Source organism: Crassostrea angulata, chromosome 7, assembly GCF_025612915.1.
Source record: "Crassostrea angulata isolate pt1a10 chromosome 7, ASM2561291v2, whole genome shotgun sequence".
In the NCBI taxonomy this organism is placed as follows: domain Eukaryota; kingdom Metazoa; phylum Mollusca; class Bivalvia; order Ostreida; family Ostreidae; genus Magallana; species Magallana angulata.
In genome coordinates this window covers 24,388,974-24,533,152 of record NC_069117.1, presented here as the reverse complement: position 1 = coordinate 24,533,152, position 144,179 = coordinate 24,388,974, and the positions used below count along the sequence as shown (strand labels likewise).

At 34.2% G+C, this 144,179-nt stretch overlaps 12 protein-coding genes, 2 long non-coding RNA genes and 2 pseudogenes across 18 annotated transcripts in view; 6 read left to right on the top strand and 10 right to left on the bottom strand.

The window, feature by feature from the left end:
* LOC128155527 (neuronal acetylcholine receptor subunit alpha-6-like) overlaps window positions 1–1,875 on the bottom strand; it is a 2,114-nt gene extending 239 nt beyond the window's left edge. Inside the window, exon 1 of the mRNA XM_052817289.1 lies at window positions 1–1,875. This exon is cut by the window's left edge and continues 239 nt beyond it. Within this exon, the coding sequence (XP_052673249.1) occupies window positions 501–1,766 (1,266 nt within the window). The 5' untranslated portion in view covers window positions 1,767–1,875 and the 3' untranslated portion in view covers window positions 1–500.
* A 4,494-nt stretch (window positions 1,876–6,369) lies between these two features.
* Window positions 6,370–7,801, bottom strand: LOC128156906 (acetylcholine receptor subunit beta-type acr-3-like). Its single transcript, XM_052819236.1, has one exon. The coding sequence runs from the start codon at window positions 7,764–7,766 to the stop codon at window positions 6,522–6,524; it is 1,245 nt and encodes a 414-aa protein (XP_052675196.1). The 5' UTR covers window positions 7,767–7,801; the 3' UTR covers window positions 6,370–6,521.
* Window positions 7,802–10,761: 2,960 nt separating this feature from the next.
* LOC128156034 (uncharacterized) lies at window positions 10,762–14,898 on the bottom strand. Its single transcript, XR_008239670.1, has 2 exons — window positions 14,635–14,898; window positions 10,762–11,414 (listed from the first exon to the last, which is right to left on the bottom strand). It is a non-coding gene; the product is annotated as an uncharacterized LOC128156034 (long non-coding RNA).
* Window positions 14,899–15,796: 898 nt separating this feature from the next.
* Window positions 15,797–17,045, bottom strand: LOC128191748 (uncharacterized; annotated as a pseudogene).
* A 13,446-nt stretch (window positions 17,046–30,491) lies between these two features.
* Window positions 30,492–31,800, top strand: LOC128156930 (uncharacterized). Its single transcript, XM_052819266.1, has 3 exons — window positions 30,492–30,924; window positions 31,096–31,333; window positions 31,500–31,800. Exons 1-3 carry the CDS (start codon window positions 30,637–30,639, stop codon window positions 31,637–31,639), a joined length of 666 nt encoding a protein of 221 aa, XP_052675226.1. The 5' UTR covers window positions 30,492–30,636; the 3' UTR covers window positions 31,640–31,800.
* An 18,369-nt stretch (window positions 31,801–50,169) lies between these two features.
* LOC128191253 (uncharacterized) lies at window positions 50,170–50,817 on the bottom strand. Its single transcript, XM_052863341.1, has one exon. The coding sequence runs from the start codon at window positions 50,779–50,781 to the stop codon at window positions 50,170–50,172; it is 612 nt and encodes a 203-aa protein (XP_052719301.1). The 5' UTR covers window positions 50,782–50,817.
* A 5,205-nt stretch (window positions 50,818–56,022) lies between these two features.
* Window positions 56,023–75,994, bottom strand: LOC128156421 (uncharacterized). 3 transcript variants are annotated; one of them, XR_008239715.1, is made up of 5 exons: window positions 75,612–75,994; window positions 64,640–64,714; window positions 64,172–64,242; window positions 57,293–57,429; window positions 56,023–56,139 (listed from the first exon to the last, which is right to left on the bottom strand). It is a non-coding gene; the product is annotated as an uncharacterized LOC128156421 (long non-coding RNA). The 3 variants fall into 3 exon arrangements; XR_008239714.1 differs by lacking the exon at window positions 75,612–75,994 and adding an exon at window positions 65,304–65,420; XR_008239716.1 differs by lacking the exons at window positions 64,172–64,242; window positions 64,640–64,714 and having other exon boundaries at window positions 75,612–75,831.
* LOC128156419 (uncharacterized) lies at window positions 65,456–69,295 on the top strand (annotated as a pseudogene).
* LOC128156420 (uncharacterized) lies at window positions 73,957–75,594 on the top strand. The gene has a single exon (XM_052818571.1). The coding sequence runs from the start codon at window positions 74,507–74,509 to the stop codon at window positions 75,482–75,484; it is 978 nt and encodes a 325-aa protein (XP_052674531.1). The 5' UTR covers window positions 73,957–74,506; the 3' UTR covers window positions 75,485–75,594.
* A 5,622-nt stretch (window positions 75,995–81,616) lies between the features above and the next one.
* Window positions 81,617–82,672, top strand: LOC128155971 (putative nuclease HARBI1; the record flags this gene model as incomplete). The annotated part of the gene is made up of 1 exon (XM_052817902.1): window positions 81,617–82,672. A coding segment is annotated over one exon (1,056 nt), but the record flags the coding sequence as incomplete, so codon positions are not given.
* A 401-nt stretch (window positions 82,673–83,073) lies between these two features.
* Window positions 83,074–85,032, bottom strand: LOC128155970 (uncharacterized). 2 transcript variants are annotated; one of them, XM_052817901.1, is made up of 3 exons: window positions 84,795–85,032; window positions 83,534–83,998; window positions 83,074–83,237 (listed from the first exon to the last, which is right to left on the bottom strand). In XM_052817901.1, the coding sequence occupies exons 1-3, from the start codon at window positions 84,898–84,900 to the stop codon at window positions 83,074–83,076; spliced, it is 735 nt and encodes a 244-aa protein (XP_052673861.1). In that variant the 5' UTR covers window positions 84,901–85,032. The 2 variants fall into 2 exon arrangements, with proteins under 2 accessions (XP_052673861.1, XP_052673860.1); XM_052817900.1 differs by lacking the exon at window positions 83,074–83,237 and having other exon boundaries at window positions 83,301–83,998.
* Window positions 85,033–106,458: 21,426 nt separating this feature from the next.
* On the bottom strand, window positions 106,459–108,496 carry LOC128192996 (2-aminoethanethiol dioxygenase-like). The gene has a single exon (XM_052866149.1). It carries the CDS (start codon window positions 108,411–108,413, stop codon window positions 107,679–107,681), a length of 735 nt encoding a protein of 244 aa, XP_052722109.1. The 5' UTR covers window positions 108,414–108,496; the 3' UTR covers window positions 106,459–107,678.
* Window positions 108,497–108,715: 219 nt separating this feature from the next.
* LOC128191700 (F-box/LRR-repeat protein 6-like) lies at window positions 108,716–113,680 on the top strand. Its single transcript, XM_052863907.1, has 11 exons — window positions 108,716–108,777; window positions 109,101–109,352; window positions 109,692–109,862; window positions 109,961–110,147; window positions 110,478–110,609; window positions 111,049–111,162; window positions 111,690–111,833; window positions 111,959–112,062; window positions 112,202–112,367; window positions 112,502–112,656; window positions 112,789–113,680. The coding sequence occupies exons 2-11, from the start codon at window positions 109,198–109,200 to the stop codon at window positions 112,919–112,921; spliced, it is 1,461 nt and encodes a 486-aa protein (XP_052719867.1). The 5' UTR covers window positions 108,716–108,777; window positions 109,101–109,197; the 3' UTR covers window positions 112,922–113,680.
* Window positions 113,681–114,232: 552 nt separating this feature from the next.
* On the bottom strand, window positions 114,233–115,279 carry LOC128191699 (N-terminal Xaa-Pro-Lys N-methyltransferase 1-like). Its single transcript, XM_052863906.1, has 2 exons — window positions 115,046–115,279; window positions 114,233–114,754 (listed from the first exon to the last, which is right to left on the bottom strand). The coding sequence occupies exons 1-2, from the start codon at window positions 115,196–115,198 to the stop codon at window positions 114,248–114,250; spliced, it is 660 nt and encodes a 219-aa protein (XP_052719866.1). The 5' UTR covers window positions 115,199–115,279; the 3' UTR covers window positions 114,233–114,247.
* A 157-nt stretch (window positions 115,280–115,436) lies between these two features.
* On the top strand, window positions 115,437–126,310 carry LOC128191698 (exosome complex component RRP4-like). Its single transcript, XM_052863905.1, has 8 exons — window positions 115,437–115,598; window positions 115,697–115,801; window positions 117,032–117,167; window positions 117,887–117,952; window positions 124,403–124,471; window positions 124,603–124,779; window positions 125,617–125,745; window positions 125,858–126,310. The coding sequence occupies exons 1-8, from the start codon at window positions 115,483–115,485 to the stop codon at window positions 125,936–125,938; spliced, it is 879 nt and encodes a 292-aa protein (XP_052719865.1). The 5' UTR covers window positions 115,437–115,482; the 3' UTR covers window positions 125,939–126,310.
* An 842-nt stretch (window positions 126,311–127,152) lies between these two features.
* On the bottom strand, window positions 127,153–142,742 carry LOC128191697 (tyrosine-protein kinase Abl-like). 2 transcript variants are annotated; one of them, XM_052863904.1, is made up of 11 exons: window positions 142,429–142,742; window positions 135,899–136,072; window positions 133,747–134,045; window positions 133,408–133,603; window positions 133,149–133,310; window positions 132,282–132,459; window positions 131,832–132,016; window positions 131,315–131,467; window positions 130,884–130,973; window positions 130,646–130,762; window positions 127,153–130,371 (listed from the first exon to the last, which is right to left on the bottom strand). In XM_052863904.1, the coding sequence occupies exons 1-11, from the start codon at window positions 142,541–142,543 to the stop codon at window positions 128,243–128,245; spliced, it is 3,798 nt and encodes a 1,265-aa protein (XP_052719864.1). In that variant the 5' UTR covers window positions 142,544–142,742; the 3' UTR covers window positions 127,153–128,242. The 2 variants fall into 2 exon arrangements, with proteins under 2 accessions (XP_052719864.1, XP_052719863.1); XM_052863903.1 differs by having other exon boundaries at window positions 133,747–134,049; window positions 135,900–136,072.
* Window positions 142,743–144,179: the final 1,437 nt, after the last annotated feature.

The window sequence follows — 144,179 nt, the reverse complement described above, 5'->3', positions numbered from 1 at the left end:
ACGGTAATAAAATTTTTCAATGATTTTAGAAGCAGTCAATGTAATGATGAATAATCTGAATAGCAAACAAAATCCGTTTCACACAATACAAAAACCCTCTTTTAAAGTCTTAAACTTTTTTAACTAATGGCACGACTTTCTGCAATACACTTTTATAGGCAAATGACTCTTCAAATTTTGAGTGTTCTGTATTATAGCAACTTAACTGCAATCTAATTCTCCTTTGTAATTTAAAACGAAGCCATTTTGTTCCAAATAAAATACGTCCGTTTTTGATAGCAAAAAATATATGGTGATTATTCTTTTTTCATCAAGGCCTTCATTTGATTTAAAACCTTACAGCTGCTTAAAAAATGAGCTTTAAAATGTGTATTGATCTTAAATTCCTGATAATTGACGAAATCGTATGGTTTCCCGAAATTCTTATATAATTCAATTGTCTGAATCTCCATGTAGTCCAGGGATTATATATTCTAAATTAGAATATATAGTTTCGATTTCTAATGAATTACAGATATGACAATTATATACACAAGATTGCAATTGATCAGCATAAATCCAAACATAACCACACAGAAGCGGTCAGTAGCTTGGCCAATATCTTTCCAGGTCAAGGACGGACTCGATTCGTTGTCTTTATCATCGTCATAAGTATCTTTATCCTCCACTTTATTATTCATGGCAACATTGCTGTCGGTCCATGCCACTTTCCGCTTCTCTCTTTTCAAGCAAAATTTCCCACCGAGAATCATTTTGTGAAACCTCTGCAAGTAATTTGGAATTTCCACGTTGTCTTCCCTGCTATAGAATCTCAGTCCTATTATAACTCCCACAGTCATAACAACTCCCACCATGAAGTCTCCCAGAAGTTTGTAACTGAGATAGGCCACGCTGGGTTCCGATCCCTCGGGGAGCTTTTCTTGAATGAGTGTCAGATAGACAGCGACGGCAAGAAGGACTGTCGTCACAAACCCGACACGCTCACCACAACACGGTGGCATCAAAAAGGCAAACAGTTGAAGGAAGGAAAGTAATGCAACAGGCAATACCAAACTAGAAATATAATAAACAGATCGCCGTTTCATTTTCACGGACATCACAATCTCCTGTAGGTTCATGGTATTTGTTTCGGAGTATATTTGAGTCTCAACTACGTCCCAAAGAGCATTTTGAGAGTACTCTGACGTTGCCATTGTCGAACGAATGGGAACTAACAAGACCTCCGTCTGTAGGTATCCAGGTAGATAAAACCGCAAAGAACAAGTCTGGAGATCGAAAGGATAGTACGAGAGGTCGGCGTCACATGTGCTCTCGAATATGTTTGGTGCAACCCAGGAAATGTGGCCATTACTGTCAAGTCTCACATTCATGTCGCTATGTCCAACTTCTACTAAAGGATCATACATAAGCATGTTGACAAGAAATGGCATCCATACTTTTTTCTGGGGTACTAAAGTGGTCTGCAGGTCTCCGCCGTACGAGGCGGGGGTCCAGGTTAGGCGGTGATCTAGCCAGTGGACACCTAGAGCCCCCGTGATAGAAAATTTGCTGATGGATTCGTCAAACTCCTTGATGCTCTTGAAATAAAACGTTATGTTCACTTGAAGTGGTGTAGATCTATCGTCTCCTGGTCGCAGATTACGGTCGTAACTGGTCGGAAACAAAGCCGTATGCAAGTTCTGTTCGTTTGTGAAGGTGTACATCTGGCACGGTATCCAAAGACATAAAAACGACAGGGCAGTTATAACGTCCATGACTAAGAACATAATGAAAAGACACTGTGCAAAAGGAACCGCTGTACACCAAAAATCACGTCATTGACATAGAACTCATAAAACAGGACTAATGCATATTTTTAAACATAATAATCGTTCTAAATGAGCGCCGAATTAAGTGCTCCTATAGTACCCATTCACAGATTGAATCAGGTCAACATCTAATGGCATTGGTTTAAGTTTATTTAAACACTGAAAAGGGGATTAATGGACAAGCCAGAGAAATTTGGCCGAGTTCAGCCTTATATAAAAAGAGTGGACATGAATTAAGAATACACTCGGCTTAATGACATTTACATGTATATGCAGGGTGATATCGATATCGATAATACGGAATCCCATATTTTCACAAGTCATGATAACTTGAGCCGAACGGGTATTGTAAAAGAAGTTAAACAATTGCCGCTTTCCTGTTTAATTAAAAGTTGAATTATTGACATAGTCAGAGTTTTTTAATATCATTCCTAATTGCTTATTTCACTCATCGATGCCAATGGCTTGTTAAATTAACGAAGTGCAAATAATCTTCAGCGAGTTGATTGATCTTGTTTGATCAATGTTAGAGCGTTGCTGATTCACCTCCAGTTAACTATGAAGGTTTTCTAAAGAAGTATCTAGATTCACATAAAAGTTAGGTAGCAGGTAGTCCAGTCTATATGTTGGTCGGTTTAAAACCAAATATTAAAAAAAATTAAGTAACTACCGACTGATTCCATAAGGTCCGAATAGATTGTTTTCACACACACGGATATATTGTGATTAATTGCGTACATTCTCCTTAACACTGGACTTAGCAACAGAATTCATTTTTAACACTATCTTTGTCATCAATTTTATCCGATTCAGTTTTGATTATCCTTGTTGTTATTGAAGCCTGCGAATACACATTCTATTCATCATAGGTTACTTTTTTACCAGATGATTTAAATAAATATTACTCTGTTTTTAACAACATTTAAGAACTTTTAATTTTGTAAATTTATTTTAAATTTATTCGAATGAGTGCTCAGGCTACTTTCACTGAACATATTAGATTCACAGCAGCCGATCGCATAGAGGAGTTGAAAAACATCCAAAACTGTTCTTAGCAAAAAGCTTAACACAAACGATACCGTACTTCTACATTAAATATTTAAAAATATTTATTGAAATTATTTTTGTGCAGTCAATAAACACGCCTGCATTGAAACTAAATATTCAATTAAGCATTTTATTTTCCTAAGGAATATTCTTGCATTAAAGCGCCTTTGTGAAAGAAGAATTAATCTTTAATACGAAAACATCTAATACTGCAGATCATAATAGCTAGATTTAATTTGTACGGATTTTTTGTCACTGCGCAAAATACTTCGTCTTTTTATTTTTCCCTTTCTACGCCAGACATACTTGCTAATAGACATTGTATTAAGTAAAATAAAAAATCCCAAGTAAATTGGTCTTGTCGTTCGCTCCCAGCTCGAAGGTGATCGAAAAAGCTTGTCAGATGAAATACATATTATTCTCAGCTTAATCACAATAAAAACAATCGCCAAGCCACTTCATTGTCAAAAAATTGTATAAAGATAACATTTGCGTAGGACATAGTTACAAAGTGGAAGCCTTTGAATTTTTGACAACATGCGCAACCTCATTTTACAACCACACAAATTAAATTAAAATTAAACATGTCAAAGTTTTCATTCGAAAAACAGTATATTGAATATATACAACTCAAAGGCATAACTACTTTCTTTAAATAACTTGATTATTTTTTGTTTGTAAAAATGACACAGCCGTTTTTAGTCAAGTTGACGACATCTGCCCATAGCTTTACTGTTTAGTCCCCTACCGGTGAAGCCCTACAAGTAAACTAGGAATATTTTTATTAAAATCAGGTTAGATTTAGATTCTTATACTATGAATTTAGGAAAAGAGAAGAAGGGACTTTATCGTGCAAACCTTATCTAACACAGCAATTATCACTCATCGAGTTCAACTGTATTCATGATTGGGTTACAAGTTCTATGCTGTTGCGTCTATTTACCCTAATTGACCTAATTGAACCTAAAGGACAAGAGCGTACAATGCCTGACAAATCTCCCGCACCCAAAATCTTGAAATGGCTTCGGTACATATAAAAAGAATTTCACATTTGAAAGTGTATAACATGTATAATATAAAACACCATTCTCTGATAAATTGCCAAATATACATTTTATAATTTGTACTTATCTCTTTAAAATTTGTTTTATTAGTTTATTTTCTACGCATCAACATCATGATCTCAAATCTGTGCTAGCGCTATTTTTGTGCGACCTTGCTAATACAGAGCCGAACATTACGTATTTTTTTTATCGGTATCTAGAGCGTATTGAATATTCTTTTCGAAAAAATCTAAAATTAAAAAAATGATTTACTTAAAACCACAGTTATTAAAAATAAAACGGTGGCTACGATTCGAACACCCTCCACCAAACTCACTGATCTACGGTTATACAGTACTGGTATGGTGAATAATTTTGAGTGTTTGACAATTATTAATAATTTAATAAGAGTGCAATGTTTTTGGTGAAAACTACGAATTTTGACCCATTAACGGTCTAGACTCCATTTTAATAAATCAATAATAAAATGAATAAAGACTTATTCTTTGAATAAAAGTACTCTTAGGATGGAGTCAAGACCCATTCATACCTAATATTTGCAATTTAGAACAGTAAATGATTAAGATTTTTGCATAAAAAGCTATGCAGTTTAATTTGGAAACCAATATCTCTCGTGTTTACAGAATGAAAGCATATGTATAACTCACACCATGACAATTATTCTATAACAATAGTTACAAGCCAAAAATTAATATTTTAACTGAAACTGGCAATCGTTAGTCTTTATCGCTCCAAGTGGGGGATATACAACGCCTTGTACGCCCCTGTCCTTTACCCATAGTTGATGAAGAAACTACATGTAATTCAAAACGACTCTTTTTTCATTATCGATCTGGCTTGTCCTTAAAAGAAATCTTTAATCGAGTTTTCTTTATTTAGCACATAAAACGATAATTGTTTCAAAAACGGGAGGAGGGGTGCCAGTAGGGTACATTTTTTCTTATGCAATACTCTTAGAATGCTTGTTTTTCTGGTAAATTATTTTTTAAAATGAAAAGCATTGATTAATTAATGGACAATGACAAAAACATTACATATATTTATAATCTTTGGAAAATTATCATTGATAAAAGGATGTAAACAAATGAATATTTACTTTCGCACAATGTTTCAGTAAAGATTCATCAAGGATTTAAAAATAACGTGTTTTTTTTTTAATTACAGACTCAGAATGTATGTATGACAGTCTTAACATTTATATACATACGAATTGCCAGTGTTTCTATATACAGCACAATATAGCAAAAGTAAACAAAAAACTGAACATCATAAATTTGAAAGTAGAAGCTTCCGCTATACCAAGTTACACAGAGAGTAAAACAAAATTGAGTCGCTCGATCTCTGACGCCTTGCTGACATTAAAAGCATGAGAGAGAGAGAGAGAGAGAGAGAGAGAGAGAGAGAGAGAGAGAGAGAGAGAGAGAGAGAGAGAGAGAGAGAGAGAGAGAGAGAGAGAGATTCCCAGTCTTAACTACACAATATGCAAAAGTCAAGGAGAGTTTCTGAGGTATTAATAGGAACGGTTGTCAAAACCATGAGTATGTATTATTTGCAATAAAAACCACTTACAATCAAATCAACCTATTATAAAAGAAGAGATGAAAGTATGCTATTTTATAAGTAATCTCTGATTAATAATGGAATTGGCAGTTTGACATTTTTGTAGATATTAGGTTTGTTGTCTGTCAGACAATTTTGGAATCGACATCTTATCTGGCAAGACTTTCGTTCGGAATTCCGTAAAAACGTTTAGTGGAATATGCAATCCTTCAACTTGCTCTGTGGTCTTCCATAGTTCTATCAGTTCAGCGACACAGAGGTGACGTAGAAAATTTTCAAATTGCATCTTATGAAGTGCAATTTAGCAACATACATTTCTAGCAAAACCCATCTGTTTTTACTTCTTAGCACCTCAATTCTTCTCTTCAGTGGCATATTTCTCTGTATTGGCCATTTTTAAAATTATTTTTTTCTACATATTATATTACAACCTATTGTTAAAGTCATTATTCCCTTTTGAAAACATAATAAAAGTAAACAACTTCGTACTTTTTACGCACATTCATATGTATTTTCATGCACGTGTATTAAACGTGCAACTTTTGATTATTAGGGCATATAATGGGAAAAAACCCACTGTTAATTCTTCTTTTTGCCACAATAAACATTACTGATGTTATTACGACAGTGAAATCTATTTTAGATTTGATGAAATTATAAAATAGGTTACTTTAAATATACTTAAATGCGCTGACATCGCTATTATATGCAGCGAAGATGTTTCAAGAGAGGTACGTTTAAAATTAAGCAAGTTTAAGCTAAACGCCCTACACGCAATATAAAAGCAAACTATTGCATTAGTAAAATAGTTGTTGAGTACAAACATTTGATAATTTCATATTTTTATAACTGTAAACAATTACAGGTAAATACAATATATCACAAGCGTTTCTTGTTTTTTACTTCATATACCGGTAAATCAAATTGAATACAATGTAAGTCAACACTGTACCGGAAAAAATATGTCTTGAAACAAGGTGGACAATGCTACATTTATCAAGTTAAAATATCGTTAAAAAAATTACAATTGACATCCACTTAATTATGTATAGATAGATACTATAACGATTATGTATACAATGTTACAATTGAATAAACAAAATCCAAATCCAAGAAGGCATGCTCTATCAAAAGCCCGACTTATATCCATCCAACAAATTTGTTTCGCCGACGTGTCTTCGGACTTCTCCTCACAACCATCGTCCACTTGTTCAGGCTTTATTTTTGGACTCTTTTTACGAAACATTAAATTATGCAAAAATCGCAGATAATTTGGTATGATTCTATCTTGATTTTGGTGGTAGAGTTGAAGTCCAGCAATTACGGCTATCACCATCATTATTCCGATCATAAAGTCTACCAAAAGTTTGTAACTGAGGCACGAAACGTTCGGTTCCGATGCCTCTGGAAGCTTTTCTTGGACCAGAGTCAAGTAGACGGCGATCGCTAGCAATACGGTTACAGCAAACCCAACTCGCTCACCTGATTCAACGGGGATCAAAAATACAAACAGTTGTAAAAACGACATCATACAAACTGGCATTATCAAACTGGACACGTAAAACTGAAGTCTCCTCCTCATGTTCACCTGTAAATGAAGTTCCTGCCAACCAAGGGAGTTATCCTTTGTATACACTTTGGTGTCTGTTACTTGCCAAATACCATTCTCTTCAAATTCCTGTTGATTCATCGAATTTTTCAATTCAAATAATTTTACCTCGTTTGCCCTGTACGCCGTCAAGTAGAAACGTAGAACACAGGATTGTGAGTCGAAAGGATAGAACGTGACGTCAAGATTACACGTGGTCTGGTACAGATCAGGAGTAATCCAGTGCAAATTCCCGGTGTTGGCTAAACGTAATCTAGAACTTTCCTTGCCAAGTTCCCCAGCCTCGGAAAATGAATTAATGGTGATTAAAGACGGAGTCCATAACTTTTGTTTTGGAATAACAATGCTAGAAAGATCTCCACCGTACATACTGGTATTCCACTTCAGTCGGTCGTCATTCCAGAAAAATTCGAACGCTCCACTGATAGAAAACTTACTCTCTGATTCGTCCAGATCTTTTATGCTGGTAAAGTAAAATGATACATTGAGAATAAGAGGCGAAGATCTATTGCAGCCTGGTCGAATATTTGAATTGTAATTTGCGAAAATGTCTGCAAGAAGGGTTGAAACATCCGTATTCGTGCAGCACACGACAGAAAAACAAAGGAGAAATAGGAGCTGCTGCGACATACCTGAAAATCCGTCTAACGACATCCCAATGAACGATTCATTTACCATAAATCGTGTTTGAAGATAATTAATGTAGGGGTGGTCCTAAGGGATCGTTGCCATGTATGAAATGATGGAGCCATGTGTGTAAATATTCTATCAAGACATTATTTAACGAACCAATAACATTAATAATTGAGGCCTGATTTCCAATAATTTCTCCATTCATCAATTTTGTTTTGTTTAAGATCATCATTTATTTAATTTCCAATTGATAAATTTAAAAAAATCTAAACTAAATTTCCTTTGATCGATAGGAAAAAATTAGTTCTTAAGACTAGCACAAAGCGAAATCAATTCCCTTATTAAACAATATTGGCCATGGTAATTCAATCACTCTTTAAAACCTGCTTAGTCTTTAGCTAGATTCCTTTAGAGGCAATACTTTTTTTTTTACCAATATTATAGAAAAATTTTCTCTATAAAAAGAAAGTTTAAAAAAAACTTCAAACAAAATTTTATTTTATTATATAATTTAAGTGACGTTCATAAAAACAAATTATTTATGTGACCAGGACGCTTAAACCATTAAATTGTTTATTAATCACCCCCATCAACCCATTAATCGTCGCCGCACTGGTCAGAATCCATATCCATTGAACCCACTCTTATTGCGGAAGCATTTTCTCTACGGATACAAGTGAATCTACAAAGAGATTAAACAGTAGATTTCTTAATATTGGATTTCACAATGGATTATTTAATTACAATAATTGTCACCAGACCTAAATTAACGGATTTTTGGGTATTGACGAATTATTCAATGCTATAACTGTATGAAGAATTGAAATCATCAATCGCATACAAGTTACCATAAAAAGTAATAAGCGTATTGATTAGTGCACAGAGATAGAATAAGAAAACGTATTATGACATGAACACTAACATCTCTATCTTAATTACCGTTTCTCTTAAAATTCTGATGTCAATAAATAAGATACTTGCCTTACATACATTTAGTACTAACAAGATATCTGTGAGCCAATGCTCACTAGTAATACACCGCTCTGATGTGAAAAAATAAAGCAAAAGGTCGACATTTAACAGGACTTTGACGTCGGATTTGTACAAAAAAAACCCCACCGTACGGCATGCCTAAACAAAGAGTATGTTAAAATATTAAGCATCTGCAATGAATAGTTGCAGAGAAATCTTTGCCGAAAATTTGTTTAAAAATTTACTCTAAAAATAAACAAAGTCGTCATTTCATTTATCAAAAAGTTGACGTCTGATTGGTACAAAAATAAATCCTAATGTATGTCTAAGGGTGTCTTAAAATTTCAAATGTCTGCGATGAATAGTTGCTGTGTAATCTTTGACGAAAATTTGTTTGAAATTTATATATTTAATTAAAACAAAGGTGTCATTAAACGGGAAGGTAAAGTCCGATTGGTGCAAAAATATATCCCAACGTATGGCATGCTTGAACTAAGAGTGTTTTAAAATTTCAAGCATTTGCGATGAATAGTTGCTGAGAAAAATGCTACAGAAAATGTTGTTTAGGACAGACAGACTGACTGACAGACGGACACACAAACATACGGGGATAAAACAGAATACCCCTTCACGTATAATTACAAAGTTATACCAGAGGCATGTTTACGAATAATGATTTTACCCCTAAGCTTGGTAATCAAAGCATTAAATAAAATTGGACACATGTATGTAAAAAAAAATTCAAATATTCTTTGGCGTGACGTAAGGTGAAAAGACAATGCATGCCATCGAGTCCTTGTTCACTTTAACCTGCCAAGGAAAAATCCCTCACCTGAGATACATTGGCCATAACTCTAATCAAAGCAGATAAGTGTTAAAATCTTGATAAAGCAGCTTTAAATGTTAATTACAAATATCTATGTCAGTGATGTTTAAGTGGTTGCTTTGTCAACCATAAAGAACCAGGATGCTTTGAAACATTAACAATTTTCAAAAAGTAGCGTTGTAGTTTTTGATAAAAGATATTTGTGGCATCATCTCGAAATGATATTTTTAAACATTCTTCCTCAAGATATGTCCATTTACAAATTGTTAAATTCAGAATATTATGAAATGTTGTGAAGCGGTTAAAAGGAGTTGTGCTGAAAAACTTGTTCTGTACTTAATTATTATTATGACTAATATTAAATTATTCTTAGTTTACAAGGATCAACGTTCCCCCCCCAAAAAAAAACCGGAAACGGAATTTCCTGTACAAATGGGAAAAATTTAAAGCCAAAGTGCAAATCTTCAGTATGTCTACAACTTCTTTAAAAAATGTTCTAAATGTGAATAATATACTGTGTAACGTTTTTTCCCCATTTATATCGTTTTTGTATTCGATGTTTCTTTTTTTCTGAGTTATCGAAGAAATTCAGGCTCAGTGTTTATGGTTGCTTTATACACGTAATTTTTTAATATGCTTCAATTAATAATAATTAATAGTAAGTTTGATGAATTAAAAAATAATACAATTTTTACATGTACTGTCAAAAATGATTAACAATTGTTAACATTATTTACTGAGGACTGTAATTTACCTTTTGTTTTATATTACCAGCATCATAGATGTTTTAGATGTTTTTGAGGACGATGTTGGCATTCATTCCTTTGATGTTTGAAGTTTCGGTTATTGATTTCAATCGACGATGTCTTAAGTTATCTGCACTATTAATGAGAAGACATATCAATTCTGAAAATTCCAAATTATCTTATGTTTCAGGATAAACACTTTAAAGTTTTGTAAGTGTATAAATCGCTCTCATCCAAGCGATCTAAAGGCCTGCGTTAACTATATTGTAGCTAAGTACCAGTGGCTACTATCAAACCTCGTTGTCAATTACCAAAATCCAGTTACTAAATACAATACTGGTAAAAGCTATAAAAATTATATGTCTGCTTGCGTTTGGCGTTCAATGCTTCATAAATTAAACACAATTTATTGAAGACAAGATACTTTTTCTAAATGAATACAAAAATATATGGTCAAACTTTAAAAATAGATAAATAAAACAGTTAACTATTGAAATAATTAATGTTAATACAAAAGTTTATTTAACAAGTTGAATAAAGATTCGGCTAAAAATAAGAATGGTGTTAATTAATGACAAATATTAAGAAAGTGATAAACTCCGATAGTAAACAAAATCTTTATATACTTGCGCCCCTATTGGACCTTTTTACTATGCAAAATAAAATATAATCATTGAAAATTTTAAGGAATGACTAGAAACAAGATATGGTAAAAAAGGGAAGAGCTGCATGTACATTATTCAGAGTCAGAACAACGCCACTATATGGGCGAGAGCTATTGCTTCAAGAAGTTCCTTAACAACAATCAATTCCAGTCCTGTTTCATCGGCTTTTTTTTCTCCCCGTGGTCTTCTCAACTTTGATATGCACATCTCACCTCTGTTCCAAGGTTCCATAATATCCTACCCTTCGTCCTCGAGCTCCCCGACCCCCTCCTAGCTTCCAATCATTTTTTCATCACCTAAATCGGTGGTGGCACGAGACTAGTTATCTGGCCTGACGATTCCAGTAACTTATCCCCCGCTCATACTAGTACTCAGACAAAGTGGACGTACATTGTTTTTAAATCTGTAATGTCTTGTTCAGCTGGCCAATATTCTCTTCTTTCAGAAAAGCGAGCGAGTTTGTGCGAATCTTCATGCAGGCAGTCTATGAGATATAAAACAAGAGGCCCATGGGCCACATCGCTCACCTGAGGAACAATAGGTATGATAAAGTCAGCTTAATGGAGTCATAATACAATCTGGACAATGTACATTAATACATGTAGATCCTGTATAAATAAAATCCATTTTTCCCCCTTGGAACTCGGATAGCCCTGATTGCTGAAAATATTTACAAGAGCAGACTTTAATCACCGCTCCTGCACATATATAGGGACTCAACGTTATCCAGGCAGGGATGACCGCACACCTACGCAACTCAACAGGTACCAATATTAATGCAAGCAGAGATAACGCAAGCAGGGATGACCTCACACTTGCGCCAACAGCTCAACCTAACGCAGGGAGTGCCGCACACTTGCACTAGAAAGGCCAGAACACCAGCAGGGATGACCATACAGAAGTGCTCCGCCGCAACCACCACCAATACAAGCAGGTATGACCGCACACTTGTATCAATGCGATACAGGGCAGAAATGACCGCACATTCAGTATCGTTGGTTAGAAAAACACGAAGACTAGAAAGAGAAGGGATGTCAACACCCTCAATCTCTCCGTACCTGTTCAAGCTTAACCCCAAACAGTCACTCATTGCAATGCAATAGACACTGTCCCTATATATGTGCCAGCCTAAAATAATTCATAGTATCTAAAAATTGGAAATCAAAAATAAACAAACTAATCCAGCCTAACCCAAAACTACTTATGCAGAACAACTTATATACATTGAATATTTATTATTGTATAAAAATAATCATCACATTAATTGGTTAACAGTGGATGCATTAATTAAAATAATCAAGAATCAATAAATCAAGGGCAATAACCCAAAACAGTAATACAAAAAGATTCTAATGAAAAAAAAGCTGCCTGCTTCAATTTTATAGTCATATCACATGTTGAGTATTGCAGTTCTCAAAAAGATCCTTTACAATTGTTTATATATGGGATATTTAGCTACATCAAACTCTGAACCTTCTTGTGAGGCCAAAGAATTGTCCTGGAGCCAAAGTCTTAACAATTAAAAAGAATCATCTTGCTGATTAGTTTCTGAGAAGAAGATTTTTAAAGATTTACTCTTTATTCCTATGTAAAACTTTAACACCCCCCCCCCCATGTGGCCTCACCCTACCCCCAGGGGTCATGATTTTCACAACTTTGAATCTACACTACCTGAGGATACTTCCCACAAGTTTCAGCTTTCCTGGCTGATTAGTTTCTGAGAAGAAGATTTTTAAAGATTTACTCTATATATTCCTATGTAAAACTTTAACACCCCCCCCCCATGTGGCCTCACCCTACCCCCAGGGGTCATGATTTTCACAACTTTGAATCTACACTACCTGAGGATACTTCCCACAAGTTTCAGCTTTCCTGGCTGATTAGTTTCTGAGAAGAAGATTTTTAAAGATTTACTCTATATATTCCTATGTAAAATTTTAACACCCCCCCCCCAATGTGGCCTCACCCTACCCCAAGGGATCATGATTTTCACAACTCTGAATCTACACTACCTGAGGATGCTTCCACACAAGTTTCAGCATTCCTGGCTGATTAGTTACTGAGAAGAAGATTTTTAAAGATTTACTCTATATATTCCTATGTAAAACTTTGACCCCCCATTGTGGCCCCAACCTAACCCCAGGGGTTATGATTTTCACAACTTTGAATCTACACTTCCTGAGGATGTTTCCACACAAGTTTCAGCTTTCCTGGCTGATTAGTTTCTGAGAAGAAGATTTTTAAAAATTTATTCTATATATTCCTATGTAAAACTTCGACCCCCCATTGTGGCCCCACCCTACCCCTGGGGGTCATGATTTTCACAACTTTGAATCTACACTACCTGAGGATGCTTCCACACAAGTTTCAGCTTTCCTGGCTGTTTAGTTTCTGAGAAGAAGATTTTTAAAGATTTACTCTATATATTCCTATGTAAAACTTCGATCCCCCATTGTGGCCCCAACCTAACCCCAGGGGTTATGATTTTCACAACTTTGAATCTACACTACCTGAGGATGCTTCCACACAAGTTTCAGCTTTCCTGGCTGATTAGTTTCTGAGAAGAAGATTTTTAAAGATTTATTCTATATATTCCTATGTAAAACTTCGACCCCCCCTTGTGGCCCCACCCTACCCCCGGGGGTCATGATTTTCACAACTTTGAATCTACACTACCTGAGGATGCTTCCACACAAGTTTCAGCTTTCCTGGCTGATTAGTTTCTGAGAAGAAGATTTTTAAAAGATTTACTCTATATATTCCTATGTAAAACTTCGACCCCCCATTGTGGCCCCAACCTAACCCCGGGGGTCATGATTTTCACAACTTTGAATCTACACTACCTGAGGATGCTTCCACACAAGTTTCAGCTTTCCTGGCTGATTAGTTTCTGAGAAGAAGATTTTTAAAAGATTTACTCTATATATTCCTATGTAAAACTTCGACCCCCCATTGTGGCCCCACCCTACCCCCGGGGGTCATGAATTTCACAACTTTGAATCTACACTACCTGAGGATGCTTCCACACAAGTTTCAGCTTTCCTGGCTGTTTAGTTTCTGAGAAGAAGATTTTTAAAGATTTACTCTATATATTCCTATGTAAAACTTCGACCCCCCATTGTGGCCCCACCCTACCCCCGGGGGTCATGAATTTCACAACTTTGAATCTACACTACCTGAGGATGCTTCCACACAAGTTTCAGCTTTCCTGGCTTTCTGGTTCTTGAGAAGAAGATTTTTGAAAATTTCTCAAAATTTTTCATTAATTTCTAATTATCTCCCCTTGAAAACGGGTGTGGCCCTTAATTTTCACAACTTTGAATCCCCTTTGCCTAAGGATGATTTGTGCCAAGTTTGGTTGAAATTGGCCAAGTAGTTCTTGAGAAGATGTTGAAAATGTGAAAAGTTTACGGACAGACGGACAGACGGACGGACAGACGGACAGACGGACGACAGACAAAATGTGATCAGAATAGCTCACTTGAGCTTTCAGCTCAGGTGAGCTAAAAAGTTAAGATTGGTTTTCTGGTAAGCCTACATAGAAATATATACACATTATAATTGTTCGTTAAAAATGCTGCATCTTCCATTTCTAAGAAATGATCGAAAAATTTCAGCAATTATTGTAAAAATGTAATAGAGTAAATCTTAAACTTGAATAAAAATATTACAATCTATCACATTAATACTTTTTGGCAACGTACCTCATTACTACATTTATGTGAAAGAGCGAAGGTCCTCAAATCTAGTGCGAAACAGAAAGGGGTGGGACATATATATTGTAGAAATATATATGGGAACACATTGGAGGAAATGGCAGCGCATCTCGTACATGTTCATATACATGTATAAATATATGGAACCTTGGAACAGAGGAAAGTCTCTGTTGACCCTGAGCTTAACGGTCACTGTGTCGATATATGGTCAGTTCGGCGCCGGTGTCTGGTTTGTAGTAGAAGCCTCCAGGCTGGTTGCTGGTGGGGGGGGGGGGGGGCTAGACCTTGACCGACCATCATGTGAAGTAATGTGTGGAATAATTCAACATAGAATGAATTGTTGAATAAATAGATTTAAAAACTTGCGTTGCTAGAAACCAGACAGGTGGTAAAGTGGTTAAGTTGTTGTTTGAAATAGTTTTCAGCTTTTTATATTAAAATGAACCTTTAATTCCCCCTTTTTTTAAAAAAAAATTCCTTCCCTGATTTTACAATGTTAGAAACAGGATGTATCGTGCGTGAAAGATAAAGTGCTCGATTTCTGGAGTAAATTTAACGAACAAACGATTGATAGAGACAGATGAAATCTGTGAATTGGATGAAAGACTTGGATAAAACAGTTTCATTACGATAGCAAACTCTATAATAATTACAACTTATCTTGCAGTTTCCTCTTTTTTAGACGTAGTACAGCAGCTCCCAACACCCTAACCCCCACCCAAGTGACATTTACATGCTGTAGTCGCTATTATTTCAATAGGAAATTGGCTTTCTGACGGATAAATGCGGTTGTACAAATTTACCATATTTACCCAAATTTATTCCATCTGCTTTTAGGTGGCAAATTGGCGCACTATCAGATGATATAGAAAATCGTTATTGAACAAAAGTAAGAAATAGAATTTAGATATTAAAATTGTGCACAAATTATGATTTAGATTAACCAATATAAATCAAATTTTCTTTCAAAACTCTTCTAAAAAAAAAAGAAAAGAAAGTGTAATTATCTCTGTGACAATCTTCTAAATTATAAAATATAATTTTTCAAATGGAATGTGGTCAAAAAACATTTCTTTACAATACTTTTTGGTTTAATTTATTGAAATTAATTTAAAAAGTTACTGAAATGGGTGGGGCTTCTGTAAAACGACGATCAATAAATCTACAATGGAGTCGATGATGTCGGTGCAAGGCCTGAGCCTCGCCCTCCGTCAACGCAGCTTGACAGTTTGGGGGAGGGGAGAGATTCGCGAGAGGGGCTAGGAGAGACAGACTCCAGGGACACACATCTGTGGAGGGGGTTCCCCTCCTCCTGTCTCCACGTCTCTGTAATGAACCTCTGAAATTAAAGAGATAGAGGAAACTTAGAGTCTCATTTTAAAAGATGTAAATATAGGCGTGCGCAGATCCAGATTTTTTCCACAGGGTGGAAGTGCTGATGGATAATTACATGTTTACTAGCCAGAAATACTGTAAGACCCAGTTTTGGTTACTTTACTTCTTATAACCACCCCATCTAAATCCGTACATGTATATTGCGAATGGATTTTTTAAAACAAATGTATAACACGATTAGGTATGGGTAGATCCCATTCAGGGAAATACTAATATTGAAATAAATGCATGCTTTAAGAAACAATGTCGTGCGTATTTGATTGAAATCAACAATTGTGTTGTCAACCAGGTACAAGTACTATCAATCAACCTTTTCTTCCTTTTTCGGGTTCCATACAAGAGAAGATAAGCATTTTCTAACGGACAAATAAGGTTGCATTGTATAGTTTGAATAAGGTAATTAGGAATACGTTAGATACTACGCCTATACACATAACTTTACCCATATAATTGTTACTTACCATTACTGCTGGCCCCTTCATCAGCAAGGCTAAGGTGCTTGCTGACAGCACAACGATGGGCTGGAAAGAAAGGGAAAAAAATCATTGATTAAAACTGGTGCATGATTAAGGATGCATGTTGTACTTTCAATAATGTAAATATACAAATACAAACAAAATAATTGCGAAGTTCAAGTGCGGATCTAGCGGAGGTTGAGGAGAGGCCTCGGAAACATCCAACTACCTGCTAAAAACAAAATTATCCATTTGACCCCTCCCCCGGATTTTTTTTTTGAATCCGTAAATGTAACTAAATAAACCAAAGAAGACAATTTGACGAAGCACTGGTTGCTTACCAAAAATCCCATGCCACAAGTCTGGCCGAGCTCTTCCAATGTCAGCCATCTTCTCTCTGAAATTCAAAACAATAACTAATATATGCTCTGATATCTGTTATTTTTAATTTTAAATAAGAAATAATCAGAAACGTTATTGTTTGCAAAAATATAATTAAGCATCGACTTACCTGGTAAAGAGAGGGAAAAGTTTATTAAAACCGAACATATCCAAACTTATTCTGTAGCAGCAGCACAAACAAACAAAAATAAAGTTTTTACTATTGTCTGTCCCAAGATATTTTTGCCGCATATTTCTTTAAATTATTCAATATTTATAAATACCTCTTGGTTCAGACGATGTTCTTTCAATAGTATGAAAAAATCCAAAGATGTGCCTTTTGAAACGCTCCCTATAGCTTGTCGGGTATCAATACACGGCTAAGAATAAAAACTTTACAGGGTTTTTCCATTGCCAAGGAGATGTAGACGCCCGGATGATAACGTTGAAAAATTGCGCGAGGCATCCCAAGTATTAGATGTCAACGTTTCCTATTATAAATTTCCGTAGGAAATCTGTTTCAAGGGTGCTAATCTACGTCATCACCGGAATGACGTAAACATACACAGTCGGCCATTTTCTCTCGGTTCGAATTAGAGGTAAGGTTGTTTTGTACTTAGAGACTAAATACTTATTAAATACACCACTCTTACGGAATTACATAAGACCCACTCTATTATGCTAAAACTGTATAACTTTCCAAACTGCAGTCATTTCTGAGAACACCTCGCATTTATCCAAATGTATGCCGAGGTAACGTTAACGCACTTGCACTATCGTACATACAATTCGCACATTATATGCAAGTTACACAAGATACACACTTGTAAAATATTTTTGTCACTTTACATTACTCAAACTGGTGGTTCAAGAATAAGAAAATCATATTTATTGTACTATTTCAAGTGCACTCCACCTTGAAGACAACCACGGTAACGTTCACACAACATTTTTTCTTGGGTAACGTTGACACATTAATATGCCATGAAATATTTTATATAGCTCATTTTAATTTTTTTTATGTAGATAATGGATATCTGTATTTGCAAATATTGTGGTGAAATTCTAAAAGGAAAAAGTTCAATACGGCAGCATGGAATGAGACACGAACAGAGGGGTCGTTATACCTGCCAAAAATGCCCAAAGGTATTTTTTAGTAGGGCCAATTTTGAACGACATTTATCAACCCATCAGAAACGTCCACGAAAGACTTTTTCATGTGAGTGTGGCGCTTCTTTTTTAACAAGTTGTGATCTTTTACGTCACAAGAGAAGAGAGGAAAATCGGCTCAAGTTTACTTGCAGTATATGCAAGAAGACCTTTGAAACAAAAAAGGACAAAGACGATCATGAAGGATGCCATGCGACCTTGGCTTCAAAAACCAACATATGTAAAGTTTGCTTCAAATCTTTCCGATTTAGAAGTGGACTCTCTAGACATATGAAAATTCACAAAAATGAAAAATATTCATGCGAATTTTGCAACAAAGAGTTTAGTTCAGCCGAAAAACTTCATAATCACAAGGAAAGAATGCATGATAATTACCGGTGCAAAATATGCCAAAAACTGTTTAAAAGCAAGGAATATGTCAAAAGGCATTTATCTGGATTTCATTTATTAGTACATCCTCATGCAGTATGAATTGTACGTGTAATATTTTATAAGACTTAAAATTGCAGTCAGAATTGAACGTATTTGCATACTAAGCTTGTCATCAAGTTCAAACCATGTTCAGAATGGTATATATTTAGTTGGAACGAAATATTTTGACAATTTGCAAATAAAAAATTACATGTTAGGTTTTGCATGTGTTGTGATAAACTGTCGCAATAGTTTTATACCACTATTATTTTTATTATGGTTACCATGTTTATTTGAAATGTACAATGCATTTGCATTTGCTAAAAAAAAGCAGTATTAAATTCGTTCATAACATTCAAATTTGCATTTTTGAGTTTGTTCCGTCATCGGATATTCCCATTTTCTTTGTTGGAAGCATTTTGGACAGATTAGGCCTCGCTTTCTCCCATCTAACCCCCAAATTTCCCTTTTCAGTATCGTTCCGCTTCGTTGAAACTGTTCCAACACTTTTTTTCCTCACCACTCGTCTCCTTTTTTTTGCAATCAAAATAATGGTCCTTAATGGAAAATACAACAATGCAAAATTATGCTTTTGTTATAATCACAGAAATTCGTGTTCAAAAAAAAAATACTTGCCTTGGTGTGATTTGACTTATTGAAGTATTTTGATCAAAGTTTGCAACTGAGTTCTCTGCTTCTGTATTTTTTGCTTTTGGAAGCGTATCCGACGCTTCGGCTAAATTGTATACCGTCGATTTAAATGCTCGATAGGTAAATGGTCTAGAAATGAAAAAAAAAAACTTCAAACAAAATGTTTTTAAAATGAAATAAATCAGTTTTCACTTTCTTTTTCTTTTTCAGAAGTATTGTGTTATTTCAAAATTCATTAATATTAGTCAGCCAATTGTAAAATTAGTTCCAACCTCTCTGCATCTAGACGTATTTTCATTTGTTCCGTTGATACGCTCATGTAATGGGCAAATTCCTTGCATGTTAATGTTCCATGTCTTCCTGATTTATCTTGATTTGTCACTTCTGCAAAAAAAGTTTCCCCCATCATCGAGCTGAACGCCCTAACGTTATATGTTTTATTTCTGGCAAGTGAATAAAGCACTGCTTTGGCATCAATACTTGATATTATAGTCTCCCAGAGCTGAATGGGCCATCCGTTTACGTAGGAAGCCGGAGGAGGAAAGTGAGAAAAGTCAACGTACTGCAACAAACGAGAGGGAATATGTTTTTGCATGTTTATTCTGTCAGAGGCCGCTATGCCAGGTTCATCTTCTGACCTCCACCATTCTCTTACATCGTGGCAAATTGATGCACTTTTATAGTAACCAAGTTCTCTCATACATTCCTCTACATCCTTTAGGAAGTGAGTTACTGCCATGGGAACTGACATAGGGTCTACTAGGTCCTCTACCATAATTGGGGTGAGTAAAGTCTTTTGGAAGTGGGCAACATCAACCCACGGTCTCTGTGAGATGTTTTCCAGGCCACCTTTGCAACATTTCCTTCGTATTCTTGTCAGAAGATGAGAAGAATCGATGCATCTCACCTCAAGCTGACCTCGTCGTTCACTTAATTCTGGATGTTAAAACCAAAAATCTGGGTACTCGCTGTCTCCAACTTTAACAGTATCTTGCACCGGTGAAGAATCTTTCCAAATGCTCAACTTACTCGGCCAAATGTACTCAGCCCAAACAATGTTTAGGCAGGCCTTTGAAATCTTTTTTGAAAGAACATCACTGCTGAGCTCCTTTAATGTTTTAGGATTGTGTGTCCGACTTTTTCGATGGGAAACTAGATCTCTACCGGAACTTTCCAGACCCAATAGCTTACATAATTTCGTGACTTTATCGGATTTCGAGGAATAAACCTTAATGTCTGTCATTTGCTTGGTCCTGAAATATCTTACTATTACTTTGAGATCGACATCTCAGAGTTTGGCTAACTGTTCTGCCGTACTTACAGCAAATCTAATGTAATTTGTGTTCCGAGAATCCCATTGGCATTTTTATTTGCGGCAGAATCAGTCTTTAATAGTAGTAGAATTGACTGTAAATCTTCATCAGATAGGACTAGTTCATTTTTCTCTTGCTCATCTCTATTAGGTTCTTCAGAGTCTTGCTTATCTCCAGTAGTTTCTTCAGAAACATTTAACTCGTCAGATTGTAAAGTACTAATTCTTTCTAAAGCGCTAATGCCTATGATCTCATCTTCGTTTTCGACGCTTGGATCTGGAGAAGAATCTTCAGAGAAGTCTGTATATATTTCCACCCATTTGTGTTTCGAGGCATTGCAAGACTGCATCTCAGCTTCTGAGTCTTCATTAATCATTACATACTTCATTACAGCTGTGTTTAACCCCTGCAATACCGATTTCTTCAGAAGATGTTTTCTCTAGTATTTCATCTGGAACATGGTCTATGACGCTGTCATTTTTCTCACACTCTACCTTGTCTTCTGACTTCTGACTTTTGACTTTCTGAAAAGTGGAGGTACGAAGAACAGGAAGATGCTTACCACCGTTTGTTACAAAAATCACATTGTCAACTTTGCTGTGATAATAGTTCCTATTGATGTCTGCTAGCTTTTTCAAAATCCTGGATTATTGCAGCTTCTCCGTGTCATGCCAAACATCTTTTCTGTAGTTGAAGAACTGTTAATGGTCGATGATTCAGTGATCTTACAACAATGTTATGCCACTGTCCATCAAATGATTCACATGGCACATGGCACATGAATACCGAAAGCTTGGCATTCATCGTGTACCTTTTCTACAATATTACTTCTGTTGTAAGGCTATAACCTTTTGGAAACCATGCAACAGGTGCCCATCTCATTTGATCTTTACTCCAATTTCTATCGAGATCACAGCATAAGAAAACCATAGCTTCTGACACTTTTTGGCGCTGTAATTCATACCCATCTTTCATTAAAGAAATGATCTTTTCTAGCACATTCAAAATATATACTTTGGTAAACTCAAAAGTGGAACTCGACGAAGAAGAATCAGATCTTACAGCGGAAGAGAATTCACCCATAAACGACGCACGTACGGACTCTTCCTGTACTCGTTTCTTTAGTCCTTGTACTGATTTTGAAATTTTTACCGGTCTTTTTGGTTTTGTACATCAACTATTTTTAAACATTCTTCCAACGCGTCTTGAAACAGAGACTGATTAAATGAGAGTTCAATAACGCTAGAAACATCTGGTCTCCAACAAAGGTAAAGCAATTTTGAACTTGTAAAGCATACATTTCAGATAAACACTGTAAAATATATCTTTCAGGCACACTGGTATGCAAATTTGACACAGGACATTTCAACTCAATTGCCATTTTTGTGGTTTTGCCCTCAACTTCAGAATTTCCTTCTAAACTTCCATCTGGAGAAACGATCATTGTAAACTTGTCTTCTCGGTATAATGGTATACATCCCTCTTCCCTGTACTCCAAACATGGATAGAGAACTGGCAAAACCTTTGTGACCAATGTTGCAATAGCATTTATTTCATTGTTCGTTCCATATTCCATGTTTTTCTTCACCTGGTTTGATTTTTCTTCTTCAACTTTGCATATGACTTTGTCAAAATATTCTTTTTGCTTTTTCAAACCATCTAGTCCAGTTGCAGCATAAAGGGTACTTCCTGTAACAAGGGCTTGTTTTCTTAAGTCTAGCCATCTTTCAGTCCGTTGCTTTATCCGACGAGGGTCATTTGTTTCTTCATCTTCGTGCAGTTCGTGATAGGCTGGGTGATTAGACAGTATTACGCTTGATCCTCTTCTGTACATTTCAGATCCATTGAAAAAGCTTACGATGCAGCAAATATCATCCAAAATCCCTTTATGACTCTCCAAAAAGTTGTTCGTGTCATATAAAAATGCACTTATGGCACTTATCACATATGTATATTGTCCATGACGCCAGTCTGGTCCGGATCTCGAGATAAACTTTTGCCTGGCATATTCTTTTTTCTCTTTGACTTTCCTAATTTCCTCGGCATAAAGAGCAAGGACAACTAAAGAGTTTTTTAGTACATTCACAATTTCAGATTTAAGGTCAAAGCTTACCTCAGACAAATAATTTGCTTCAACTTGCTCGATTTTTCGCATCAAAGTCTTAACGCCATCTACCTCTTTTGCAAATTTTTCTTTTCTTGCTACTATAGTCAATCCCTTTTCCTCAAAACCTAGGAGATCGATATCACCAAAATCGGAAGAAAGACCTTGTTTAAGTTTTTTAGCATCGTAAGATAGGCATGCTGACGTACCTTTTATGTTATCTGCTACCGTTTGCATGACATCGGAATAAATGCCCGGAAGTCTAGGATGTGTGTCCTCATCACCATATAGCGAATGCTTACGTAGCATCTCAACAGAGGGGACAGCAAAATTAATACCCGATACCTGAGGATCATAATGGCCTCGGCTTGACTCAGTACTCAACACCTGTGTTAAATTCTTGTACCCAGACATAAATCTTACAAACTTTCCCCCAAATAAACGCCATCCTAATTTCCAGGAGGATTTGGATTCATTCATATACCGCATGGTTGTAGTATTTTCATTAGCGTACCATTCAACAACTTCCAACCACAGTCTAAATGCAATGTTGTTGATCGGGAATAAACCCTTCTGTACCAACTCGAAAAAAAGAACAAATCTTCTTTCAAGACCATGTTCTTTGTGTTGTTGTAAAACTTTTAAGATCATTGCATGAATATCAGCAGTGTCCACCGAGTCTGAAATACACGTATTGCCTACAGGTGTTATACCAGTTTCGTCTGAAAAAGAAATGTTTGAATTGTTTTCAAACCGCTCAAGCAGAGCACGCCTACTCTTAGAAGGCCCTGTGCATTTTACTCCAATGCTTTCACTTTCTATTTGGTTGTTTTGACACTTCAAAACTTTATCAGACGACCCGGGGGATTCTTGATCAAAATCATTTTTAATTATTTTAAATGAAACCGACGGACATTTTGATACAGAGGGGGATACGTAAAAAATCGTATTCTTCTTCAGTCTTTTGATAAATGGAGATTTTGATAGTGTCGAACGCTGCTTGAATAGTTTACAAGGAGGTGACTTAGAAGGTGTCCCTTTTATCTTTCGTCGCAAAATCAGAGTATTGTTTTTGTGTGGCGAATCACTTGTACATACCGGTATATTTTCTACTATACATGTATGTTTGTTTTTAGAATTTATTTTTTGCAGCCGTTGATCTTGGGTGATTTAGCCACAATCGACTTTTACGTTTAACCATCTTCACCTATAAATAAAAAGCATATAATCATAAGATTGATAAAATAAGAAAACACGTTATTATAAGTAAAGTGTGAACGTAATCATTGAAAAATGGATGTGTTAACGTTATCAAGATATTAGTAATAGCATCAAATAATGTCAACAATATCAAATTATAGATTGAAATTGACTAGATTAATTCATTTATGGCTACAAACAGCTAATAATAAGTTTTGTTAAAAAATATGTTTTATAATTTGTAAAACATGCATATAATGTGTGAATTGAATGTACGATAGTGCAAGTGCGTTAACGTTACCTCGGCATACATTTGGATAAATGCGAGGTGTTCTCAGAAATGACTGCAGTTTGGAAAGTTATACAGTTTTAGCATAATAGAATGGGTCTAATGTAATTCCGTAAGAGTGGTGTATTTAACAAGTATTTAGTCTCTGGGTACAAAACAACCTTACCTCTAACTCGAACCGAGAGAAAATGGCCGACTGTGTATGTTTACGTCATCCCGGTGATGACGTAGATTAGCACCCTTGTGTTTTCGTTCCTGTGAATTTTTACAAAGAAAAAATGATAATGTGGGAATGAAGTTATCTTGGGAATTTTCCCTTTCATCGATTTTAATTGCACTTCTGTCACAGGTATGTGTATTTTTATTCAAAATCGTTCAAATATGCAGCATAAATATCATGACTATAGCTAAGTAATTGTGACGTCACCTGTTCTCCATTGTGACGTCCTTGCACTGACCTCAGTTTCGTAATATTCTCTTGAATAACTCTCCATTTTTATGTCCCCCTTCGAAGAAGGGAGGGCATATTGCTTTGCTGCTGTCTGTCGGTCGGTCAGTCGGTCCACCAAAAGTTTCCGTTCATTTTCTTCCAAGAGGATGAACGTATTAAAATGAAATTTGGTATACAGGTTAATCATGATAATATCTAGGTCAAGTTCGATATTGGGTACAATCGAGCAATTTTCGACAGAGTTATGGCCCTTAGACATAGAAAAATTCCAGTTATTTGCAGTTTCCGCTCATTTTCTTCGCAGAGGGTGCATATATTGGAATGAAATTTGGTGTACAGGTTCATCACGATAATTTCTAGGTCAAGTTTGATACTGGGTACGATCGAGCAGTTTTCGACAGAGTTATGGCCCTTGGACATAGAAAAATTCCAGTTATTTGCAGTTTCTGCTCATTTTCTTCTTAGAGGGTGTATATATTGGAATGAAATTTGGTATACAGGATTATCATGATAACATCTAGGTCAAAGAACAAAGTACGGTTGTTACCTATATCGGCCTAGTAAATATGAAAAAAACAAACGCCGACATCAGCAGCTCTATAGTGCTCGTTTATTTTTTACACCTTTGGGTCTATCAAAATACGGTATTAAAATGGCGCCAAAACGTCACACATATACTACGTAGATTCCAAAACCTTACCATGTACCAATATTTTCTCTAAATATCGCAGTTTTTCGGAATTTGATCACAGTTTTTACTATGGTCGCATCGAACGCGATTCATGTAACTTATATATGTTATTTATTCAACTATAATGTTTTGATTTATAACCATCCCGTCAATTGCGTTTGCTGCGGCCATCGTTAAAAATCAAGTTTTGATTATTCCGGAATACACTATAACGCGTATGTTGTTCTTATTTCGAGAGTTTTATCGTCCTTATAGCTTTAAAAATGTATAAATATACAAATAATTTGTAAAATTTTAAATTATCAAAATACATTCCATTACAACAAGAACCTCGTTTCTCTTGAAAATTTAATTTCTTTTACGGGTTTTTCAATAACACCAGATTGGTTTGTTTTGCTATATACAAATGCGTCCGTGACAACAGATGATGGACTGTCTGCAAGCTGCACTTTAGGTAACTATTTAATTCATAATTACATAAATACATATAAAGCCTTTAATATAGCTATTCTTTTGTTCATGCTGCTAAGATTTCTTTATAGTAACATTTTTTGTCGCCTGATAAGTCTCACAATTGTACATAATATATATCATATGACGTCATTGGATGTGAGAGTCACGTACGGGGAACAATGATATTCAAAATAAGTTAAACTAAACATTGACCGTAACTTTATTATTTGTTCACAGATATTTTAAGAGAATTTAGGTATATATAGAGTGAAATAAACTTAATTTCATTGGTTATCATAATTGACTGTAAAATTATATTTATACAGTGTGTATAGTAAGTGACTCGATAGCTGAGTGGTTAGCGATGTCATGTCAGTGTAATGTAGTGCTGGAGTCGTATGAATTAAAATTTTAAGAATTTTCTACAGAATGTGCTTAATTTTCTGAGCTAAGCAAGATGCTTTGTTTCTGTCGCATAATATTCTAAGCAACCTACTTCTATGGTAATACTGTAAAGCATACCGTAATCCACTTACACTGCATACCCTTTTTCACTTTGATGTAAACTTTTATTGGCATAATACTATATAATTTTCATGAAATTGAAAAGTGTAATGAACTAACAGAGGAAAATTGGATTAAATTTAATCATCATAAAACTTAAAGTCCAAAATTAAACCAGTGTCATCAAAGTGCCATCTCACATTTGATTATCTATGATAGCATACAATAAAATACATTAAATAATTCACCATTACCTTAATTGACCATTGGAAACAATTCACTTTGCACAGTAACTCCAGTGTTTACAACAGGGATTTGAGTTAGAATTATTTCCCCTTTTGTTTACAAAAGGGACAAGAGAGGTAACTCTAAAATCTTCTCTGTAATGCGCATTTTTATTTATTTATCTACATTGATATCATAAGTGTAATAATGAAGTTTTTGACTATTTAATTAAGACACATACAAAAATTACAAAACAAGTGACCCGATTTTGTAGAGTTTACAAACTAAGAGCAAATTTTATAACTTTAGACTGACCAATCGATAAACGGGGCATGTATATTTCAGTCTGGTTGTTTCTATAGAGCTATGAATTAACTATAAGTTTTCGTAAGATATAATACTTGGTAGATGTAAATATATCTTTGTAATCTAAGAACGCTGTGTTGAATCCCCCCCCCCTTTTAAAGCCATATCTAGATAACTCAAGTGGTATTGCAGTTAGAATAGATTCTATCCGTGTCTGGATTTTTCGATTGGGTTCGAACCCTGAAAAATTTGATTTTTTTAGTACATATATCTTTTAATCGCATGATAATGTACTGCATAAAGATAAATTTAAATTGGCAGATAAAAGTTATTTAAACGCTTGTTAATGTAATAATTTGCATGCGTGCTTAATTCTTTTTCAAAAGTACTTACTGTGTGATCTCTCCGTTATAAACTTGAATCATTAACATTTTCTTTTGAACAAGGGATTTTAAAACAATTTACGCATCAATGTAGAAAATTGATTTTTCCCTCTTTTTATGAAATAAGCGGGTATGCCGGTATGAATCGGTGATGAAGCAATAGGTTAATGAAAATATGTACGGATACATTTATTCCACCTTTGTATCCAGATAAGGCGTTTGTTTAGATACTAAAGAAACATGGGATAATCATAACTAGACTCTTGTTGCTAAAGCAACAAAAAGGTCTTCCGTTCCTCGTGTATTAATCTGCACAAAAAAATCCAGTTATCTTGTAAACAGAAAATGGATATAATATATACATTTTGTTTTTCCTCAAAGGTTGGATGTTCAAGTTTTTGTTATCTATAGTATCTCGTTAAGAAAAGAGTTTTATCTCGGGACCGGAAACGGACAAACGGAAGTGATTGAGGAAATTAAAAGTAGATATTTTTAGTACATTTACCTACGGAACGTTACTGTTCTCCACATTGAGTAAAATGTTTAAAAAATCTAAAGTAAAAAAAAGTCTTCTGCTTTAATGCTTCAAGTGAGAACCGGAAGTGACGTACGACAAAATGAAACCCGTTAAACACATGGACAAACAAATGTTCATCACCCATATAAGTTTGTTGTCTTGATCTTTTACAGTTTCTGAGATCTTGCGAGTACTATATGTTTTTATAAAATAAGGCTATTTGAGATATTTGAGATATCTCACCGGAAGTAGATTTTTTTTTACCATTTGAATATGACCTTTTATATTTCTTTAGCTTAAATGTTACTTCCAGGCTAAGTAAACAAAATAATTTTTAAAAAATCAAAAGTTGGTGTACTTCCTGTGACGACCGGAAGTTACGCCGGATTAAACAAAATAGTGGTAACACATGTACGTACATTGGTCTATCATTCCACAAAGTTTGGTTGTTCAAGTTGTTACCGTTTTTTAGATCTCTTCAAAATAAGAATTTTTGTCTCGGGACAGGAAACGGACAAACAGAAGTGCTCAATAAAAATTAAATTTACAATTTCTTGTTTACTTGCCTATCTTACATTATTATTTATCGAAATAACTAAAACTATCAAAGGAAAAAAGTTAAACTGACGAACAGCTCGATTTGTTTGAACTCTTCCGGTGTGGACGGAAGACAAAATAAAAGCATTTAAACACATCTTCAATCAAATGTCTATCATACGTGAATGTTTCGTGCCTTGATCACTTTTAGTTTCTGAGATATCGCGGGTACAAAATGTGTTTTATAAAAGCTACCTGAGATAATTGAGTTATCTCACCGGAAGTAGAATATTTTCGTTGATATTACATCGCAGAGATATCCTATGTATAGATTTATATCGATATAGCTATTCTACGGCCGAAAAAATTAATGCCTTAAAATAATTATTTTTTAAGTGCTTCCAGTGACGACCGGAAGTTACGACGAACAAAACAAAAGTGTTTAAACACATCTACAGCTATAGGTCTATCACCCCACAAAGTTTGGATGTTCAAGTCTTTACTGTATTTGAGATCTCGAGGTGACAAGCTTTTTGTCGCGGGACAGGAAACGGACGAACGGAAGTAAATTTAGAAAATCTTTTACTAAAAACCGCTAGATGTTTATATTTTCAGTCATTCCTGAAAATTTTATAAAAATTCATCAAGACATCTCTGAGAAATTCACAAGACAAAAAGGGGAAAAAAATAATAATAAAAAGAAACATTACAATCACTATAAGGTCTTCCGTTGGAAACGGAAGACCTTAATTACAACTCAATTGAAGACCCCGGGATCGGATTTTTTCATGTAGCTCCAAAGAATGATATTTCAAACACGCCGGACAGTAGAAATCGTTAACATCAAAATACAGAATATATGGCCATCTTCAGAACTGTTTTTGTTGGTTGCCGTGTTTGATAGAAATTCGCGTAATATGTGTGTGTTTTTTCTACATACGGAACATGCCCACCAAGTAAATATAGTCGCCTACGTAATGTGTCTATATTTAGATATGACTTTTTTTTAAAGCTCCTTTCCTTCAGTTTTTTTTCAATTTTCGTCATTTTTTTTTTTGTTAATTCAAGATCGTAATAATATATCATTAGTATTTATATTAATGTATCTTTAATATTTATATACGACTTTCTTTTACATTTATGTGTCAGTGCTAAAAAAATCAAAGAGACAGCAACAATGTAAAGAGAGAGAGAGAGAGAGAGAATAATTTGATAAAAAGATGAAAAGAAAAGCAGCCGATTAAAATTGTTTACTGGGAAAAGGGGTGGGAGGGGGGAGGGGAGGGGTGGCAAATCATCTCTTATCTTACACATGCACGCACATATTTAAGTTATTGTGGTTACTGCATTATATATAGATAATTTATTTAAAATGTTTTCTTTTGAAATTTAAAGTGTTTTTGTCTGATATATGCAGCATGCCAGGAACAGGACCAAAATCATATCCATGTGTTCTATGTAACAAAAGGACAACACCAAATGACAGATACAAAATCAAAAGTCAGCATGCTACAATAATAGAAAAAAAGTTTTTACAGAAGACAACAAATGAAGATGTTCTTTGCAGGAAATGCAGATATATCTGTGAAACTCAATCATTTGCAACGCAAGAAAGTAAATCTGATACCTCAGGTCCAAGTGAACCATGCAAGAGAATGAAAACATCCGGCTGTGCTAGTCCACCCTCTATTACACTAAGCATTCCTAGTACGTCGAAGAGTCATGCAAACTGTGTTATATGCAAAAAAAACTGGTCCAAAGCTCATTGTTGTGACTCAGTATGCCCGCGTCAGAGCCTTCATACGGAAAGAAATGTTTGTTCCTGCCGGTTCAAGGTGTTGCCCAAAACATATTGCAGACAATGAGTTTACTGTCGATGCTCTACAAAAGATGCAGCAGACTAACCCTGACACAAATATCAACAGAACAGCGACTGTGGAATTGCTTCAACAAACCAGAGACTTTGCTATACGGAATGAAAATACTAGACTTAACTTTGACAACCCAAATAGCATGGATAATGAAGACTATTATAACCTTACTGGGTTGACGAAGGACCAGTTTGAAGAATTACTCTCATACCTGAAAGATGTTGACATCAGAGCATCGAAGACCAGAAGTGCAAGGACTTGTATTGCGATTCTTTTAACAAAACTGCGTTGTGGAATAAGTAATCACTTACTCGGAACTCTCTTTGGCTTGCAGAAATGGCAGGTAAGTTCTTTTACATAAAATATCCATTGTTAACTAAGATATTTTGTTAAAGAACGACCATATATTACTGTATTATCTTTCATAGGTAAGGCGTGCGGTACTGACAGCAAAACATGCTCTAATGTCAGTTCCCCATCATTTGGGATTTCCCCACATTGCTAGGGAAGACGTTAAAGAAAACCACACCCGTCCATTAGCTAAAGAACTACTCTGCAATGTAGCTGAAAATCCAGTAATACTAGTACTTGATGGGACGTATATTTACCTGCAGAAAAGTGGCAATTTTACATTCTCAAGAAGATCATACAGTACTCATAAACATAGACCGTTGGTTAAACCCATGATAGTGGTCACAACTTCGGGGTACATTGTTTCCGTACTGGGTCCATACCTGGCTGACTCTAAGAATTCGGATGCAAAGATTTTGACGCATATGATAGAAACGAACGTAGAAGAAATTAAGGACTGGATACAGGAAGACGACATATTCATAGTCGATAGAGGGTTTAGGGATGCAGAAGCTCTACTGAGTGACATTGGAATCCACATTGAAATGCCTTCCTTCTTAACACGTGGAGCAAAACAACACTCAACAGAAGAGTCTAATGCAACACGTCTAGTTACAAAAGTAAGATGACTGTTGAAAATTAGGATTGAAACATGTATGAACATGCATTTTAAGTGTAAATTTTAAAAACAATATTCAATTGTATTTTGACTAAACTTATGATAAGAATAATTTCCTAGTTAGTAAAAATTATTGTAAATCAATCAAAATCTACACTTTGAATTATTGTAGCTGCGATGGGTTGTGGAAAGTGTGAATGGTAGGCTCAAGACCTGGAACTACTTAGATAGGACAATTCCTAATAGTCAGATTCCACACATTGGAGACTATGTTCGCATCATAAGCGCCATATGTAATAAATTCAGGCCTGATGTTAGTGTAGCAGTTGAGAGCGACCTATCCACTGCTGCAAAGATGCGTTTTCTTTCAAAGGAAGCAAATGTACTTAAAGAATATGTAGAAAGAAACGGTAATTTGCTAAAACTACTCGACATAAAATCATTACATTAGGGTCATTTTGTTTAGATTGTTACAACATCTTAAGAGTATTTTTCTTTTGTCATACTTGATATGAATTTATAAAATGATTACTATTAATTTTGATATATATGTTAACGTGGATTTTTAAACAATAGGTCTGGACAAACGGGAAATACGATGGCAGAAGATCGACGCCAGCGATGCAAGTATTGCATTTCCTCAACTTTCAGAAGAAGAAATACGAGAGTTAACGATGGGGGTATACCAGATAAAGCTAGCTAAGTCTTATGCCTAAGAACACGTTGATAAAGATGGAAACTATGAAATTCTTGTCAACAATGACCATGATGGTATCCTATGCGCCAAACTTCAAAGCAGACATGTCTCGGCAAAGAAATATATGTTGTGGATTGGTTTTGATGAGATGAGCATTAAGTCATGGTTCTGTAAATGCAAAGTAGGATCTACAGTTGTGGGTATGTGCGCCCACATCACAAGTGTTATATGGTTTTTGTCATATGCAAAATACAAAGACATTCAAAACCTTGGTGTACGCAATTGGTGCAGCTACGTTGATGACGCTGCAGCGTTGCCTGTGGATAATTCTGATAGTGAAGAAGACAGTCTTGTCGGAAATGAAGAGGAATAATATGAACAAAATGATTGTGTTTTATATTTGGTTCCATTTGAATTGAGAGAGAGAGAGAGAGAGAGAGTACTATAGTGTTTGAGAAGTTTTACGGAGAGAGTGTGAGGGAAAAAATATATAGCAACGTTCTTAGCAAAGTGTTTCCTTGACAGTATGTTTAAATATATTCGATGAGAAAGAGGGAGAGAGTTATTTTCATGTTGGTACTCTTTTTAATAGTAGGTAGTTACAGAGAAAAATTAAAATTATCATTTTAATTATACAAAAATTATAATTTCTTGATTCATAAATTCAATGACGTCGCCTACAATCTTAGGTATTATGTATGTATATATATATGCTGTACATGTATGTACATAAACATACATGTATATACCTAATATTTAAATATTATGAAGTAAAAGATAAACAGGTATTGTATTACATAATTGAATTGAGTGTCAGGTAAATGGAGAAGAACAATGTTTCCTATACATGTACCGGTAGATGTTTTACCAATTGCGTTTTGGTTGAACCGTTTTTCATTTGTCGGAATTTATCACCATGAAGACCCTATATAATACTAATATCAAATCAAAAGTTGATTATCAATTTATAAAGTAACTGAAAGGTTAAGAGTAGAACACATACATATATAGAAAAAACACAATAGCGGCATAAAAATGATTAATTAATCTACAATTTTTCACGCAGTACAGATGTTATTACATTGAAATCTGATAACGTCAAGTTGACGTCATGACGTCGTGAGCGTTGTTTTCGTCATCAGACATAATAATTTTAGTGAGTTGTATAAGGAGAATAGCTTGAGATATCTAAAAAATATAAACTGATTTAAAACAGGGAAATCCTAGACATTATTCACTAATATCTTCATTTGATTTCGGAACTGGGCCGATTTTGGTGCCAAATGTATCTTGTTCTTAGATATTGGGTACGATCAAGCAGTTTTTGACAGAGTTATGGCCCTTGGACATAGAAAAATTCCAGTTATTTGCAGTTTACGTTAATTTTCTTTGTGGATGTTTCCAAGGGAGGGGGGCATAAGTGATTAAAAAATTTCACCAAGTTTATTTGTATTTGACGGATAGTGGGTAATGGAATTATAGCCAATCGGTTAATTGCAACTCGTTCCGATTTATGAATCTTACCACAAATGTACATTTAGAGTGCAAACAGGGCAAAGAATACTTTACGCGATATTTTACATACATGAAGGTCAAAATTAGAATGTTGTGTATATGAATTTCGAGAATCTAGTGAACGCGAGTTTGCCGTTTGTGATATGTTTTTAAAGACATGATGTACTATGTATTTCATCTGATTTTTGTTGGAATTATCTCCCGTGTGCGAAACTAGAGAGGTCAAGACCCCCCTGAATAATTAAAATTTCCTTAAATTACATTTTAAAATTAACAAAAATATGCCTCGGAAAAACCAAATAACTGCCGGATCCCTCCCTTAAAAAAAAATTCTGGATCCGCGCATGTCTCTATATCAGGGGGTCTGCATTTTCAAAGAAAATTGTGTAAATATATATGTAGTTACACCCCAATACTAGTAGTTAGTAACGGTCATTAGTGGTGTTTTATTCATCATGTGATGTTAGAGGGGCTGAGGATGTGGAGCAATGACGAAATCAATAATTAAATAATTTAACCTCCATGGCCAATTGTTCTGGTTTTCATTCCAAAGGCCTTCACTGTCTAAATGTCTTGTTTATATGAGCGACCTTTAACTAAAGACAAATTTGCATTAAAATACGCAAATATCATCTGAGCAATATTTTTACATGTACCTATAAACAATATATATCCCTCAATTAAACAAAAATTATACGATACCCCTACTTTATACATTCCAGATATTGTAAATTATTATGCCTCCTTTATCTTCAATACTCATCTATTTTCGCATAGTATACAATGGGTTTATATAGCGTAAGCATACTATGCCGAAATAGAGCACGTCAAATGTTTCCAACGCAAATTTTACAAGCACCGACAGCGCATATGGAGAAATCACACTTGCACTTTATTCATGAGCTAGATGCCACGTGACACTGTTCTTATTAATATTCATTCTTCAAATTGTCTCCCTTACGAATGAAAATTACATACATGTACTTTAATGTATGAAATTTGTGTGATTACGTCAAAACTTCTATTTTTTTGGAATGAGAACATGTGTTGGACAATGCATGATTATCTGTGTATGTTTTTGTCACCACAATCAGTGATTCACACTTCAAATTCACTTTGAATGCCTCTCTATCCAACCATTATAGATAATCTAAAAATAGGACTATACCGGCTAAAATGAGTAAATAAATAAATAAACAGCTAAAAATATCAGCTTGAAACAGATTGAAATTTAACCTGAAAAATCTCCTTTAATTTATAACGATAATTCTTAAATAGAAATATGCATGCAATATGCCTAATGATTCAATATATAAAGCCTAAATGCCGAGTTGCAAGTCCGATAGCTTAGTACTGAGAAAGTCTTGAAAAATGCTAAATTAAAAGTAAAAAGGAACCGACAAGACTTTTATAATTTGAGTCAAGATTTCTGACACAACTAGTTTGCAATGTAAACTTTGTAAATATATGAGAAACTACTTTACCTATGAATGACAAGTATTTTAAAAATAATTCCAAAATCCCTTCATGACGCCGTTCATCACTAAAACACACTTTATTCCTACAACGCCTCACTTTGATTTTTCAGCTTCAAAAGGAACCGCCTTCTCAATATCTAATGTAAACAAAACAAGCACATTCCGATCCCGGATGAAGTAAATGACAAAACCAAATGAAGTGAAAATATTTCCGAAATACTTATTGTTTCAAATTTGTGATTTTTCTCATTCCTTTCTATATATTCTATTGTACTGAAAATCGCCATTGTGATAACAATAAAGCCGCTATGCAAATTAGTAAAATGTACACCATTTCTCCATATTGGGTTTCGAACTTTGAGACATCTACCTATTTCAATTCAGATCTAAGAATTTTTATGCATTGTGATCAATATTTTTGAAGATAATACATTTTGTATAGCTTAAGGTAAGGATAATCGCCACACGCTAGCGACGTCATTTCTAGATCTTTGGCGTTCTGGTAGAATTCGTTATTTAGTACTCTATAAAAATTGGCCACGATGCTCTATGTTACAATTTTTTTTTCATTCTTTACATAATGTATCTAGTTACTCTTTTTTTAATCGATGGACTAGTATATTGGAATATTTAAATAAATGTGTGATCAGTTCGACGAGGTCTATTCAAGAAGTCATGAACATAACTTTATAATATAGCTCATGACGTAAGAACCTAGCTTTAACTTTCCTTCAGAGCGTATGTCTTCTGTCTATCTAATTTATTTATCAACATGATATATGCTTTTCTTAGATATTGGAACCACGTCAAGGGTACCCTGTTCACTCGCTCTCAATTTTAGGTTGATATATCAATTCCAGTACATTTTCAGTGAGACCCTATCCATCAGAGCAAAAAGACATCGTATCACTATCGCATGTCCAGCCTTTTTATTCCTTGGTCTATAATCAAAAGGCATTGCGTAGATATCTGGAATGTATGGTAACGTTCCCTATGTTTTAAAATCAGTTAGAAAAAGTCTGTATTATATCTTTTTTAAAATATTGTGCTGTTTGGGGCTTTTTCAAATTTTGCAGCATGTACTTTATTCATAAATGCAAACCTTAAATATATTTCCTTTGTTAAACTGATGTCTATGATTCAGATAAATGTTAGCATTTTTTATTTAGATAGTTCAGCATCTCGTGGTTGTGGTCTCGTGTCCGGTGCATCTAGGACCCGTCATCTTATTAGGTTGTCTAAGGGAATTAAATATGACTTGCAGATGTGGTTAACTTTCTATAAAAAAAAATTAACGGTACTAAAACATTTCCTTCGTTAAACTGATGTATATGACTCAAATGAATGGAAACATTTTTTATTCTGATAAATCAGTATCTCGTGGTTTTACGAATGGCCTGAAAGTTGTCCGAAATCATCCCATTACTGACTCAGAAATTATATTGCACATCGACAATGTGGCATTAACTAGTTTATGTTCTCAAAAATAGAACATCAAAGAACGAAAAAGTGATGTCACTAATAAGATGTCTTGTTAAGATTTACTTGCCGTTTTACATTCAGATTAGAGACAATTATCCTTGTTAAGTTTCTACAAAATTTTACCTACTTATGTCGAAAAGTTAGTGCAATCAAGCTTAGCAACTAATAGTGAAAATGAAATTTAAGTTTGTCAGTTGTTTCGGACACACTTTTAGTTTGCTGCATACTTGGTCACCTACAGTTGTTCAGATCAATTTTTTGGCTCATCTTTTTGCAAAATATATTTTATTGCCAAGTCATATTTGGCAGCCCTTAGTTTTTTCTTGCAGTCACATGGGTATCAATACGTAGTCCCATTAATTACTCAATTGTGGCAAAAATATTGAGTGTATTATCCAATTTGACAAAATCGTTATATGAAAGGCACTTGTTTGGTGCTTTTTCCCTTGCATATTTTGGTATGTTCAGAGTTGATGAAAAACGCTGACTCGATACCGTTCTGTTGAGAAAATGCTGCATATATCAGCTTCATACATTGATTCAGATATGATTAACTTGTTTTTAAGATACCCCTAGACTAATCAGTTTGACATATGGTACAACTGCTTGTATCACCATCACATAATCCCCAGAATCATGCTTTCAGTTTCTTAACTTACATTCAGTGTAGGTCAAGCAAATAAAGCCCACTTTTTGTCATATTAAAGCAAACCCCTTAACATCATTTCAATAGGCTAGCATTTTACAAAAGTGCTTGAAGTATACACAGGTTGTTACAAAAACACTCAAATTCCTTTCCTTTAGAATAGGTGTTGCAACTCATTAGCATTTGGCAGGTATACCTGAAAGCAACTCAGAATAGGAGATAATGGCAGTGTAATGCATACAAGCATTATCATAGAACAGAATTAGTTTAAGGTCAGACGCGACATATCTTCCATTTTTTCAATTATTTCCTATCTCAACAATGTGAAGATTTCCACTTAATAATTTTATGTTGTTATACTTTTATGATAAATACTGAAATACTAATTGTTTAAGACGCAGTTCATAATCCTTTCTATTACCCTCAGCGTTAGCAACGCACTAAGCAACGGGTAACATTAAAAATTGTTACATGCGCGAAAATTATGCGCGTACGGTTCGCTGTAGAATTCACGTTATTCCTATATAAAAGCAGTAACATTTTCTTAAAAATTAAGACATTCAGTATAACAAAATAAATAGTGCCTGTTTGGGAGGATAACATTTGAAACTGACACCCCTCGAAAACCATTGTCAACCTCCGCTTCGCGTCGGTTGACAATGGTTTTCTCAGGGTGTCAATTTCAACTGTTACTCTCCAAAACAGGCACTATTTATATAATGTTATTTTTATGTTACATGTATGTGATTCTTTTTTGTTTAGATATAAAGTGTTATATTAAAAATTTCTAGTATGGCTTTATTTATAAGCATTTAAATGCATTTTGCATGTCATTTTAAAGAAAATTCGAAATATTCTAGCTCCAAAAAAAGCTTGGTATTGTACCACAGGCACTTGTTTCTGAGAAAAAAATTTATCCTATAGTGTAATAATAACACAAGGTATCTAACTCCGAATGAGGTAAACCATCTCCTCCCATGTGTTGCAGTTGTTTTCGCTTTTATACGAAATGCAATGCAAAAGTGTTTAGAACCATTTTCTTTTACAATAAATTATCTAAACAACCATATACAACATGCTTACTTTTGTTGTATTCTAATGTGCATAATCTGCATCAAAACATGATAGACTCCAATTGAACCGTAGGCACTGATATCGCAGAGAATAAAAAATATAAAATAACGTGATTTAAAAAACATTTTCAGTGTCTAAAATTTGCAAAAAACTAATGATGTTTAAATAAAATAAAATATTACAAAATAAACGTTTCGTTAATTAGATATGAATTGGTGATCAGCCACTGCTAGCTGCTATTTTTAGCTACAGGTGAATTCCAAGGTTTTCGGTATACCTCGGGAATTTTCATTGCGTTGAAAGAAAGAAGAAGATAATCACCGGATAGTGGATTTTGAAAACATTTCAGGTGGTAGAATTTGAAAACAGTGTGAATTTTGCAATGGAGCACAAAGAAGGATTTTGTTCATGGTATGAATTAAATACAACAATTAAATATGAATTAAATGAAAAACTATGTAATAGACAGCTTACACATATAAAGAAAAATACAAAAACCTTTTTTTTTGCAGTATAGTTAACGTTACATAGTTTACAATATGGGCTGTGTGTATTTTGCAATTTAAAAATTACAATCACTCGGTTCTGATTTTACTAAAAAAAAAACCGTACAGCATACAATGCTTATAATTCTGTATAATACCAAGGAGGTTTTTTTTTAATCTGAGTGCATGTTTGGCATCCATGTTTTTCCTTCGAGGTTATAAATAATTCGTTCAGTTTTCCTGTGTAATTTTAGAAACAGACTCCTAGCCAATTAGAATCCGAATTACTATTCTCTGCGATATCATCATGTCAGTGCCTACGGTTCAATCGGAGTCTATCATGTTTTGACGCAGATTATGCACATTAGAATACAACAAAAGTAAGCATGCTATATATGGTTGTTTAGATAATTTATTGTTGAAGAAAATGGTACTAAACACTTTTGCATTGCATTTCGTATAAATGCGAAAACGACTGCAACACACGGGAGGGGGTGGTTTACCTCATTCGGAGTTAGATACCTTGTGTTATTATTATACTATCGGATAATATTTTTTCTCAGAAACAAGTGCCTGTGTATTGTACCCTGAATTTTTGGGAATTAACAGGTTTAAATATTAATAAATAAGGAAAAAATATCAAGGAAAATTATATAAAGTTGAGGAACGTCTCGTATGTCCTTAATAAGGACAACAAAAGGTAACACCATTTACAGTGTTCCTCATTTAAAATGACATTCGGATTGTTGGGTCTTCCATCGTAAAGAGGGCCAGAGAACGTATGTCCCAAGACCTCGAATTTAGTACAAACTTAAAATCATACACAAATATTATTTGAAAAGGTGTTCTAGACCTGCGGTGTTGTAACCTCTTGTTGACAATCCAAAAATTGCAAGCTAAGTACCAAGTGACAAAAATTTTAGTCATTCATTTTGGAGGAAATGACATAACGGATATTTCATTGTCAGGTCTGTAAAATGTTATAAAACGTATCTGAAGGATAAGTTAGTAATAGAAAATGTGTTGGCAGTTTCTGTCATAGCTTTATTAATTATTGAACATAAATGAAACAATGATATATATATATATACACTCCGCCCGTCCACAACTTAGAGGAACATAAGTTGTACCGACCCAAAAGCACTTAGGAACCGGCAACGGGCCAATGTGGAGCACTTGAGTCTTACATTGATGCTGTTGAGTCAGACATTGAGAAGCTCCTGACCAACCAAAACGTCTTCGCTGGCAAACTGATGAAAGAAGAAAGATCTGCTTTACAAAGGTTGAAAAACAGGGACGACATAGTCATTAAAAAGTTGACAAAGGATCCACAGTGGTTGTCTTAGACAAACAAGCGTATTTAGCTGAAACCAAATGACAGACAATCGTTTCTACAAGAAACTGGACTCTGGTCCAACCAAAGAGTTTTCAGCTCTCATCACTGACACCCTGGACGAAATGTATGAAAATGATAAAATTGATGTTACTGTTTATGAAACGCTTCGCCCAACCTACTGTAGACCGGGTCTGCTTCTAAAAATCCACACGGAAGGAATGACTGGGCGCCCTTCAGTTAGTGCCATCGGCCATCCCCAGGAAAAAATATCCGAATTTTAAGATTAACATCTCCATTCACATGTAAAAGATTTGCCATCATACCTCAAGGACATTTCAGAATACCTTAATAAAACGCCTTTCTCTGGCCTGCCAGACCATATTCTTCTCGTTACAATGGACGTCACGTCCTTGTACACGAATATTCCTCACGATGAAGGTATCGAGGTATGCAGGGAGGTATGGGACAGTAGAACGATTCAGCAGCTGTCAACCGAATCTCTACTCAACCTCCTTGAACATGTTCTCAAGCTAAACAATTTCATGTTCAATGGCGAACATTACATACAAATAAGTGGTAAAGTCATGGACACCAAAATAGCTCCCTCTTACGCCAATATATTTATAGGAAGATTGGAAAGAAACATGCTTCTTAGAGCTCCTTTCCAACCTTTGAGCTGGTTGCGGTTCATAGACGATATTGAAATGAAATTGGTCGAAAACCTAGAATGCATAAATGAATCCATTATCTTTGCCAACTTCTTCCACTATTCGATTAAATACACAGAGGACAAATCTAGTTCCAGAAATGTTTTTTGATACTACATCAACCCTGGAAGATGGTGAAACAAAATTCAGTCTCCATACGAAACCCACTGATTCTCACCTATATCTCAAGCCATCACGTTGCCCCCCTCCCCCATACTTTTAAAAGAATTCCTAAAGGATTAACAACCCGAATCAGGCGGATCTGTTCTCCAAATTAAATCTTTGAAGAAAAGAGCAGAATATTGAACTTAGTCAGTTTTGGCAAAATACCCATTATAAACTTATTTGAAAATTCGGGTCTAAATCATAAGCACGTACGAGTTAACAAAAAATGTTCAAATTTTCATGTATTAATTCGGACATCAATTTTACTTAGCTAATTAACGCGTGAAAGTTGGCAGTCGATTGATACTCTAAAGCGATCGGCCTCATTGTCAACACCTCTTTTAAAAATGTGAACGAAAACTTTATATAATTGTAGTTCTTTTTAAGCCCCCATTCGAAGAAGGAAGGGCATATTGCTTTGCTGCTGTCGGTCGGTCGGCCCACCAACAGTTTCCGTTCATTTTCTTAGCAGAGAATGAACATATTGGAATAAAATTTGGTATACAGGTTTATCATGATAATATCTAGATCAAGCCCATTGGACATAGAAAAATTCCAGTTATTTGCAGTTTTCGCTCATTTTCTTCGCAGAGGATGAACATATTGAAATGACATTTGGTATAACAGGCATCTAGGTGGGGTGTTGCTAAAACGCGGAACGGAAAACGGAACGGAAAGCGGAACGGAACGGAAAAATCTTATCTAATGTTATTTACTTCATAGTTTTGTTAATCATGCTAAAAGCGATATACTTTATGCAATTTTTGAATTTTGTTGAAAGATAAGCAATATTAAAAAATTTATTCAAGAATAATTATTTCCTCAAAATTAACAGTACATGCATTGATCTCTATATTCTGTCCCAATATATCCACGATTCACATTGTGCAGAATAACTCGATATTCATATATACCTTAGGGTTCAAGCGATTCTCTTTCAGAAGCATTAAAAATTCCCATTATTCTTTCTTTAAAACGTTCTCTCTGGCTCATCAGCTGGGTTTAACATACAGCTGAAAATAAAGTATACGGGGTTTTGCATTTCAACATTTATTTCAATTGCATCTTTTACAGGTATGCATATTTTTTTTTAAATCGTCCAAATGTGCTGAATGAATATTTTGGGATCGACTGACTACATGTGTATAGTCCCAATTTATAATCGGAAAATCAAACCAGTCAACGTCGCGAACTCTATTCGGATCATATTTATAAACCTGCAGGAATGAACAACTGCCAAGTAATGCAAACGTAAACAAAATTGCATTGCTTAAAATAATAGTTTTACTAAGTACCGGGTATTTTAATGTTTAATCAGAGACATAAATAACATATTATTTATGTCTCTGGTTAATTTTAAATGTACGTACAAGGTTTTTTTCCATCTCAATGATACTGTATCGTCTGTATGATTTGAGATCGTATAGAACAGCGAAAATTCAATTTTGATGCAAGTATATACATCATATTTGAAATATAAAAATAAAACACATGAATCGCTTTCACTAACTGCGTACGTTATACTGATATGCCAGCAATACCATATAAGAAAAATAAGTAAAAAGTTATAGCTTATTTTCTTTTTTAATCGTGTTAATGTTTCACAATTCGTATACATTTGATATTTTCGTTTCATACTCAACTACAATACTACAATGCTAAATTTGATGGACAATAATAAGAATATCAATAAGACAGCACATGTTGATAATCATTCATAAGATATGAATAAATGATACAAAGTAAACCGTTTCTGGCCAGTCTTTACCCTTTTACAGCGATAAACTTGATATGATATTTTCCGTTTTCCGTTCCGTTCCGCGTTTTAGCAACACCCCATCTAGGTGAAGTTCGATGGTAGCAAGTCGTTTCGGCCTTTTCTCCGCTCGGCCCTAGCGAGATTCGACCCTAGCGAGATTTGGCCGTAAATACCTAGTCGTTTCGACCTGACATATTAATTACTGTTGTTTTAATAAATTTATTTGTTACTGTAATTTCTGTGTTGTTGTTTTTAGAAATGATGTGTGTCCCCCATCTTCGACATGAAAATTTCCGTCAGTTAAGATAATTAATCGACCATTTACCAAAGGATACACATTTAATGATGAGATTATAATAAGGCAAATCAGAGTCAACATGGTAAATGAAGAGAACTAAATGATGAGACGATAATTGGCGTCAGTGTCATAAAAGGCGAGTTCTCTTTCCCAAATTGTATTTCCTGATCTCCAAGACATCACGATGTCAGGTAAGTTTTTATAAGTTGCATGTCACCTTATATAGTTAATATGTTATAAATTAATTAAAGCAACATGAGCTGTATTTTGTAGTAGTTTATTTCGCTGCAAAAACCTGCTAGTATGCTTAGTCTGTATGTAATTCAAACCTTTATGATAAGTAAGATTTTTTTAAAAATCATTAATTTTTGTTAACAAAAAGATTTATCTTTTAAGGAATATTTAGCGGTTCAATTTTTGTACAGGACGACGATAGTTCAATTTTGCTTCAATTAAGGCTTCTTAACGGAAACCATGATGTTTTTTGTCATTTTAGTAGAAAATAATATTTTTCTATAACATTTTCATAAAAAAAAGTTCAGCAGGAAAATTGCAGCTCATATTACATAGTCGGCAGGCTCTGATTTGGAGGCAAGTTGTTAGATTTTATCTGAATCTGCCAGTCGCTCCTATTTGATAATATAGTTGCTAATTTTTTTAAGGTCACCTGAGTAAACTCTTGACAATTTTGTCACATTATCGCCTTGTCCGCTCAGCACTTGGTCTTCTTCGCTGTTCATGCTTTTGGGCTATCTTGACGATAGGTGGGCTCATTTTTACCCATATGTCCGGAGACACATTATGGCGTTTCACTGTGTCATCCAAGATTAAGTTACCATTTCCAAGGGTGGCTCGGCGAAGGTCATTGAGTTGAATGAGCTGATTTCGTTTATTTTATGAATCGGATCAGGAAGCTTTTGTGGTTTCAAGTTGCTCGATTGCTTTATTCTGTTTACATGCAAGAGACTCGAAGTTGTTATTACTCTAGAGCTTGTTCAGAGTATCGTTTTGCAGAGGAGGTAAAACATGGTCGTATTGTAGTGGTTTCAAACGTTTCTGAAAGTTGTTTCGAAAATTTGACAAGAACACTATCCATATCGGCGAATTTTTATTCAAAAGAAAGCGAATCATCACTATAAGTCCATCGTGGCCGAAAATTGATTTAAACAGTCTCCCTTTTCTTCGCCCCACAACTATCTTTGTAAGATAACGCCTGCCATTGTCCTTTAGATGTTTGGTGTACAGAAGGTTCAAAGGTTTGTGATTGGTTGATGGCATTTTAGATGATTTTTTCCTCGTCACTTCCCACATAAAGGCCTGATGGAAAAGCTAACTTTGAATTCCGATGACACAAAACATTACAATAACTGTCAGTTTTGCCGCCCCAGTGGAGAAATATCGGTCCCATTAAAATTATATTTTGTAATGTCTCGCGTGTCCAGTAAAATTAGATTTTGTAATGTCTCGCGTTGGAGAATTACGAGAATTTTCTACGTGGTTGTTGTCACAAAACATGACCGAAGATTAAAACTTCTGCCTATTCCTATTACACTGCCGTTTGTCCCTATGCAGTTGGATATCATATCCTGTATTTGTTCATCGGAATACACAATAACGCTGGAAGGTTTGTTCGGAAGTAGAGATATTTCCCGTTTTGGCACATTTTTTAACGCAAAGTACTTCATCGGCAATATTGTGAAGTGGAAATTTTTCGTTGTCTATCGTCTTTGTTTATCTGTAACTTTGTCTTTTATTTGTTTGGCATTGGAAGCTTTGTCTGAATCATTAAGCATCATTTGTTGACTGGTTGTCATTGGCATTTGGCGATGTTGATTTGTGATCTGCGCCGATTCTCGGAGAATGGCTTGATCTGTGCGGTGGTAGGGGACCGATGCCTTGGTGCCGTTGCCATGCAGTTCGTTTTGCCGTACGTTTTGCACTTTCTTTTCGACACATAATTGATCATCCCTCACAACCATTGTCTTCAACTTGCCTTCGATTTTTATATGTAACTGTTATATCTACAGTTGTCCCTGCACGCCCCCTCTCTGCAGTCGTCTGGAAATTCATGTTTGTTGTTGCTTGTCTTCTTAACAAAAATGTAAATTTTATCTTTAGGCCCAGTTCATATTCCATTTTGTCTTCAATGTTTATCGGAGATGAAACGTTATTTGGAAGGCGGCATCAATATTCAAGAATTGGTTGTTTGGAAGTGAGTTCAATACTGGAACGTCCATCACATCATTAACCCCGTCAACACAGTTCTCATCAACACAGTCTTCATCATCTTCAAATACAGAAAAGCGATTAGATAAACTCAACGTAGAATTAAAGGTGTAATTATTTTCGAACTCTTTTTGGGTCAGAAGATATAGTTTTGTCAAAGCCACGTTGTCGTTTTTGCACTCTAGTAATGGTGTCCAAGGGGTCTTCCTTGGTGTATATAATGGAGATGAAGTTGGTGAAACTAATTCACATGGCGAAGATAGTTTGGTAGTTTGGTTTTCTTTCATAGTGTTGTAGCCTCGGTCTTTTTGTGGGTTCTGGAGACGGAGTTATGCTGATAACACAAGATCATTTCTTCTAGGTATCTGACGGTACGAATGGCGAACGTGTTGGTGGGGAAAAGCCTGTGAATGTGATGTACACGGAGAAGGTGGTTTGGGATTCATTGTCTTTTCTTGCCGTTTCGGAGGAGCGGGCCTTGACTTTTTCTTCTGGTGAAACATGAAGCAAAGTTGACGTTAGGCAAGGAATTGGTTTTGGTGCAGCTCTGCGACACAAACAGGCGCAAAGTGAATGGGGGACTACCATTTTGGGGGTCTCTACTCAAACGTGCTGGACCAAATAATCCGTATTGGGTCGTCGCTGATGGGATTCTGTTGTCAAATTAACTATTAATTTTTTTGAACGCAAAATCATTTGTGCCATTTACCGCTGGATAAAGAATGCCCATGGGCGCTCTATATCATTGCATAAGTCTCACATGTCAAAAATAAATATATCTATAGATCACTAGGGACGCTAGAAGTATCATGACTATTTCAATCATGACAAGGGCAGCACTTATCGGAGACAGCTACATTAAAAGACAAGGCTGATTTTGTGATCTTTTTTAAAAATTCCCGGGCATTGTAATTTTTATGGAATAGGATGGATGAGGGCTGATAAAGTGAACACAGAAGAATATAATACCATCTCCATATAGTGTGTGTATGTGTGTTTAGGTGGCAATGACATTAATGCTAGCTCTTTCCCTAAGAAGACTTACGAAGACATAGTTGATTTTATGAGTTTGTTATAGAACAATGGTATTAAAACTGTGTACGTTTGTGAAATCATAATAATGGGGACATTTGCGAAATCACCGGGCCTTGACAAGAAGACGTTTGATAAGAAAAGAAACATGTTCGACAATCAACTCGGCCGACAGTTTGTGATATTTCCAGACATTCGCTTTCCCTTACATTACGATATCGATGGTGTACATGTAAATGAGAAGATGGGAGAGTTTTATGCAGAAATTAAGAGACTACATGCGACAAATTTTTCTCCTATTCTTATGAATATTTACAAGATCATATAATATTGTGATGAATAGGTTGGGATTATAAGTCTTTCTATGAAAACAATTTACCATGCAATTTAAAATCACTAACAAAGTAAAAGGTATTCAAATAATAGACTCTCTTTTCAAGAATTACTATTTTCAAATAGCTTCCTGAATAAGAATGACAGCATTTATCTAAATGTATAATTTCAATAACCCCTAAAAACTGCAAAGTGTCTAATGATGAAATCATCAAATTACAGTTATAAATCTTTTTCTGGATATTTAGTTCCCAAATGAATCAATGATAAAAATTTACTAAAAAACAACTTTTAAGTAATGTACTGTTCAGATTTGACTTTACGTCTGCTGCTCTAATCATTTCACTCTCAGCAAAGTTGTTTAAATGCAGTTTTATAGTTTAATATTTTACTTCCCAGAGAAATTCTCCTTTTTGGCAATAGGAAATTGCAATACAACACCTTACCTATAAATCAAAATAGTATACATAATCTTGTTTGTGCTCTTACAGCTTTTAGCAATGAATGGACGCTTTCTATGTCTTGACATTCATACTTTCATTATTGTATAACTTTTTGCGGCTGAATTTAATGCACTAACGTTTCGTTTCCCGATTCTATGTCTAAATCAAAGTACTGAAATACTGACGGGAGTTGATTTTATCGATTGTTTTTTATTTTTAAATCAACGATATGTTATTTTGCATGGCAAGTAAATTTCTATGAGTTTTGGAATATGAATCCTACAGGAATTTCGTGAAAATCCAATATCAATCATGTTGTGTAAACAATTAAACACAAGAAACATTCACTATAACAAATAAAGAACACAATTTATATTTTCGAAATGAATCATATATATTCATGTATATACCTACATATTTCCGTCAGCGATATCAAACTCTATTTAAACTGAATAAACTCGAGAAAATGCAGAGCATCGCAAATAAAACCTATTGCATTAATCTACCATTACGCAAAAGATAATGCCGATCGAATTACCGATAGAATGAATTGTATTTCAGTACTTTTTTAATACATTAGATTTTACTTGATTTGCACAGGTAAACAGTTAACTGTTTGATTTACCGAAGTCTCTGTTTGAATTGATACGTAAAAATCACAAAATACAGACGATAGTTCCCAGGTTACAAAGCAGAAATAATGAAAACGAAACGAAAATCAGAACAAGCTAACACCAACGTCATGTGTGAAAACTGTCAACGCATTGAAATATTTAGCCTCAATTTACTTCACAAAATCGGCAACAATATATTTTGCATGTTTCAAAAATTTCCCTTCATACGCGAACTGTTGCACAACAGCAAATTCATCATAGTCAGATCGACCCTTTTTCGTATAATATCATGGCTGCTTTAAACAGAGAACCTCGTTTTAGAAGTATGGAATACGAGTCTTGGTAAAATAGGTATGCAAACCCGGGCCATGGCAAAATAAAAGCCAAGGCAGATCGACAATCGTCAATTCCAAATACGCATTATTTTGCAGCAATATTTACAGCGAATACAAATATACTGGTCCATCAAATATCCTGAAATTTTAATGAGATTGGCAGATTAATAACTGCCAATCTTTGTTTTGCCCAGGCCAAGTCTTGCCTACCCATTTTACCGGATGCCAAACCCAAAGCTATTAAACTGATTGAAACACGCCTTTCCTTTATTATTATTTTCGTAATAACTCAGATTTGAAACAGAACTAGCACTTAATTTTTGCAATTTATATTTTCCTTCCCATAAGGATAATTCATGCTAAACTACGTTGAATTGGAATCAGTAGTTCTTGAGAAGATTTTTAAAAATGCACCCCCTTTTTCTACAGTTTCAAGGTTTTCTCCGCTTTGAATACAGATCGGACTTTATTTTTGCAATTTATATTCGCCCTCCCATAAGGATGCTTTGTGCCAAATTATGTTGAAATTGGATAAGCGGTTTTAGAGAAGTAGTTCAAAATGTAAAAAGTTTACAGACGGACGGACAGACGGACGACGGACAAAATGTGATCAGAATAGCTCACTTGAGCTTTCAGCTCAGGTGAGCTAAAAACAATACATATTAAAATGACGATTTTCTACGGTATCCCCCTGGGAGCTAAAGAGTGCATTTCCCCCGTTTATCAAAATAAAGTATCCCAACATAAAAACTGAACAGATATTAATTTTTTGACAATTCATTTCTACATTTATCTGTTGTTCGACATTTTTTCTGATAAGAAATACTAAATCCACTCACCAAATGTTAATTTAATTTCCAGAATGTTCTTTGAGAGCAGTGTGAACAGTTTTCAATGTGATCGACAAACACTGAAAATAAAACGAAAACATGGATGAAACAAAAGATACTTGGCACATATAATTAAAAATTGAAAATTCTTTTCAAATTTCACTCAATAAGAAACAATTGTTGCAAAAAATGAATCTTAAAGACTAAAAAATGAAATGCATGCAAAGTAATTTGTTATTTTGGGGTCATGGTATAAAACGAGGATTTTAAGCTTGAATTGGAGGAATAATTTAAAAATGAATTAACATCTTGACTAAGTATTGGAAATTGCAACTACCATTTTTCGTGACAGGTACATGCAATTGCAAACATTGCAAAGAAACTGGAATTCAACAAACTCAAATCAAATAATAATAGTTTTTTAAGTTGAGAACTGAAACATCTTAATTTGATTTAAACGTCTAACAAAGATAATTTTTATCTTGCATTCTTCCAGCTTTTTATCTACAAAAACTTAAAATATGTTGGGAACATACAATCCATGTTCTAACTGTCAATGATAATTTTCAGATCACCATTTTTATAATCCTCAAACAAATTATAGGCATACACTGCACTGTCATTTTCATACTTAAAATTGTACTAGTGGGGAAATCCGGGTACAACTAATATAACGTTGCCTTTGTAAACAACACCATCAGAAAATTTGTGTTCAATTTTCTAATTCACTAACAAAGGAATTCCCTCAGATGCAATTTCGTGTGTTGGTGTGGCTAAAGTGCAGTGAACTAGTGTTTTTATTTCTTTCAGTTCTGTTAGAGTGAACTTCTCATATTTTCCAGTTGGCAACTTTCTGGAAAAGGTAAATAACCCCTTAATTGCATGTTTCTGTGACAAAAGTTTTCGAAATTTCAGTTAGGATTCCAGAGCTCTTTTTTTCCGCATCATTTGGCAGTCTCTCAAGTCCCTCATCTACCTGAGAGGCCGATTGCCATAGTCCATAAAAACAGATGAGATTTGTAAGGGATTCATCCCTCTGGAGTCTGACTTTTTCAAGTCGTTCCAATTCAGCACGTTTTAGGGCTAACTGCTCCTGACGTTTAAGTTTAATTTCTTTAATTCTGTTTTTGAACTGTTGGCGAATGTCACGTCCCTCTTTTCTAGATTCAGTTTAGAGTTGTTCTTGCTCATCCCTCCCCAGTTTCTTGTCCTGTTGTGTGAAAAGATTCATTTGTCAATATAGTTGCATTGGGCCTATACCTCATTAGCTGATCCAGCTGTCCAAAAACACATTCTGGTAGTTTATTGTGTTTCATAACAGATTTTGTCTTTTCTACCAGATCATCTGAAGGTTTGTCAAAGATGCCGCCAGGTAGATGTTTCGGGATAAGTCTACATAGTAAGCCACGAAAGGCATGAAACATACTCTGTAAAATCGGTATAATAATGTCACAGGTTGGATCATCGTCTTCAGTCAGCTTGTTGACTACTTCGTCTTCTGGAATATTGGATATGTCAAAGGGAGAGTTTTCTCCATGTATGAACTCCAAGGTTACTGTTGAATCTTCTGTTGCCATTTTTAGGAAGGTCATCAAGGTTTTAAAGTGTAAATTCATATCCAAGATGTTTCCAGGAGTTTCAAGCAGTCTCCATAAAGGGCCAGTGAGGAATTTTGAGACTAAACCCAAAGCTCTTGCACCTCCAGCATACAAATCCTCTTTGATATCTACACTAACTGCTTTTATCAGGCCGTTTTTGGTGCCTTCAACTGTGTCTAGGAAATTTGAAATGTCAAGACTCCTCGGCTACATCCGCCATCCCAACTAATAAATGAAGACCACAGAAAAAGTTGTTCATAGCTGAAATTGGCTTTTGTTGATCTTCAGTCAAGGCATCCCAATTGTCAACAACCTGTGGTAGAACTTCCTTACGAAACTCTTCTAATAATCTGTTAAAGTTTTTTTCTGTTCCTGCTCTATCAGACATCGTGTTTTGGATGTTCTTCAAAATTTGAAACCCAACATTTCTGTCTGGCTCTGCTCTCTCACTAAGGGAACTGATGTCATGTAAAAATTCTCGAAATGTATCCAGGGTACACTTTCCGCTTTTGTTAAACATCTCTCTTAGCCCAATCACATATGAAGTCTGATTCTCAATGGTGACAATGTATCTCTGCATGGTCTTTCCATATTTCCTAGTTTCATCTGTATATAAAGTGGTACATTCTTTATTTGGTAATGTCTGCGAGATCTGTTTCTGTGCTACTGACAGCTTCCTGTCTACAATGGCATCAACTGTGGTCTTACTTGGTAGCTGATTTGGTATTTTACCACACAGTTCAGCAACTTCTTTTATAACTGGACCAACTTTCTGACTAGCTACTCTCAAATCTGTTAAGTTCATGATGCATTTAACAGCCTCATTGTTATATTCTCTTTCTCTTTCATCATACAGATATAGTGTATTGTCATGGCCATCTTCAAGGATTTGTTATAAGTAACGCACACTTGTCTCTAATTCATTACTCATTTTCTTAAGATCTTAATTTTCAGTTTCAAGTCTATTCATTTTCTCCAAAAAGCTTTCTTTGCCTTTCTCTTCACTCAGTGCTTTCAAATTTATTTCTAAACCTTTAATTGTTTCTTTCAGTTTTAAGTTTTTTTTATCAAGAAACATCCCATTTTAATGTTGGACTTGGCCTGAAGATCTGTGGTGTCTTTTTTCATTAATGACCTTGTTTGCTCTATCAAGACTTTTTTGTCAACTTTATTTCTGCTTTTGATGCTATCAAATCTTTTTTTAATTTCTTTATTTCTTCTTTATGAGGCTTGGATCTTCTAATTTTCTTTTGAGTTTTTTATTTTCTTCTGATAAAACCCCAACTCTCTGTCTTCTATCCACCAACTGTATTTCAGTAAGTTTTAACTTTTTCTCTACTGTTATTGATATATTACTACATGTACTACTAGAGACAGTAAGGGTAGGGACTGGAGTGGGGCTGAAATTGGTACTAGAAATTGTGGAAGTTGGGAGGGAAAATCTGCTGTTTCTAAGATCTGCCCGTTGCTGTCCCCTCTTTTTTTCATTACTAATTAAACGGTAGATTTTTGTTATCAGAGCATCTTCATTTACATCTTGTTTTGTAGTCGTTTTAAAAATTGAAGTAATCCATTTAACATCTTTATTATTTTCTTTCATAAGTGAAAAAAGTTCTATCACATGAATGTTTTTTAATTCTGTTGGTAAAACTGTTGGGAAATTTTCTAAAGCTAAAACTTCATTGAGGGAATGAAACCCAAGGTTTCTTAAGGAATCCATATAGTGTCTTAAATTTTTAGAAATTAAAGTTGAAAGAATCGCTTCTCACTAAGCAAGAACCTGTGATTAAAGTCGGTGTGTTCTTCTGCGAGGAGTTGTCGGATGTAGTAATAGAAGAAACTAGTTCACTTGTTCACTATTCCAAAGGTGTTGGTTCCAATTGGGCCAGATATTAATGTTTGAACACTTTTAGTTGTAGATTGGGATAATTGGGGATAAGTAATTATTGTCTGTGTTGATACTAATCTGTGGTGGAATGTGGCACTTATGGCTGCTGATCTACCCGTGTATATGTTTCTTGATGTCAACTTTTTAATGTCAACATTGCATTTGGAGGAATCTGTCTGTAGAGATTTGCATGCAGTAGAACTGGAGGAATATGTTAGTCTTACTTTGTTTTAAATATACTCTGTGAGTGCGAATCGCTCTCACTATCAGCTTCACTTGATGAACTGATGTGGGGTTTTTTATCTTTACCTGCAAAAAAGTTCAATGACGGAGGTTGCGTTTCGCTGCCACTGCTTACACTCAGAACCAGTTTGTCATTACATAAAGGTAAAGGTCCCTACTCTAAAATTATCGACCAAAGAAATCGTCAGAATAAATTGGGAACACGTCAAAACCCGTAATTCAAGGGTTACATGCGTTGGGACACTTTCCAGCGACACTAAAAATTGACGGTGTGTAGCGCCACCTACCGTTCCGGCAATGCTACATTCAGTCACCTTTCCAGACCATTCAGTTATCATTCAGTTGACTGAATGGCAGAGATTCGTCCTGTGCCAGTGATCTTGGTAGCATCACGTAGAATACTAGAGTCTTTTCTTACTTGTTCTTTGTCGCTACGTTTTTACCACTCTCCATCCTTTCGCTATTACGTTCGCCTTGATATTCACCAACGCAATATTCTGTTTGTATTCTTGCTTAAAGGAAAACTTTGTAAATATGGTCACCCTTTCTTGTAGTTGTTATTTGCCTTCACTTTTTGCAAAGTAGCAATGGCATCGTATAATGGCTGCTTCTTTGGGTTGTGGCTCTATTGGAATACACTGGTGTTAACCCCTGACCATCTTTTCTGTACAATAAATATTCTTAAGGAAAACTGGTTTTAATTTTCTTACCATGGTTTATAGATATGGAGTTAACAGCTGTACCCGTGCGATCTCATGCTCTACAATGGTCTGGGTACTTATAAATATTATCGGATGTTTTCTTTTAAAGCCGGTATACGTTGTCCTTCGATACAGATGACGTTTACTCTGTTGGTGTAGATATTATAGTCTGGAATGCTTCATAAACTGTCATAAACTTTTTGCTTTGAAGGGTTTGAAATTTAGAAGTCTCAAGAAAAATGTTACATCTTTCATCATCTGGAGCTGCAAAACTCTTGTCTGGAGATGACACTGAAAACGAGAACGACGAGCTCAATGGAGAAGACAACGATACGACGTGGCGCCTTGTGTTTGTTTATTTCCTGCCGTTGTTCGGTGTCAGGTAGTCGGTTGTTATCGGTCGTTTCTTTGAGGCGTCAGGCGACACCAACTCCGGGATTGATGGTGGTGTAACACTGGGAGGGGGTAAAAAATTTAAAGTTGAGGATATGTCGACATAGAGGAATCGGCCGGCGATGTTAGTTTTGGTAGTGAATGCTTAGTGATCTTTGTATTTTGTAGATGTAGTGTCTTGTATGTTGGTTAAGGTGTCGCTTTGTTCTTCAAATCGAAGCTGGATTGAGTGTGTTCTTTTTTTAAAAGATAGATTTCTTCTTTTTTGCCTCGACTCGTTTTGGTGTTGGACTTTTTCATGTTTTGTGGTAAATTTAACTTCTAGTTAGTGTTGGTTGTTCTTTCTGGGGGGCAAACGGTACAAACTAATTGGGCAACCATGTTTAACGAGCTGCTGGTGGCAATTTGCTGAACCACGTGATCTTTTATTGTCATTTTATTGGTGAATGACAGGTACTTGTACCCTTCATGCGGGGGTATATACATTCACTGCTGTGTTGGTGACATTAAACAAGTCAAGATTTGTCCATACTGAGGAATATTGTCTTATTGGGAACACTACATTGTAGCTTTACCGTAGGTTGGTGAGATATAGTAAAAACTCGAGGAATCTTTGTGTTTCCAGTTGCCTTGGTTTTCCAGGCAAGTTTTATATCTCAACTCTACTGCCAAAGCTTCAGTACCTATCAACAGTATGGACAAGAAATTAAACAGGCAATCCCCATCACCGGTTTCCCTGACAGCAGTGCTGTTGGTATCTGGAAAGTAGAACTGGTGCAACAACCTGTCCAATATTTGATCTATCTCCATATTTGAGTTTGTCCGAAGATACACTTTCACAATTGTTTTGTTTCAGCACTACTGACTAAATGTCTGGATTAATTTCCTGCGGTGTGAAATTGTAAAATAAATAAAATATAAAAAAAAAAAGATAATTAAAAATAAAACAAAAATAATACATATCATGATTCTTGAATTTATAATTTGTGTTTTATAAAATAAATTATTTTTACCTTGTTGATGGATCATTTAAGATGGTTTTTTCACAAGCTGCAATAAACTGCGGTCACAATCCATTTGACCATTTGTTGTTTTAGGTTCTCCATTTTTGGATGGATAAAGGATATTGTAAGATGTTTACTCTCAAACATCAGGTTTGTAACTGTTTTCATTTGTTTCAAAACCAGCTGCTCTGAGATATTATCAGGCAATGTGACTACATCTTTCAGATTCTTTATACACCCTAAACAGAAGAGTTGCAAACACTGCAGGTTTCTGCTCAATATTTCCACTAAACATATCGTAGGTTCTGTTACAACAACCTGATGCAGGGTTTTTTTTACATAACAATCATACTTTAATTTTTTTTTTAAATAGATTGTTAAGATATGGTGCTAATTGATACAAAATAATTCACATAATTAATAAATTGCTTAATTCCGATTACTGTAAAAGATTTATTGCCTATCTTTTCAAATGCAATTGATTATTTTTGTTCACTTCGTTAATAGAAATGTACATTTTAATCTTCATTTCGTCAAAAGTATTATTTTACCTAAAAAATATAGTTAATCCATTTACTGATTCAAACGAACTTCCATTTTAATGTAATGTATGGAAAGACGGTATTTTCCGGAATTATAGTAATTTCAAGGTTTACGATGAAAATTGGGGACTTAAAATGCAGATTATTCCGTGAAGCCGAAGAGGCACACATTACGATGTGTTTATGTACAAACCATAGGAATCGCCCTATTGTCTAGATGGGTAGCATTTCTCTAGCTTTAAATCCAAGGTTTTTTTAATTAATAATTCTTTTAAAAAGGATGAAGAGTGACGTTTATTTTAATAAATATTAAAACGAGTAGATTGATCCAAAAATTGCAGTAAAAAATAACATTAAAATGTAACATCCATAAATGTATAATAGGAATATTTTGTGACAGTACAATCTGCAGAAGCATTTTTTATATGACTTGGCGTTTTTGAATGCTTATATCATTTTTGGGACCAGATACAAATTCAAATGCGCATTACATAGAATACAAAAAGCCTCGTTTTGTCCTCGATTACATTGTTGTACCCATTGGAATTCCTTTTCCCAAATATGTTGATAGGTAAAAAGGTAACGTTTTCTTTTGTTGGTTTTGATTCCGCTGGCCCCGATTAAGACCTCTTCATATTGAAAGCCATTGCACTTAATGATCTAGGGGGATGTGCTGCCATCTTGTACATTTGAGAATATAAATGTAAACATTTCTTGATGTGGCTTGTTTCTGCACAAAACTGGCCACAAAAAGGCAATAATATGAGGTTCTGTGTGTTGTTTGATATGCAAACTATACGCAAATAAATACTTAAAATAAGGTCGAATCAATATGCATTATTAACACTTTGATCTGAAAGAATCCCCAACTATATTTTTATTGAACAAATTCCTCTTTGTATGTTTTTGATGGCTGCTGTAATATAGGAAACTCGGGCTATGGTATGTCAAGTCGTTGATTACATATTTAACGTTTAACTCGTAAATTAGAAATTTTGAATATGAGACATTGTCACTAAACCCTCTGTGGCCTAACAACCCAAAAAGAGAACTCATGCGAATTTCACGTGGAATTAATCACGTTAATTTCACGTTTTTCACGTAAATTTCACATACGTTAACTAGTATGCACCGGCATGCTTTTCATACCTTAGAATTATTTTTTAGCCTCTCAAATAATTTGTTTTAAAAAATATTCATTTAGTTTGAATTTTATCATTGTAAGACAAGGCATTTTACATCCCATCAATATGAATAATCAAAACAAACAACTGATGTCATCTTAAATGTATGAATTTTATTTTTCCGTCGTAAATTTTAATTTAAAAATTGTTCTTCTTCAATTCACTCTCGGTCATAATCATCTTCACTCTCAAGGTCAACCTCGTGCACCTGAAATTCAAATGGATAATTATGATATATATACCTATATCAAGATACTAATGTGATATCATAAAACAAGATGTAATATTTATACCCCCGCTCCGAAGGAGAGGGGGTATACTGTTTTACCCTTGTGTGTCTGTCTGTCCGTCCGTCTATCTGTCCGTCCGTAACAAAAATTTCAGTCGCATTTATCTCAGCAACTATTTTTTGCAGATGCTTGAAATTTTTACACAGTGTTTGTTAAGGCATGCCATATCGTGGGATATATTTTTTTACCAATCAGATGTCAACTTCTTGTTAAATGACGACTTTGTTTATTTTTAACCAAAATTTTCAAACAAATTTTCGTCAAAGATTTCTCAGCAACTATCTATCGCAGATGCTTGAAATTTTTACACAATATTTGTATAGGCATGCCATATCGTGGGATATATTCTTGTACCAATCAGATGTCAACTTCTTGTTAAATGACGACTTTGTTTATTTTTAGCCAAAAATTTCAAACAAATTTTTGTCAAAGAATGCTCAGCAACTGTTTATCGCAGATGCTTGAAATTTTTACTCAGTATTTGTATAGGCATGCTATATCGTGGGATGTATTTTTGTACCAATCGATCGTCAACTTCCTGTTTAATGAGTACTTTGTTTATTTTTAGCCAAAATTTTCAAACAAATTTCCGTCACAGAATTCTCAGCAACTATTTATTGCAGATGCTTGAAATTTTAACACACTATTTGTTTTGACATGCCATATCGTGGGATATATTTTTGTATCAATCGGACGTCAACTTCTTGTTAAATAATGACTTTGTTTATTTTAAGCCAAAATTTTCAAACAAATTTTCCTCAAAGATTTCTCAGCAGCTATTTATCGCAAATGCTTGAAATTTTTACACAGTGTTTGTTAAGGCATTAGCCAAATTTTTCAAACAAATTTTCCTCAAAGATTTCACAGCAGCTACTTATCGCAGATGCTTGAAATTTTAACACACTATTTGTTTAGGCATGCCATATTGTGGGATATATTTCTGTACCAATCGGATGCCAGCTTTCTGTTAAATGTCGACTTTGCTTATTTTGCATATTTACACCAGAGCGGGGGTATCACTAGTGAGCATTGGCTCACAGATATCTTGTTTGTACTGTGTATTGTACATACAACTATAACTTCTCATATCTCTCAATCCGCTTTTCTTCTCGGGCTTGCAGCTTTTCCCACTTGAGAGGATCGTCGTCTTACAACACATATCAAGTCAATTTGTTAATACATCCATTTCTTTGTGAACTTCTTAGCAGCTGAGAAATCATATTCATGATATTATAATCATTACTATACAAGCTTATGGTTTTACAGAAGTACAAACATAACACACTTTTATAACATGTCTTAATATCTAATTAGGCTTTTATTGCAGATGATCCACAACATCACTGTTTCTTATTATAATTATCTTTCCTTGGAATTGGGTCATTTGTCTGAACAAATTTGAGAACCCTTCAGAATTCAAATTTTGTTCCGAAAGTGATACCTTTTGCATTTATTCAATATTGGCTAAAAACAAAAATGATGTAAATTGGTCTGTGCCCTGAAGTCAATTTAATTTCTTTTCGTTAGCATATGGAACTATTTTGTAAGTGTGTTCGATATGTTTTCTTGTGTTAGGCGTTGGATTTAAATAATGCGGATGGATATGCGTGTTATATGTCACAGGTATTTAAACAGGTGTATCTTACATGTGGTCATTCGAGTTCGTATTCAGCTTTCGATATGTCCGATATTGAAGAACATAACTCAGAACAGCGTTAGATTGTAAAATGCGCTCCATGACGAGAGGGCTTATATGCTACAAGAACTGGAAGAGAGAGTCACAGAATTGCGGAAAAACTTAGTCCTGAGTAAGCCGGAGGAGTCGACCAATTTTAAGTATACGGGGTGTAAAACTCAATTTGAATTTAACAAACGTAGAATCAAGAGTTAGAACTGGTGGATGAGTATCTAAAATTCGGAAGAACAGTGGACGCTAGAGAAATTCTTAAGTCTACAAGAGAAATGTTAGCCGAGAGGAACACGCACTTGCGAATTGCGGACAAGTATGGGTGGGATATTCTGGAAGAGTATGTTGGCGATAGTCTGGTGGATGGTCCTGACGAGGCTACTAAGTTACGGAAGGCATAGTCTGGAGCCATCAAGAAGAGGAAAGAAAAGTCCGATAAAAAGCCATACGATAGGGGCGGTTCATCCATCCGGAATGGTCTTTTTCGTATCAACAATGGAGAAGCTGGCCGACAACATTTCACGCAAGCAGGGAATTTTTCCCGCGCCTGGACAGCAACGCCACAATTCAACATGCCTTGATTCCCCCTCGCCAAGTCTACAGTCTGTTTCTACTGCTTTGAAGAGGGACACGTGGCACCACAATGCCCACTTAAAATCCAATAAAGGACATCTTTGCCCACAGCTTCCATTACAAAAGAAATCACTGACAAAAAGTCTGCATAAAGATTCTACAGAAATGGTGAGCAATATTTTTGAATATGAAAATTGTAAAGCCAAAGTAAAAGACAAAGTTTTGAATTTTAAAGGTAGATTAAGAAAACACATTGATTTTTGGAGAAAAGTATTGAAAGCTAGAGAAAATGTTTGAAATATTATTTTTTTCTGGTTATATAGTGCCTTTTTACGAATTGCCTGAGAGTAAATATTGTAAAAATAATAAGTCTGCAATTGCACATTCAGGTTTTGTAAGCAAAAGTATTCAAGAATTATTGCAAAATGGTATTGTTGTTAAGGTAGATCAAATTCCGCACGTGGTGAATCCTCTGACAGTGTCGGTTAATGCAAAGGGTAAAGAAAGGCTCATATTAGATTTGAGACATGTAAATCAATATGTTATAAAATACAATTTCAAACTTGAGGGTATTAAAGAAGCTTTAGATTTTGTACATAAAAAATGGTTTTATGTTTAAATTTGATCTCTCATCAGGATATCACCATATTGATCTGCACGTTTCAATGTATAAATATTTTGGATTTTCTTGGGATAATTGTTTTTATGTATTTTCTTCTTTAGCGTTTGGTTTATCATCAGCACCATTTATTTTTACAAAGATCCTGAGGAATTTAGTAAGATTTTGGAGAGAACAAGGTATTTATATCATTGTTTATTCAGATGATGGATTTGGTTTTTCAGATTCTTTTGCCAATTGTGAATATTCATCTCTAAAGGTATACAATACATTGATTAAAGCAGGTTTTGTTGTAAATACAGAGAAGTATGTGTGGGTGCCTCAAAAATGTTTAGAATGGTTAGGATTTACTTGGAACATGGAAGAAGGTTGCTTAGAGTTACCAAGTGTTAAAGTAGAAAAACTTTTATTCATGATCAATAATATTGTAGATAATGATTTTTGGGTAACTGCTAGGTATTAAGCATAAATTACAGGGAAAATTGTTCAGAGAGTTTGGGTTTAGTTGGCAGGTTTATGACAAGGCAATTGCATCTGGCTATTTGTTTCAGAAGATCATTATGGGCAGCGGAAAGGGCAAAAAATACATTTTTACAAAATCAATGATAAACTAAATTCAGCAATCTAAAATAATATTATCAATGGCCATAAGTACAAAACCAACAGTCTTCTCTGCAAAATAAATGTACATAAAATCAACCAAAGATATCTAAATACAAATCAAACACAAAAAGTAAAACCAACAGACATAAATGTAAAACGAACATACATCAACATGAAACAAGCGGACGCACAAATAAACGCCAGGTTGCGTTTTTTGGGAAGCAATATGCGTCATCGATTATTGGAATCCGGGATGGTTCGCGCCTATTCTGTTTCGCCCTGAGAATGGCTGAGATGTTGATTTATTTATTATGATTTATTAAAAATTATAAATAATATTTTAATGACCTGTTTATACTCGTACATTTGTTCGAAATATTTATATACAGATAAAAACATATGCATAATCAACTATCGTACAGTCTTCTATAAAAAAAAAAATACAAAAAACGTCATTTTATTGTTATCCATCAGGCATGTAGCATCGCAAAAAAAGGGGGAGGGGGCTGACTCTTAACTCTGAGGCTGAGCCCCCCCCCCCCCCCGATGCTACGTGCTTGTCCATAAACATGATATACACAAATCTGAAGGAAACATTTTCAAAATGCTACAAGACATATGTATATTGTAAATTAAAATTTTATAAAGTGCATGTATCAGAATACTTCAAGCTTATCGACATGAATACTGCCATGTCTTATATTTTCTTCAAACTACTTGTACAGGCATTGCATAAGAATGTACAGAAATAAATCAAACTTCGTTAAAGAAAACATTGTATGCATTAATTAATGCATATTTTGATGTTAACAATTTATACAAAATGTTTACTTTAAGACTTTCCGTTTCCGTCAGGCTACGGCACATCTGTATAGATATTTATTGCAAACCAGATCATTGGATACAATTTTGAAACTGAACAAAGAATCTATTGTAGAATTGAAAATTTTGAGATTGAATTGTATGAATTTACCATTTAAGACAAATTTTCACAACTATGTTTTACCAGAAAGACTGACTTATACAGACGCTAGCGATCGTTTGGATCTGAAATTCTTTGGAAAATTGTGAGAAGGATATGGACAAAATCAGAAGCTGAGCGTTCAACGTGGAGGGAATTAAAGGCAATTGAAGTGACTCTAGCTATGTTTAAGGTCGAATTGCAAGGTAAAAATGTTAAAGTTCATACGGACAATCAGAACGCCGTAAGGATAATAGAAGTTGGTAGTATGAAATCAGATTTACACAATGTTGCGTTCGCTATTTTTAAGATTTGTATGTTATCGAGAATATCTATGGAAGTTTGTTGGGTTCCGAGAAATGAAAATGTTATTGCTGACTTTTTCAGTAAAATGTATGAAGCAGACGACTGGGGCATTGACGATAGAATTTTCAAGTTATTTAACAGGAAGTGGGGTCCATTTACGTGTGATTATTTGCAAATTCTTCGAATTTCAAGGTAAAGAGATTTTATTCAAAGTTTGTAGATGGTTTGTTAGCTGGTATTGATGCTTTTTCGTGTGATTGGAAGTTTGATAATAATTGGATTGTTCCACCGTTAAGATTAATAAGTAGATTAATTTCTCATTTGATTGCTTGTAAAGCTACTGGGGTACTTGTCGCACCGAAATGGACTTCTTCTCCATTTTGGTCATGTATAGTGAACAATGACGGTACTTTTAAAGATGTTAAAGTTTCCAATGGAAGACCTTATAGTGATTGTAATGTTTCTTATTATTTTTTTTTTTTTTTTTTTGTCCATAAGATATCTCAAAGATGGCTAGATAGATTTTCTTGAAATTTTCAGGACTGATAGAGAACGATAAAATCTCCATGCGTTTTTTTTCATAATTCACATCCTGTCGTCCGTTTCCTGTCCCGTGGTAAAAAGCTATGGACAATGAGATCTCAGAAACTATAAAGACTTGAAACTCCAAACTTTGAGAGATGATAGACCTATAGTTGTAGATGTGTTTAAACTATTTTGTTTTGTTCGTCGTAACTTCCGGTCGTCACCGGAAGCCCTTAAAAATTTTCTATTTTTACGCATTTTATTTGTTTAACTCAGAATTGAAATATAAGTATACACGCTTTCATAAGTCATCTATCCGATGATTAATAAACAAAAAAATATTACTTCCGGTGAGATATCTCAAATATCTCAGGTAGTCTATTTAAAACAAATAATATTACAGCGAGATCTCATAAACTGTAAGTGAACAAGACACGAAACTTACATGGATGATAGGCATTTGATAGAAGATGTGTTTAACCGCTCTCATTTTGTCAACTGTCACTTCCGGTCCATACCGGAAGAGTTCAAACAATTCAATAAATTTAAGAGTTTTACTGTTTTTGTTTGACAACATAAGATAAGTTGATAGCCAATAAAGTCCTGTTGTGTAATGGTTAAGAAATACTAACTTTCATTTTCATTGAACACTTCCGTTTGTCCGTTTCCCGTCCTGAGACAAAAAACCTTGTTTCCTAGAGTTCTCAAAAACGGTGACAACTTGAACAATCAAACTTTGTGGGATGATAGACCTATGTATGTACATGTCTATACACTATTTTGTTTTGTTCGGCGTAACTTCTGGTCGTCACCGGAAGCACTTCAAAAATTTGGGTTTTTTCATATTTTATTCATTTTACATAAAATGAAAATATCAGTATCAATCTTACATATGTCATCTATATACTGTTAAATTAGCCAATAAAATTTATTCCGGTGAGATATCTCAAATATCTCTATGTAGCTTTCCTTTTAACGAATTTAATGTCCGCGGGATTTTTGTCACTGTAAGTAATTAAGAAACGAAGCTTTCATGATTGATAGAAATTTGATTGGGGATGTGTTTAATGGGTTTAAATTTGTCAACTGTCACTTCCGGTTCTTACCGGAAGGGTTAAAACAAATCATGTTTTTAACAAGTTTAACTGACTTTCTTGGGTGTTTCATCTAGCCTGATAAACAGTGATGTACGCTTAGCAAATGTACGAGAAGTACCAGCTTTTGTTTTTATTAATCACTTCCGTTTGAATGTCCGTTTCCGGTCCCGAGACAAAAAATATTGTTTCAAAGGGATCTTAAAGGACCATATATGATAAGGGCCTAAAATGGCCCCCCAAAATGAACAATATCATTTTACTATTATTCTTTATTTTCTTAGTACAAAAATGTGTGTGATGTGTTTACATAATATTCATTTTAGTTCAAGTGCCCACAATTTAGAAATATGACATTGTAAAGACAACCTTTTCCCGCCCTTTTGCATTTTTAGCATAAAACTGCTTGTTTTCAAGCAGATTTTCCTTCCGAAAACATAGAGCGCATGCTTGAACAAACAAAATATTTTAATCAGATATGTATCTTGCCAAGACTAATAAGTGACAAAAATTTTTTCCTTGTTCAAGCATGCGCTCTATATTTCCCATTCGTATATAGATAAGAAAAATGTCAATTTTTGGCTGATTTTGATTGACTTATAGAAATAGCGTCACTTCTGACGTCATAAACTGCCAGTGAGTGCAAATAAATCAAATAAATAGATGAAAAATATATTTTATATAAACTCTTCTAAAAAATAAGTTAACATTTCATTGTACCCGAAACACTTACAAAATGGCGAATTATGGGGGCCAAATTTAGCTCTTATCATATATAGTTCTTTGGCAGAAACGTGAACAACCAAACCTTGAGGAAAGATTGACTTATGATTGTACAAAGGGTTAACCATTTATGTTTAGTTTAGCGTTACTTCCTCTCGTCACAGAAAGTACTTCAAAAATTGATTTCTTTTTCATTCTCGTTGTTTTACATGTAAGTAATGTCTGGATATATCATTCACAATAATTATCATATCCACTTTTTTTCTATGTGAGAGAAGCTCTTACAGTTAAATTGATACATGTATATCAAAACGGAAGACCTTTTTGTTGCTTTTGCAACAAGAGTCTAGTTTAATTTCTGTTCGTTAGCATATGGAACTATTTTGTAAGTGTGTTCGATATGTTTTCTAGTGTTAGGCGTAAGATTTAAATAATGCGGATGGATATGCGTGTTATATGTCACAGGTATTTAAACAGGTGTATCTGACATGTGGTCATTCGAGTTCGTATTCAGCTTTCGATATGTCCGATATTGAAGAACATAACTCAGGGTAAATCGAAATTAATATTGTTTCAGATTCTTTATTTTGTAGAAAACTTCAAAAGACAGACGTCATCAAGATGTGGGGAATCCTTAATTGAATAAATATTTAATTTGTATATTGTCTTACAGGAGAGCAGGAGAAGATAAACGCGTTGATATGTATTTATAATTAAAGCTGAGTACATAATTCATGTCTATAATGATAAATTGTTGCATTTGTAATGAGTTTTTGTTATTAATTGCTATAGAAAAGAAATGTTTTATTTGCGGATGAACAAAGTGAAGGAGAAAACAACAAACTCTCTTGCCGCATACTTGCGAACACTTCTGAGAACTACAGAAAGATCAACGGTTCCCGTTTTTTGAAGACGTGCTGTCACTTTAGCCTGTAGTAACAAAGATTATAAAACATGTAGTTCAAAGTACTTGCTTTAAGTAATTTATTTCATGCACAAATAAAATAATAATTAACTAAATTCATTTCATAGAAATTGATAATAAATGTTATTTTCCAGACATGCCTATCAGCTGATAACTGAAAGGGGCATGGTCACGATTTTGGTCACATTGTATTATTCTTTTTTTATTATTTACAATGCATTAAAAATGCATATCTAATGATCAAATGAAATTTGGGTTCCATTCGATGATTGTTAAGCAAGATACAGGGCTCACAATTCTTCGTTATGTAAACAAGGCTCGTGCCCTGTTTTTGTTTACATAGGTTCAATATACCAGTAAAAATCTTTTTGAAGCTTGTTAAATTATATTTCATTAACTTACTTTTAATTCTGTGTCTGGATTGACTGGGAATAGCATGATCGGGGACTTCTTCTTCAGGTGTTCAACAAGAGGCGCCTTTGTTAAATGAGAATAAAAGTCCAATGAGGATGAAGAAATTATTAATTCAATTTTTTCATTCAGCGAAGTCGTCCTCTTGTAAGTTAAAGCCTATAAGAGGAGTAATTCAATTTATTCATAGGGCAATAAATTGTGACACAATTTTGGTAAAAGAGGCATGGGTTGCATCTCTGATATTGGGACAGTATATACTGCAGGTTTGTGGATAGCAATACAAGTAATAAATTGTTCTGATTCTATAACCAGTTATTAATAATAACGATACCACTGTGCATCTTTGTATTGTCTTTGTAAAGTAAAGCGTGATCATTTTGTTTATATGAAAATGCATATTTGAGTTATATATTTGTTTTTCTTGGTCTACTTCAATTAAGACTTTTTTTTATATCGTCTCTCGACTCGAATTTACCAAATAATTCCCAAAATACTAAATTATAAAATCTTTACCAGGGTGACTGAAACATCGTGTATTATTTGTGTTTTTTAACAATTCTCTAAAAAAAACTTTCAAGACATGGTCAAATTTATAGTTCTGCGCAGAATGTAAGATTCCATTGATAAAAATATAACATAAATGTACATTTACCGTCCTTGGTAATTAAGTAATTCCAATTTATTGTACTTATGGAAGGTCTGACCATAGGATATTAATTTTCCCATACGTAGTATTAGCAATATAAAACGCCTCATATCACGGTTTATTTGCACCCCCAAGTATCCCTTTAAGGGCATTGGCAACGAAGTTTTCCGGAAATAAAAAATCCGTACCTGCATTTTTTCTTTTATACATCGAATTTCAGTTACCGTTCTTGAGTTTTCTTGTAATTGTGAGTTATCGCCCGTAACACGAACTCTTTAGCTTATTAGAGTAATAAAAACAGCGTTTCCGAGGTAAACAGAAAATTCGAGAGATGAAGCGACATCGTTCTACATCGACTGGCAGGTTCATTTCAGCTTCCAAAAAGAAAAGAATCGACGTATTTAAAGCAAACAACGTAAGAAAGATTATTAATGACCACTCATATTCATCTAAGCTGTGTGATCATGGTGATAATGACTCTGACATCGCTGAGTGTTTACCGGTAGTTGATGATAGCGAGGAGAACAGTTACGCATCTGGTGATAGTTTAGATCGACAGATTGACAATGTTAACGATACAACAGAGATAAGCTGGCGGCAGGGAAGGCGAATAGTGGAGTTGGGGTTTATTGTAGACAAACTCTCTGAAGGCTGTTCTGTTTGCCACTCTTCTGTCCCTTTGAATATAACAAACACGGTACACGAGATACGTTATGGATTAGGCAGTTTATTAACCATCAGGTGTGCCCTTTGTGATGGAAAGACAGTTGTTCCAACTGGGAAGAGACATAGTGGGCCTAACGAACGTCAGGGACAAAGAACTTGGGATGTCAACACAAAGTTAGCATTAGGTAAAAAATGATTTATAACATTCAATACATAATGATGTTAACGAAGTGCTTTTTGGGTGATTTATACCTGTAAAAAACCCTCACTATATCATAAGAACTCCTGCATCTTTCTTATTAATTTATTTTCAAACAATCATTTTGTTTTGCTTTCAGGTATGTTACACAGTGGTATAGGGGAAAGAAAGTTGTCCAACTTATTGTCGACACTGAGCATTCCACCATGTTCCAAAACAACACTCAAGAAAAGAGAAAGAGAAATAGGTGAAGCCCTTGAAGATATAGCACGTTCCAGCTGTGCTGATGCTGCTGTCAGAGAAAAAGATCTCACAAAGTAATTAGAAAATAAAATATTCTCAAATAATCATCTATATATTGAAAAGTGCTTTTGATACATGACTGAGGTAAATGTTGCACAAAATAAGATGTATATGTGATTCGGTATATATATACAAGATCATATATTTATTATACATTTTGTATTTTAGAGAATCTTCAATATCTGCATCGTTTGATGGTGGCTGGCAAAAGCGTGGATCTGGCAAATCCTACAGTAGCTTATCTGGTAAATAATAATATTGCTCTTATAATATAATAGGTAAAATATACCAATCTACTTATCAGGATGTATACATTTTACCAATGTAAATTGTAAACATATACAATTACTATTAGCAATAAAAGGTGTATAATGGGGAATCACCTAGATAGATTTATATATATATATATATATACTGCATTTCTTTTTTCCAGGCCATGCTGCCTTCATTGGACATAAGACTGGTAAATGCATTGCATTTTCAACAAGGAATAAATACTGTAGAAAGTGTGACAGCGCATTGAAGAAAGGATGTGACGTAAAAGAACATGATTGTAGAAAGAACTGGGAAGGTAGCTCCAAGGCTATGGAATCAGACATGTGTATATCTATGTTGAAAAATCTAGAGAGCAATGACGTGTGTGTTGGAACGATCATCATGGACAATGACTCTACAACGATATCTAAAGCTCGTTCAGAAGTGAAAGCGGACCTGAAAAAGCAGTGCGACAGAAATCACCTTCTGAAAGACTTTACAAATAAACTTTATGACATCAGAAAAGCCAAAAACTTCAGGGAACTCACACCAAAAACAATTTCACACATATCAAAGTGTTTTCGATACTGTGTATCACAAAATCAGGAGGATACAGAAAAAATGAAGAAAAATTTATTAGCACTGGGAAAACATGTCTTTGGAGATCATTCATATTGTGGTTCATGGTGTGGATATTTGCAGAATCCATTGAAGTACAAGCCAAAACATCTTCCTTACAGCAGGTACCTTTGCGATGAAAAGTTGAAGATCACCCTTATGGATCTGCTGCATAAATATTCCAGTGATGCTGATAAGTTAACCCATCTAGGGAGCTCTCAGGCTAATGAGAGTCTCAACAATGCCATTTCCAGCAAGGCTCCTAAAACCAATTTCTTCTCTGGATCAGAAAGCAATGACTATCGAGTTGCAGCAGCCATTGCGCAAAAGAACATTGGCTATGGATATGTGACTGATGTAAGTACATATACAAGTATATACACACACACTCACACACACAGTAAAATCAAAATAACTACACCTTTTTTATACATTTTATTGAAAGAGTTATTGATTTGTAATGTATTTATCATGGAAAAATATATTCATTCCAGGTGTGTCAATCTGTGATGTTATCTCCTGGGGAAATAACCAAAAAGATTTCAGAGGAATATGACAGAAAAAGGGAGAAAGCAAGAGAAAGAGAAAGCACAATACAGTTCAAAAAGAGAAGAAGGGAAAAAAAGGAGCAGCAAAGTAATCACCAGAAAACTTGTGAAGTAAGAGAGGGAAAATCATATGAGACAGCAGTTGATATGAATAACAACATATGCTCTGATGATATTTGTGAAATACCTCCACCGCAAACTGAACAAACTTGCAAAGAACTGATACCTGGAGTGGAATATGCTTATGTGTCATTTGATCTTGAAACTACAGGACTTGGTATGTTAGAAATAAGTTTGTTTATAAAATGATAATCTAAATCATAAAATTTATTTCTCAATTATAATTATCCTTTCTTGATATTTGGTTTCTTTCTTCATATAATGAAACAAATGTTCACTGTGTTTTCAGGCAACATTGATAATATAAGCCCCCTTGGGACAAATACATTGCCCTCCGCTTCTTGTTTGGCAATATTTCATCCCTCAGGGGCAAATAAAAACAATGTTGCACCCAACCTTATTCAATATCTTTATAATATATTCATACTTTTTCATGAAACACAATTTTATTTTGTGATTACAGGTAATGATTCTGAAATTACTCAGATTGGAGCAGCCTACATACACGACAAAAGCTATAGCCAGTATCTCCTGCCTTCTAAAAGGATTTCAACCAGTGCGATTGCTCTGACTGGTCTTACCGTTGCTGGGAGCCAAATGTACAAGGAAGGCGAACCTGTTCCATCAACATCCACATCTGAAGGACTTACCAACTTTTTACAGTGGCTTTCTTCAATTCATAAACCTGTTGTGTTAGTGGCTCATAATGCTAGATTTGACGCTAATGCTTTTTGTCGTGCTTTGATCACAAATGACATGAATGGTGATGCAGGGAAAGTTATTCAAGGATTTGTTGACACACTTTCACTCTTTAGAAAAGAAAGGCCTGGACTTTGCTCATACAAGCAAACTGACTTGGTCAAATCTTTCATTCAAACTGACTATAATGCACATGATGCAGCATCTGATGCAAAAGCTCTACTACAACTTCTTACTTCACAGAATGAATTTTTCAGAACACATTTTACTTCAACACAGCTTTTCATTTGATTCGTACATTAGTCTACTTCATTATCATGAAATGGTGCAAAAAAACTCTTCCTCCCTAATGTGCTTAGTGAACAATAAAGTTATTTCTAAAATGATAATGACACGCATTGCGAAGTCAGGACTCTCTTTTTCCCACCTGTTACTGGCTTATAAAAGAGACTCTCAGCATGGTGTATTGCGATTGCTCTCCGAGAACACTTGTGAAGGGAAACCAAGAGTAACAAGCAATAAAAAAATCATTGGAAACCTTTGCTCTTACATTAAAGATGTTTGTGATTAAAGATATTGTTTAAACATTTTTTTATCTTTTTATTTTTTTAGTGTGTGTGTGCAACAGAAAAAAAATCAAGGGGAGTAACTCTAAAAGAGTAAAATGGCATTTTCTGGTGCATACTTTTCATATATAAATCTATTTATAAAATTTTCAGCTGGATATCATAGAAAATCTATTAACAACAACGTTGAATAATGAAAAACAAATCAGATATCTCACTTATTAAAAAATTGTTCCTTTAAAAAAAAATTTTTGCTAATTTTTCCCTCTATTTCATTGAAATCAATGTGAAATGAGAAATATATAAAATTTAAATTATTTCTCAAGATACGATGGAAAGAGTGGTTTTATGTGTTGGTAAATGTTTTTTTTATATACATATCAACCTATAAAGGAATCCTTAAAAAAAATTGTGGATAAACCAGGAACGTTGCCAATGCCCTTAAATACAAGCCCGTTAAGATAAGCTTATTTAGATAATCGGGTTACATCTGGCCAATATTCAGAGAGAATAAGTTATTATTATGCTTTTCCCGATAGTGTTCCTTAAATAAGGTATCAATATCAAAAAGGAAAAATAATATAAGGTTCAGAGAAATTCTTGGTTGTAGCGTGGGGCACGGGTGTTGATCATTGCAGTTAATTGGTGTTAGTCAGGAGCATATGAGCCTTTCAGAATCACTGGAGACAAATGAAATGGATGATGAATATACAAAAACAAGAATGAAAACGTCGATGACGAACTACACATCACTCTGCTATTATTATTATTATATTGACTTATATAGCGCAAAATATACATGTAGTTTCTGTGCGCTATACACTGTGTTAATAAAAGGGATGTGCTAATAAATGCTATGTTAGGGATACTTTTAAAAAATATTAGAGTGATGATAAAACAACAGGAGCTTATCTAAAACATAATTAAAGGATGAGCAGGATATGTACATACGTAGTCTTTACATACTAATCGTCTATGTTTTATATTCACGCTTGAACAACAGTGTTTTGAGGGTCTTGCGGAATGCTCCGTGTGTTTTAAGCTTGCGAAGTTCCAATGGTAGTTCATTCCACAGTTGGGCACCTAGAGTGTTTATAGCTCTTGCGCCGTATTTATTTGATGACCTCTTCACTACCAGTTTTTATTGGTCAGATGATGATCTCATTGTCCTGTGTGGTTGGTAGACAAAACATAGTATTTTTGTGCTGTTGAGGAATGTAGTGATTTGTGGATGGTTGTCAGTACTTTGAATATTACACGTTGTTTTACAGGCAACCAGTGCAGTTCTTGAAGTACTGGCGTAATGTGTTGTCTGTAATGTGTTTTTGTTAGACAACGTGCAGCGCTGTTTTGAGCCACTTGTAACTGGTGCATCTGACGATCGGTTATGCCAAGCAAGAGGGCATTGTGGTAGTCAATATGGGATATGCCTGTTGCATTGATGATATTTGCACAAGCTTCTTGGGGCCACAATTAAAAATATTTCAGTTTGTCCAAACCCGACCAATGATGACTGGGTGTGGGTAGGTAGGTAGGCAAATTCTTTTTCAGAATTTGCATGAAGATATTGAAACACTGAGTATATCTTTTTCAACATCATACCTTTGTAGAGACAATCAAAAGCCATGAATTTAAGACCTGTATATACATGTATTAGTCTATTATACTGAATTAAATCATTCAACAATAAACTGAACTTTTGAAGTCTACTTTTAACACGACTTCGTCCGTTTTCCGCATTCCGATCTCATCAGGATCGGCAACCTCGTCAAACACATCATTCCATGTCTTTTTACTGTTGAACCGATAAAGCCTATTCGACACAATGGGCTTTATTTTTTTGTTTACTTTAAGAATAACAGACGATGACAGCGTAAAAAAACTGTCTGCCATCTTCACATGTTTACTTTCGCTAAATTAGTAGATAAAAACGAATGCGGGACGGTTCGCCCCGAAAGACCTTTCGCTCCGAGACGTTTCGCCCCTAGATGTTCCTATTAATTATGTGGTAATTATGCAGTAAACTAATTAACACCATTAACTTCTAGCTGGACATTGAGGGCCTCCAAATTAGTTATAAAAAAGGGAAAGCTGATTAGACATTTGATTATGATTGCTTTCAAAGACAATTTAAAAAGGATTTTTAATGCAGTCAATTTTAATATTTTGTAAAAAGATTTATCTTAAAACATCGCATTATATATATCGTTCTAAAAATATATATGATTATTGCGATGTATTTCATATTAATGTTTACTCATTATATTTACTTAAATTAAAACACTGTGTATAAATGAAAAAAAAATGTTTTCCGATGATTTATATATATAACCTGGATAAAACGACACTAAAAATAAGCAAAATTAACAATATATTTTTTTTTAATTTTCATTGTTTTCAAGTTGTAGAATGTATATATCGTCATAAATTTTTATATGATGAATTACGATGTATTTCATCATGTCGCATATGTATATGTAACCGCTAGTTCTCATAATTAACACCCGTCTCATATTATAATTAATTTCTCCTCTTTAGCTTGTCATGGAGCGCCTCCAATTTAATTTTCACACCTTTATAAGGAGACCGATTCAGAACTTAATGACGATTGCTAAATAAACATAATCATAAATCTTCACGTGGATAATCGTTTTATACAATATTAAAGTTATCAGTGAATGTGCCACAATAAACATGATCATATGTTTTCAATAAAGTCAATATTAATGACACGCATATATATCTATTTATAAATATTTATCTAAATATTATTATTTTTAAAACATCGCAATATATAAAATAATGATATATAATATATAATATAGGTGCGAAACGTCTCAGCGCGAAAGGAGCGAAACGTCCCGTTACCATAAAAACCGAGAACATCGAATATCGATTTACTTCGTCTCCTACACGCTTTCTTTTAATCTTAAACACTGTCACTTTCAAACGCAAAGATGACAACATATAGTTTTATACGATGACGGCGCGGACACGAAAAATATCTGAAAAAAAAAAATTCTTCCAAAAAACGGCAAAAAAAGAATTTGAGTCGGCGGGTTTTTTTCGGGTCGGTCGCGTTTGGGCAAACATATAATCTTTTTATTTTGGCCTGGGTGAGATGGTATTTCACCTTCGAGATTCTCCGGATGTTAAAGTACATTTTTCTGGCGACAGAGCTGACTGATTTGTTTCTCTATTGATAGGGTAGCGTGTAAGACAGCACCAAGGCTATTAGATGGAGTGTTAGTTCAAATTTTATAATTCATGGAACTTTGGTGTTGCAGGTTCTGTCGTGTGAGTGAAAGACTTCCTTTGAATACATAGTAAATTAAAAAATATTATTTAATAATGATAAATAGTATGGAGTGGATTTAACTGACTTTTTTATTTACTAGTTTGAATTATTATATTACTAAAAATAAATTGTACTAGCATCACGTATTTTCTTTACATAATTATGCACAGCAGGGAGGGCCTCACCAAAATGTTATTTTAGATTGGTATTAAATCAGATTTATAGGTACCAGTACCATGTCCATTTACTATTATTGTTTTAAAACTGTGCTTCTGTGTAAAAATATAGATCTGACCACCAACATTGTTTCGTTTTTTAAGATCCTAAAATGCGTGCTGCTAAATGAATTATTAAGCAATAGATTGCACCCCAGTTAAGGCAGCATTGTGTGAATAGTGTTTCTGTTAAAGTTTGTACTTTAAAGTATAGTTTTGTTCATCAATTATGTATAAATCGAGTGCATCAAAAATAATGACCAAATGATTTTCCATAATTTTAAAAGAGTTACTTTATTTCATTTTTTTTTTAATTTCTATACTGTATAATTGTCTCACCACTGACAAAATTAGCATAGCTCATAAAATTCTAATTATCTACCAGATGATATCATGGTTTACACCAATGTTTGCAAATTCTAAGATGTTTTACTTAATTGTTTGTGTAACGTGTTTTTGCTAATCATAATAAATTTTCAGTAATACCGTTATATTTTTCTCATGTTTTACATTTTTCAAAAGGCTGTATATTTTGATAATGACCCATTTAAAGCAAACGTTTTAAGAATAATTACCTCATGATTTGTTTATTTAATGAGACTAGTAATTGTGTTGGCGTAATGTAATTAATTGATACGTTTATTATGTCTAAGGGTAAATCCTCTGAATCTCTACAAGTGTAAGACAGGTTCAGTAAGGGTGGAATATGAACAAACAAAAAATATATTGCTAGTATATTTTCTAAAACCCAGCTGACCAAGTTAAATGTGCAAAAAATACCTTGGCTGAAAGTCCAACCATCATTGATTTGTAATGCAATCTATTTTTAACTATCTTTAAATAATCGAATAAATTAAGTAATTGACACTGGGTATTCCTTTGAGGGTATTGGGATCCTAGCAACTACTAAACAATGCTGGGAATCCTTCAATTCAATAAACAATACTATATTCAGGGTTTTAATTTAACAGTATATTCACTTTTATTTTTATTTGGCTATACTGCTTGCAAAAATTAAATCGTTTTAACTTTCGATAAATTTCAAATAAGTTATGTTATCTTTCAAAATGGGTAATTAATGATGTGATGTCTTGCGTGTTTACAAATTGGCGTCAGAGGCATGTTATTGCCTTTACATGACTTTTGCACTCTGGGGTATCTTAAATCCCCTTTAAAAACTCAATGCTTAGATCTAGGTTATTATTATAGTCAGACATTAACTGAATCACGCGTCGCGTCGATACACATAATTGTCGAAATAATACACTTGGATGCTCGAGGAAAAATCAATATGTAAACAACAATAAATTCTCCTGTTTATGAAGTCGCATTTTTTAGATTTGAATTGACTAGACATTTAAAAGCTTTTCACCGCATCATGTCAATCACTATACTTTCATTATCTTCCGCCAATAGAATCAGCTAGTCCCAGCTTAATATCTAGTGGCATCTCGCTAGGATGCTTCTCCCTCCACTTGATCCATACAAAGTCTGTGTTAACAGGTCGTCAATAATCGATTCCTGTCTAATGAGGTTGGGACTTGCTAGTTCCTTGGTTTGTAATAAGGACAACATTCCTTCGCTTTACGCTATTTTTCTCGATCACCAGTTACTCGAGCTTCACGATTGTTATATAATTTCATTTCAAGTGTTTTATTGAACATGGAAATTAAGTGACTACACTGTTTATCACCAGAGTAATAAATGGTATGATCTTTAAACATGGAGGAACAAACGTTAAATTTACGAACAAGTGAAGAACAGAAAATGATGTCGCCAAGGGGGAGTGTTTATAGTCCCAAATCGTTCTCACCAAAAGGAAAGGAAACTCAAAGATTTTTCCCACCTGATCGACCAAAGTTTGGAACTCAGAATTCAAGAGAAAGTGATGAAACATCTCGATTATCAACGTCCGACAATGCTGAAGCTCCCTTGTCGCCAGAAGCACGACTTGATAGTAGGAGGATGTCACTTACAAGTTATGGTCGCCGACGTTTATCCATAATATCCAATACTCCACCAGCAAATCCTCAACCACCAATAAGGACTTTCAAATCTCTTGGTGGTAAAGTCGCATCCATGGTTCGCGCCAAGATGGCTTTTCAAAAAACGAAGTTATCGGCTATTGACGACCAAACTGAAATGACCATGATAAAAGAGCTACCCAAGAAGCCTAGGTTTAGCTCATTCATGTCGCCCGAAGCCCAATTCGCTATGATGAAAGGATATGAGGATAACGTTTACGGGAAAATGTCAAGCACCCAGCCAGAGAGCAAACCATTTCTAAGACGGAATAAAACTCCAGAACAACCAATTGATATCAAAGATGTTAAACGACCGGCTATCAGTCGCCAACAATCACTTCTAGATGTTCGAAAAAATCCGTACAGTCCCCTCTTCTCTAGCACACCCCGTTCTACGTCAGAATCTGACAGTTCCCGGAGACCTCATACTGCACACAGGATTAGATCATTCTCAAGAACACAGAGTCTTCCGACATTTGTTCCAAAGGAAAAACAATTAGTGCTCACCTACAGACTTCAAAGTGCTATGGACATGCTTGATACTCTGCGTTATAATGACGGTGAAAACCCGTTGTCTCCGAGGATCAAATCGGCCAGAAGTGTCATAAAACCTGTAGAATTTAACCAGTGGACACAAGCATGGAGTAAAGAATTCCAACTTGCTACCAAAACCTAGAACAACCTATGTTTGTGATGAATTAATGTGCTTAATCTTTCTGTTCACTCAGTTAAACTTTTTGATAAATGTACATGTATATCATTTATATAAATAGCTTCAGAATCAAGGATGATACAAGACTTACTTTTTGCTTTAAAGTTTACACCATGCCTAAAGACGTTGTATCATAACTGAAGTATTCATATTTCAAATCGAGCCGTACGTAGAGTTTCCCAACAGCAAGTGTGCCATCAATATCTTCATGCAATAAAATCTTATGTCGATTTTGTTTGCCACTTGTTCAGTTTATGGGTCCACATTAAAAGGGAGCACCGCTCCATTAAGCGTTGATTGCACGGAGTTATAAAGTATTATATTTATATTGAACTTGCTTCTCGTACTACTTATATATTTTGACATATCGTGAAAATTTACCAAGGATCGTAGCCGACAAATACATAGAGATAAGTTTCTATTTAGAGTTGTCGCATAAAATATTTTAGCGTTTACAAGTGTATTTTCATTTTATATCAGAACATATTGATTTAGTTAACAAATTATACAGTGTAATCCAGCAGTTTTAAGAAGAAGTGTTTTTTTTAAAAAAAACCATGAAAATTGCTTACTTTTATCTTATTTAGATTTTTTTTAAACTCTTGTTATCTGGTGATAAATCGAACAAGTTGCCTCCTGAGAGAAATTTTACTATAACGATTACATTGATTTTTTTCATCCTGGTCCGTTTAATAAGCAATACATTTATCCTCAAGTAGGAAGCCGTGTTGTAAGCATTTCACGTCACTATAATAGTTTTATTGACAACGCCTGGAATTTTAACCATTTTTGATAGCCAAAAGTATATTGAGGCACAATTTAAAGTACTTCCGGCATAGGCATGGGAAGTTCGATAGCACATAAATACCATAAAAAGGACTTAAGAACTTCTAGCTGAACTAAAGCTAGATAACTTTAAAGGTAATAGTGACGTTATGAAACAATAAGAATATTTTAGAAATGAGAGAAAATAACTAAAGGCAAACGGAATTTGAGCTGAACTAAATGTTAAAACTACATAAATATGTATTATTTCCGTCCCTAAACATACACAAAAATTCTTTTATCTAACTTGTCGGATAAACCATACCAATAATCGAACATGTTCATTAATAAAGCGATTAGAAACTAGGCCATGAAATGTTTGTTACTGGCTTGGTAACCTGTGTGTCCATCATGCATGTTTTATATAATTTTGGTCAAACACATTATCGATGTCTCCATTGTCTTTGAAATAATACACCATTATTTATAGCTGGAAATTGATTGATTGATGAGAAATCATCGTTACACGGCCTCTTTAATGTTTAATGAAAGGTTGATTATGCAATGATAAGTACAGACAACAGAATTAGTCCGGATCGATTACAATTTTTCTCTCTGCATTAAAAGTGCAAATTAATACCCACTTTGATGTACTTTCTCCTTTTTTAAGGAAAGAAGATTTAACGTATAATATCTTAATGTGCGTACTTTGGTTTCCAAATATTTAATACGGAATGTTCCATTACTATTATTAGTTCCTCATCTCGTATTACCAATATGTTGAAATGCATTAATAACATGTAAACAGCGTACAAATGAAAAATAGACCACTTACGTTCGTGCGGTTTTTAAGCTCACCTGAGTTGAAAGCTCAGATGAACATTTCTGATCCCTTTTAGTCTGTTGTCCGTCCATCTCTTAACTTTCGACTACTTATCGAGAACCACTGGCCAATTTACACTAAACTTGACACAAAGCATTATTGGGGGAAGGGGATTTAAGTTTTCTGATACTAAGAACTAGCCCTCATACAAGGGGAGATAATAAATTATTTAAAATTTGTTGATATTCTTCCAAAGTATTCTTCTCCAAACTCATTTAGCCAGAAAAGCTGAAACTTATGTGGAAGCTTCTTCGGGTAGTACATATTCAAATGGATAGAACTGGAGCACAAAAGGGGGGGGGGCAATTTTAACTTTTGATATTTATTATTTACAAAATCTTTAAAATCTTTTCTCAAAAAATTAATTGGCCAGAAAAGCTGCTGCTTGTGTAAAAGCATCCTCGGGTAGAATAGAATCAAGGTGGTTTTTTTGTTCAAATCATGACCCCGGGGATAGAACGAGACCAAAAAAAGGATGGGGGGGTAAATAGGAATATAAAGCGAAGAATATAAAAAACCAGTCTGCAAGAAAAGCTGTAACATATGTGGATGCATCCTCAGTTCAATTAAATTCAATTTCTTCAAATCACGATCTCAGACGCTAGTGTAATGATTGAATTCTTTAAAAAATATTCTTGAAAAGTCAAAGTCACAGGTGCTGAGAACAAGACCCTTTCACCCCAATTTTAACTCCCTGGGGTTGTTGACTTTCTTTTGATAGAAATTTCTTTAAAGTCATGTACAGAACATGTTCCCCTTTATTTATCAATAAAGGAAAAAATTACAATTAATGTACTCCCCTCCCCCCATGGCATATAAAAATAGGAAAGGTATGCACATCACTATCCTTTGGTCACATTGTTACTATAATATATATATTTGCTTATATATTCAACAAGCACAGGATAATGTTATTGCAGTGAATATATCTCTTCCTCATTATGCTTTTTTAAAAAATGCACATTATTCATTTAGCCAACTAAATCTTGTCTAACTAGGTTTTTGAAGACAAGCTAGGTAACTGAGAGGGAAGTCAACATCTTTTAGTGACGTAATAAACGCTCATGAACGATAAAATCCAAGGATTTTATTTGCGCACAATAGATTTAAATCGATTTTCTCGGATGGTATCGTACAAAAGTTACCTATAGTTGTTTACTTCCGTCACAGTTGCCTGGTGGAATGGCAAACCTTTCCTCTTTTATATGCAGGTTAGGATTGTTTTAAATAAATTGTGTATTTTCGAATTATTTCAGATATTTGATATGGAATGTGTTGTACACATGACTTAATAGGAGTTTCTATCATAAAAGCGTCGACGGTACCAGTGGTCTTAATTCGGGAGGGGCAGAGTCCTGTACTCAAAGTGTTATGATAAATGGTATTACTTTGACATATTGTTGATTTTCAGTTCTTAAGACTGTTGGCTTTGAGCAAATGTTGGTCTCTACGAGAGTGTCAATGCTTTTTGAAGATTAATTTTAGTAATGAATTCAATATTTGTTTGTTTTTATCGATATAAAATGGTTTGAAGCAGTTTACGTATTATAAACCTTCGAAGCGGTCTATGAAAAACGTTATCTGTCCCAAACCATTTTATATCGTATAAAACTAATAAATATCGGTTTATAAAGCATAATCTGCTCCAAATCATTTCAAATCTTATAAAACAAATAAATATTGAATTCAATTCTTAAAATTTAATTTTGGTAAATAGTGGAAGATAAAAACAGTCATTTGACCTTTAAAATGACATCATGATAACCCATGACAGTGAATTATACATTTTTGACGTTGGTTAAACTGTGCTGTATGCAACTTTCTTTTTACGATATAAAACAATTTTTAGCCAATTGGAAATCGCGTTACAACCAGAATTAAATTATATATAAATAAGTGTAATTGTGTAATATCTTAAGAACTGCAATGTTCAATATATAAAATTGAGTCATCCTGTTACAAAAGGGGCCCAATATTTAACATAAGATTATTTGGAGAAAAGTTTTATAACGTATCTATTTTACTACATTGTCCAGATATTTTATAATGACCCAAAAAGATGATTTTTTATTATCATTATTGCTCAGGTGAGCGATGTGTCCCATGGACCTCTTGTTAAACTTTCAAACTATCATTTCAAGCTGTTTATTAATTTCCATCTTTAAATCTTCCCTCGACATTAATCATTTCAATTACGCACTATAATTGAAAAGTTAAATCCCATGGCACGTTCTTTTCATCTGAAAGCTCGAAATTTGCATTTTTGTGTATTGGTAAAACGATGCTTCTTTTTAACAATTTTGTTAGATTATTGAATAGCTAAAAAGTTTAAAATCCCTGAAGAGAAATCCATGCACGCGATTTTGCATGCAAGGAGTTTCTATTCATTTTCAATTCATGTCCACACAATCAAGATTCGATCAAAGCAATGATGAGATGTTGCTTTAAAAAACCTGTCAAACTCCCATCTTTTCTTAGTATGCAGAGTATCCTACGCCTTAGTGTTGGCACTGTCCTTCTATAAAAAATGCTACAATCCAGGGGGTGTGAATTGTGAGAAACTCATTGGCTTTTAAAATGAAATAAGATGACTAGGTGTAAAATATCACCAATTCGGTTTTTTTTAAATAAATGCATAAACCATGCATTGAAATAGGATTCTTGTGAATTCTTTGTGTGAATACAGTAGGTGAGACAGAATCAACTTCATGTTAATGTAATGTATTTTGGTCTGATCACAATGTTCAATTGTACAAGGCTTTCTGAGCTAAAGAACATTATATGCCCCTTTTAATATACCATATCAATGTAGTAACCTAGCAGCATCAAATCCACTTTTAAATTTTGAAGTGCTTTTTACATAATTTTAAAGATAAATCACTTTGGCAATACTCAAGGATTCGATGGGCGAATATAATTGTATCCTAAATAAAGGTTTTTTTCTGATGCTATAACGACCTAACTGAAAATTTTGTAGAATTTATAATTTTGTTGTAGCTGATCTTTTCTAAGTTATATCGATTTCATTAACGCTGCCATAACAATGAGATTCTTTTGAAGGTGAATAAGTAACTCATACATACAGTAGTTTTACATATCAATTATACAGTATTTCATTAAATAAATATGAGGTATAAATGTGTTGTCAAAACAGCTTTATGAAAACTTAAAGGGAAACAGTTGTTTTCTTCCTTGTACAAATTCGCCCTGATGTCTAGATAGGTACATTAACATTAAAACTCTGCAGTCACAAACAATAATGGTATATATTTTATAACATATTTTAAATAATCAATAGTACGTTTAAATACATTTCTCTAAATTTTCAAGTTTAAACTTTTTTTGTAAAGTCGGAACAAATCAACCAGTAAAATAAAAAAAGAATAACCTCGTTATTTGTGTTTAAACCTTCTGTATGTTGTGTATATTATGATATGCACTAAAGTGTGTTTAAAACAGAGAAAGCCCTCTTAGTTTGTACTTTTTTTCAAACATAGATGAAAAACGTGACCGTGTAAATAGCTCTGTGGATGTATGAACTTTGATGGAGTTTTCGGTGTTTGCGGAATTTCCTGGTTGCACAAGATACGTCTGAAATAAAGATTTTTTTTAAGTTTGCCTTTTAATATTCTGATAAGAGAGAGAACTTTTTAAAAAATGATTTTTGTGGTTCGTGTGACACTTTGGAGTTTGGAGTTAAAAAGTTTGGTTTTGGGCATTTTGAATATATACAATGCACATGATTCACTTAAGGGACTGCAAAGTGTTGCAGCAGTTCATAGAACTCCCAGTTCGAAGTATAGAATCTTTTTAAAGCAATCATTACTACTGAAAGTTCTGTCAGTATTCTTAGTCTTCAGTGTGGCAGGAATTTGAAATTTGATACTTTGATAACCATTATTTCAAGCAATGTCATTTCCGAAAATATAGAAAATAAAATTTCATGGCCAAGTCTCCGTTTCGTCATTAAGAAATAGCACTAAGAAGAATTGTCCAAGATAGTTTATATGGGTCGCGCTCCATTGACCTGTTCCGTACACGTCCCAGACAAATTCTCGCGCAATGCGAATGGTGCACACAGAACAATGACTATGGCGGCCAGTTTGCAATTACAGACGTTAATGCCAATATTTCTTGACGAATTGTTTGAAAATGAGGGGAATATGCGTCAACATTTTCAAAGATTAATGCAACTCTGCGCAGCAGCAATGTTGTCAACGTAATTAAACCATAAAAATATATGAGTTTCCGTGAATTTAAGCGTTAGAAGCAGGCGCGGATCCAGAATGTTTTTCCATAAAGGGGGGGGGGGGTCCGAGTACGTGTTTATACTTTACAGGGAAAGTTATCCGATTGGAATATGTTTATAATATATTAAATTTATTTTATTCATAAAAATAATAACTGGTTTAACGACGATTTTATATATATAAACTATTAGTAAAAAACTACATGTAGTTAAAAGTTATACATTGTATTTTATATATTGTAGGACAAGGGATGATAAAACTAGAATAGAAATGTATGCGGAAGAAACTGTACCTTTCTACAACCTGGATGATTTTCGGCGGTTCTTTCGGGTTTCTAGAGCAACATTTGAATGTTTATGTAGAAATATTGCCAACTTTCAACATTTAAAACCTGGATGGACTGGAGGAAGAGAATTTATTTCAACAGATAAACATTTGTTAATTACCCTATGGTATTTAGCAACCCAAGATAGCATTCACAGCATATCAGATAGATTCAATGTCACCGAGTCCTCTGTTATCAGATGTCGCACAAGGATCACAGACATTTTTGTTAATAATCTAAAACATGTATTTATCGTCCTCCCTTCAGCTAATGAACGCCAAGACGTAATGGACAAGTTTGAGCAAAAACAAAATTTTCCAAATGTATTAGGTGCTATAGACGGTACCCATATTGCCATAAAAGCCCCTAAAAATCATCCCGAAACTTATGTCAACAGAAAGGGTTTTTTCTCAATAATCTTGCAAGGAATTTGCAGAGAGGACCTTAGATTTGTTCATTGTGTTGCTGGATGGCCTGGAAGCTGCCATGATGCCAGGGTGTTGAAAAATACAGATATATGGGAAAATGGTTTGAGAGTTTGTGGCAATGGGCATTTTCTTGGAGATGGAGCTTATCCATTGAGAAGTTGGCTTCTTACTCCCTACCGAGACACAGGACGTCTGACACCCCAACAAAGGAATTACAATTATCGTCATTCAGGCACAAGAGTAACTATAGAACGCGCATTTGGGTGTCTAAAAGGACGTTTCAGAAGATTGCGATATTTGGAAACTTCAGAATTAAAAACATCGGTTGAGGTCATTATTTTATGTTGCATTATTCATAATATATGCATCCTGAACAATGAAGATGTGCAAGATTTTTTTGAAGACAATCATCAAGGACCTTATGTGCCCCAAGGAAATTTAGTCGACAATCAGGCAGAAGGACTAAGGAAACGTGATAATATTGCACGAAATTTACCTTAAGTGATGTATTTTACATGACATGACTTAAGATTTGGAATACATGTATCAATATGTAACTACATATGGTTCAGGTCTTGTCTTAATTTGTCATTACACAATTCAAAAAGATATAATCATTGGTTGAAACTGTTTTATTGAACACAAGTATGTATATTTAACCTCAAATAAAAATAACAATAAAAAATAAAACAAAATCTCATATTTTTTATAATAACAATGAAATAAAACAGAAATTGGCACTATCTGTGATAAGTATAAAAGTAAAAAAGAAACAAATACAATCATGTGTTGTACTTTGCTTGTTCATAAAAAAAACAAAGACATCCTTACATCTAAGGGGTAATCTACCAGATATTTCCCTTTCAATAATAGTTTGCTGAAGTAGAAGGTAACAATAATGTTCAACATTTGAAAACTTTTATGGCTTTGCTGATTTGCTTCCTACACATAGGACATTTATTACCAGCAAGATTTGATGCACATTTCACACATGCTATCAGATGTCCACATGGAACAAATACAGTTTCTGCAATTTTCCCATCCTCCATGCATATCTTGCACTCGTCTATAAATGAAATATAAAGCATATTTGTATAAAATGCATGAATTGAAATTCAATCTTATCATGTTTAAACTATTTTGTTTGGCTTGATTTTAGAATTTCCAAAAAATTTCCGAACATTTCCATCTTTTCACGGTGTCTCCTTTCCACTTGTTCTTCAAAACGCTGACTTTCATTCTTCATGATTTGTTCAAAGCTATCTAGAACATCATTTGTGCGGCGTCTTTTTGAACTTTGATTTAACTTTTCAGGAGACACGCATTTTCTCTTAGTAGAAGTTGAAGGAGTGTCAGGCCTACCTGAGTCACTTTCTTCTTTGCTTGATTTGGTTTCTGGGCTCGACTTGTTCTCTGTTCCAACAACACATTCTGGTTGAACATTAGGCTTGGCTGCCATGAACTCTAATTCTTCCTCATAAGGGTGATTTCTTCTTTCTGCCCCACTTTTTTTGTTGTGATCTTTAACATTCTTCAAACCTCTCATCAAAGTCTTCCACCTCCCTTCCACCTGCACTGCACTAAAGTTACAGTTTCCCTTTTCTCTTAGTACTTTGGCAATTTTGTTCCATAAGGCTTTCTTTCTTAACTTCCCACTTGTAACCAACTCCTCATTCTCCCTATATTGGCTGATTAATAGAAGTGTTGCAGGTCTAGTCCAAAGAACTGACGAGTCTGGGGCAATCTTAATGGGCCTCCCATCTTCTCCTTCCAGATCTAGGCTTTCATCCTCCAGCTGAAGCGTCTGAACATCATATCCACCACTACCTATTAAGAGTACTATACATGTACATGATGTAATAACTTAATTAAATAAGAAAAAAAAATTAAATATGAAACAAAACATTACTTATTAACTATTTTTTTTTGCAGAGGCATTACATTACATGCATTGTACATGTATACAAGTAAAAACCACTTATATTTGGGATATGTATCAATACAATTTTTCTAAGCAAGTTCTTTCTTCATGTTCTTTCAGGTGGTTCAGGCATTTTTAATGACACCCAAATTCCTAAGCCAATTATGATGTTTATGTTTACAGGCATAAGGTTTTTTATATTATGCATTAAATTAAAATTGTAAGTTCAAGAACATGCTATGACCTCAAAAGGCAACCACAACTTAAATAGTTTAATTATTTTTGTATTAATGACATCAAACAGGACGTCAGTGGCGGCGTCGAAAAACCTTTACGTTTATTTTTTTTTTTGGGGGGGGGGGGGGGGGAACGGGGGTATTAAGCACGCTTTTTTCGCAAAATACATATAAATATACTGCATATCATGCTGAATTTAAAGCTATACCGTTTTTCAACCCGAATTTCCCGTGGATCTGCAGTTCTGCAGCCTCTAAATTCAAATGACTGTTCTTGTATATATATTGTACACAATAATCGCTCATAGAAAAAAAATACACAAACAAAATACTCAAAAAATCTGCCTAAACATGCTAGGCCCCCATTTAATGTTGCGAGTTGTCGTATAAACAAGGCACATTTTAGAAATAATGATGTTTAGATTGTTAGAAGAACTTAAAATCTATGTAATTAGTTTATATTTACCGGGATCATCACATGCATGGTTTGCAAACTCCTCCATGTCTCGGAAAAGGCGGTGACATGTATCACATTCAAAGAGCGTGGCTCTGTTTTGCGCATTAGTCGCCATGTTGAATTCTGACTGCACTACCTCTCGCACGTGGACAGAGAGAACAGTCCGAGAACAGTGTATTTTTGAACTCCTTTGACTTTGCACATGTGCGGGGTGTTCCGAACAGTCAATGGAGCGCAACCATGGTCTTTTTTATGAAAAAAAATTGTCATAAAATGACAAATCTATCAAATCTGCTGTATCTTTGTTTTCCGGAAAATGTAACTCTTTCAAAATTAACGTAAATTTCTGAGGTAGACTTTTTAAAAAAAATATTTTGCCGCAAGAAGAACCTCTTTCTTCATATTATGCATTGTTTTATACGCCCTTGATGCCATACCTTGTTGTTATATATGGTATAGTTTTAATTTGATCCTCTGATTAAAAGAGATTGTACTTTCTGAACAGTATGTGATCTCTTCTTCATATCATGATTATGTTCATCAATTTTTTAGAATACAGCACAAGGCATCGAAAAAAAATATTTTATATCACAAGGTAAAGTGTTTTAGGAAATTGTACATTAGAAAATTTAAAATATGTCAACGTGTTTTGTAGCAGAGGGCTTATGCACCTTAAAATGACTTTCAACATTACCATTGAGTATTGTGACAACTATCACTAGTTTTCCACTTCAGTACTTACAAAAAGCGAGTCACTGTCAGTCCTAAATTATATATGTGGATTTTCTTTTCATGTAAATTATTATCATGTTTCTATTTTGTTCCTACATTTCTTTAAGGTATTCGAAGTATAAGGACCACATTTTGTACCACATTAATGAAACGTCCTATAACCTTTATAATTTTGAAGTTATCAAATAAAAAAATGCTCCACCAAAGGAATTTTCAAAATCTTTATAATTGTCCAATTAATTGCATCTTGAATTTTATATTAAAGTCTATTGGCAACGGTTTCATTCAGATATTGTAAAAGTTAACTTGAAATACATACAAATTTCCTGGTGAATATATCCATAAAATTTCTCTTTATTAAAATATGAAACGAAATGAATCATTTCCGCAGATATTTTGACAAAATTAATAGTTTCTTCCTTTTATCAACAAAAGGTAGCTGTACAAAAAAATATATATCTTACAGAAAACTTTGTTGGAGCGCATGCTCGAAATAAAATAATAAAATAACAAAATAATATCTTGGCCTCGATACACTCCCTCCACCTGCCTCTGCCCCTGGCTGCTGCTCTTGCTGATGCCCAGTTATTCCATCACAGCTGTAACTGCTCCTGCACTGTACTTTTCCTTCATGTTGTTTTAGACCGGCCTTTTTTCCTTCCTTCTGGGTACTCTGTCATTGTTGTGATACATATTCAGGTGTGCACCATCCTTAGTAGATGGCCAAGTTCATTTTTTAGGTTGTAATTATTTCGCTCAATCTTGTTGTATTTGTTTATTGATTTCAGTTGCTTTCTAAGTGCTGCTTCCATACAAGAGAAACGACAGGACCAAGATATTGAATAATTTTAACTTTTACATAAATGCAACTTTTGAAGCGCTCCAAATTTTACTTAACCCTCTAGATTGAAACTTGGACTTCCCCATTCTGTTTTTAATGTCGAAAGACAAAGCAACATCAAAAAGATTTCATTTCTAATTTGGTTTGTGCATATGGATAAAGTGTAAATGTTATTTTATTTGGAAAAAAAGTTAAAGATCTACATTCGATGACTAGTTTTGATGGAAAAGTATCTTTAAATAAAGTATTTCAATTTCATATTAAAATCTACCTTCTAATATAAATGTATATGATTATCATTTAGTCTCATAATTCATATCAGATAGTAATCAGTCACTGTTATAGGCATAAAATAGAAATTTTCTTCCAATACAGTATACTATCCAAGAGTTATTTCACTTGTAACAACATTTCTGACAAAGACTAGCTGCAATTCATTTTGTCAGAGTAATCGCTCTTCCATCTCCTTATTAAGCGATGAATGTAATTTGTATTTTCGTTTTATTGAATGAATTTTTGTCCTTTGTGGAAAAGTTTAAGAAGACAAATTCAATGACATATCTAAGGTGCACCACGTCTGCTATTTTTTACACATGGTGCATAGTTCTACATAATGATATATGATTATAATCGCATAGTTTCCTTGCGCATAAAGTGACAGCGAAAGGAAGCATATGATGCTTGCATGTATAAATGATTGCACCAACCAACAGTCGTAAGAGCGTTCCAGGACCACACTGAAGCAGCTAGAAAAGAACGACAACATTACAGGGAGTGCATCCAAGAAGCAGCTGAAGAAATGAGACAGTGGCAAGGCGGGTAGGTTCAAAACGTGCACCACACCGTCGATTTCGCCCAACACTTTCAACAACCGCACCACCCCAGGCAAATGGGACCGACATACTGTTTCATGCTTCGCAGAGTCCTGCTCTTTTGGATCTGCATTGATAGTGCGCCTTTGCAGTAGAATTTCTTGGTTGACGAAGATCAAACAATCCGTAAATAATATCAAATATTTTTACCCCCCCCCTCCAAAAAAAAAAGTGTAAATAAAAAATCAGTGAATATTTGAATCTGCTTTATTCAATAATTTGTTAATTCTTATTTTTTATTTATTTTTATTTTATACATTGCTAATATTATTTGCTTTTGCAGAAACTGTAGATGTGAAATATGTAATAATATTTTATATGTATTGTATATCATAAAATGCACATATTGCTGAACAAATTGTTGACATTGCGTAACACCAGGATTTGCCTCATGTCATCCATATATTATGTTCCAAAATCTTCTTTTTAAACCAGAAAGTTAATTCTAACATATCTTGAAGCAAAAGTAATGGAAGTATCAAGTACAAATAAATGAAACATACTCGATTTTGTATTTTCGATCAATCATCGATCAAAACAAATCTGATCTCCAGTTGCTTAATAAACTGTTTTTTAGATACTCTAAGAACATTTTTCGCAATCATGGAATAATGAAATGTATAAATCATCAAAGGTTATTAACTATAGAACTTTTAAATTTTCGTTATCTTTGAAAGTAATACTTATTGAATCTGCCAATACAATAACAGAATTTTTTGTACTTTAGAACTGGCAATGCAAAATTGCAAATAGAAAGAGGTTACTGGTATGGTATATCTCGTAAAACAGTGAATGTACCATATGTAACTGTAATGAAGACGAATCTCATTATTTATTTTTTGTACAGAGGTACCAGTTAAAGATATGAGAGTTCCATACATACATTAAAGCTGAACACCGCTCATAAAAAAGGCATCCGCCATATTTCTCTTTCATCGCTGCTATCCCAACAACCCTTATATAAGGAGCAGACCTCTGAACAGTTCAAAGTACTTCGCTGTTGATGTCTCACCTGTGTGGACGTACATCATGTCTCGCCTTGTTACTCGGTCGCGATGAAATTATCAAATTTGAGACACTTTTTCAAGCCAGGTGAATACTTGAATCAAATAAATTGGCCGTGCATTAATTTTAGACACTTTTTTTCAAGAGTTTCAGGTGTGCAATCAGGTGAAACGAAATTGAAAGGTTTATATACCAGGTATCTTCTGTGTGATGGTGATTATTTACGAGCGGTGTTCAGTTTTTGTAAATATTGCTACACACAACCAAATGTTTACTTTCAACGACTATTTAAGATTAGCAATTTAAAAAATTGTTGCTTTATCTTTGTGAATTCGTTAAAAATACAATTGAGTCAGCTGCCTTCTTGTAGGTGAATTTCAATTTTTTTTTCACATTTTCACACATTTAGTTTTAGTGTTTTATGACTTTTTTCTTAACACTCAAAATTATGCAGTTAAGAGAATATAGAAATTGTCATTTTCATTTTAAAATGATTAAATATCATCACCAAATTGAAATGACAATAATAGCAGTAAAATATAAAATACAAGTTTATGTACAGGGCCGGAACAGAAAGTCAGAATATGAGTGTCTGATAGTAACAGCGTATGTTGCATATTATAGGAATTTTCATTCTAAATGATATTAAAAGAGGTAACAATGCTACTAGGATGTTGTGGGTCTTTCGAATATAAGTTATCAGTAGTCTTTTAGCTCAGATCATTTATTTCTTTTGGGAAATTCTTTACAGTATAACAACGATTTTCTTTTTTTAAAGTAAGTATTTTGAGTTTTAAAAGTGTTGATTCGAAAATCAAAAAGTGTGAATGATTAGCTGTAAAATTAATGGGTCTTTCTAGACAAATCGCCTTTGGCAGAGACCCGTAAAACTAAATGTTGCTCGAAAGATGGAATTTGGATATTAAAAAAAAAACGAGACATCCGCGCAGCATTTTAAATAGAGCACTTAACAAAGCTTTAAAGTGTTCACTCTGATAAATAGAACGACTTGAAATAGAAATGATATGAAATTTTCAGCACATCGTAACCAATATTTCTTCTCTACAATAGCACAGAAAAAATAAATTAACGAACTGAAATCAATTATTCGTAGGAGACCTAAAAACAAAACAAAAATGTTGCTTTTCAGCATGCATTGCTTCATTTAAATAACAACTTTTTGCAATTGACGTTAGTCTTTATTAAAAATCTGAAATCAAGAAAGAAACTCAAAGAAGAGAGTAACGATTGTGGAAAACACTCGAGCTGTTGGAATGTTGGTGTCTAAGTTGTTCTAACGACAGCTTGTACTCGCTCAAATCCACTGTTCATTTCGGCCTCAGTATTGTTTTAAATATTTGGCAATCAATTAAAAAAGTGATTTTAACATATTTTTTTTCTCAATAATATAAGTGAATCAACAACCAACAAAAAACTCTAGGGGGAAACTCTACCAAACCGAAATTGATCAAGATATCCGACAAAGGTCAAGGACTCGGATCGCAGCCAAGGTCAAGATCGCTACATCGATCTTGACCCTTGACAGTTAGATGGAAATCAGCCACACCCCATTGGCAAGACAAACGAATGCGTTTATTTTAATTATATGATCAGTTCATTATATTTGAACTTAGAGCTTCAATTAAGTGTGTCCACATGTATTTCTTTGCTTTGCCATCAGTTCAGCTACAGGTGGCCTCTATTGTAACCTTAATAAAAAAGTTTTTACTTGCGATCTTTATGTAAATAATTATTATGATTTAAGTTGTTTTGATTGTTTTCAAGAGCATGGTCAATCCGTGTTTCAATTTCATCTGACTGTCTGTGATTTAAAAGCCATTCATTTTAGGTTTTAAAGCCATACTCAAGACTTTAAATTGCTTAGCAAAGAACCCACTTCTTTCAAAAAGAGCTCTGTTCCCTATACAGTTCAGATAGAATGCCCTCGGACATTCAAATTGTTCTTGTGAAAATTTAGCTATAGTATCTCTAGTAAGATAATCGTGGTCCGCCTGGTAATATGTTAACATGATATAAGCTTTAATCGACTGTACTTCTGAAAACTTCCATAGTAGCCTTGTCCTTTACATTTGGAACATTTTTCACTAGTATCGGTAATTCTAACTAAATATTAAGTGTTAGTTTTTATCTTTTCCATATATTCCACTTTTTCAAGGATTTGCCTTATACTTAAATACCCTGCCGTAGCAGAGCAATTTCACTGCTCAAATACTTCGTAAAATGTTGCAAAGTCATGAAAATTGATATACACAACCATTAACTAGACATATTGAAATGGTGACTATCTCAAAGGGCCCAACTTTGATAAAGGCTTTGTAGATGATAGAGGATTTTTCTCTTACCATAACCAATTGTGTAGAATTTAAAGATCATTGCACATTCTGTATCCAACAAATAATGTACTCTTGGTTTAGTACTTTTCAGATGGGGGCAAGGGGAAGACATCTTGGGTCTGGGCAAGGGTTGTACTATAACTTTGACACTTGATTAACAGTCAATGCATGTCCTTTACCTACGAAAGTCTAAGCAAGAGTAGGCAAAGGAGAGAAAAAAGTTGTTAGAATGAATTCTTAGTTGTCAGTATAATTAGTGATTATCATTGTGACTCAAAGTTTACAAATAGCTTTAAACAAAAAGACATTGGAAGGGTCCAAATGTAAGTGTTATAAGTTTTTGTTTTGAAGACATTTAAAAATAAGCTCGACATCATGGTAACATGGTAAAAGCATTTGTTTTAACCGGGTTTTTCGAACGAAAAATCTGGGTACTGGAATGGTGACAATAGCAGGGGGGGGGGTTGCAGAAAGGAGTACGAATAACTCCTCCAACAGTTTTCAAGATAGGACGTTTTTCGTCTTTGTAGATCAATTGTACATATTTCAGAGATATTTATATTACTTTAATTTTGAGCTTTGATAATTTATGTAAAAAAAAACAGCTGCTAAGTTCAGACATTTTTTGCAGACTTTGCATAAAGAGGACCCCTATAACTCCTCCTTATTTTCAAGATAGGACAGTTGTGTTTTGCATATCAATTATAAATATATATAATAAAGATGGGGATTTTGATTTTTTATAATTATCGCCAAAAAAACCAGTTAGCTTTTGCAAAATATTGCATATAGAGTACCCCATTTCTCTGGATAGGTAGTGTTTATCAATTTAGGGTCAACAAATGAATTATGAAAACTGTTCACACAAAAGAAAACACGGTTTCTCTTTCAGCAGAAATAAACAAACCATAAGTTAATCATATGATTTAATTTTCAGAGTGTGTATGTTCTGTCCCAATCATTTTTGCATGTTATTCTAATACATGTACATATTTTCAAAATGTGTACATTTACGAAGTTATTTCATTTGCAACACAGTCATATATAAATATAATATTAAGATCAGGGTGCTTAATAGATTATTGATGGTTGTTTTCCTTCGTTTGGTCATGGCAGAAACAAAAAAGAAATTTATCGCACACTGTTTGAAGAAGGTAAGTTCTAATCTAACCTCTTTTATATAGTAGAAGAGAACAAAAGGAAGAATAAATGTGATCATTACTTTTATCTAAACAGTTGTGGAACAGTTGTTTAAATATAATTTCGATATTTCGAGCATCTTCAAAGAAGTAGATTGCCTGTAAAGAAAGAGCAACTCAAACAGGTGAAATGAAAAATATCTTTATAATCCATTTTCCAAGTGTAAATCGTCTGCATTTTAATGTACTAGTATTCAGTATGTGACGACACGTTTAATACCATCATATTTTTTTCTTTTTAGGGGGGAAAGAGGGTCTAATTTTTTGCTTCAGCTGTAATATTTTTGTTCAATTGATTCCCCCTAGAATAATGTTTATGACACATTCCACAATTGTCATTTTTCATTGCATTCATTGGCTGGTCGAAGAAATTGTGCCATTCAGATCAAAAATTACTTGACAATATAAATATATATATATAACGTACTAACATTATCAGTACAATTGAAAATGGAGAGACAGTTGATTAGGCGTGCCTAACCTTGAAGAGTTAACATGCAAATCTGGTATGTTTGATGGTCAATATTTACTGAAGGGCAGACGTATTAACCAAAAACAATGCATTTTTTTTATCTGCGGTAGCATAAAGAAGAGAAACACATTTACTAGGCTTTATTTTAACTGTTTCGACATTAGGGCACGCACACAAGATTAAATTCAATCTGTTGATTTTTTGAAAAAAAATAATAATAAATATGAATATACCACAAATATGTTTGATAAATATTTTTAAAGGTATGTGACAAAATTGTTTTAGAAAAGTTTGATACGAAGAAAAATTATCAATTACGTCACTGCAAAAAATAATAAATATGTGTGGCGAGGTGACATGAAAAAAAAGGAGAAAAAGCAAGAAACAGGGGAAAAGAATGGATCTCAAACGTCTAGATAGATACGCTGTAGATGACAAGTATTAAATGTTTCTACAGAGATGATCTATAGTATACTTGCATATACATGTAGCAAGACTTCATTATATGATTTTTTTTCTGTGTTTTATCTGAAGTACACATGAATTAAGTTTACAGAACACTGTAGATTGTCAGTATTTGATATATGTACGCCTATTACTATAAATTATTTTCGTGTTTTTATTTGTATTCAGAGTTGAGTGAAAGCTACATTCTTTAATAACTGGTACGGGTGGTGATTTATTACAGTATGATATTTTCAAAGTATGTGTCACAGTATTTAACCTGAGCATGTATATTGCAAACAAAGCCGACAATATCACCCCCGTACCTTGGTTAAGCGTTTGATTTCATAAAAGAAAATATTTCAATTTCAATATCGCTTCTTCAATTAACAGCACAAATGTCTCTTAAATTTTAGAAGATGAAAATCCATCGATTTCATGCTCTTCTACTCCTCGGCAAAAAACTATTGCAGTACCCGCAAAAATGAAACCAAAGCTGCTTTCTTAAAGGAATCAGGGTTTACTGTTCTATTTAGCTTGTCCTTGTTTCACATGATCAACGTCACGACCCCACCGGCCGCCACCAAAATTGTAATCAAACCGTTTTCCGAATCGCCCTCCTCCGAGACCGTAGTCGTAATCCCATGCTCCCTGGCGCTTTTCTACATCCTGTTGATCGTCTTCAAAATCAACGTCCCATGCACTCTTGTCTGTGTCTGTCTGTGTGTCTTTGTCGTTATGCTGGAGGGACTCCACATGGACGGGAGCACCTAGGGCTAAAATTAGTCCGATTTCACCACGCTGTTTTCTGGTGTCTGATCTAACTTGATCTTTGGTATTTTCTTCTTGGGTCTGTTTTGCATCGTGGATGTCTTGTAAATTACTGAAGAGTTTTGATAGTTGTATTATGCTGTTTTGTGCATGTGAGTTTCCTTTTGTTAATGTAAATAAAAGGCAAAGAACTAGCACAGATGAGATAAGCAAATGCTCCAAAGAATTCTTCATCTGAAAATATAAGAAAGGTGTTTTATCGATCATTGCTTTTATATAAATTGTGAATCTACTCAGAACTAAATATAAAATCTAAACAATTTTGCTTTCGAAACGGTTTGGGTTTTTGGGTTAAAAGGATACAAGTTTTACTGATTTTTTTTCTTTCAAATACCACATCTATGGGAAAACAAGAATTCAATAGATCAAAGTGCTAGATGATGTATCAAGCATTGTAATATAATGACTCTCTATTTTCTTTTAACTTTTGAATATATGAACATAATACTGACACAAGAGTTTAGGAGAGCGCAGATTTATGATGACATTTTTATATTTTGATTTTAACCGAGATTCCGTTTGCTGGAATAATCTTCCCCCTGATTTGATATATAGCATTGTTGTCACAGGTTCGGAAATTTCGAATTTTCAGCTAAAAAAAATAATTGACTTTTTAAATTGTTTCAGTAAACAATTTGGTTGCCTTACGGACATTCTACTCTTAATCTTGAATCATTTTTTGTAAAAAAAAAAACAAAAACAAAAAAAAACCAGATAGAGTTAATTACTGAACATAGATCCACATTTGGAAGTTAGATATGCACTTTATCTTGTTGGTATTTTTTGTAAAATTCGTTCCTTTTTATAATGCCTGATGAACTTTGCCTTTAGAAGTTTTAAAAGTAGGTAGAATTTTTTTTGCTATACTGATATAAATGAAATAAAGCAAGAATACGAAGGTAATTTGTTTCACCGTGTGGCCCCTTATTGTAGGTAGTCATACTGTGAAATTGCAAGAACAGTACATTAGTGAATGTCTTTATTTAATTTTCCAGAAATGTTGTGATGTGTTGAGTGATCTTTACCGTCAACCATTCTAGATTTAATTACAGATTTCCGAGTAATCGGACCGTTATTGCTTTGCCATTGTCAGATGTAAATTGACATCGATCACAGCGCCATAAATCTAAATTTTATATTTGTTGTTGTTGTTGCAGTTGTTGTAGTTAAATATGGAAATTTTCTTTTGTGTGTCATTTTCGTTTCTATATTTTTGTGTCGTTTTTTGTTGTTTTCTCGTGTCTTTATCGTTGCATTCTAATATTTCATAGGAGCTTATTGCTTTGTTTGAAAACTTTCGATAGTATTTTTGAAAAGATATTGCAATTAAAGAATTTTTTTTTTAAATACTACGCATGACTTAATATATGCTAAGAAATCAACTGGTATAACAAGATAAATCGACCATCCTTTTCATTACATTTAATGACGTCAAATATAACGTCAAACTAAGTCGGATTCGTCCTGAGTGTCAGGATTGTAATTCATCAGGATAAGAAAAGATCTGTAGATATTTGATCAAGGGAGACCATCGTTCGTTTGATAGGGCTATCCCATCATCACACACCGATGCCCATCGCCCAAAAAAACCGTTCTCGGTGGATCCCTAGCCATTGCTTAATTCCGGACAGAATCAGAGTTGTCATTATATCCAATATCGATGATTACAGATCCAAGTCACGCATTCTGAGCAGACGGTACAAAAACGATCAAATTTCAGAATTATTTCCACGAATCGAACCTTGTGACCAACATAATTGATACCTAAAACAAGTTCGGCGTTGTCTTTTTATATCGCCGGAAGTGTGAATCAGGTGAACTATGAGGCATTGTGGTTTTGTAGTCAATATATGTACCTTTTTTTTTTTAAAGAAATACCTGCAGTCAAAAAACAAGAGTGCACTTGTTATTTAATTTAACGAATACCATAAATCTTGGATAGAAGATGCAAAGGCACATTCGAGGGAGAGTTATACACTTTTTGCGAACATCGGTGTTATAATAGGAGCATATCAAGATGTGATAAGCTGGTGGGGGCATTTTCTCAAACTTACTCATCGACAGTGTTCAGTCCATTAGTCTTCATGTTTTATTGCAGTCCGCGGTAATATATTTCTCTAAAATTTCAATCAAGTCCTCCCATTCTATAGATTACTTAGTCACATAATCAATGAAAGCAAATTCTGGACATTTGGGTATTTGGTTTTTTTTTTATTAAGATTTTCTTTCTTGAACGTGCAGGCCTATGTTTCTTTTTGAAGAATAAAAAGGACAGCCGAGAGTTGATCTTGTTCCTAATTATTTCTTCAAATCAATGCTAAGACTCTTTTGATTCTTTGACAAACGTGAGAAGGTTTTTGGGGATTCAAAGTTGATCAGAGCAGTTTAGCTATTGATTTCACGGCCTTTAAATAGAAAATTGCGGTATAATAAGTGGTGAGGTTTTGTGATCTTGAGGACAAATATATAGTTACATTCTCTTTGGTTAGAAATTAGTCACATGTAGTTCCGTTTCATGACGCTTGTAATTTCAGAACCTAAATCCATGACTATGATATGGAATTCTATCCGAGAGTCCGAACAAGAAACCCTAAGGCTTGCAAAGACGTCCAAAATATACACTAAATGATAAATATTTCACGAAATATGCATTGATCAAAAGAGCTCGAAACAAGACCAACTGAAGTATAACAATTGCTTAAGTGTTTCACTGTCTTTGATTGGTTGGGTTTTTTTTAATACCGATCGATGTAACGTAACATCTACAGGAAGATTTCATTATGAAAGATAATAAACAACCAAACACTGCTTACAAATAAATGTCTTCCTATATAAATATATAATATATTTTTCCGACATAGTTTTATGAAATATACTTTTCCCAAGCATATACACATATCAAAACAAGTTTTCATTTCAAGGTATGTACCAGTCGATGTTTGCACTTACCTCAAATTAAAAATTATTTTTGAAATTTTACCCAAAAAGGTAACCATATCTGATTGTATATCTTTTCGGCCAAGAAATATAATGATTGGTCTCTAACGCTGAGTCGGGCCCAGAATTAAAACAGCCATATTAAACCAAAGCAAACAATGATAGTAAAAAAAGGCCAAAACAAACAACTGAGGAAAAAGAACACAGTAACTATGCATAATTGTGGATTGTATGGGCGAAGTTTGTGGTCTTCCATCACTGTGACAGTTGATGATGAAGATAATTTATCCTTGTCCAATTCTCTGCCCTTGTACCCTGTTCAAACAACCCTGGGGTCGCGAAACTGAACAAATTTCATCGGCGGAGGAAAAATTACCTCTGTATTTATTGTCCCAGAGAAGCCAAATTAATCTCTTAAATAAACTCAATTACGATATAATTGTTGCACTAATCGATTTTAAAATTGGTTTGTTATTAAGTGGGAGATTGTCAAAAAGTGTCTTCACACTGCACACGTGCATCAAACCCGATTAACGTATCTTGTTAGCAGAACATCTTTTAAAATCAGAGGTGTAATACAATGTTATGATAGCTTGATTAAGAATAATTTCTTTCAGTGTGGTGGCTATAAAATGCTTACACAATCATCGTGTGAACAAAGTTTTCTTTGCATTATGGCTATTTTAAAGAATAAGAAATACTAGTAAGTTTCTTTCATTTGTTTTGCTGAGTATTAAACAGAAATGGAAGTTAAATTTGTCCGCTATGTATTTATATGTTGGGCTAAGTATTACTCTTGATTATACATGTTTTCTCATTTTATATTCATGATTGTATGCAATACACTCCTTTTTGATAATATAAAAGACAGTTTCTCCCATTCTTAAAAAAACCGGTGTCATAGTAACCCATAAGCTTATTACAAACATGTGAAAAACTGTATAAAAATCCACAATATTATAATACTAGTACATGTAGTTATCATGTACTTTACCAAATGAAGGATTTTTTTCTTCCCGTATTGTCATGAACTGTTATTTAAGATTAAGTGGGGGAAAAACAGAAAGACATTTTACAGAAACCGATCTATGTGCTTTTGTCTCGTTAGCATCTTGAAAGAACTGTATATAGTATTATGGTTAAATTCCTCTTAAACACACAAAATTTATTTCAAAGTGTGATTTTTATTCGAAATTTTACGAGTGCGAGGTCTTACAGTATTTTAAATCATACTTAAGTTCTCATATGACCAATGCCATTGATATTAATTTGTTCGAGATGACACAGTACAACCGTTTTGCAACCTTCTAAGAAGCTCGCGAATATTTCTTGTATCGAAAATATTTCCTTTTAATTTTCATTCACATAGAATTTGCTGCTAATGATGTGTTTATTATTGTCAAAGCTCAATTCGAAAACCTCCCTTAACGCCTTCTCATAATATAATAATCTAATTAAAATCATGTTTCACTTGAAGTGCCTTTTGAATTCAAGAAAGAACAGACAATCGGAAACTTCCATAACCAAATGAGGATTATCTATTTTAAAATATAAAATTAATCACTTGGTAGACAAGAGGTTCAATCCCAAAATAATCCTAGGAACTAGTTCAGCAAAACGTTTAAGTCTATCTTGCCATTGCAGCGCAAATCACCATGTATTTTCCAAACAAAGACAGAAGCTGTAAGAAGTCAATGGAACTATTTCAGATTTAATATCAAATTTCTATCACCCGTTTCGGGGGGATTAATCGCTATCCTGAACGTCATTTCATTTGTATGATCCAGGAGAACACCGCAGCAGTGACAAAAATGAGCATAAAATCAGAAATTTATCTAATAACAAATGATGGAGAGCAAGCCAGCGACAAAAAGACGCTATGCTCTGCATTTATTTTTTGGACAAACAAAACTTTAACGGAAGCAGAAAATTTTGAATAAAATCCAATATTTATTGCTTTTTCTTTTCTTTGAAAGTTTTTTTTTAAATCGTATGCTAAACTTTGAGGTTCTTATGGTTGGTATTTAATTCGTTTTCAAACGCTTCGATTTCTTCTGAAATGAAAAAAAGATTGTAACGATATGCTCAATGCAACATTTATGTGATTTTTATGATTATTTTCAAACTTTGAAAGTCATTTCCGGCATTTAAGTGTCAACGCGAAAATTAACATTTTGGGTATCGTTTTACTTTTGTAATCATTTCCCGCTTTGGGTTTTTGTTGCAATCTCGATTTAAAACGTACTAAAAATTCAAACAAAGCATTTATATTTGATGAAGTTGATTGGATTATTTTCATTACAAAGACTAATTGAGATGACAAAATGGTACATCATGATTTATGTCCAAAAGAGCGCGAAACATTGATGCATATAGTTCTGGTTACTATTTTTTTCAGTTTAAATGGATAATCAGGGTTTCATAATTATGATTTTCAAAAAAAAAAATTATGATTCATAAAAAAGAAAGAAATTTGTGTTCATACAACAAATCTTAACTCAATCAATCTACATTCTTTACAAGTAAAATAGCCATAAACCTCGTCTTAATTTGATGAAAATATCAGGAACTACTTGTTTTATTATTGAGATCAATTTTAACTTAAGATGATAATTCTTGCTTATCGTAAGATTTTTTTAAATTTCCTAACAAAGTAACACTAAAAAGAGTAAAAAACAAGCTCACTTACCGTTTTATCTGTTGTATTATGGACGTTTTCTTTTCACTTTATGTTGTATATATACATCGGCAGCACCCAGATCTCACGCGCACATATGGATATTTTTCTTCAATATCACTCCCACAGCACAGTACTTTGTTCATGCGACAATCCGGAAACTTATACGTCACCCGTTCGCGATTTTCATTATCCATCGATCGTGTTTGAAGTGAACCAATGGGTTTAGCGTTAAAATTAGTTTGAATATTCAATTTTATCGTGCGTTTAGTACCATCCATCATAGAAACAAATTGGTGATTTTCTCGTTGAACATTATTACAAGCGGGGATTATCGTATCAGATGAATTCAACAAAGGAGACTATCGATACATTTCAAAGATTTGGATAATTCTGGTCAAGCTGAAATATTGTCATCTTTTTATCTGCAGTTTGATTTATTTCATCGCTAAATAGAACGACGGAGCAATGACATTGATGCAAAAAAAAAGTTTTTATGTTATTGAAAAAAAAACGTAGAAAAGAATTGTTTTTAAAAACAGACATATTTTTTTTACAATAGACATACAGGGTTAATTGTCTTGATAAAGAAGAGTGTAAACCTTTCTGAAGTTGACATGAAAAAAAAGCACGGATTTAACGTTTCTTTTTTCATAATTTTCTTAAAAGATAACAACACTGAAGTTCGAACTTGTTTCTGACCTACGCATGATTGATAAGACCCCCTCCCTCCCTCCCCTGATTTAATTTTTTTCCGGAGATACGTAAGTGTAAGGGAGGTATCGGTGTTTGAGTCATCTACACGTCATGATCTGCAAACCTGCGTGGTGCTTGCATATTTGTTTGTTTCCAATATAGATGAATCGGGAGGAAAATGTTAATTGTAAACAGTTTGTTTTATGTTGACCTTTTTAACCTATGATCGAACGTAAACAGAGTTCCAAATCATTTCGGATTTAATTTTTTTACGTTATAAATAGCTTTTCGCTCTCTTCATTTCATATCAAGGTGGCCTAGTTTTTGTTTAAAATGTACCTCACATCATTTTTTTATTGTTTGTTTCATCTAAACCGAAATTTCTGTGAGTATTTAATTAATCCGTTACTTACGTTCACTGCCATTTCTTGTCCCAAATGAAACGTCTTCATATTTTCCGATATGATATTTATGCAGTATACATGCGATATTTTCAAGAACAGAATAAGTGATTGTAACGCAAATATTAGAAATTAAACAACTTTATATTTTATTAATGATTGTGAAATTAACTGTTTGGTTTCGATTTCTTTTAAAGGGATAAGGAGCGGCCAATCAACAGAATTAGCATATATTAGAATAAATTGTGTATTTGCGTAGAACCGTTTTAGAATAAAATTTTATTCCGAATGGTTTGTAAGGAAAGGATAAGAAACAGACATCAGTTTCCCAAAATAAAGATCTGAAATCCCACGTTATGTTGATTTGAGTTGAATATTGAGTTAAATATTCCTCCTGAATCACAAAGGGGAACTGGAAATACATCGCACTAACCTAAAGTTACGTATATCTGAACCTTTCCGTAACTGACTTTTGGTGAACTTTGTACAACAAATGGTCGCAGCTGTCCATCTTTTTACTGCTCACTGGCCACCTCTATAAACACTTGCAAGAATTACATTTATTGTAGTGTCCTGTAAATTCTTTTAGATTCTATGCATACCAGATTCCGTAATTTTCTGAGTTAATCAAATTATAAATTTCAGTTATCTAGACTACTTAAAAATCTCTATAGGTATTTTTGGATTATAAGTATTTATAAACGATTTCATATTTTTGTAAGTAGATTCAGCCATTTTTTAAATCGTTACGTATTATTGATTACTATTTCACAATTTCTTATTTATCGTAACACATTGATAACGTGGTTTTTCTTCAATTGTACTTATACGAGTATACTAGCATTTACATTGAACATTTTGAGAAGAATCTAGATTATCGGCGAAAAACCTGTCGATGACGTCACGTTTGTGAACAATAGACTTCTATTTCTCCACTTATATTTATCTTTAAAAAAATTTGGCCCAACTGTTTAGATAATATACAAATGTGTAAATGTTTAACTTGCTAATAAGGTACATCACAAACTTCAATTCAAATTTTTACTTTTTATTATAAAATAAATTTTGTAAGTGGAATTCGAGAAAATTCAAAGTTACACGATATTTTAAAACAGAAATAGTATGCCAATTTTCAAAGGACGTCGCTGCAGGGTTTTATTATCTGCGTGGTACTCTTCATCTCTATATCAAACAACAAAACAGCATATCTACTGTAACTTATTTCAGTCACCAGTAGAGGTAATAAATTTTATATAAAGAAGGCTCGATACTCATGGCCATTTTTTAAACTGTATTAATCTCCTCTAGAAGAAGAGCTCTATGTAAAAATATAGGGAAATACCGAAATTTAAAAGGTAAATATATATTAACTATTTCTTTGCTAAAAATAGTTTATAGCCAAACAAATTACATCTGAAAAGTTTGGCCAGATCTGATGGTTAAATTGTTGACCATCCAGCCTCCTTAGCCAAACCAATTTTAGAGGAGAGCTTGATGGTCATGGCCATTTTTAGACTATTTTAATCTGCTTTTTATGAATATACAATTTTTTTTTTTAATTTTCCCCTTAAACAATGATTATAATAGCCATAAAACTTATATCTAAAAGTTTAAGGAAGATCTCATGGATTACTAGTAGTAGCTGACTACCAAGCCTCTTTCACTTATTTTAAAGAAGATATGAGCAGATCCAGCAACATTTTCCAGGGGAGGGGGATCCTGGGTTAGGATTTCGTTTGCCTGTGATATGAGGGATGTCCGATTTGATTCTTAACGCATCCGTGATATAACTTTTTCATTAGCTTTCGTTTTTTATCATGTCATCCTGTGTTCTCATGTTTTCAATGTCATGAAACAACCTGGTTTGTTTAAATTGGCATGTATTTCATTTTCAAAAATATATTTCTTATTTGTAGGTTTTTACAAGTATGATATTAGGAACACTTAAAGTGTCTTTTGAATATGTTATGTCACAATCAATTTATTGATATATTGTTTATGTATATTTGTTTCTTGTTTGCTATTGTTTAATTTTGAAAATTATTGATTAACTGTCACTTCGCTTGCGGTTTTTAGATACCTTAATTGTTAATTGTTAGCCCATGTAGTTAAATAGAAATACGGCGTTATAAACAATCAATATTTTTAAAATAAAAATTCAGTTCAAATGATTCTTATAAGAATGTTGCTGTATAAGGGTCATTATCAAAATATGCAGACTTTTAAAATATGTAAAACATGAGAAAATTATTGGTGAAAAAATTACTTCGATTGCAAAAAACACATTTAACAAACAATAAAGTATAACATCTAAAAATTTGCAAGCATTGGAATCTACCATTTGGTGGATAATTAGACTAAAATTAAATGAACTCTGAAAATTTTGTCAGTGGTGTAACAGGCATATAGTATAGGAAAAAATTCTTAAATAAAATAAAATAATTCTTTTAAAATGATGGACATAAAGTTTATATCAACAAACTTCATTTAAAGTTATTAGAATTAGATAACAGAAAATATTTGACACATTTACATAGTGACCAACATAACATTTGGGACAAAGTCTTGATGTTACTCAACAAATTTTTAATTTGAGCATTAAAAAGAACACAACTGGATTTTTCTTTTAATGGAGCATAAAAAAGACATTATTGTAAATGCACTGGTGTTTTCAAATATACATGAAACATTGTCAGTTAATTTTATTTGGAGAAAAATGTACACGTTACACCACTGATTATTATGTTTTACCACTGACTAAAAGTTACACCACTGACCTAGCGATAATAAATAAGAGATAAGTGTGTTAAATTTTGTAAAATAAACTAATTTCTATTTTTGATTCCATTTAAAACATGAAAAATTTGATCTTAAATAAAAGTTTTCGTGCTTCTTTCTTTCATAATCTGAAGATAGACACACTGTTACACCACTTATAATCAGTGTTACACCACTGACTCAAAAATGGCATGAAGATGTTTTTTTACATGAATTCACTCATTCTTTGATGTTATATTTTTTACTATTGGCATCAACACACTTTTATCTACCTTGTACCGAGTTCGAACTTTCTTCGGCTCATCAATCTCACAAACAACATCTTCAATACTATACCAGCTCATATCAATCATACACTTTGGATAATAAAATTGAAATTTCTCCAATTTTCTCCAAAATCTATGCATACAATGCATAACACTTCCTCTTTGTCTATATATGTTTTTTGAAGCTCAGCTAGCATTTGTTACCTTTAAGTATTTGAAAGATTTTAGTATAACATAATAGGGAATGTGAAATGTCAGTGGAATAACATATATTATTGTACACCATAAGTCATTAAAAAATTTGATTTTTTAATAAAAATATGATGTGGATAATTTCATTTCTTTATTAGAATAAATTTGTTTTTACTTTTATCTTTTAATCAAGTATTTAAATGGGTAAAACATAATTAGAGCATACAAAATGTCAATGGTGTTTCAAATAATGTCAATGGTGTAACAGGTCTCATTTTCCATATTAAGAAAACACAATTGCAATTAAATAGTCAAGCTTTCTTTATTGTGACAGTGTCTAACTTGTAAAATTGATAAATAACAATTGTTCAAAATGCTCAAAATATAAATGAAATGGAAGAAAAAGTAAAATAATTAAATAATGTCATGTGGTGTAACAGTTTTTTCAGTGGTGTAACAACAATTTTTGGTTACACCACTGACCGTTATACCACTGATGTATCCATAGTAAATGTAGCAGTATGACCCAAGAGAACAGATACTACACTAAGCTACATAGCCTATGTTATAATGTGATAAACATTCATCATTTATGTGAAAAACTTTTTTGTTCTTTCATAATAGAAAACCTTAAATAGCACGTTATCCCACTGACACAGTTTACATTGTATTTTTCGGAGCATACTAACATTTTCTGCCATATTTTCTATCACAATGATGTCATCACTGATACATTTATCTTTTTAGTAGCAGGGAATGATGTCACTATGATCTGGGGGATTCCAACTGTACTACAATATTATTTACTTGATGTATTTTAAGATATTTTTATATAATTTGCCTTGTAACACCAATGACAAAAACTTTTTGTACAAGCATATATCTCATCAAATTCATTGTTTTTAAAAGAGAACTTGTTAAGGAGCATAGCAGAAATTAAAATATGAATGTTGTTTTGAAAATTAACGACGATTTTTGGAATAAAACATCAATATTATTGAAGATATTGTAGGTTAAAGACGTTGGAAAAATTTAATGACAACATAAATTCACTGAAATCTCATAACAAATAATATTTTGTTTATACTTTAAGCAGTAAAATTGTCGATTTATTTGTTCAACAATATGGGTTTAAGTTTCTAAAATCCAATGGTACTGTATATATTCCCCAGAACATTATTTTTCCCCCTTTAAATTGACACTGACGCAAAAGGCTGCATATTTTGATAATGACCCTTAAACCAACTAAATGCACTAGCTGTCATGGCAATTGTTTTGTTTGTGATCATCCATTGTTACGAGCTCCATGCATCGCCAGGCCGGGAACTGTTAGAGTAAATCGGTTGGTCTCATCAACAGCAGAATTTGGTCATCTACATCAGTTGGTCAAGATATCAATCAGGGAGAACAAATATTGGAAGTGACATAAAATAACGAACGATCAGCAGTTCATTGCTTTTACTCAGCAAACACTCTGACTCAATAATCGGCCTGGATTGATGTCTTACCGGGGGGAGATTCCCAGCATGCTTTTGATTCTTCGATTTGTCCCTGGCAGAAGACTCGAGGGGACGAGACTACAAAAACAGGGGGCGTAGTTAATGATTGCTTCATCATTTTTATTTTTTTATTTGGGGGTGGGTAAAATAACTTGTAATACATAAGATGGAACAAATGCCAATTTGTTTTAATATTAAAAGCAATTTCGAATTCTATATACTTTTAATTAAATTCAGTTTACTGCTTTGTAACATAATCAAGCAAAAGTATAAACTCCAAGCTTAGTAGGTTAGATTATTATATAACAATCACGAAAAAATAAGAACATTTTCAAAAGTTTCATATGGTATCTAAACCACATGCTCTATCCCTAAGCCTTAATCCAAATGTTACAGAATACTTTGTCCACTAGTTTACGGTCCTCTATCATTTTCATGAAACATTCAATGTTTGGGTTTTTTTCTTAATTTTCAATTTACATTCTTAATACATAGTGGGCCATCACTTTCAGATTATGTTCATAAAAACTGGATCTTATTATCATACTTAGATTATAAAGCACGGGTCCACCCCTTATAATAATACCAGGAATTGAAGTTCGGGGGGGGGGGCACACTTTTTGAAAACTTTGGTACGCATGCACCAGTTCGTATCGATATACTTCAAGAATGTATCTTGTAATCGATCTAATACTGAATAGACATTATTTGTGCAGAGGAGAATTTTTTCAAAAAAATCTTCTATATATATATTGTTTTTAAAAAAATCTAATGTTTGAGTATACGCCTAAGATATTTTTAGTTTTTTTTTAAATGAAATGATTTAATTTCATGTACATATCTCCTTCGTTGCAGCTAATTTTTCCTTTTTTTTGGAAATACCATGCTTTGTGTTCATGTTGCTATATGTGTTAAATCACCTTCCATTTCCAAGGATTTTGTTCGCCGACACCTCTTCCGTAAGATGTGTCGGGTCACAAATGTGAAATTCAAATTGCCTTTGTAATACAGAATAATCTTAATACATTAAAGGGTAAAACATTAATGCACACAATCCTATATTATATTTCATTATCAAAATATGCAGCATATAATTTTTTTCCTCGTACTGATTTTTCCCCCGCAGATATAAGGTGATAAAAATATACGAATTTGACACTTGTCAAGCAAAGAATAGCCTACATGTTAAATGCGGTTTGAAAATTCATGAAAAAGAATTTTATTCTTCATATTTGCAGGTAAATCCCCCTTCTCCTTACACTCGTCAGGTTCTAATGACGTAAGGAGGAGGAGGTGGGGGGTTAGTTTAAATCAGACTGGTAAATGACTACATGTACCTTCTGATATACAGTATTTTTAAAAAAAAACTTGTTAAAACTTTAACATAATTGTCGGCTTTTTTATTTTTATTTTATTTAGAATGGGGCAAAACTGATATGCGTCCTTCGGGGCACGGAAAGGATAGGTAAGTAAGTACTGATATGCTCGATTCTTTTTTTTATTTATGAGTGAAAGAAGTTATTAACAAATCACACAAATGGAGTATATCATCAGAAGAAAGAAGAATAAGCATGATTTAATGGACTGGGGTTAAATTCTTTTCTTAATCTAAATGAATGCAAGGTATCTATCAGGTAGAGCATTGTTAAATTCCTGATTCTAATTTCTGTTAAACACAAAAAAAATCTTTGAAGAGTAAACACATAAAACTTTTGAAGAGTATTGGATTGAATAACTAAAAATGAAAATAAAGAAGGATTTTTAAAAAAAATTAATGTTACATAATTATGCTAACTCTGATAAAATATGCCATGCTCATCCCAATAAATGATACCTAGCTTAGAACCATTTTAACAGGAGCTTTAACTTAAGGCATTATGTGACAATCTCTGTTTGATGATGGGGGTCTACTCATGGTTAATGTCCAGTCATTGGCTTATAGTTTTGAATACACTGAACGCAATGACACTCATCCGACTTCATCCAAGAATGTTAATTTTGTTGAAACGCGTCAATTTCTCACAGCAGAGCAAATCATGGCAAACAACATTCCGGTTTATAACAGTCTATGAATATTACTGAGCCTCTCTTAGCGAACTAGTAAAGAGGAGGTCAACATTTTAAATGTTTTTTGATAAACAAACTAAATAGTAACATTCCACAGAAAGTCCAAGCTCTTGTTAAAACAGTTCTAATAAAAATTTTCAAAGAAACTAGTACATGTATATGGCTTAGATGAATTCTATATACTGTTACACTACCTTCATGATACAGAGTCCAACCGTAAAAGATACAAAATTGATCATGCATTTTTTTTTTCTTATGAAAACCCAAATTTGAAAAGTACAATATTCAATATAACATTACAAATGACACTACCATGTCCATAAACAATTGTTTTTGTTTTATTATCCTAACTGACACAACAACACGTTAAGAAGAGATCAAAATAAGAAATATAAAATAATATTACATATAACCAGACAACATAAAAGCCCCTATGAAATAGGTACAGATATTAACATCAGAAAATGTTACAATATTCATTGTAATTGCATAAATATAGGTTTTGAAATGCTATCATCTACAATAATGCTCTAAGGGGATTTTGGAAAATTGTGTTGCAAAAAATATCAATGTTTTTAAGCACTTTCAAGGAAGAAACATGTGCATACTGTGAAAGAACAAAAGCGTCTTTTATAAAACATTTAAAGGTGGCCCTGTGTAGTCTGAAGTATCACACCAAAAATCATTGGGCTCGGGAATTTCACATAACCACTGGACAGGAGAAGACTCGTTCAATTTATCACTGTCCTCTAAAAAGTTGTCTTTGTTTTCTAAAAGGGTGTAATATTGACATGTTCTGGTCATGGTCATATAGTCATACGGAGGTGCTAAAATGTCCAGGAAAGCTGCCATATCTCCAACAGGGCTGATCTCATGGTAATTCCCTTCCTCTGGGGTGAGAACACAGCATTCATCTTCCTCCGACAAAACCACGCTGTCTTTTCTGTGGACAGGGACTAGATTTATTCTATTCGAAGGAAGTGTACTCTTTTTCTTCCGTACTTTATCTTCAGACAGGTCTGCTTGGCTGAAACTATTGACCTTCATTTTCCCGTGGATTGTTTTACACAAGCCAAACATCCCAGGGTGGTCATGAAGGGGCAACCTGGCTCCTCTTCTCATCACAAATATTCCAACGCTTATAATTCTGTCTTCGTACAGTTTCACGTATGTTACAGGCGCTTGGTCAAAAGACGTCGGGTCTCTGCGAAAGACAGATGGTTCAAAGTTAACATCAACTGCTCTGATCTGATTCAGTTGAGATCTGAGGGGTGACAACGAATCTAAATCGAATAAAATCCCTTTAGACAACTTCGAGAACGTTGAGTGTGCAAGTTTTAATGCCTTCTGTATCGGGAACGACATATTTACATAAAATGTTCCAAATGCCAAATGTCAGATGGTTTTTTAAAACCGAAAGTAGAATCTAAAGTTAGATAGCTTGTGGACAACTTGTACGTTGACTTTTCATTATTTCGGCGTAAGTATATCTCGGCGTAATACATAACATCTACAAAATGGATATATATTTTTAAGATTATAATGTAAACTAATGATAATTGACTTGTATCTCCTCATTAAAACAATAAAAGTGTTTTAACACGAATATTTTAGGAACGAACAAACAATTTTAAAAGTCATTTAAACGTTTGAGTAGAGATATAATAGACTTAACTTTCAAAAATGATAAACTACACTGAATGTTTTCAAAACATTGTGCAACAATAATAGTCCAATCCACACTTTGCAAAAGTTGTCTCCCTTTGCGGGGTCAACCCAAAGGTCAAAAGGGAAAAACCAACTTTCTCCTTCTTTATGCAACCAAGTATTAGGGCGTCCGGTGATGAAATCTTTTGGAATTTCATTTATTCCTTCGATATGTGTGTTGCCCCATCTTGGGGCAATCAAAATACAGAACAGAAACGGGTTTTTATTGTCAAATGTCAAAGTTATAAACCTTTAAACTACAAAGGCTACTGTGAGAAATCTATGGGTTTCCCCCAAAGATGGCAGCCAAGGGACATAACTTTTGTAAAGTGTGGATTGGTCTATTTACCGGGGATAAAACATTTAATTTATTGGTAGACAGTGGGAAACAGTCTGCTGGATTGTCATAAATAGATGAGTGTTTTAAACTTATGAGGCAAAAATGAAAAGATGTCACAAAGGAATTCTTGGTGTAAGGAAAGATCCCAAGAACCAAATTTTATTTTCCTTTTCTGCCAGAGAGGGCGAGGAATGGCCTTCAGATGACTCGGACTCAGATTTTTTACCATCAGATGAAGAAGACATCAACCTGACCCGGTTTGTAAATTTTCACATTTACATGTATATCTGACAATTTACATATTTAATCAGGGACATAAATATATGTCTCTGATTTAATATTGCTTGAAAATAAGTCAAAGATGCAGATGCTGTAAAGGATACAATGATACATGTACATACCCTTTTCTATATCACACCCTGCATCAGCCCAAGTCACCAAAATTAACCAGTGGGCCAAGGCTGGTATTGGTTGCAATTGTATAATAGTATATTCATATATTCGGAAATCTGTATTTTACAGTGATGCTTTCTCTTCTCTCATACATCATACATACATGGAGTGCTTGAATTATTTTTCTTGGAATTTGCTAACAGGAAAAGGAAGAAAAAGAGCAAAGGAGATAACAAACAGAGGAGTGAGAATCCTGCTGTGTCAGCTGATACCATGAAAAAGGGGGTTTTGTGTGCCAGCCTGCCAGAAGAGATATGGAATTACATTTTTCAAATTGTCATAAAAGATTCTGGTCCATTGCCTTTTCTTTGCAGGTTTGTACATGTAATTCAGTTATGGATTTAATATTTTAAGTTAATTGATTTGTTAGAAAATGTTAAAATGTTTTAGTGCACTGGGAATTTTATTTTAGAGCATCAAAAGTATGCAAGATGTGGCATGATTTGGCGAGTCGTCCTTTATTGTGGAAAAAAGTAGACTTGTCTTTTGGATGGATACGTGCCAAACAAAATACCTTGAAGTGGTTGGTCAAAGAGAGGCTCTCCCAATGCACAGATCTTAACCTTACAAGCTGGACTATAACTAATGATCAGTTAAAGGTATAATCCATAGGAAATATCTGCATTATGGCCAGAATTGACAAAATATTGCTTCTCATGCATAATTTCCCTGCAGTCTTACCAGATATTGCTTAGTTGAATAAAAAAAATTATATGACTCCATATACCGGTTGATAATTTTATCATGGAATTGTATTATTTGGCAAAATAAACACAATCATAATTCAATCTTCTATGAGTGTTCAAAAATTTAATCCAGCATTAGTTTTGTGAATATTTGAAGATTATAAAAGAAGACTGGAATGCAATTGAATTGAATCCATCAGGCACCATTGTTAGAGTTGATCATATGTTATATCCTTCGTACAGATGGTTTTACGGAACTGTGTAGAATTGAAGGGTGTGAATCTGACACATTGTAAAAAGTTATCTCAGGATGGATTCATGGCCTTGGTGGACAGTTGTCCAAATTTGGAGAAACTGGATGTCTCCTTCACATCAGTATGTATTTGTCTTAACACATGTAAATGTATTTAATATTTTGATTTAGGAAACAATGTTTAATTATGATAGTTCAACTTTGATATCCCGAACACTGGTATCTGAAATGCAATGCATATGTCGACATGATTTATAAGTCCCAACCAGTATTTTACCCTCGAAATCTCAAATACTCGGATGCCTCGAAGTCCCATCTAGTTTGAGATATCAAAGTTTGACTGTATATCTATGATGTAAATATCAACAGAACATTTTACCTCTTTTATAACATGTATCAGCACTGGTACTGGGTATTGAATAATTTAGCAAAGTTTTTGAAGAACATTCATAATTGTAAGGAGCTAGAATGTGTCTCAAAGTATTTCCTTACTGTCTTTATGTATGGTTGGTATGTATGGAAAGATAACTTATTAAAATTCTATTGCATCCATTTTCCCAGATCAATGTCAATGCTATCAAAGACATTGTCACAAGGCATGGGCCACAACTCAGAGAATTACACATTGGTGGAAACTACTACCTGAACTTTCCAGCCCTGGCAAACAGTATATTTGTAAGTAATTTTTTCCCATGCAATATCAATCCTATCATCATCAAAACTCTCAAATGAACTCACTTTTCTTACTCATAAGATAAACAGGCATTGCCAATGTTATAGTTTGAAGATAGTTTTCTTGATTTTGACAAGGGAAATACATTAATTTTTCTAGTAGAGATAACTAAGGGTGAGGGAATTTTTGGTAATGGTAGTTTGCTGTTATTGATTGAAAACAAATTTCAATTACTGGTATGCCTTAGCTCTTCAGTAGATATACTGTATATCTACTTTAAGTGCTCTGTCAATTTATTGTTCAGAAATCTCTAAATATTTGATTTCATGAGAATAATAATCTAATTGTCTTCATCTGATTGAATATATTAGTGTGTATAATACATGAATGGGGCTTTCCAAAAATGTTTCATTTTATACAATTTCTACAAATAATTTGTAAATTTTGTATATTTTAGAATTGTATATATATATATGTGTGTAACAAGTTTTTAACTATACAGTGCCAGTACTGTGTACATTTCTTGCAGGAGAACTGTCCATGTCTAGAAGTGCTTGATGTGTCCAACTGTCGATTTTCTGGAGACTATGTGAGCTTAGATGTACATAAGTTTCAGACAGGATGTACAAAACTAAGAGTCCTTCGATTGGGAAATTCAAAGTTTAGGTTGAAGGTATAATAAAATTTTAACTGATATTTCTGAAGTAACTGTAAGACCCAGATAAATGGCATTTTATGCAGCCTGACTGTACAACATATTCATTGATACAACAAAGATTTTTATGCATTGTTGAACAGAAAACAAATGAGTGTCTCCCAGGATTTGAAGAACTTACAGAGCTGAGTTTGGGTTGCTTAGATTCCACTAAAAGTGGCGGCATTAACACAGCTTTTGTATATGAGTATGCAATCATTTTGTAACATATCTGTTATTTACATTTTCCTTTTTTCAAATTCTAGTAATTGATAAAGTTTATACAGTGTATAAATTTCATTATCTGTAAATGATTTTAATATATTTGGGGTATTCTTTATTTTTAGTATACTTCTGAAATCTTCCAAATTAAAGCTTTTGGATCTTGGGGGCTGTTGGAGCATGGAGGATATGACACCCCTTCTGAGCCTTCCTTTTACCGAATTAGAACAACTTTACCTTTCTAGTTCACCAATACGTATGAATAACCTACTTGGGCCTCTGCTTCAAAAAGTAATTTATAACATGCGTGTAACAATTAATATTATGTTAATTGTAGGAGTATGGATTTTTTTCCATTTATAAAAGTAACCAATTTCTTTGAAGCTGTTACTTTTCCCTGAATGGCCTGCTTTTGTTGGTTTTAGTGCAGACACACTCTGAGAATCCTCCATATTGAAAAAAATATCTTCAGTGGAGATGATTTGGCTACTGGTCTCCAAGAGTTGTTTCCCCCTAATAGTACCAGTGTCCTAGAAATGGTGAACGCTGCCGAAACCAATATCAGTCAGTCCAGTGTTGAGTAAGTAGATACTTGTGAATGTAATGAAGCAAAAGAAAATTTGTACGACAACAGATTATTTTTATTTGTGTAAAAAGGAATAATGCTCTTAAAAATTTTACGTTCAACCCTGCATCTTTTTATGTTTTTCAGGATTATTCTTCGTCATTGTCAGAAACTTCAGTATATTAATTTATCATCATGTCGTGCTCTTCCAAGAGGAATTAAGCGAGAGTACAAAAACAAAGAGATTGCAAAACTGAAGTCATTTTGTGGAATCAAGTGAAATTGTGCAGCATATAAAATTTGGTACTTTGATCAAATATGGTAGCAGCCCTCTTTTTCCTTTCAATATGAAGCCAAGTCTTAGTGGAATTAAAGGCAGACAAAGTGATCAGTGCGGTGTTGTGGAGAATGTGCGTATATTGTTCACATAATTATTCCTGTGAACATATTATTTTCAGAGACACAATAATTCAAACACAGGATTTTTTTCAGGATTTCATTTCTTTATAGCGACAGAATATCTGGTGTCACCATTGATGAATTCATGTTTACATGTATTTAATTACACATGTATAACAGACATCATTTTACATAAAGCTTCTGTATACTAATATTATTTTTGCACTCAGGATAATGTCAGGGATTGTATTTTTGATAAGAATTTACAACTGTTTCCAGGTCTGCTGTGCTATTTTCACATCATTTGTATTACAATATAATATAACAGATATTGCACTTACCCGGTAAACCTTTCTCTTGACCTTGTACAAAATATTTATGAAGCATTCAGGTGTTTGTTTTACTTTTGAATAATTTTGTACATAAAATTCTTAGTTATGCATTTGAATAATTTGATTGGAAAGTTTGTGAAAGATGATGGGTTTGTTTATTTACAGTTTCTGTCCATTATGGAATGCAAATTAATCTAAAAACCCTTCATGAACAATAAATACATGTATCCAGTATATATTGTATAGAGACATTGTCCATGAAAGAACATTTTTCAGGTAAAGTGTTGTATAAAGATTTACAAAGATGAGTCCTTGTTTGTGTAATTAAGAAGAATTCATTAGTACATGATTTCATTGACAGCTATGTAGTTAACTCTTTCTGGTTGCTTTTCATTGATGCAACACCTTGAGAGCATGACAAAATCCTATTCAAATGATATTGCAGTGACATTATATGTAAAGGAGTAAAAGAGGCAAATGTGAAAATTGCTAATTTCAATGTTTCACAACTTTGTCCCAAGAATGTGTTTACTCTAAAACTACCTAAACCATGCTACATGTATTATGTGTAACTCTACTTGTATATAGAGAGAATAAATCCAAGAGCAAAAATTTTAGACTCCTTTTATATTGATACAAATGAGAACATTTTCTTAGGCATAACATAGAGTCAAAATAACTGATTTCAGCTAAAAACTTATTATGAACTTTAAGTCAGATGTAGACAATAGGGCAAGGGGAAAAAATAATTTGCACAAATACCATTAATCTATCCATGTATTACTTAGGAATGCACACAATTTTGTGCAGAATCCATCAAATTCTTCCAAACATGTATTTTAAAGAAATTTTAAAACAGCAAGAGTTAAAATTCTTTATTGCAATGCATACATGTACACATCATACAATCCTTTGGGGAAGCCTTTCTGTTTTTCACACTTGAGAATCTTAAGTCCTGACTGGGAAATCACTTTGTCCAACTCTTCCCGTGTTCTTGTATAGCTGCTGTCTAGCTCATCAAAATCCCTTTCTTGTGCAACATTTTCCTTTAAGATAATGATTCCATTAGAGGTCAATCCTGACTGACATCGCTGTAGAAATTTGAGCAAATGGTCATCTGTGAGGTGGCCTAGCACCCACTGAGTCCATATCACATCATATGTACCAGTCCCAGGAGTAAAGTCCTGTAAACCTGAACAAAAAAGTTTGTCAACACGAGATGATTCCTCTCCAATAAAAGATCTTGCTTCATCCAGAAATTTCTGATTCAGTTCTACCATGTCCACTGTTTTGAATATCGGCAGGAGGAGCCTTTTGGTTATCCTTCCAATCCCAGCACCGCAATCTAAAGCTCGAGTGGTCTCTGTTTTACCTCCTCCAACCTGATATGAAAAGAAAATGAAAAATTTAATGTAAAATATTATACTTTTAACAAAAAGAAACACTTAACCTTCTGAAGCATCTCTTCCATAGTTTTCAGCTGGTTATGGATTCAATACAGTACGTCTTTGATTATAATGATTAAATTGGAGTCTTTTTAATGGATAATCAAGGAGTTTAATATTACCTGACATAATGTGTTTTGACACAGTAACTGTCAAGCAATGTCAGAAACGTGTTCTGGAAATGTATTATCATTGATAGTGCATGTGCTTTATGTTTCTAAAACTTACCATCAGAAAGGGACGGAGAAATGCATGTGATCCATTGATATCTGTGGGTGAAATTTTCGCAAAACCTCCCAACATTCCATCTACTGTGGGAGTAATGCCTTCCCAATACTTTTTCGCATCTCCATAAAACTTCCCTTCTTCATCCAGAGACATGATTTTCTGGTTGCACACTTCTTTCAAATTTGGAGTATGTCCGATCTAGACAATTTGAACCTTAATTAGTTTTAACTGATCCGGTTTGACGTGTGCATGAATTCATTAAATTTTATTAAACCCGCCATCAAAATTTGTTTTGAGTTATATGGTAGAGTATTGTGTTCATATTATTTTTAAATGCATTATGAAATAAGAAATATTTAAAACTCGAAGCATTTTACGTCTTAGTTATCTAATAAGAACATATGCTATAATCAGAATTTCCTCGTCTTTCGATCACAATGGATATTAGGGTCAGTGCGGCTGCGAAGGACAGAGATACAAGATCACATGTAGAGGAGATTGAAAATCTAGTTACACCAGGGGATATAATTACTTCAGATTCAGGTTTCATGCGGTATGCCCCAGAAATTTCTTCAATTTAATCATGGTAATTGGATTACAAAAATTTAAACTATTTTTAAAATAATAAATTATCACAATATTTTTAAACAGAGGACATGGGACCTATAATTCTGAAGACGACAGATTATTAGCTTCCGTAGCAGGGGTTGTGGAACGGGTCAACAAACTGATTTGTGTCAAACCCTTAAAAACAAGGTATGTATAGCTTCACAGACACTGCGCAAAGCAATCATAAAATTTAGAATTGGTCCAAACTGTGCGACTGTCACAGATGTTCAATTGTCAGTGCTAGATAAGTCAGCTGTTAAAGCATCTGACAGGTGTCGGGAGGACTAGGTTGGAATCCCCAAGGTGGTCTGACCTTTAAGACTGCCCCCCCTCCCCCCATCCCTTCTGTGGCGTTACATTTGGCACTGTGACCAGCCTTGGAATTGACAAGATGAACCCCCCCCCCACCAAGGACTTTTGACCCTGCAATATTGATATTTTAGGATGGAGACTATTTAAAGAGGGAGGAATTTAATCAAAGGCATGAAATAGGTCCGGTGGTTTAAAGCATATTGCATATAGTCTCAGTCTTATAGTCTCAAATTAAGTATTTGTGTCATTCCGAGGGCCAGTGTTCCAGTCTTGGTCCAGTCCATTGTAATTTCTTCTTTCCCATTACAAGATTTTTTTCTTTAAAACAAAACATAACAGGACATGCCATCTGACATTATTAGGGTCCCACTCTGCACATGCCCTATACTGAACAGTCTGTCCCATTCATCTGATATGTCCAATGTATATATTTTCTCCACTAGGCCCAATCTGGTTCATACCTTAAACTATTGAGTAAAGGATGTGTAGTAACCTTAAATAAAGTTTCTAAGTCAAAGTTCAAAGTCAGCAGATTGCTGAAAAGAATCCTTTTTCTGATCATGCATATATAATTGTTCCATTTGGTTCTATTTAGCTCATACTAAGATTAAGAGTGATTCTGGGAAAATGGTGTGCAATGACCATGTTACAAGTTTGTAGATTAAAGATGAAGGTCATAGAAGATCTCTTTGAAATCCATTCCAGGAGCACATTTTTCTCTCCCATTGGCCTACTAGCATTTGTTCTGACTCTACAAAAAGACTGTCTTCATGTAAGGAATGTACAGTGACATTGAACCAAGTTTCTTTGTCATCTGTCAAAGGCATAACAGAGCTATGTGTACAATCCGTATCTGTACCATAATTGTATTTTCTCTTCATTACATTATACTACACTCATATAGTTGTGCTTGTTGAAAAAAAAGATGCGCAATGATCTTGAACTAAATTTAATCAATTATTTATTAAAGTAATTCCTTTTGAGATGTTCACAATCTTAATGATGTCTAGTTTATTTTTGCATAATCAACTTACAATATTTACCACTACATTGTATTTTATCTAGGTATAATGGAGAGATAGGGGATGTGGTGATAGGAAGAATCATTGAGGTCCAGCAGAGAAGATGGAAGGTGGAGACTCATGCAAAGTTAGATTCCTCTCTCCTCCTGTCATCCGTCAATCTACCTGGAGGAGAACTTGTGAGTTTTATTAATGGCAGCAGACATTCAGGAGTGCATGTTATTCTAAAAAAAAAAAAAATTCAGCTTTATGGGAAGAAAATCCAATACTGAGTTACAAGCGAGTTACAGAAGTTTTGTTTACAAAGCTCAAGTTCTGTCATTGTTTACATATGTGTTGTATTGGGATAAGTTTCAATCTATGTTGCTTTTTGTTTTTGCTAAAAATTTTCATAAACACATGGAATCAGTTTATCTGATTTGCCACAATTTATTTTGTCAAAGAAATTTTGTGAAAGAAATGGTAATTTCTTTACTTAACATAATTTATAGACAAATATATAAGACTCGAGCTTTGTTTACAAAACAACGAGCTCCTTCCTCCATATCTCGCTTGTAACATGACTTCTAACATGCAAATTTTAATGAATCATTCAAAATACAAAAGTAAACATTTTAAAAAATATATATATATATATAAAATCTCAAATCGTGTAGGTCCCATTATAATATAATTAGAAAAAAAGTGATTTGAATGTCCTATATTCACTATTGATGAATATCCATGGTATTCTAGGTGAAGGAAGTTCAAGGTACTCAGAGGTTCAACTGAATTATAAAATCCTTTTTACTCAGGATACATAAACTACTCATAAGCTATTGATAAGGATTGTTGTAGATACTTTGTAGATTTACAGGTGTATTGGTCAAGAATTACATGAGCATGCTTCTTTTAACAGAGAAGAAGATCTGAGGAAGACGAAAAGATGATGAGAGAGTACCTTAAGGAGGGTGACCTAATTAGTGTATCCTAGAAAATTAAAGATTTAAAACACTATAAAAAAAAACAGTCTAATAGCAGGGAGTCACAGATGATTTATTCTTTTAAATGTTAATTACAACTTGGGTGAATGAAAAAATGCACATTTTAAATTTGGCATGTTTTTTTTTTACGTATTTGTTGATGGAAGTACCAAGGAAACTCACAGGTTCCCAAAATTTCAACTGAATTTGCTGTAAAATTGTGAAAGGAAGGGTGCGTCTTTTAACCCCAAGGAACCCCAAGGAAACCCCAAGGAACCTCAAGGATACCCCAAGGAACCCCAATGACAAAAATTAATAAACTTTAATACCCAAGGGGTCTTATTGGACTTCAAGGGTCACCTCTTAGTACCCCAAGGGTACCCCAAGGAACCCCAAGGAAACCCATAAGAACCCCATGGAACCCAAATGATAAAGTTATTAACCAGTGATACCCCAGGGGTCTCATTCGAATCAAAGGCTCACCCCAAGGTACCCCAGTGATAGAAATTAATAACTATTAATACCCAAGGGGTCTCATTTGAATCCAAGGGTCACCTCGTAGTACCCCAAGGATACCCCAAGGAACCCCAAGTATACTCATTAGAACCCCAAGTAACCCCAATAATAGAAATTAGTAACTAGTGATACCCCAGGAGTCTCATTATACCCCTATACCCCCACAAATGAAGTTTAAGGGGGTATATTGGTTTCACCCTGTCCGTCCGTCTGTCCGTCTCTCTGTAGATGCAACTTTGTCCCCCCTATAGAATTTTTTACTACTGCATGGAACAGTCTGAAAATTTGTACATATGTTGATCACCATCTGAAGATGTGCACCTGTATTTTTTTTAGGATCAGACTAGATTTAATGATTTTATGACAGTTTTCATTTTCCTCATTCTATACATGTACCGGTATATATTGTTCACTGATGTTGAAAAGTAAGGGAGGTAATCCTTACAGATTTTATTAATTAATTTATAGCATTAAAACACCCTAAAATATATTTATATAAATACATTCAAATGGAGGTTTTTTTGCCTTTATGCGTTAACTAAATTTATCTTTTATAAGTATTCTATCAACTGACAATGCAGAATTTTTGTTTGTCAATGATAAATTCTTAGGAGCTGGCTGAATTCATTTGTCCCAAGGGGGCCATTATCTGAGCCATGGTTTAGATGGAGCATGTGTGTATGGAAAATTGATAATCTGTAAAATGGGCAGTGGCTTTGGGGCTAATTTAAAAGGAAATAAATAATATCATTATTAAAATAAAGAAGTGAACTATTTTTAGAAGTTGTTTAAATTTATTTATATATAGATACCTCAATGGTGGAAAGTAAATTTGATGACCAAGGCCGGTCTCATTAAAAATCAAAGGGTCACTCCTGATACCCCAAGGATACCCCAATTATAAAAATTGATAACTATTGATACCCCAGGATACTCACTGGAGTCCAAAGGTCAACTATTGGTACCCCAAGGATACCTGTAGGAACCCCAATTGCAAGGTACCCAATTGATAGAATTTAATAACCACCCCAATGGTTGTACTGTAAAACATATTACTAATTAATACCCAATTACTCAATGGAATATCATAAAAACATCTGGGCAACCCAAGGAACACTTGTGATACCCCAATACATACTGGTATGATAAAAATAATGTTTCTCCTGACTTAAAATATCTGTTCACTTTGGATGAATTTAACAATTACTGTTGTCAAATCGGTTGAAAATCATAATCGAGTACCGTTAATCGGCAGAATTTGTTGTCTCTTACCAACTGATGATCAGCCAATATTGAATCAGTAGCAAATTATATCAAATTCATGAAAATAGGGCACTAAATTTTATATCACCACAAGGAAGTCTGCAATTCTTTCGGTGAACCATTCATATGAACACTTAATATGCCAATGTTTCTTCGGTGAAATTTTCAAATGAAGTGGAGAAAGATATCGTTCAGTTAATACAAAGACCCAAACTTGTTTTACTATTGACATAGGGGGTGTTACTCTTATTGGAGTACTTTTGAGAAAAGACAAGAAGTGATCATGGAAGTGTGGAGTAGGGCTATCTCCCCTTCATGGGTACAACACAATGGATTGACCCATTATGCGTGCAGAATGTTCACCCGAGAGGCTCCAAAATACCTGTTAATTGCAGGTAGACACCCGTTGTATATTGGTGGTAGCTCTTGGACAGGGATTAAAGGGCCAACATAACCCTTTACATGTATACATTACACAATGGCTTCACCATCACTGTTGCAATATATTTACCTACACCTACATCTATTTTTGTAGACAACCCTTGTGAATTTTGAGTGTCTTCCCACTTTGCTATAATTCTGAAATTTTTATGGGTGACTGATTTTAGCTAAGTGGGAATGGTGCTCAGGTAAGGGTTTCAAATAACAAAGGAAATTAATTACAGGTAAATTATAGTCTGTTCAATTATTGACCTTAAGCAAATTTTTTAATAAAAAAAAAATAACAGGCAGTTTTTTGAGATTATGTTTAAAATAAAGTTAAAAAAATTAGTTAGATACTTGTAATAGAAGTAAATTTTGATAATTAAAAAGGGTTTGTTCTATGATTGATCGTACAAGCTAATTTTTATTTCAAGTAAAATTACTCAATATTCATTCTTTTGAGGAGAAGGAAAACTATGACATTACTACCCCTTCTATGTCCCTTATCAAGAACCTTGAAAAAATAAACATCATATGGTTCAAGTTTTGGGCTGTTGATTTTAATAATGAAAAAAACTATAAATGTTAATTTTATAAGAAATGCAGAGGAATTATCACGTACATCATACAATTTGGCTATAGTGGTTATGATATAAAAGAATTAAATGCTCAACAACATGTACATTTAGGACTACATTTTCAGACTGATGGAACTATTTCCATATTTTACCCCTGAAATTCAGAAAAATTCTTGTAAAAGGACTATATATATGATATGGGCCTAAAATGGCCCCCTAAAATGAACATCATCATTTTTCTTTGTACAGATATATATGTGATGTTTTTACATAAGGTTCATTTTGATTCAACTGCCCAGAATTTAGAAATATGACATCGTAAAGACAACCTTTTCCTACCATTTTTGCATTTTTAGCATAAAACAGCTTGTTTTCAAGCAGTTTTTCTTTCAGAAAAAATAGAGAGCATGCTTGAACAAACAAAATATTTTAATCAGAGATGTATCTAGCCAAGGCTAATAAGTGACAAAAAAATTTTCCCTGTTCAAGCATGCCCTCTATATTTCCTATTCATAAAAAGATAAGAAAAATGTAAATTTTTGACTGATTTTGATTGAAATATAGAAATAGCGTCACTTCTGATGTCATTTTCTGCCAGTGAGTGCAAAAAAATCAAATAAATGGGTGAAAAATAAATTTTACATCAACTCTTCTAAAATATAACATATTATTGTACCTGAAACACTTTAAAAAATTGCGAATAATGGGGGCCAAATTTAACTCATATCATATATATAGTTCTTTCGTACTTCAAATCACCATCTACCAGTTGAAGTGGGAAGATGGGAAGGTATCCCATTAAATGAAAGATTTTGTCCTCTCTGTTACAAAAAACGGATGAATTTCATTATATTTTAGAATGTGATGCAATATCACAAGACCGAAACAAATTAATAGACAAAAAATTTTCGGCTAGACCAAATGTGTTTTAAAGTATTACATATTAGGGTAACCTTGGGGTTGTATGGTGTATCAAGAGTTATAAATCTGTATGATTAGGGTATCTTTTGGAGTTCCTTGGGATTTCTGTGGGGTTCCCTAGGGTTTATAGAGGTTTTTAGAGGCGTGTCTGGGATACCAATGAGTCCCCAGTGGTATCAAGAATTTTTAATTTGAATTATTAGACTATATAATATATATATATATCCTTGGGGTTCCATTGGGTTCTATGGGGTATCAAGTTTTATGAATCTGTATTATAAGGGTATCCTTTATGTTCCTTGGGGTATCCATGGGGTTCCGTGGGATACCTAATGGTGTCTGGGATATCAAAAAGCCCCGAGGGTGTATCCAGAGATATAAAATTGTGTTATTAGGGTATCCTTGGGGTTCATTTGGGTATCAAAAGTTATATTACTGGGTATCCTTGGAGTTCCTTGAGGTATCCATAGGGTGTGTCAGGGATAACAATGGGGTATCTGTATTATTACTACATTGTATTAGAGTACTATTAGGGTATCCTTTAGGTTTCTTGGGGTACCCATGGGGTTCCCTGGGATACCTTGTGATTTAATTGTCTAGGATATCAAAGAGACCCCAAAAGTATCAAGAGATATAGTGTATCCTTGGAGTTCCATAGGATATCAAGAATTATAAAATTTATATAACCAATACATGTATAAGAGTATCCCTAGAGTTCCTTGGGGCATCCGTGGGTTTTGTCTGAGATACCAATGAGTCCCTACGGGTATCAAGAATTTAAATTTGTATTATTAAGTTATCCTTTAAGTTCCTTGAGGTATCCTTGGGGTTCTGTGGTGTATCAAGAGTTATGAATCTGTATTTTTATACCCCTGCTCCGAAGGAGAGGGGGTATACTGTTTTACCCTTGTGTGTCCGTCTGTCCGTCTGTCTGTCCGTCCGTAACAAAAATTTCTGTCGCATTTATCTCAGCAACTACTTATCGCAGATGCTTGAAATTTTAACACAGCGTTTGTTAAGGCATGCCATATCGTGGGATATATTTTTGTACCAATCGGACGTCAACTTCCTGTTAAATGACGACGTTGCTTATTTTTTAACCAAAATTTTCAAACAAATTTTCGTCAAAGATTTCTCGGCAACTGTTTATCGCAGATGCTTGAAATTTTTACACAGTATTTATATAGGCATGCCATATCGTGGGATATATTTTTGTACCAATCGGACGTCAACTTCCTGTTAAATGACGACTTTGCTTATTTTTTAAATAAAATTTTCAAACAAATTTTCGTCAAAGATTTCTCAGCAACTGTTTATCGCAGATGCTTGAAATTTTTACACAGTGTTTGTTAAGGCATGCCATATTGTTGGATATATTTTTGTACCAATCGGACGTCATCTTCCTGTTAAATGAGTACTTTGTTTATTTTAGCCAAAATTTTCAAACAAATTTTCGTCAAAGATTTCTCAGCAGCTATTTATCGCAGATGCTTGAAATTTTAACACACTATTTGTTTAGGCATGCCATATTGTGGGATATATTTCTGTACCAATCGGATGCCAGCTTTCTGTTAAATGTCGACTTTGCTTATTTTGCATATTCACATCAGAGCGGGGGTATCACTAGTGAGCATTGGCTCACAGATTTCTTGTTAGGGTATTCTTGGAGTTCCTTGGGATATCCCTGGGGTTCCCTTGGATTCTTAGAGGTGTATCTGGAATACCAATGAGTCCCCAGGGTTATCAAGAGTTTTACATTTGTATTACAATGTATTAGGGTATTCTTGGGATTCTATGGAGTATTAAGAGTTATGATTCTGTATTATTAGGGTATTCTTGGAGTTCCTTGGATATCAATGGGGTTCCCTGGGATTCCTAGAGGTGTATCTGGTGTACCAATGAGTCCCCAGGGTTATCAAGAGTTTTAATTTGTATTACAATGTATTACGGTATCCTTGGGGTTCTATGGAGTATCAAGATTTATGATTCTGTATTATTACGGTATTCTTGGAGTTCCTTGGGATATCCATGGGGTTCCCTGGGATTCCTAGAGGTGTATCTGGGATACCAATGAGTCCCCAGGGTTAATAAGAGTTTTAAATTTGTATTATTAGGGTATCCTTGGTTCTATGGAGTATCGAGAGTTATGATTCTGTATTATTAGGGTATTCTTGGAGTTCCTTGGGATATCCCTGGGGTTCCCTGTGGTTCTTAGAGGTGTGTCTGGAATACCAGTGAGTCCCCAGGGGTACCAAGAGTTTAAAATTTGTATTATTAGGGTATCCTTGAGGTTCCTTGGGGTTCTATGGTGTATCAGGAGTTATAAATCTGTATTATTAGGTTATCTTTGGGGTTCCTTGGGGTATAATTGGGGTACCAAGGGTAAGGGGTGACCCTTGCACTCTAATGAGACCCCCTTGGGTATCAATAGTTATTCATTTCTGTCATTGGGGTATCCTTGGGGTTCCTTGGGGTTTCCTTGGGGTTCCTTGGGGTTAAAAGACGTGCCGAAAAAGAATACAAAGCATGGATCTTCAAAAAAAATATCTCATCAAAAATCAAGGGGAATCTATATGTACATCTTTCATGTATAATTGTAAATGTAACCGTAGTAATGTAGAGAAACTAGAGACTAATGACCTTCAATGTTACTTTAACACACCAGTATTAAATCTAATGATGTTAGATTTATTGGGTTCATTAAAAATTTGAAGAAAGAAAATTCTTGTTGTCCTTGACCTTTATAATCAGGCAGAGGTCCAGTCTGTGTTTGCTGATGGCTCCCTCTCATTGCACACAAGAAGTCTCAAATATGGCAAGGTGGGGATAAATTATTGAGAATTTTCAATCATCATGTATTTGACTCATAAAAATTGTACTTTAAGATATAGTTTTAGTAAAGTTTATATATTTTTGCATATACCGGTATATGTATTTACAAATTTTCACAGCTTGGACAAGGGACCTTGGTCCAGGTTTCTCCGTCTCTGATTAAGCGAAGAAAAACACATTTCCATCACCTGCCTTGTGGAGCCACCATTATTCTGGGAAACAATGGCTATGTGTGGATCTGTCCGACCGAAACAGAAGAGATGGACCAGACAGGGGGTTATGAGCTCAATTGGAAGGTAACAAATGTAGAAACATCATCTATGTACTTGTCTGGATTCTACTTCAGTCTGCAAATTTACTTTTTATCACTAATAAAATCATTGGTTTATCACACACTGTTCAATTTCCCTGCCATTCAATAAAAAATTAACTTTTAATGTCATTGGAGTTGTTTGTCTTGCAAAACTACATAAACAATTAAAATTATTATGTTATTTATAATATTTTCATAAGCCCATTTTTCCCAGAAAATATAATTCAATTTGCAAAACCTTTTGACACTTGCATCATGCATACATTTATCGTAACAGACTCAAATTACCGGTATTATGGACATGTACAATAAAGGGTGTAATGTGTTCCTTGAATTTGAAGTAAAATCTATTCATTTAAGCATTGAATCCTCATTTTTTGACAGATTAAGTTGCATAATTGCAAAGGTGTTTGCATACAAATTGAATAATGTGTGTAAGAGTGTGAAAATTTGTTTGCACATTCCTTTGCAGTTACGAGACTAAATCTAAAAAATAAGGATTTAATGCTCTTAATATTTACATTTTTTTAACCTCTTGTGTTTGACTGCAAGTGTGATTTATACCTCAAATTCCTGTTTTATCATAAGGGTAAGTTCAAATTAATGGAAGAGCTACTGTGAAAGCCAAAAGTGTGAACTTTGGTTTTCGCTTGTGACATTGCACTTTTTAAAACAGCTAGCATTCAGTGTTTGTGTCATCATAATTAAACTCATTAACGTGTTAGTACCCTGTCTTTGTTATGATTTTATTTATGCAGTAGCTTTCCACACACTTAACAAGAAAAAATGTAAATATAACTTAGTTTCATTCAAATTTTAGCCAGTACAGAGGTCAGACAGAGAAGTGGTTGCTAGGTTACGGAATTGTGTGCAGCTGCTTGCTGCTCAAAAAATGCAGTTGTATGACACCAGTGTACTTTATACCTATGAAGCATCCCTTAACTTTAAGGTATATATATTTTATTTGACATGTAAGACATGTTATAACTTTTATACTTTTTGACAAGTATTTTTTCATATGTGATTGACTTAATACTATTATTATATTTTTTTATTTTCAGATTAAGGATATTTTGAAACCAGAAATTGGGTTAGAAATCCTTGAACAGACACAACATAGACTGGAAATAGAGGGAACATGATAAATGGACTTACATTTTGCATTGAAAGATTTTCTTTTTGGAATTTGAATGGTTGGAAGACCACACTATTACCCGGTAATACAAAGTACAGAACTTAGAATCTGACCATCAAGTAGCAAGTCAAGTGATCACACTCCCACAAAGACTGTGTTCATGTATATATATCCTGACAAGTGTACTGTTTCCATGTAAACATGGACAGTATCTTTTACAGCAAAGCTCACAAATCTACTCATTCTGTTAAATCATGTGGTTAATGCATGCATAGTACATGCACTTTGTTATACAAGACTCCTTTATTTTCATTCTACAATTTTTTCATTACTGGTACATGTATGACTAATGAACTGAAAATAAAACCAATGAGCTGTGGCCTTTTCTTCTATTGATTGAAAGTAAAAAATGTTGAAAAAAAATAAAACTGCTAATAATGGTTTACATATTAGTTAGAAAATTGAAATGCATACACACTACGCAGCAATGCATGCAACATTTTTTTTATTATTTACCAAATACATTATTTTCATCAGTTTCAAAGACAATTGTAAATATTTTGCGTAATGAGCTATCTAGATGTTTTATTTTGGTACAGTAGCTGATTCGTTCATTTTGGAATTGTCAATGTTAATCCCTTTTTATTGTCAACATCAGTTTGTCTTCAGCATATAGGCCTACAGTACAAGGATCCTCCACACCCCATGACAAACTGTTCCTCAAAGAGATTCATTCAAAAATCAAATTCCTTATGAATGGATTAAGAATTTAAAACAGCTTTGCTTTTTATTTTATGATTATGTAAATTTTGAGCTTGCCTTTATACTGTAAACGTACTACATTTGGCTGTGTATTCTTTTTAGCGCTTTTGGCAGAATTCGGCTTCCGCTAAATCAAGTTTATAACTAAATGCAATAAATATATGTACAAGAATAGTCACATTCAGAAAAGGCTAATTCAAATCCACGCCAATTTGTCCAAAAACAAAATATCGTACAAGCCAAATATAATACGTTTACAGTAATCTTCCAAAATACAAAAGTTAAAACTAGGTCTCTCATATTAAAACTTCTCCTTCATACCATTTCTGAAGATTATTAAATTATCTAAAATATCTGTTTTCCTGGCTTTTAACCAAAATATCTTATATCAAACGTCAGATATTTCCGACTACCGGTAATTAATAACGAGTGACTTTGATAAAACAACAAACAAATTGATCACTTATATAAATGTATTTTTCATTGAAAAGATTCATTTACAAATTATGGTAACCTTGAGTATTAAAAAGAAGTTAAATAAAGCTTGCTTTCTGGACATGTATGAAGAACATGGAAGTCCTCTATCATTCACATTGCTACAACGGTTTGTTCTCCAATAACTTAATCATCCCACATTCTCTCTCATTTATGTGGTACTCCAAAACAATTGGAGCTAACCCTACACACACTACAGACAATAAACAGAAAATATTTGTACATGTACAAAACTTAGCAAAGCTGTGTTTTATTTTAAACCAAAATATACTGGATATTGACTGCCAATCACTAAAACAATCATTCTGATGTAAAATATTCATTTAATACCTCTTTTTTAACAACCAATTCCTTATGTTTCAAATTTGAAACGATGATACTATTACTTTTTTCAAACTCAAAAAATAATTGTTATATTGCACCATTAGATCATGTCCAATTTCAAGATGTCCATCGCAGGAAATTAAAAGTATTCAATAAAAAGATTTTGTTTTGTCTCTATCCCAAATTTATATTTTACGCTTGTATACGACAGTTCATATTGCAAATAAAGAAGCTAACCAATCAAAAGATTGTAAAGAAGAAACCTCAAGGTTGTGAAATCAGCCGCAGTATTACACTGGTGATCTATCTACAGAGCAGAAACGAAAAAATGATGAAAACCCTACAGATGAGAATAAATGAGTTTCACACAAAATATGACACCTTGGTTAAAATACATGGAAGATTCTCAAGATCTCTGGAACATGCTCTTTTAAAATCAGAAAGGGGCATAACTCTATAGACAACCTTATCAGGCCACTGAATGCAACTTACAACCTAGTGTATAGTAATACATTGGCAATGCTGTGAAAAATAATGCCATTTCATAAAAAAAAAAATCAATGTTTGTGTGGAATAGCAATGCCAGCACTTGATAAACTGAGACGCTATTAAAAGTAAAAATACATATATACATGTATGTCATATTAAAAAGTACACATGCCCCAGAAATACAACCTGACAAATTTCACTGTTCAGAGATTAAAACTGGATTTACATGCAAGTTCAAAGCTCATTTTCTTATCAGATCCACAATTTCTTGGATAGAGGCATGGACATCACTAATAATTTTCATTCCCATTGAGGGGTTGGAACTACAAATGGTTTTGACATTTTCACTTTGAGTCAGTAGGCGTGATAATAATTCCTTGGCGTGAAACTTAGCGTGAGGGGGCATGGAATCAAAGAACTGAGAACATAAGTCATGAAACTGTAGAACTTTTTCATACAGGATCATAAAGTTTGCGCTGTTTTTGTTTCCTGTGCTGGTTAAGTTTTGAAGAGAAGATAAGACATCTTCTGACAAATTAAGAATACTGTCACGAGACACGACAGGAAGGTCCGAATCCGAATTTCCCCCTCCATGTGGATAATTTTCATGCACTGGCTCCAAGGAATCAAATGTAGATTTTGACATAAACATCTGCTGCATACTATGTGGGGGTGGTTTTGGTTTACTACCAATAATGTCATCAATGTTACTTGCTTTTCCTTCCCTCATTGAATTCCTATCATGCTCTCCCCTAGCAAAGGGTTTAAACTGTCCAAAGTCTGGGCCTGCAGACTGAAACATTGCTACTTTTGATAACACTGAAGCACTCTGTTTGTCTTCCTTCTCAGCAGCCTCCTCAGTGTACGGATAATCACCAATTGATGCTGACCTCATTTTTTGAGCGAGATGTGGCCTCATGTTAGGGGAATTAAACTCTGACTGTTTCTTAATTTCTGAGGGAAGCTTGGGATTGAATACATTGTCTCCAGATTTGTCTACAGAGTAGCTAGGAAGAGATTTGTACAAACTCTGGGACATAGAGGAAGGGGGCACTTGGTCCATGCTCTTATCATGATGGTTTTCTTGATCAGGGGGGTCAGTGTACATTCTGGATAATCGTGGACTAGGTTTTGGTTTCTGAGCTGGATCAGGATATTGCCGAGAAAAAGAGTCTAAAGCACCACCAGTGTGTGTTAAGTCTGATTTCTGTCTTTGAAGAAGGGAATTAAAATGAGAATTTTGATTCTCAGCTATCACATGATGAGACTGTGACTTAACAACAGCAGATGGTTTTACATTAGGTTCAGGTTTTATTCCTTCTACAGAATCAGGAGGGACCACATTTTGGTTTTGTCTCCATTGATCAACAGCTGGTCCATTCTCACTTTCTGGTAACAACACCGGACATGAAGCGATGCTTGCTGTGTCTGTTCCAGAATCGTGATCTTCCACGGTGGGAAGGTTGTCTACTCTTTGCTGCTCCACATTGCTTTCCATGGAGGCTAAGTAAGCTTCGATCCGCCTGCCTTTGGGAATGGTCCCATAACGACTTATAGCTTTTGTTACATTGTTCACATCTAAACGACCAATGGTGACTTGATCAGATTCTGCGTCTAAACTCCTGGCTACCATTGTACTGCTTTTTTCAGATTCGACTCTCCTGAATGGTTCACCTGACTTTTTTCTCTGAAGAGCATGTGATGGAAGAGGTAGAGCTTTCTTAGGATACGTTCTACCTTTCACTTGCACCTGACCAAAGTCTTTGTTCTCCTCTAAGAAATTTGTGTTGGTTTCCTTGTCTGACTTTCTTGTGTTTTCAACATCAGAAGCTAGTCTTAGTTCTCGATGATAAGGAATAGAGAATTTCCGGGTAGCATTTTTATCTCCTTGAGAAGGAGATTTAGTTGCACTATCCACATTAATCATGTATTTTGATTTGTCTATAGGTGCTCGCTTAACACTGTCGGAACTGTTTTGGCCAATGCTTCCATCCTCTGAAGTTCTCATTCCTTCTTTGGAATCCATTCTCTGGAACGTTTTCGGTGATCCCAGTTCTAAACGCTTGGATGGTTGCAACGAAATTGTTGGTCCAAAGTCACTAACAGAGGATTGGTCCAAGTCATTCTCGCCATAGAAATCCACTTTACTACCAGAACTTTCGATCTTGGCTTTTTGAAGCTTCATCTTGGCCTTTAATTCACTCTCCATACTTGAATTTTCCTCTTTACAAGATGTGGTCCTTCGTGGAGGAGGGGGTGCCGCCCCACCCTTTTTCTTGGCCTTGTTTGATAATACAGCAGACACCTGTCGCAGTGATTCATCTGAATTCCTGGAGGGTAAAACTTTTCTTCCAATTAATGGTGTGGAACCTAAAAAGGACAGAAAAAGCGTTAAAAATTTTGCAATTCCTTTGAATTACGGTAACAAATCATAATTGATAACAAAATTTTTCAATCTGATGTCAACTTTTCTCCATAACACACTTTATCATTTGGAACAATAAACATATTTGTATGTTAGTTTTCCATTTAATATCATATAATGTTTCTCTTCAACGTCTTCCTATCGTAACATGAAATTTATCTGTACATATAACGGTATTTACAAATCATAACTCCTTTGTGAACACAGAACAATACATACTAGCACTCATTTGTCCTCCATCTGCAATGAGGTCACTCTCTGCTACATTCCTTTTCTTGGAGGACTGTAGAATTGGAATTTTTTTGGAGTCTGTTTTCTCCAACTCTTTTTCGATTTCTGCAATAGAAGAAAGCAATATCATCTACAATATCTATACATGACCAAAAAATTTGAGGAAATCATGAAAAATGTTTACATATATTTATAAACAGTTACCGGTAGTTGCTTAATGCCTTACCTTCATTTAGACTTGACTTGTCAAACATGTGTTCTAAGGAGTTGTGGATCTCTTGAAATGTAGGTCGGTCCTTAGGATCCCACTGCCAGCCTGTTAAGAGGAAAGATTCAATAACTTTTGTACAGGTACATTTAATTTACAAAATTTGTGCAATATCTGTCCTTAATACAATGAAACAATGAGCTCATGTTCATGTTATAGTAGCACACATTTCATAATGCTCTTGTTAGAACAAATTGGGGGGGAAAATGACATCAAAGTTCAGCATTCTCTTATTTTTCAATATTCACTAATCTTTGGGAAATATAATCATTCAAATCCCAGTAAAGGTACATGCAATTAATATACCTACCTGGATTCTTACTTTATACATGATGAATTAACCTTTAATAATAATACAGACACCCTCGTTCACATTAAATGGTACTAACATTTCATCATAAGTTCGTAGACGTTAGCAGGACAGCCAGCTGGCCGGTCCATTCTATACTGTCTCTCTAGCAGATGATACACTTCTGTCAGCTCAACCCCTGGGTAAGGTGACATCCCATAGGTGGCCAGTTCCCAAAGAAGGACCCCAAATGCTAAAGAAAACAAAACAGGTTTACCTTTTATTATGCATATTGCCATTTCAGCTCAAAACACATGTCCAGTACTGTATTGCGTTCAAGATATGCTTTTCAGAACATTTTTGTTATACTGTAGAAGCGGAAATATTCGTGAGGATTCAATTTCGTTATTTTCGTTGGCAATATAAATCAACGAAATTAATCCATGACGAATTTTTATTCCAAGTATTAATGATTACAAAGAGATTACGATATGATGAAATTAAATGCCAACAAAATTTCATATGATTTAAAAAACAACGAAATTCGGACCCAACGAAAATATGTCTTCTACAGTAGATAGAGTGTTACTACTGACAAACTGAGAAGTGAACTATACCCCAAACATCTGACTTGGTGGAGAATCTGTTGAAGGCCAGGCCCTCTGGGGCAGTCCATTTGATGGGAAACTTTGCCCCAGCATGAGCAGTGTAAGTGTCATCCTTCATGAGTCGTGCCAGACCAAAGTCTGCCACCTTCACCAGGTGGTCAGGGCCCACCAAGCAGTTCCTGGCAGCCAAGTCTCTGTAACAAAAAATATGTGAACGTTTTAACTAACAGGTCACAAAATAAGTACATTGTAATTAAATGTACCGGTATTACATATCATCATCCTTTTCTGGCATACAGATAGAATATAAATGTATTCGTTATTATATTTAGACATAAAAATCATAAAATATGGCTAATAAGTGAAAAAACGTTTGAGCAATGTTACATGCAGGGGCAGTAACATGTTCCAGTATTAATTGTCTCATTTTTTTCCTCAATGTATAATAAGACCACTGACCTGTGTATGAAGCATCTGGCCTCCAAATAGGCCATTCCTGAAGCTATCTGTGTAGCCATGTACATCAATACTGTAGGGCCGATGTCATCTTTTGAGGTACTACGCAAGTAATCCAACAAGTTACCCTGGGCCATAAACTCCGTTACAATGTAGAAAGGAGGCTCTCGTGTACAAACACCTACAAAAAAAATTATTATATATTATAAGGTCTTTGATTATTTTAAATGAAGAAAATTATCCTATAGGCTACCGGTTGTATCATAATACATGTATTATGAGGGTTTTTTCTTGATTAATTTTCATTGCTTTATACAAATACTTCATATACTGTGGAATCATTTAAATTCGTGGGGGCCAATGTCTAGTGACTTCTTTGCTCATTCACAGGGATGTAATTACGTGGATGCGTTGGTTACTGTTTAAGTAACAAAGATAACTCTTTCCAAAAAAAAAATTTCGTTGAGGATTTAAATTTGTGGGGAAGGGATACCCACGGATACCACGAAAATTGAGCCACCACGAATTCTAATGATTCCACAGTAAATAATACACTCACTAAGGCCATCAACATTTGTAAAGAACTGTGCTTTGTAAAACTACCAGACACATTTCCTCTACACTATTCATTCTTTGAAAAAAAAGCACAAAGTTTGTGCTCTCAGGTCAGATCAAGAACAAAAATTTCTACTTTGGTTAAATTTTAAAATACAAAAACTTTTGTTTAGAAGGAGTTGTCTTGAACAGTCAAAGCCCTGTTTTCAAAACCTACCAACACTTCAAATATGATAAAACAAAGTTGAATTTTGAATCTACAGCATGTATCAGCACACAAAAGGAAACAAGGACTCTGACAAAAGGATTCCCTACCTAGTAATTGGACTAGATTGGGGTGCTTCATCTCCTTCATGATACAGGCTTCCTCCAGGAAATCTTTGAGAGCCATGGTGTCCTCTTTCAGAGTTTTGACAGCCACTGTTTTATTGTAGCGCTTCCATATTGCTTCATACACATCTCCATACTGTCCTCCACCTGCAATGAATAAATCTTGATCTTAACAAATCTGTTGCTCCTTCAAAATGAAAAAATGCTCCATTTAATCCTGCTGTCCCCAGCCTGACCTACTGACCTAGCCTGTGCTTCATGGCAATCTCTGTCCTCTCTATCTCCCACCTATCTGGCTCTGGACTGAGGCCAAACACTGTGGGTTTCTGGCGTTTTGGTGCTGGATACAGGAGAGTGGTGACCAGACCATCAGAGTGAATGGAGTGGTGGTGGACTAGTTCAGCTAGAGTGTTGAATCTGTGCTCAGCTGTCACGTAAACCTAACAAACATTGCATCCAGAACTTTTTTTTAAATCCAGAACTTTTTTTTCTAGCTTATGGGAAATACTGCATGTAAATGTTGAATATGTAATTTATTTGGTTCAATTGTATGTTTAAGCATTACAAAAGACACTAAACTTACCTTTCCATCTGAGTCATCACTAATTCTGTAATGGTAGACCCGTCCTTCAAACCGTACAGAGATTGACCTTTGACCTGGACTACTTTCACTTTCTCTAACAAGGAAGCTGCCGTTGATGCCGCTACTGAGCAGGTACTCGGAGGCATTTCTGGAGATCTGTCCATGGTACCAGGAGAACTTGTCCAGACTGTTGACAGGGGCAATGTAGTTGCTAGGCACCCAGCCAATCTCCCCGGCTTTGTTCTTGACCTCACACCACTCGCCACCCTTGTTATACCCCAAGATTGTGATTTGTTCCCCTTCAACAAAGTGCAAGGTGATAGAAAGATGTAGCAGAAAGTCACATGCATGTACATAAATAACAAACAACACACAAGCAAACTAAAATTTCAAAGAATTTTTGAAAAATAATATTACAATATAGAAATAAATTTAAAGCAAAGAAATTAATTCATTTCACACTACAGAGTAGAAATTTCACAAAAGTAAAGCATTCAGTTGAGAAATAAATTTCACAAGCTACCACTATTTGGTACATGTATTTTATTGCAAATCAATGTACATCTAAAATCTAAAGACTATTAAAGATGCTGCAACATACTGAAAGATATTCTCAAATTTGTCAAACTTGTCCAGATTTCTAGGATTGCTTTTCAAACAAAAATATGGGCTTTTGAAAATGAAATTTCAATTTTTTTCTTATAATTATTTATTTATTTTTTTTTGCAGGGGGGGGGGGGGGGGAGGTTGTTGATTGAAAACATGATTACCTAGTATTTTGAATAATATGTAAAACACAAAGTCCAGCCATATTGGACTCAAAACCTGCTGTTCTCTAGTCTTGATACATAACCACTGAGCTAGCAATTTAGACAAACCTTTTTGCAAGGAAAAACAATCTAATGCCAACAAAATAGCAGTAAAGGATCCCTAAAACCTAAATTGAGATGCTGTATTTGATTTATAGAACTTATACACCTTTTTCTTACCATTATCATATGTCCTTTCCAATTCTCATTTCTCTAACAGCAAATTTAATTTTTTTTAAATACATCATCTTAAAACATTTAGCGTTCTGCAAACTTTTAGTTTTAGTTACTTAGTTGGTGAGAAATTTTATAAACACTCCCAGATCCATATTTTTTTATAAAATACAATTGTGTATACCCGTACTTGAAAATATGCCTTGAAAACCAAAATATCATTTTGTTTTGTCCCCCTTTTTCTGAATATTTTTCCCATTATAAACCTTATCTGTCAAACTACAGATTTTAATATTAATCTAACGACACAGACATGCAGTTCTTATCACCCCACACAAGGGCTCCATATTGTGTTAAGTGACAGCGAAGTCAATTGTAGCCAGAGATTTCCTGCACAATTGATAAGACAACATCAGTATTGCAGCATTAAGATGCATGGCAGTGTTTATACTGAGCACACCTACAGCAAGTGTGAAGACCAAGCCAAAATCAATATCCCTCATGCACTCTGCCGTGCATTCTCCTGATTGATATACCAGTTCTTGTAATGCTGTTTTATTGAACAAGACAGATAATTGAGATGATGTCTTATTGTTGCCAGGTAATAGATAAAGAATTAATGGATAATACAACTTCAAGTGATAAAGCCAGGTCTATTTTGTCTATACACAACACAATTATACAGAGATACAACAACTTCATATTCTATTTTCAACAATTCAAACTAACATTGAAGAAATTTTAGAGACACAACAATCAAATCGTTATCTCTTTTCTACAGAAAAACAACAACTGATTCACAACACCAACATATTTAAGAAACTAACAATAACTTTTTTTATTCTCAAAACAATTGCCAAATATTGGAACATTCTTTAATAATTCTTCAATTATTATTCAATTACTGATTTCCCTTAAGAATCCAAGTACATGTACTTTTATGGTGGCAATCAACCTGCATCATGCTCAGGCTGGTATACCGTCTTACTCATAGAAGTTATATAATATTTAAAGTCAATAAAGATGATAACATTTTGTATTTTTAGCATTCCTTCTCAATGCATGGATAGACAATAAATGTACTATTCAAAGAGAATGAAATTTCTGGATTCATTCTTAATCAAAACGACATAAAGATATTTTGGTTCTGGGGCTAATAAGACTGGTACCTTTGATAATGCTGAGCTGGTTGTCTCCCCCTGATTGAAAGTCGTACAAAGCCACAAACAAATTGGGATCATCCTCGTTCTGTGCTAGCAGGTTCTCCTTCGACATCCATTTTGTGTTCAGGAAGTCACCTAGAGGAGATGGAGGTAGAGGCCGGGTCGTCAAGGTCGGTGTATCTGAAGGTCAACAAAAAGTCAAGTATAGCTGTTTTTAACAAGCAGTATTAACAAAAATCAGATTAAATCAACATGAAAAGTTTGGTATTAATATCTATACCGCTTTTATTTTTTTTCAATTACAAGGAAATACATTCATGTACTTTCAAGTATTCAAACTAGTACATTGCCCGTATTATTATTTAACAGGTAATATTAAAGAACACCTATTTTTCTATTATCAAATTCAATTAACGTAGAGTTTTTCTTCTAGCGTTTTTATCACAATTTAAGGAAATAAGTGTACATCTATTAACTATTAAAACTATAGAACAATGGATGAATGATTATCTAACATGTAGTAAAAGTACATGAACTGGTAAATGACTGTTAATTAATATCCACTTCAATTATCAAATGTTCTCCTATAAACTGACACTCAGTTCATTAAGTGACATCTATCATGAACCAGATAATGACATGTACATCATTCAATTCTCCTGATTATCTCATTGTTGTGATAAAAACCTATAAGTATGCCAAGCATAATCTGAGAGTTATGGCTGCATAATCAACTTTTCTTTTTCCTTAACACAGCTATCTGTAAGTTGAGTTCTATTATCTGCATATACATAAATTCTCATTATTCAAACCCGTCTGTTGTTCAATTACACACTACTCTGTAAACTCTCATCAGGGCAATCAGGCATATGGAATAATCTGAATACATATACATAATCTTGTGTATAGAAAAAAAACTCTCCAGTGCAAGAAAGCACTTGGTATTGTATCTCGACTGATACAAAACATACACAGAGATTTCAACATACTACACAAAGAAACTTGCTCCTTTCAGTTATCAAAATGATCTCAGGCAAGCTTGTTTTATTTGCAGCAATCTGTCTGTTTCTATGGCAGACATCAAGGTTTTTCTTCTGACACATCGGAAACCTTGATGGTCACCGACCTGCTATCTACACTGTCAGAATTCGACTGGCTTTATCAAAGCATCAAATTCTGCAACCTTTCACTCCTTTTCTGACCAGATCTTGTACAGGAAAAAACCTATTACATGTACTACAATTTTGCTCATACTAATAAGCAATCAGTGAAGAAAGGTCAGAGTAATATTCTGAACAAAGTAAAAAAAATCACATCCAGGCTTTACACCAGAATCAATTCCCTGCGCCTCATGCACCATGCAGTAAATAGCAAAAAATCAATATTTCACTGGTGGTTTCTCATTCCACATACAATTAATACCTCTTTCTTCAGGTTTTAAGGTGATTGATGAATTACACAAAGAGATCATTAATAGGAAGTGGCTGACTGATGCTTGGTTACATGTACAATATCAGTGAAGTAAAAAAATAAGTTTGCTCTCATAATACAAAAGCTCTGCATGTATGTCGCATTTTAAATTCTCCCATATATAAACAGGCTGTCACTTTGATGTATAATTACATGCCATTTTATTTCTAATTTTTGTGTTCATAGAACATAAATGACCACACCCTCTACCAAACCACACAGTAGACTGTCGTCTCTGTGTCTCTCTTCATCAGGCCTCACACACACAGAAATGTTCCGTCTCAGTGGCCACTGGCTACACAGCCTCTCTCAATCTGTTATTTCTGAATAATGATCAGGCTGCACTACTCACTAATGGCCGACACCTTCCCTGTCCATCAACTTCAGGTCAAGTACGTCATGTGACAACAAAGACATAAAAATGTAGCAGCTGTTTCAGCTCATTCATAAATACATTGGTTACTCAAAGAAAGAAGAAAATCTTCAATGCTTAGAGTCAAATCATCCTCAATCTATAAATCAGGTTTTTTCATGTAAACATTATGATCTTATCAGTAGGTGTGTATCAAATGACATTTATTGCTTTTAAAATGGGGTTAATTTTGTGATTTGGGAAGGATTAAATGTCAGTGATCACATGACTCAGGACAGTCCTCCTACTGCCATATACACTACATGTGTATATGTACTGTGCTCAAACAATACACAGGTGTGTCATTATGCACCTGTCCAGGTGAGGAGAGCTGACCAGCATGCTGATGATTTGCCAAATACACCAAGCTCCAAAACGAGTCTCATCATTAAACATAAAAAGGTTAACAATACATTTTTGTATCTTTTTTATTGTTGAGCAATTTTCTTCGTTCCTTTATGCAGTTCGACTCCTACTGTGACTAAATCAGACTTGTTTTTTCCCTGCTGTGTAGCTGGGGTGAAACTAAGATATTCCTGAATTTACCACTTACTCTTAAATCTCAAATTGACATATACGATATTTAGCGATATGCAATAGCTGGCAAGACGCTCTTCTAAATGCTGTTAATTTGCCGACAGTGGAAATTTCTTTCTATGAACTAGGTCATAAGATTCCAAAAGTTGCCCTTTAAACCATGATTGTTAGACAAAGTAAACACCTTCCAGTAACTCTCTGTTTATCCACATCTACATGTAGTGTATACCTGTACGTTTAAAATGAATAAGAAAGATCATGTCACCTGTGTACATCGCGGCTCAGGTGTTACACTAAGCACACCTGTGATAGATTCAACATTTTCATATCACAGATTTACCTTAGAAAATTGACTACCTGTGATAATCAATCAACAAATCTCGATCACCATCAAGTACTTTTAGTTTTATACAGGGCTTGTCTCAAATATATGGCTCTACTTGCTGACCTATTCTCTCAATCCTTGAATGAAATGATGTTATCAAAACTTGACAGTCACTAGGTGCAAAACTCTCCTCAATTAATGAATAAATTACCTTGGTTTGATTTAAAAAGCCTGAAATGTGAGGGAGGGAATAAAACACCACATATTAATTATCCCTCCAAGCTCAAACAAAGTCCTGTATCAGGTATTCTAAGTAGTAACCACACATTTATGGAGAAAACAAACCAATAACTGAAAATGAATCCCTCTTTCTGAATCACAAAGTACAATTTACATGCATACAGTAAACCCCACAAGTATAATTCATTTTTGATTCAGAAATAAATGTAACAACATTTTTAGGCAAAGGAAAAATCAAGTTTTAATAAAAAAATTTTTTACCTCATCATAATATAATAACAAAATTGTTATAATTTGTTTAAGATGTTATGGTATTAAAAGAGTATTTAAAATGTTTACTTCAGTTCACATTATGACATGCTGAATGGTTGTCTGTATTTGTACTTGTTGGACCAACATCACTAATACTTTAGTAAGACAAATTGTAAAATTACAAGTTTTGCATGTACGTATTTGTGCATTGATTTGCCTTTCAATTAACGGTATTACACAACATTTAATGAAAATATGTAACAAGTTCTTGAACCCTTTATAAAACCGAGCACATATCAGGATATATGTACACTTGTGAGGTTTTGTGGTTTTGAAGTTATTACTCAACAAAGCCATTGCCCTTGACAATAGCTAATTAAATACACAATCGCTCAAATTCCTCTTAAAAGTGACCATTGTAAACATCACTTAAGAGACCAAGTTCATATTACAATCTATACCTTTATCCATAAGGCCAGAAATAACCACATGTCATAAATAGACATCCAACATTGAATACACATCTGTATAATTAAACATAAAACGTAGAAAAAGGGTCGAGCACTCTACATAACCTCTTCAAGAATGTGTATTGAAGAAAATCTAACATTCAAGAAACTTCAAACATGAATTAAGGTCCTCAGCATATCTGTTCTGCACATGGCTCAGTTGTATAATTGAAAAATTGAAAATTCCATGGTTGAAATTCTGTAACAACAAAGATATGCAAGTGGCATCTATCCCAACAGCTAAATGTATAATACGGTTAATTAACCAAAATAAGCTGCAAGCTGCAACTCCTAAAGACTAGCCAAGAGACATGGAGGACAAATGCTGGATTTTTTCACAACATGCAAAAATGTCTACTCATCCAGTCAAACTGAATAAAATGTGCACTTGCTGCCTCATGAATTCTTTAATGGATTGTTGAAACAAAAGCTTAGCAAAATCTTTCACTTAACCTTCAACACATTGAACATGTCTAATATGCTATTTCAGTATTTCTACATTGAGTTTGAAATCATCAGGTCAGAAGAACCATGCAAGAGAAAACCAAGTCTATTGGACCACAATTGTATTTTATACATCAAATGATGATTAGAATCCCTATGAAATTTGAAAACATCAGTGGTAAATCAAGCACCTGCAGAAATGAAATGAAGATTCAAATCAAGATAGATTAATATTTTCTAAACAGCTGGACAATAGACTAGCCACAAAGGAACATATCTTTCAGCAAAACTATCTATTCAAGTACTAGCTGTAACACAACTTTCCCATTATATCTGAATAGAATCAAAGAGGTAAACTACAGATCTAGGATGAGTAATCTAGGTGTGGGTTCACTCCTCCATCCTCAAAATACTGTTTATCAATCACTAGCTTGAAGACTAGATGTAGCAAATAAATTGTCATTTAGTCGGACATTATCATATAAACTTGGAAAACAGGAAGTTCTGGATGAAGATTCAAACCTTGAGCCTGATAACACTTGACCCTCTTCAGGCCAATGGTCACTTAGATGCTCTTAAAATTGCAAAGAACATATAAAGTACAAGCAAGTCATTGGTAGTTTTCTCTATGAATATAGTTTAAGCCTACATTTAAAACATTTAATATTATATGAGATCAGTTTGCCCATGGTCTGTCGAATGTCAGTGAACAGTATAAATTGAGAATGAAATTAAAATGTGATAGACTGTGATGGGTATCTTTAAACCAGTTTTAAACTCTTAATTGATTCTTCACCCATTAAAGACTATAAAGTATCAACAATTAACCAGTGTGACCAACGCAGACTGGTACAGAGAACATCTGAACTTCTTTTTTATCTCATTAGCCTCTGGAATTCAGCATAATAAATATCAGTAAGCAGTTTAGTACTTATACATGTTGATACTTCTAAAAATTGAGTCATGGTGCAAAAAATAAGAAATGAATGAAATACATGTTCTAGCAATTACAAGCTTGATCGAAATTTCCCTGTATTGTTCTGAAGTCTGGCACTTTGTTGTTTATTATCAATAATGGAAAATTCTTTTTGTATGTGTTACCATTATCTTATTTATAAATAACCTCTCATTTCTAGACCCCCCCCCCCCAACTGATGTTCATACTGTAATACAGTACATTTAGGCTTAGTACTGCGGCTACTGCTACACTCCTACTACCACTAGGTAGCCTGGGGTGGGTTAATCTTTTAGCTCAGTGGGTAGAGCATTTGTATATTAGTCAAAAGATCTTAAGTTTGAAACCACCTGGACTGGAATGAAGTTTCGTTTGACTCTATTAGTACATGTATTTGGAAATTCAATAGAATCTGAGGAAGAAAGTCATGAGTATATATGGATTATGAACTGCCAAGCTTCTACCGTCACTAACTAGTGAATTAACCTTTTAGCTCAGTTGACAGAGCATTTTTTATAAACCAAAGGGTCTAACTGACTTGATGAATTTTATGCATTCACGTGAACACCCTTACAATCTGTTACAATACAATGATCTGAAAATATCGAAATAAAGATACTGCATACTCATGATACTTTGTAACAAAGTAGTTTGAGACCATGTAATTCACGGACACCCTGAACTTCATCAAGATTTCCCAGTTTCTAATAATATTCATGATATTACATCAAAACATAAGCAGTACATGATCATGGATTTCTGAAATACACAACAATAATGTTCAAGTGTAAACAACGCCTGGTCTTGAATACCTCCCCCAAACATGTATATGATTACAAAAACAAAAATGTTATGTTATTTTTAAATTAAAAGACATTTTTCTCCATAGACAATAATATAATGCCATCCCTGCCTCATGAGTTGAAGTAGTTCAAATGCCTGCTAACTGAATGCAGATAACAGCTGGATCATGAATATGATCTTGGACATAATATTCAATGTATTATGCATCAATCCTGACATACTTTCCTATTGACACTGATTAATAATCTTCAAAATCATGTTGGTAAATTCCAATATTTCGGTAGGGGCCTACCATTAGGACATGGCAAAAGATACAAAGAACTAAACAAAACTATATTGTGTGCAGTAACATCATGTACAGGTCAATATTCCTTTCAATAATTCAAGAGATCTCAATTTTTCATGCAAACCTAGAGATTCTGAACTGAAAATGTCCCTCAGAAGCTTGACCACCCTGTGTTTGTTATGTCTGCTGCTCCAGACACAGTAGCACGGCTGACGTAGGGTGAGTCATTGTGTACTCCGGGTTCCTATGTTAGATCTAACATGGAATCCGTGTTGCGGACGCGTCCGGAAACTACCACTTACCGGGTTGGTCAGAAGGGAAAAAGTTCCCCTGGGGAATCTTGGCCGGGGGCGGTTCCTTCTTTGTCTTGGATTTGGCCGGTTTAGGATTTCCTTCTTTCCCTTGTTGGGCTCCCATCTCTCTCCTACGGTTTTCTACTCCCTAGCCCCCTTCTCCTTGCATGGTGTCTGCACCGCTTCACGTCATTGTAGTTAAGTAGTAGGTAGCAAATTTGGAGGAAATACTTAAATTCATATGGTTGACACAACAGGGAAAAAGTCGATAATCTATTCCCTCGTATTCACTTCCTTCCTTCCGAGTCCGCCATGTTGGTCTTATATCCAAACGAAAACGAGGCAGTAATTGACGAATGTATCCCATCCGAAACTCGTTTTCCCGAACGGACATGCCTTAAGAAGAACGATGAGTATAGAAACTGTCCGATGCGGCGAGTCGTATTCGCGCAATCGTCTCAAAATATGTTTTTGTCACAGACTGTAGAGAATTTTTTGAGCATTTACTAAAATATACATATCATTCTTAACGCTATGTTTTCGTAGATGCTAAAGACTGTTTGCAAATAAAGTGTCATTATTTACCTAAGCAAGTTTTATTTAGAATATAACGTTATTATATGACAGACTGTTACATCGCGTTATGCGTCAAAGTAATATTCATTATGTCCATGGGCCAAATTGCTCACCTGAGCAACTGTACTTATTTCTTGAACTCCTGATATGTATATTTTTGTTGTTTCCGTAATAATTTTTGTTTAAATTTTATAATCGGGATGCATGCTTGAATTGTTGTATCACAAAATAGGCCTACTTATGTGTAATAAAAACAGAACTTCTGTTTATGAACATATTGGGCATTCAATCTTCAATTTCACTGTTATTTAACTTATTTTCACTTCAACTTCAACAACTCCATGATAACACATTTATTTATATGTAAATTTAAGAAAAATGTTTCCTGCGAGAAAAGGGGGAGGAGCTAGGGCAGGCCCCTGTTCTCCCTCCGATGCTACCGGTACATGCTTGTTTTGCCCCACTTTTTTTTTCACAATTTTCCGCCCTCTTGTAAGAATCAATGCTGTGGCCCAGGGTCATGAAAGCTCAGTGGAACAATACAGAGATTGGAGAAGGATGATTCATCTCGGTATGTTGAATCTTACCGGGGAAGGGGGTTACAACTGATAATAATTTTTACTATTTAATCCTTGCAAAAGTTACGTTTCCAACAATGGAAAGGTGGCCAATTTGGGTTCAGTCCCTATAGTTCTGGTGAGTTAATATATTAATTGCTCCTTCTCTTTCCTGTTTCACATGTAATTACCGGTAGCCATTTTTCATTTCATGTTTCAAGACATGCATACCTACATACCGGTATGTACCATATTCACTATTATAATATCATTTCACAAACAAAACAAAAATCAGTTGATTTCATTTTTTAATCTATATACATTTCAATTGTTCTCAGTATAAAAGTTATGAAAAAATATAATGTCTGTGTTATGTTCAGTTGAAAATATTTATCAGTTATTGGCTTTATAAACTGGGATTGCTCTGCTGGTATATTTGCCAAATAAAATTGCACTAATTAACATCCAACATACTGTATTCATGTAATATATGCCAATTTTACAGAGCAGTTGTAATTCCTAACACCATTTTTTTTAACAATCTTTTTGTCAATTTTCTATATCAACTATAAATATGTTCTGAGCCAGATCCTATACATTTTGATTATTGTGAACATTTAATTATGT

Bases quoted from the DNA above. Each gene is read 5' to 3' on its own strand.
- LOC128156906 (XM_052819236.1), bottom strand. From the start codon at position 7,766: ATGGTAAATGAATCGTTCATTGGGATGTCGTTAGACGGATTTTCAGGT.
- LOC128156930 (XM_052819266.1), top strand. From the start codon at position 30,637: ATGATAGTGGTCACAACTTCGGGGTACATTGTTTCCGTACTGGGTCCA. The intron at 30,925-31,095 runs GTAAGATGACTG...GAATTATTGTAG, and splicing joins CAACACGTCTAGTTACAAAA to CTGCGATGGGTTGTGGAAAG. The intron at 31,334-31,499 runs GTAATTTGCTAA...TTTAAACAATAG, and splicing joins AGAATATGTAGAAAGAAACG to GTCTGGACAAACGGGAAATA.
- LOC128191253 (XM_052863341.1), bottom strand. From the start codon at position 50,781: ATGAACTTAACAGATTTGAGAGTAGCTAGTCAGAAAGTTGGTCCAGTT.
- LOC128156420 (XM_052818571.1), top strand. From the start codon at position 74,507: ATGGAGGAACAAACGTTAAATTTACGAACAAGTGAAGAACAGAAAATG.
- LOC128155970 (XM_052817900.1), bottom strand. From the start codon at position 84,900: ATGGCGACTAATGCGCAAAACAGAGCCACGCTCTTTGAATGTGATACA. The intron at 83,999-84,794 runs GTAAATATAAAC...TACTCTTAATAG, and splicing joins CCATGCATGTGATGATCCCG to GTAGTGGTGGATATGATGTT.
- LOC128192996 (XM_052866149.1), bottom strand. From the start codon at position 108,413: ATGTCGTTCCCGATACAGAAGGCATTAAAACTTGCACACTCAACGTTC.
- LOC128191700 (XM_052863907.1), top strand. From the start codon at position 109,198: ATGAAAAGATGTCACAAAGGAATTCTTGGTGTAAGGAAAGATCCCAAG. The intron at 111,163-111,689 runs GTAAGTAATTTT...CATTTCTTGCAG, and splicing joins CCCTGGCAAACAGTATATTT to GAGAACTGTCCATGTCTAGA. The intron at 111,834-111,958 runs GTATAATAAAAT...ATTGTTGAACAG, and splicing joins ATTCAAAGTTTAGGTTGAAG to AAAACAAATGAGTGTCTCCC.
- LOC128191699 (XM_052863906.1), bottom strand. From the start codon at position 115,198: ATGTCTCTGGATGAAGAAGGGAAGTTTTATGGAGATGCGAAAAAGTAT. The intron at 114,755-115,045 runs GTAAGTTTTAGA...TTTTCATATCAG, and splicing joins TTCTCCGTCCCTTTCTGATG to GTTGGAGGAGGTAAAACAGA.
- LOC128191698 (XM_052863905.1), top strand. From the start codon at position 115,483: ATGGATATTAGGGTCAGTGCGGCTGCGAAGGACAGAGATACAAGATCA. The intron at 117,168-117,886 runs GTGAGTTTTATT...TTCTTTTAACAG, and splicing joins ATCTACCTGGAGGAGAACTT to AGAAGAAGATCTGAGGAAGA. The intron at 124,780-125,616 runs GTAACAAATGTA...TTCAAATTTTAG, and splicing joins GTTATGAGCTCAATTGGAAG to CCAGTACAGAGGTCAGACAG.
- LOC128191697 (XM_052863903.1), bottom strand. From the start codon at position 142,543: ATGGGAGCCCAACAAGGGAAAGAAGGAAATCCTAAACCGGCCAAATCC. The intron at 134,050-135,899 runs GGTACCAGTCTT...TTGCACTTTGTT, and splicing joins ACCAGCTCAGCATTATCAAA to GAAGGGGAACAAATCACAAT. The intron at 130,372-130,645 runs GTATGTATTGTT...TGTCCTTTTTAG, and splicing joins TGGAGGACAAATGAGTGCTA to GTTCCACACCATTAATTGGA.